This window comes from Rhinolophus hipposideros (genome assembly GCF_964194185.1).
Source record: "Rhinolophus hipposideros genome assembly, chromosome: 7".
NCBI lineage: Eukaryota > Metazoa > Chordata > Mammalia > Chiroptera > Rhinolophidae > Rhinolophus > Rhinolophus hipposideros.
Window position 1 is genome coordinate 49,686,194 of NC_138053.1, and position 144,179 is coordinate 49,830,372.

General features: G+C 37.6%; 1 protein-coding gene across 1 annotated transcript; it reads right to left on the minus strand.

Annotated features, from left to right (window-relative positions):
* Window positions 1–10,424: 10,424 nt before the first annotated feature.
* JMY (junction mediating and regulatory protein, p53 cofactor) lies at window positions 10,425–98,250 on the minus strand. The gene is made up of 11 exons (XM_081054254.1): window positions 96,657–98,250; window positions 63,960–64,133; window positions 50,080–50,230; window positions 43,179–43,348; window positions 32,013–32,178; window positions 31,662–31,849; window positions 30,060–30,146; window positions 21,464–21,559; window positions 19,699–20,299; window positions 18,305–18,615; window positions 10,425–14,853 (listed from the first exon to the last, which is right to left on the minus strand). The coding sequence occupies exons 1-10, from the start codon at window positions 97,695–97,697 to the stop codon at window positions 18,308–18,310; spliced, it is 2,982 nt and encodes a 993-aa protein (XP_080910380.1). The 5' UTR covers window positions 97,698–98,250; the 3' UTR covers window positions 10,425–14,853; window positions 18,305–18,307.
* Between the last annotated feature and the right edge of the window lie 45,929 nt (window positions 98,251–144,179).

Genomic DNA, 144,179 nt, shown 5'->3' on the forward strand with positions numbered 1-144,179 from the left:
GAATGAAAACAGGAACAAATATTTCCACACTGGATCTCTCTGGAATGAACTCAAGCCAAGTTCATTACTAGTGATTGTACATTTGGCAAAGTAGTGAAGTGTGCCCAGCAAGCTGTTGACTAGCTGCACCTCCAAAGGGCCCAGCCCTCTGAGTGGGCAGTGCTGGCCTTGGTAGAAGTAGAGATCTCTGCACACGTCTGTTAAGTCCCAGGGACTTCAGGGGCTTTGTCACAAGCTCATGCTAAAAACTAATTTTTTCCCATCAGATTCTAGGTAGAGATCATCCCATGTAAATGATGACTAGATCCTTTCAAACTGTGACAGTCTGTCAGCACGACGGTGTGAACCAGATCTCAGAGCTGTGTAGCTCTTCTTGACGTTGCCTTCCATGAAGGACTCTACACACTTGGGTTTGCCATGCAGTGTTCTTCGCACGTGTGACCTGCCAAAATCTTTTAACATGTCCTGCAACTGTGTTTGTGGCAGGTCCCCTCATCTCCCCAGGCCTTAATTTCCTCCTCTGCAAATGAAGGAAATGGTCTATAACTTGTTCCAACCCCTTCTTGTATCTCTACGATATTCAATACATTAAGACAAGGACAGGGTGAAGATCAGTGCCTCTAAAGAAACTAAGGTTTCTTTCGTCTGAGGGCAAAGATGGGCCGGGCAATCATTGTTCTCTGGACACTTTGTGATCTTTCTTTTAACATCCACCTACCATATGATCCAGATATTCTACTCCTAGCTATTTACTCAGAAGAAATAAAAACACATTCTCATAAAGACCTGCACATGAATCTATTCACGATAGCCCCAAACTGGAAATACCCCAAATGCCCATTAACAGATGAATGAATAAACAAAATGTAGTACATCCATACAATGGATTACTATTTAGCCATAAAAAGGAACTACTGATATATGCAACAACATGAATGAATTTCATTATGCTGAATGAAAGCAGCCAGACACAAGAGTACATGCTGTATGCTGCCCTTTACATAAAATTCTAGAGAATGCAAACTAATCCGTTACAGTGACAGAAAGCCAGCCAGTGGTAGCCTGTGGACTGCAAAAAGGTACGAGGGAGCTTTTGGTGGCGATGAAAATGTGTTGTATCTTGACTGTGATGTTCATTTCACAGATGTGTGCAACTGTCAACATCAAATTGTACACTTTTAGGGGCGCAACTTGTTTCTCAACGTTACTAGGGAAAATTTTTTTCTGTAAGCTCTTGACTGTAAAGTTTGAGGCTTTCAGAAAATACATAATGGGCAGTAAATAAGTTTTGTGAGGCCACGATAGCAAAAAACTGTTGGTGAACCAAAGAGAATAATCTTAAACATTCTGGAAAGACCTTTAGTTTGTGGGCAGCATATAGGAATTTGTAGGAAAAGAATTTATCTTCTGGTTTCTGGTAAACTCCAGAACAGAGAACCATCCTGGGACCCCGGCTGATGGCGCTTTACTCGTGCTCTTTCTCCAGCCATCTGTGGATTCCTGAGAGCCGGCTGATCATCAAACAGACAAGTGCAGGGCAGCCGGAAGCCGCCTTTGTAGTGGGTCAGGCTCCTTAATGCTGACTTCTCTCTTCACTCTGCCTGAGGTGGAATGTGTGTACTCAGCGGCAGATTCCATTCTACTTTTTGAATGTTCTATTCACAAGCTAGAAAGCTGTAGGGTACATTCTTCCCTTACATGCCACCTGGAGTGACCTATTTAAGTTGGTGCTACTTACAGAACCACATGATGTGAGATCTGGAAGGAACCCCAGAGATTCTCCTGTCCATCTTCTCAGAAGAGGAAACTGAGGCCCAGAGAAAGTAAGTGACTGGCCTAAGCTCACACATCCGGAGCAGAACTGAAAAGCACCGTCCTCCAGGAGTCTCTGTACTTCATTACACTCGCTCGTAACTCACTGGAAAAGTACAGCCTAAGATATTTGCTGCCTACAGCCAGATTCTGAATCCAAACTCAGCCTGCTGCACTTTTTTTTCTTTTTTTTTTTAAGTCAAAGCTGTAAAATGGTTGGATTCTAGCTGAGAGACAGGCAGCAAATTCTCAGTTCTGACCTACGGTGAGGAAATGTAGGAACCAAATCTCAGCATGGGAATGAATGAGAAGCATTTATGATTATCGTAGAACTTGGCAGCAATTACAAAAGCCTGTTCCATGGTGAAAATGACCATGTTAAATTTCCATTTTTATTTCTTGGGTAGGAACATTCTCTGTGACTAGGAAATGCTTCTTGTCCTTACTATTCCTTTCACTCTTCATATATTTCCTCTTGATGGCTATTGAAATAACATTTTATACAGAGAGAACATTCATCCCTGCAGATTCTTGACTGAAGTTGAATCAGATTCTTCTGGTGAAGCAGCCACTGCCAGGGAGTAAATTAGGTCTTTCTGAAGCTCCACTAACACTCAGTCCAACACGGCTCTTACATTTTCAAACTACAGTTGGGCATGTCCAGGTCTCAGCAGTGTCCTCCACCTCTTGTCACATCTGGCCCTTCAGAGGGGGAGCGGGAGCAGGTTGGGGGGGTGGGGGGGTTGTGATGTTCTGTCCTACTGGCGTCTGGACAGCGCCCGCAAGGCTGGCGCTGGTGCTGTTTTGGGGAGATAAAGGTGACACTTGTGTAATTTAACCCTGGACTTGGCCCTTCGGATCGCCTGCTGTGCTGGTAACATGTTTTGCTTTTGTGCAGATTCCCCAGAATATCAATTGCAGAGTTTGGCAGAATGACTAAGATGGTAACTTTAGGAAGGTGACTTCAGGTTGTTAGAATCACCCTGAACCGAAGCAGCAGCAGCAGCATTCCCCACGAGGGGACCCCCGATTACCGAGCGACGGTATTTCCTGGAAGTGTGCACACTGGTGACGCCCCACCCACCCAGTGTTGTTTCTGGGCCACTTTGTGTCGTCCTGAGGGCCGTACTGTGCTGCAGCTGCAGCAAACACCGTTGGTGTCTCAGACACGCAGCCTGGTGCGTGGGGCTAGTACGGGTGTCCAGCACTTTCTGCTGTGGAGCCCTGCACGGGAGGAGATTTCTTCTTCTTTGCCGCCTGTTGCCACGCCCTCGGATTGCAGGTGCCCGTGTGATTACAAGGACATGCTGTTGGGGTGTAGTATATCCTGTTAAATGATTCAATTACTTGAGCTAGTGGATAAAAGTACTGACTTTAAATGTGGACTAATCAAACCAGTGTACTAGTGATACAAGAAATCACAGTGTACTGTGGGAAAACCGAAACTTTTTCTAGAAAATCCATTAATAACCAGAATAGATCTTGGCTATTTTTGTGTGCATTACATAACCAGGAAGAATTGAGGTGGACACTTGAAAAAAATCATACTCCTCTCACCTCCTCTAATCCTTTGAATTTAAATCATTGAGGTTAAAAGTGTTTGGGGAGCCTGAATTGGATAATTTCCTTCTTATTAATTATAAATGTAGGCTTTTGTTTACCTAAGAAACAGGAATACAATTGTTCTTAAGTCACTTTTAATCTTTTTATCAGCATATCAGCGCACAAGCATGCTCTAATGTCTCTTACCTTAAAAAAATATACACCCTTAATTCTTAGAACTATCCGTTGATTTCTCTCTTCCTTTTCTCTGAAATATTTCTGAAAGAATTGTGCATCCACAAACTAGCTCCACTTCCTAACTTGCCATTTGCTCTTCAGACTTCTCCATCGGGCTTCTGTCCCCACTACTCTGCCAAAAGTGCTCTCTCCAAGGTACCCAGTAACCTGCATGTCACCCATTCCAGGGAGCATTTCCGAGTCCTCATCTTACTCCTCAGAGGATCTTCTGAGAATCCCTCGATTGCACATGTTAGAAAACCCAACTCAATTTGTGAGAAAGCAAACAGTAAGTTTCTTGTATTGTTGAATAATTTTCTCCCCTCCACTTCTCTTCCTGTCACTAATCAGATATTGGATTAAGCAAATTAATCCTCTATCTTTTTTGTTGTTCATCTCCTCAGTAGTTTATTCAGTTCTAAGAGCCCCTTGCCTCTTTTAAACCTTGTACTGAATTTGTAATGTCAGCTATCAGTTTTCGTTTTCAAAATGTTCCATTTCTCAGAATACTTTTTATTGCAACACATTCTTGTTTCGTGGGTATAGTAGTTCACCTTGTTTTTCTGACAAAAATAACTTTCTCTTAGTTTCTGAATTGTCTAAGTTACTTACTTCTTCAGTTTGTTTTAGTCTTGGCCCGTTGTGTGGAGACTTTCAAAAAAATGTCTCTGTGATTCTAAGCAGTCTGTTCATATTTGACAGTCAGACCCTGGGACTTTGGGGGCAGGGAGCATGGAGCTGGCTGACTGGTGGCTTTTGGGGTAGGTTGATTGGGTGGGAGGCTAGCTTTGTCATTTGGTAAATCGCCATCCCTCCCCACATACACAAATATCAACACATGATGGTCTTCTCTATGGGACCATTTAGTTTCTCCAGAGGGATCTTCCAGACTCCTATGGGGGGTACGGAAGCCTCGCTGAGCACCTCCTGGTTCTGAAGGATTGTACATAATCCTCTGCTGTTCAGCATTACCTCTGCCCTCCTTTTGTACCTATTTAAGTCGAGATCTTCTCTGGTTCATTTTATCCAGATAATGAGCACCTAGTGTCTTGCAGTGGGAAAGGAGGGCCTAGAGGTGAGAAGTCTATGGCTCATGTTTAAGACTTTCTACCCCTCACCTTCTCACACTACACCTCATCTCCACCTTTCAAACACAGTGCTTCCAAGTGCTTGGCCTGCTTCTTAGTACTTACTGCAGACCCCGGTCAGCTCCCTCCACTCAGGTCATTTTCCTTGCATGCATTTTTCAAACACTTGTCCATAATTTTCTCCTGTTTTTTTGCCATGTTACGGCTTTGTTGCCATGTTAGGGCTTTAGAAAGGAGTACCGTGTTTCCCTGAAAATAAGACCTAGCCAGACAATCAGCTTTAATACATCTTTTGGAGCAAAAATTAATATATGACCCGGCATTACATTATACCCAGTCTTATAGTAAAATAAGACCCGGTCTTATATTAATTTTTGCTCCAAAAGGCGCATTAGAGCTGATTATCCATTTAGGTCTTATTTTCGGGGAAACGCAGTATCAATGAAAACATGTTTCAAGCCACCACATGTAACTAAAAGTTAATTGACGTTTATATTTTTCGATTCTTTAGGATTGCATTTCCTGTCAGCAAACAGAAATCCTGCATTGTTCAGTTGCACCCAATTCTTTCTACAGAGAGCAAATGTAAAGGTAAGGTTTTATTTTTGGTGTTGTTAATGTAAAATGTTGCCTATTGCAGAATTATTTTGTGGCATCTGATGAAATTATGTTCCCTAAACACAGAAATGTATATGATTATTGCTGCTTTTTCAGGTTGTTCCAGGGTATCTAGTCTAGTCTCAGATGTTACTGCTTCTAAATTACTCAAACCTTTGTGGTCTTTTTTTTTGTGTGTGTGAAGAATTTTGGTATATCTTCAGGAGAATAATAGCTGACATTTATTTATGCATTTAATCCACACAATAACCATGTGAAGTAGATATTAGTGTCTCCATTGTACAGATGAATAAACTGAAGCACAAAGAGTAATTTGTCCAAATTCACAGCTAGTAGGTGTCTCAGAGTCCTTGCTCTTACCCACTGTGCCATGATGCTGTAACACCTTTTTATTTGATGAAATTTTAGATTTTCCAACCTACTTCCCCAAAGGAAACATAAATATTAAAGTACCTAGAGAAGTTTAGAACACACACACACAGCCAAATAAAAGGAGCAGAGAACTGTAGAGAGAAGTCTGAGATGAGCCGCTTTTTCCATCGGAGCATTATATTTGGCTCTGATTTGCTACCAACCAATGAAGTAAAATATGTTAGATTATATGTTTTGTAGAGCAAGCATGCAAATTATTTTGTGGAGAAAAAAGTTTTTGGCAACTTGAATTTTACAAGCAATTTCTGGAATTCTAATAAAATAACTCTGTATTGGGGTTTTTAAAAAACCTTTTAAAATCAGGAAATGTGTTGTTCATTCAGAAAAATACATAAATGTAAAGCTTAGCCAACTATTGTAAGGTGAACTCCCACCCTGGGCAAGAAATAGGAGCTGGACAGCCCCACAGTTCTCCACATGCTCCTTTCGAGTCGTAAAGCTCTCCTTTCCCCCAAATCGTGACCAAACCATTATAATCTCTTTGCTTTTTTAAGTTTTACTGCCTAAATAATATTGTAAATGCTATAGTTTAGTTTTGCTTTAACTTCATATGACTGGAATCATTATTTTTTTGGCTTCTTTTACTCGACTTTGTCATGGAGACTCATCCAAATTGTTGTGTAGCTGTATTCCTTATTGCTCTCGAGCACTCCCTCGTATGGCTAGACCACATTTTAGGAATATACAATTGTCCGTTCATCAGTGGATGACCATTTAGGTTATTTTGGTTGTTGGCTTTTATGAAGAACGCTCCTGTAAGTATGCGTGCAGATGTCTTCCGATTTCAGTACACATGTATTTCAGCTAGGTCAGGGGGTGAACAGACATCCCACTTCTGTAGGGAATGGCCTAGCAGTTTTCCAAAATAGTTGTACCTTTTATACTACCAATACTATATGCAAGTTCTTGTTTTCTACATCCTTGACAATATTCAAAACTGTCCATTTTAACCATTCTTAAGCTGCAATGGTCTCTCATTTTGGTTTAATTATGTTCTTGTTACTAATGAGGTAGACTTTTTGTATGCATATTGGCCATTTGGATTTCTCTTATGAATTGCCTGTTCAAGATTTGGGATTTTATTCTAACTGCAATGGAAAGCAACTGAAGGGTTTTATGCAGCAGGGAGAGATCTGATCTCACCACTTTGTGGGTGGAGAATGAAGTTGGAAGGAGACAGGAGTGGCAGTGAAACGATCATTTAAGAGGCTAGTGCAGTCGTCTAGCTGAGAGATGAAGGTGGTCTAGACCAGAGGTAGTAAGGGACCGAGAAAACAGTCGATGTATGCCAGATGTAAACTGGAATTAGGTTTGATAGGATTTGTTGGAAATTGGACGTGGAGGGTGAGGGTGTGAAAGGCAGCAAGGGTAACTTCCAAGTTCTAAATTGCAGAACTAGATGAACTGTGAAAGATGGGTAAAGCTGAGAAGGTTTGGATCAAGGGAACCATTTTGGACATATTCTATTTAAAATAGGTATGAGGCATCCAAATGAAGAGCTCACCAGACAGCCGAAGACATACATATCTAGTGTTCTGAGAAGAGGCATAAGCCAGGAAAATATGAAATTGGGCGTTGTCATGACACACGTCTTTTAGAGCCATGGGAAAGAGTGACACCAATTAGGAAGAGACGCGTTCTTCTCAAGGTTGTGTGAAAGCTGAGCACTAGTTGGACCTTAAAGAGCTAAGAGTGAAGGTGAGCTGCTATGGGGAATAATGAAGAGGTTTTCAAGCAAAGCTCTCTGCCATTTAGTAGTTGTCACCTTTGACAATATCTAACCCCGTTTCTTATGCCTCAAATGGTTAGTAACATTTGTAGTGTTGTGATGATTAAATCAGATTCTGTAGTTCTTCCTTTCACATCTTAACTTTCTTATTCTACTATTTTCAATGTTCTGATTAAGAATTTTGACACATAGGGAGGGTCAGACACATATTGCCCACGTGCTTTCCAAATTAACGCTCCATGGATGGACTTTAGATGGTGTTGAGGCAAGAGAAGTATTTCAGACAGACACGTGTGCCAGTGTAAAGGCATGAGATGAGCATGTAATATGGAGACACTAGGGTAGAGGCTTGGCGAGGAGTCCTCCACAGAGAGCCTTGTAGCTTTGATGCATGTTTTCCTTAGCCAGCATGGAGGCAGGAAGTCCTGGACTCTACTGAATGCACTGCCTGGCCACTGGAATCAGTAATGGGGAGGAATTTGGGATTAGAAAGATCTCAATCACTTGAGTACAGGGAGTCAGTCACAGCAATAGCCAAGAGCAAATGGAGGAGGCCGGTGAGAGAAAGAAGCAGGAGGCCACTGTGATCAGAGGATGGACTCGTATGACTCTCGGCAGGAGAACGATAAGGAGAATGGCTGACCAGTCAATTACAGATCAAGCAGCTGACAAAAAGCTAGGTTTAGAGAAAGATGCGAGCACACAACTGGTGAGCAAGAAGACTTGTGAATGAGCAACATTACTAGTGGAAACATCTGGAAAAATTGCCAACAGCGAGGAAAACCAAAGTGTATGGTATGCAATGAAACTGGGGGGGGGGTCTCTGTGGAAAAGATATCCATGTTCTAACCTTGCAGCAGGACAGTGCTTGGGAAATCCAGTTAAATGCCATATCAATCAGTAGCTGCCAGAATGTGATGGAAATGTAGGAATTTTTGCACCAAAGAATTTTAAACCTTTCCCGAAGAGCTTATTGTAGCCAAGAATTCATGAACTTGTAGAACTCAGCAGGGTCAGGATGAATGAGAGTAGCAAAGGAATCAGGAATTCTAGTCACTCCGAGATTTTCAGAAGCCGTTTTCACCTCTTAGTAAAGATGGCTAATCCAACAGAGAAGTCACATGGTAAGCCCTTCCCAAGCCAACCGCACCATGATTTTCACAAGGGTAAACCAGGTGTGAGGAGTCTTCTGAAGTACTGTGTTGAGAGTTGTATTAATGTATCTTAAGTTTAATTCAAGAGGCACAAGGTTCTATCAGTTTGGCTAATGTTCCTCTATTAAGTCCATTCTCTAAACTCTCATGGAAAAACCATCTAGTAATCAAAGCTCTCTGGTTAGCTGCAGATATATCTGTGGTGGCAACTCATGGAAGTGAGGCCCTTCCTTGGAGAAATTTCTCACTTCTTAATACAGAATCATGGAGCTGCAAAGAAGTCCCAAACTTCTTCTGTTCAGCCCATCATTTTATAAACGAGCGCCTGGAAAAACAGGAGGGCTTGGCAGCATCTGGAACGAAGTCCCTTAAAGGACGCGCTGCCTTCATCACGTCAGCACTGGTACGAGTATCCGCTGGGATCTAGTTAAGCTAGTCCTATGTTTAAGAGTAAAGCCAATAATCTCCCCATCTTAGATGATCACAAACTCACTACTAAAATGAAAGGCATTTAAACACCTTCCAATTTTGGAAGTCGACATTCCCAAACTAGGTGGATAGTTAGTTTCACAGATGACACGAATATTACTAGCACAAATAAAGCTGCCATTAAAATATTACAGATAGTGGTCGGGCGGGGCCAGAAGTAAGGGGTGGAGAGTCTCTAAATCCTATTCAACGTTAAGTATACAACTTGCTATGCTCTTTCTATTCGAAGTGAAGTGATAGTATCTACCACCGATGTTAAGCAAACAAAATGAGGTTAACTCAATAAATATCTTTTATTAAAGAAAAAATGGAATATTGTTAAGCACCAAAACTGTATGTTGTTACATTGCATGTACAAGAAGAGAAAGGTGATTGCAATACTTGGTGTACAAGTACTTAATTCTGAAGTCATGAGTGTAAAAAACATGAAATACAAAGCAATACAATAATTACGATGCAGAAAGTTGCACTAAATAGCAAAAGTCAACAGTCAAAACAATTATTGGAGATTTCAAAGTATTGCTATAAATGCTTGCTTAGTTTTTTCTTTGTACTTGTAATACTTTAGAATGTTAATTGAGCATATTTAAGTATTGTAAATTTGCAAGAGTTGGCATTTACAATACACTGTGCACATTGCCCATGTAATGTTAGGGTGTTAAAGCAATCCTCAAAAGCCAAGCACAATGTGCTAGTGTTTTGCTTCTACCATTATAATATTGCACAAAGCTAGTAAATAGTGAATTGGTTTGCCATTAAAATTTTCATTTAACTGGAAAGGCTAAAAAACATGTCAGTTTCATAAGCCTTAATGGGCTTTACTCATGCAAAATGATCTGTAACCTTCAATTTTTCATAAACTATGTATTATGGTTTCAACCTTGGCAAGACATACAGTACAATGAGAAATTCAAGGAGACAGTGGGGATTCTGTCCAAACTAAAGAAGTCAGAAGTCACTGTATGGGTTGTATTATCTACTCCTTTTGGTTCACAAGTGAAGGGCAAATGCCATCTTGTGATTATGGAGACTTCTTAAAACTAGTATAATTAGTATTGGGGAAAACTAGAATAACTTGTTACACTCTTTGATAGTTACCCATAAAACATGCACGTTAAATAAAAACCCCAAAACTTCCCTTGTTAAAATTGAACTCTGTAACCAACACCAACACCCATACCTTTTGTACACATCTAAAAATCACTTTCCAAGGACCTGTCTTAACCCCCCAAATTGAGCCCCTCTTACTTATACCTGACTTTAAAAAAACAAAACAAACTTTCCCCTAACCCTCAAAATAAAGGATTGCTTTGAGATTCAGTGTGAAATAACATTGATAAAATATTTAATATGTCAATCTCAGAGGTATTTTCTGTACACGCACCTTACAGTGTCATAATAAATGTGTTTGGAGAAGGGAGAAACATTTATAAATTTGGAATTCAATTAATTCCTCAAATACCAAGCTGTACATTTACTGAGGGCAGAACACAAAATTTCAGAATGAATACATCTTCGAAACAACTCAATGGGCAAACATTTAACACACGCACACGCAGAGAGAGAGAGAAAGAGAGAAAATGAATGAACATCCAGACTCCCTCTCACCTTTAAAAAAACCTCTGTTTACATACATGATAGTTTAGGCAGCAATATAAACTCGTTTTGTAGGAAAAACTTTTAAATTAGATTATATTTATAGGATATAAAATACCATTGCTTCATTTTACAAAGCAATTTTTTAAGCAGAGACTCTTCTTTATGTGCTTTAACTAAAGAGCACTTTGCAGCAAAGTTCAGAAATAGCTACTGAACAATTCACTAAATAAACACAACATGCTCCAACAGTAAGGTGCTTCTACTTTCTTACCTCTCCTTCCATCTGAAATCAATCTTGCTGGTCAATCCTCTAACACTAAGCATAGTTCTCCTATGCTAAGCAATAAATGGGGGATAAAATCTGTTTAAAATGTACATTTAACTTTATATTATCATTTAAATTCAGTGCAAGAATTAGGTAAAACTTGTTAAGGTTTCTGCTTTCTCTACCAAATGGTTGCATGTTAACAATGTGTCTGCCACAGTTCTTAAATGTTTTACAGCTGTTCAAAAAGATTTTTTACAAACAACCTGGTAAAGTGTATGAAATTTAACTCCCTGATAAGGCCTTTAAGTGCCCATTAGTACTTTACAAGTTTGTATCTGATGGTAAGTGCACAATAATGAAATTATAAAGGTAAAAAAAAAAAAACCAAACACCCTTGTATTTAGTGAAAGAAAAACTTTCCTTAGGCTGAAAGTATTGACTTAAATTTATATACACACTTAGTGAATGTAATTAAAAAATGGAGTCTTAGGGAATGTACAAAATTAAATTGTATTAATTGTATACTGGCCCCATTCTAAACAGAGAGGATGCTGCCCATTAATTTTTGTTCCACTGGTATGAGTTTCAATTCTTAGTGTCTGCTATGGCCAAAGAATGCTTTACAATTTAACACATTTCATAACAGAAAATGGTCATGCCATAGTTTACCAAATATTGCTAGTTCAGCTTTGTAGAAACAAGGATTTTTTACCCTCTCACTATACAGAGTACATGAAAGTGCTGAAAAATTTCTATGGTTTCATGTAAGAAAAGCCCCACATTCTGACTGTGGAAATACTACACCTGATCAACTCCCATAGTTGTGTCTAAGAATCCATTTGAAAATGGACTTGAAAAATGCATTTCTTGAAATGTTTCACTTCCACAATGAAGGATTAAGGAATGATTGTTTTTGTGCTGCTCACAACCTCAATAAGCCTATAAAATATACATCAAGTAATCACAACGATTGCTCATCTTTTAAAAATCCTCTTTAGCCAGGCATTTCCTCATACTGCTACACTACAGTACCATTAGGATTTTAAATCATTAGGAATACCTTCTCTATACATGCCACATTGGTTATATACAAAATTTTAGTTGCATTAGTAAGAGAAATATTTAAAACTGACATTCAAGTGAGCAGTAACATTAACCTCAAAACATCCCCAAGTCATCATCTACTTGTTTCCCTATTTTACATACATTGCAGTTGAGACTAGATTGGTAAATTAACTTCTAAATTGATTCAGCATAAACAAGCAGCTGTTTGTGGATTCTTAATACAGAAATGACACAGTAACAGAAATATAACTGTCAAATGTTTTAAACCATATAAACAGTACAGCCAAGTTTGGAACTGGAAACGTAAGTACCATCATAACTAAATATATACAAATTGAATATTAAGGCCAAACATGTTCATTTTATTAGGGGCAAGAAAAAAGAAGAATTTAACCATGTGTACATAATTCCTGTTGGGTTCTGAAACCGCTTTAAAATTAAGATGAGGATTCAATTGGTTATCTCATTTTGATGCACAAGTAGACTGCAGTTAGTTTAAATTTTCATACTGTTTGTGAGAACTCCATCAGGCTGATGACCCGCAGTAACGCGCAGGCCCCTGTGGAAGTGGGAACCTGAACCTAGAAGAGAAGTGTGCTGCACAAAGTCATTTACTGGAGAGTCAGCGCAGCTGGCTGCTTTCGCCCACTCACCTTCAATTGTGACATAACCTTTATGAAGTGCTACAACGGGATGTGTTAAGGGCTGTGGAGACACCCCTACGAGTATAATAGGAGGCTGTGCACCCTCCGCTATTTGCTAGAGACTTAATTACAAAATGCCTCAGGAAGACAGATCACAGGACCTTTTTATAAGTGAGCCTGCTTTTTAAAGGAACCCCAGCTGCAACACTAACTGGGTAGTAATTCCCTCTAGATATAAGAAAGTTCCAGTGCTTTCACTGTTAATTTAATACTCGATTCTCCTGTATTTTTCTAAATGTCAACGACTGAAAAACAAAACATGTTATAAACAAACATCCAAAGGCATAAAATTGACACACAATTTTTTTCAGGTTTGCAAATTTGCTAAAAACTTTTTCAAATATATTAACAATTAAACCAATCATTCTTTGGGTTGAAAAGCATGCTTCAATGCTTTACTCATGGTAAACAGGAAAATAATCTACCCCACTCCCCAATCATGGGATAAAGATTCAGTTTATGTATCAGATCCGTATTTCTAATCTTTCCAGACAAGATGTGAGAATAAACCAATGTATCATGACAATGCCATGCAAAAGCTCCTAGTCTTATCAGTAAAAATATTACCAATGTTTAAGCAGAAAGATTTTGTTCTTTACAACCTGCTGCCAGAAAATTTTCTCCACAATTATTTTCAAGGAAATAACACTTTAAAGTGACAAAGGTGTGAATGTTATTTTTTTTCTCAGGAATAACAATTCATATACATTTGACGGCTTTTACTCTAGGACTGCTTTCTGGGTCTCAGCCAGAAAAATTGCATCATAAAAAATACGTTTTTTGGTATTTCAGTCCTTAACTCCCTTCATATAAAGGCCAAGATCTGTCTTATGCAGAATTATACTCTACAGGGTACGGTACACCGGGTCCAACATATCTACCTTCATTCAAGCCCACAACAGTCCAGCTGAGAATTCATAATGGCTCCATTCATATAAATGCATCCTTTAGGACTCCATTACAGCAAAACCGGCACCTGGAGCTACATACATGTTTAAAAATTTAGTGACAATACCACAGGCTCTCTCCCAAAATTCCACTCAAAGCACGTGAAGATAAAGAAATGCCAGCTAAGGAGGCTTTTCTTTTCCGCCTGTTTTCTTCTGCATATTTGTAGAGCATACATTTTTTTCACTGTGGAGCATAAAATAAAAATTTAAATGGTGCATGATAAAAAGACTTAAGATCTGCATCCCTATTACTGAATCCTGATTTTTGATTCTCAATAGGAAAGTCATGTTGAATTATAATACTCAAGCAATAGTTCAAACAAAAAGACTAAAAATAATTTGAAATATCAAATTACAAAGTATTGCTTCTCATAAACAAAGCTGCACATAAAATTCAAACTGTTATAAATTCACAATTATGAAGAACTATTTAAAAGCATGGAAATTTTTACTTCGAAAACTTACAAAATGTAAGTGTGTGGTCTTCTAAAAATATGCCATGTTAAATATATCATGTGTGGTAAACACTTTAATAGATGTATCTCCATATTTTGTATCTTTCCAGATGTTACTGAACATCTTTATGAAAATTCCTTTGGAGACGGGTAATGTGGGAATTTTCAGTACATTTCCATCTGATGTTCTTTCAGTTCCTGTCCTATAACTATCATGATAAACTTCTTTTTTCAGAGTGTCACACTACTTATATAAGGTGATATGGAAGAAGCTCTGTAATTTTCAAGCAGATGACCATTCAGTGCACTGAAAGATGGATTTCAAATCAGTCCCAATACAGCTCACAGTAGATCTGTCAACCCAGTGTTCTTCCAACTCATAGCGACCCCTAGCTTTACTGGCCACTACAACTATGTAAGTGGGTGGACAGGAGGGGATGGTTAAAAAAAAAACAGGGATCTCCTTGAAGGCCTTTTTCTTCACTGCAGTCAGAACATTGCACATCTAAAACTCATGTTAACCACCATCTACTGGAATGACTGGAAAAGTGATAACTTGCCAATTGTGCTTCCTTTTTTTCACACCACTGAGACAATACACTTTGGATCTAATGAAATCCAATTGTTGAACCAAGTGCTTAAAATTTTGTTTTCCAAAAGAATATGAACCGATCTTCAGCTGTAGGTATTTTTTTCTTTCTGTTGAGTCACCTGTTTACAAACAAAATAATAAAGTGTGTTAAAAAAGTATGACATATTAAAGGTAGTGTGTATATATGTTCCCTCATACCGTTTGCAATATCCAGGATGAACACTGATAGTTTTTTCTTGTAAACAATCATTTACACAAATAGTGTGCAGGAGACACTTTTTTTAAAAAAGGATATGCTTGTCTTCTTGAAGCAATAAAAAAGAAAACAAAATTTAAATATGAATTTTGATCACTTAAAAGGCTGTATGTTAGACTCACTTTTATTCCTTTTACTGTAACATTTCCTGTCAAAAATACATACTGAAAAGGAAAATACAATCTAAAATACTTCTCATAAACTGTCAGTATAGTAAGAACTACTAAATGGCATCTTTAAAATTCAATAAGGAGCAGTTTTTGTTGTATCGACATTTAGAGGACAGGATTAATACTGGTCTTTATCAGGACTTTTTAAAATTCAAAATAGTTGTGTTTGAGATTGATGAGCTTACCTATGGCACAGGAGCATTTATGAGACCTACTTGTCAGATAAAAGCTGATATGCACATGAATAAAATACTAACTTATTTAATTATAGTTCTGTATTATCTAATACCATAGCTACATGTGGCTATTGAACACTTAAAATGTGGTTCGTGTGACTGAGACACTGAATTTTTAACTTGATTTAAATTAAAATCAGAAGCAGTACAAATATTTATCTATTAAATGTAATCTTGTGGTTTTGGTAGGGCATTTCACTTTCACCACTGAATATTTAACATCCAAATTGAGATGCGTACGTTGTAATTTGCATGAGTAAACGTAAAATACACAATGGATTTTGAAGACTCCGTACAAAAAAATGTAAATTACACTGTCAATTTTTTTACATTAAAAACATGTTGAAAAATACTATTTTGGAGATGTCATATAACATAAAGTGTTACTAAATTAATTTCACCCATTCCTTTTTAAATGTGACTATTAGAACCTTTTAAATCACATCTGTGGCTCACACTGTACTTCTACTGGACAGCATCATTGTAGTTACTTCATAAATTTAAGAAGGACCCCACAGGAAACAAATTAGAAACTCAATAAATAAAAAATCTACATAATTATATATATTTCCTTATGTGGAGAAATACCCTTCTAGGACACTATTATCTATAGCTACCTCTGGGAAGAGGCAGGATGAGGCAGAACAGGGGACTTTCAAAAAAAGTATGTAATTACGTTAATAATTTAAAATCTGTAAGAAAGTAGCTAATTAATAATAGGAAATACAAATGATAGCCCTTTTTGCTATCTGTAGAGAAGTATCTAAAAGTTCAGCCTTTGAAAATTATTTCCCAAGACCACACAAGGCAGTGCTATCCAGCTCCTCAATCACTGCCTCTCAGTCTGGAGGGATTACAACTAGTCCATGGTTTCCTTGTGGTATAACATACATTCAGTCTTTTAAAAACGGCCTTGCAAATAACTGAGGACATACATTTTCTGGAAATATTTCATTGTTTCTCTCAACATCATACTAGCCAAACATTATACACCAACATTATACACCAGCCAAAAAAGTCAGCCAAAAAGGGGAATAGTATTAGGCAATTTTCAAAGTGGTATTCATCATGGACATATTCTTAATATCTGATATAAGGCAAAACTAGCAGCCAAAAGCTATAAATAACATCCCAGCCACTTGAATATATGAAATTCTGCTGCAGTGTCTATGCGTTGGGCAGGACCTGGTGGGAGGAAGAAGACAAGCAGGGACGGGCTGGCCTGAGCAGCTGCTGGCAGGACCTGTACCCTGACTGGGCCACTGCAGGCAACTCTCATAAAAGGACTAAATACTCATTTATGTGAAGGCCCAGCTGTGGAATTAACCAGTCAACGCTAAAATGGTAGTCTCAGGCACGGGCTTAGCAGCTCACTGAGAAGATACAAGCAGAAGTAGACAAGGGAATAAGTAGCAAGCACTGCACTATTTACAAATATCTAGTGTGGGAAAGATTTCCAGTCACACACATCTGGGTTTCTAGACACTTTCACATACTGAGTAGACATACTGATATACTGACAGCCCTCTACAAAGCATAGTGTACATATGTACAGGCACAAATGAATTGAAATTATTTTATGATCCAAAAATAGTAAGTATATAAAGTGATGGATTGAATCTCTATAAATAACAGGAAAAAGGGATACCAACAGCCCAAGCAAGACCCATGGCAGGACAGCGGGACTATGAAATGTTGGCTGAAGCACATTAAAGGTAACACACAACTACTTATCAAGAGGAATTGGTTGTTTTTTTCCACCCATTTTGTTAAGCTACTGGTCTGTGCAGATGCTGCTAGGGAGGACAGGGGTTGGGAGTGTAGAAGAGGAACATTGGACCCATGCCTAAAACGAACAGGTAAAAATGCTTTTAGTATATTTGATATCCACAATAATATCTCTGAACAGGTAATCAATATAAAAATTAATAACATAGTTTATTTTTTGTTGTTGTATTATATCTTCAAAATCCAGATGTATTCCTGCATATACATCAGGCCTACTTGGTCAGAATCCTGGGAGTAAAGGCCAGGAATCTGCATTTTTAATAAGCTTTCCCCGTAATTCTTATGATCAGGCACATTTAAGAATCACCATGATAACATGTAAATTTATTAGTCCTTTACTTACTACCTCTGGGACTATGAGTCTTCCCCTTTTGGTGAATATTATGAAGCTATATACTATTAAATTTATAGTATGGGTTATCTTTACTGATTCTATATATTTAGCATAATTTGTGCCACATTACTTTATAATTAGCTTATTTAAAAATATTGGGAGTACAACCCTCTATTACCTTAGGAGAATGCCAAATATGTAACCAATACCCACAGGGGTCCTTGATAAAATATGTATAATTTTTATATATTTATTATGTTAACTACAATTTTAACTAAACAATGTAGTAACTATGATAAGCCTTAAAATGGTAAACCTTAGTTTTAAAGGCTTCTCAAAAGCTAAGTAATCAGACGATACAATTTTTTTTAGACTGACCTTAGAAAATTCCTTTGCAGACAGCTAATAAAACATCGAAATTCAATGTGCATAACAGTTTGTAACCAAAATACTTCAGTTATAAAAAGCCTTTTGTTTTTTAAACCTAGAATAAGACTGTCACATTACTAGGAATTATCCTCTTTACTTGGGATATGGCTGTACTGAAGAAATTTTTAATGAGCAGGATATAAAACACAGGATTTATAAAGCAATGTGTCTTGCTTTTCTATAAAGTTTCTAGAAAATACAGAAGGAAAATCTGAAGTTTACAAATTTATAATCCGAACTATAATTGAGCTGAATTAATAAATAATAAACCTGAGACTCTATAAAATACAACAGACCTCATCAGTCAATATATAAGCAGTATTACCAAGTGCTACTGGAGAAAATAAGACCATTTACTTGTTAGTTTTCCCAGTCTGTGCAAGGCAAAGCCTCCTCTTCATCCTCTGACTCAGGGGATGCTTCTTTGATTCTTCTAAGAGCTTCATGGATGCTCCGTGTTAGAGGGTCTGTGTCAGGCAGAAGCGTGAAGGATTCTCTCAAAACTTCCTTCTGTACCTTCTTCAATTTTACCCCCTTTCTTATTTGTGCCAAGATATTATTACTGTCATCTTCATCAGGGAAAGGAGGCAGAGTTCGCTGTTCAACCTTTTTCAGATGAAAACTACCACGCTTCAAGGAAGCTAGCACCTCATCCATGGGTGAGCTCACTTTAGAAAATGAAAGAGAACAATTACAGTTAGGACCACACTTCAGAGGCAAACTATGTAACCTGTAGACTTTAGGACTGTGATAGCCCAGGACACTGGGAACGGGCCATCTGTAAAATGGACCATGAAGCATGGACAGAAGGTTGCCAGAGCACAAGGATCCTAACTATGCTTATTAAAAAGAAATCCCAACACTCGAGTTCCATGTCAGGTATTCCTATCATTTCTCATGTGAGAAGGGAGCACACTGGAGGCCGGGAAGTGGTCTTTAGTAATATAGTTGAGGCTTCCAAGGATTTCCAAAATGTACCAGCTCAATCTAAATTCAGACAGTGACTGGGTTACACATTTTAATTAAAAAAATTTAAATTTTGGTTCATTATAGTGATTTCATTTGGTTGTTTTATGTATGGAATTCTGCTCGGGTTATGGTAAAAAAATATTTTACAGGATGGTCTCTCAGATTAAAATGTAACATGTAAAGTGTTTTATACAACGTTTTCCCTATGCAAACTAAAGCTCCTTAAGGGCTAGGGTTATTCTGTTCTTTTCAAACATAGCTTTAAGGCATATTTGACATGCAATAAATAGTACCTATTACTACCTATTCCTTTTTTGCTTCTTTATAGAAAGAGTATATACCAAGGTCCTCAATAAATGTGACCAGATGTTACACTGCCTTGCTAATGTCATCCTACTGTGCTAGTCCTGACCAGATGGCTTACCTCTAATGTGAATACTTTTCTTGTATTTCCCAGGTTTAAAATCAGACTTTCTAACTCAAAACGACCATCTACTATGTATTACCAAATAGATCCATTATCACTTCAGAAGATATATTTTTAAAAACAAGCCTAACAGCTAACGAAGGTATGCATTTCTATGTCTATACACATTTGTCGATGTGCAATGGACACTGGTGGGAATTCTGCCCTGCTGTCACCTTAAAAACCCGTTTGCTATCAAATACTGCCCCCAAATAAAATGTTTTAAGTTCTGTAAGGTCCTATGAAATAAAAAGTCTTTTGATTATACCTTACTTTAATTCAATAGATGAACACAAAAATATCTTTTTTAACTTACCTCTCCTCCTCTGTAAACCTTCAGCAGTCTTTTTGAGCTTCTTCCTGGCACTGACCAGCTGGCTACTGTCAAAGAGGTGTGCTGAAGGGGCACTTGCAGACTTAGGGATCCTCTTCTCATTTCCCTCCATTCTAGGCAGACCTTTCTCCAGTGTCTCTGGGGTGTTGTCCTTAGCAACAGGCAGAGGTGGTGGTGGGGGGGGAGGGGGAGGAGGAGGTGGTGGGGGAGGTGGTGTTGGAGGAAGAGGTGGTGGGAGTGGATCTGTGGTGAGAGAACCTGGTTCAAGGTCATTATTATTCAAAAGTGGAAGAGAAACAGGGGGAGGCAGTTCCGAGGTAACACCACTGAGAGGTAATGAAGTGGCTTCAAGTTGCACTAATGAAGTATCTTCAAGTTGTGTGAGGATTTCGGCTTCTGTTGTTTGTGATGATCCAAGCTTGCCTCTTCCTTCCTCCACCTCTTCACTTTTCTCTTCTACCTGTAGCACCCCTGGTAGCGATTCGGACCGGTCCTCACAGGGCACAGGACTGGTGGCACTCCTTCTTCTTGCATGAGCGAGTCGTAACCTGGTTGATTTAAGTATGACTTGGCCAGGGTACCTCTAAAAAAATCAGAAGTTATCATAACTGGTTAAATTATATTAAAACCACTTATGAACAAATGGCTATTTTGTCCCTCAAATGCAAGATGTTATTTTGGAGCTTCTGTAATTTTCAGGGAAAATTCTTTAATCAAGTTATACAGAAAACCAGAACACCAAAGAGTAGTACCTTTCAGTCATCATCAAACTCTCTTATTTACTTCTTATCAAATCCTTTATTAAGGCTTTATCCCCTTTATTCACTTTAAGTCAACTGTTCAAAATTACCACCTGATTTAAAAAAAAGGTCTTTACTGAATAAAATTATGAATTTAAATGGAAAAATAAAAGCACTGTAAACTACACAACATCAATGATGTCAAACATATATATGCAGAAAACAAAGGAACTACTATTAGTTTCTTACATGTATTTGCAAATGCTTGAGTACTGACATATAAAACTCTCATTCTATATTTTTACTATAGTAAAACCTAGCATTAATGCATACTTAACTCAAGGCTTATCCTTGTATTAAGAACCCTGCCCCCCCCCCTTCACTATAATACCAAGAGAACTTGATCAAAAGCTTCCTTCGCCTATAAGATGGTCCCTCACCACAGACAGGAGAAGCAAGGCTCCTGAGCACTTTAACAACTAAAACCATTCAGCTTAAGCACAGTTCCAAGGAATATTTAGCTGCTGTGATATCTGTGTCCATAGTCATGGGTTAGTCTGGTGAGAACTGCTGAAGCATTTCTCATATGTTGATCTACCCTCTAATTCTGCCACTGGTCATTTCCACAGATTATTACCATAAGTTGATGTATGTGGCATTAATAACAAGTTGATGCTTGAAATGCACAGTTGGCTCTGACCTACCAATTTTATAAAACTCAAGAAGAATCCAGGCTTCCCAGAGGTCTTGACCATTCCTCTTATACTACACTAAAGTGGTAGCCTAAGGGTCACAAGAATATTAATTCTTGAAACCAGAGCAAGGTAGCCATGCAATCAAAACATTAATTTAAAAACATTACAAAATGGACTGCCGTGATTATAATTATTTTCTAAATAAGGAAAACCAAGCTTTTCTCATACAAAGAAATCCTACAATAGAAGAGTGTATCTAGCTCTGTTTAAAAAGCAATGGAAAATAATAAATTGATCATCATTATTTATTACCTGTTTAAAAGTTCGAAGTCTATCCAGTGTTCTCTGTCTTTCTTGGCTAACCCAGGCAGTTTTTCTTTCTTCTTCATCATGTACTTTTTCTCTCTTCTGGTAAAAAATTAATAGTAATTCCATTATGATGTGTCCCGTTCCTTTTTATCATTAATAGAGCTTTTTATAGGTATTCAGGCAGGAAAACCAGGTCTCATACGGGGGTGAGTTTGGGGGTAGGGGTTACCTCAGGCCTCACCACTGCAACATTCAATGCTATAAGAGTATGGCAATGTCTCCAAAATTTTGGTAAAGACAAAACTGACAGTATGACCCAGCCAAATTGTCCTTCATGTATAAAGGAAACAGACAAGCATTCCTCAAACATGTCAGAACTCAGAAAATACAGCATGAAACTTTCCTGAAATAGTATCTTAATTAAATCTAACTCCAAGATGAATCAAAATGAACTCAGGAAAAGAGAAGTTGTGGTGGGGAGTACTTACTTGATGGTAACATAAGGTAACCCAAAGGGGGTTTCTGTTAACATCTGTTTATCAATCTGGGTTCTGGTTATATAGGTATATTATTCATCTTGTGAAAATTCTTCAAGTTACACACTTATGAGTTGTGCACTTTTCTGTGTGTGTGTGTGTATATATATGTGTATATATGTATATATGTGTATATATATGTATGTATGTATACATACATATATATATGTATATGTGTATATATATATACATATATATGTATGTATGTATATATATATATATATATATACACTATCCTTCAAAAAAGCAATAAAAGATTTTCATGGGGTGGGCCAGGTGGCTCAGGGAGTTGGATTTCCGTGATCCTAACTCCGAAGGTTGCCGATTCAATTCCCACATGGGCCAGTGGTCTCTCAACTACAAGGTTGCCAGTTCGACTCCGCAAGGGTTGGTGGGCTGCGTCCCCTGCAACTAGCAACGGCAACTGGACCTGGAGCTGAGCTGCGCCCTCCACAACTAAGACTGAAAGGACAACAACTTGACTTGGAAAAAAGTCCTGGAAGTACACACTGTTCCCCAATAAAGTCCTGTTCCCCTTCCCTAATGATAAAAATCTTAAAACAACAAAAAAAAACGTTTTCATAACAAAGTATTGTTTTCTGGTCAAGATGATAAAGTAGATACACAGTGTTGCATCTTCTTACCACGTCAAAATTACAACTAAACTACAGAACAAGAATCATCTGAAGTCTAGCTGAACAGAAATCCTATAACTAAGGATATACAGAAGCCACGTAAAAACTGGTAGGAGGGGCAGAGAAATGGAAAGGGCTGGCCCCTTACCCACATGCAGTTAAAAATCGGGAAGGGGTCCTCTCGACTATAGAGGACCCCTGGAGAAGCGAGGAGTCCAGGCCCACACCAGGTTCCCCAGCCCAGGGTTCCAGTACTGGGAAGAGAAGTCCCCATAACTTCTGGCTGTGAAAACCAGTGACACTGTAGCCGAGTGAGACGGAGGGCTCCTGGAGTCTGAGAGCTGGAGCAGCAGCTTTCTTCCAGAAAGGAGTGCTGGCAGAATCTGTTACTTCTTTGTTGAGCCCTTCCCCTTCCCAGCTGCCATATCTGAGTCTCCATTAACCTGGTTAACATGACCCACCCCACCCTGATGATTCCTGATACCACAACCCACCAAGCTTACAGGCCCACCCCAGCCACTTCTAGTGGCTATTACATACAAACAGCCTGTCTTGGCTCATGCTGTGGACTTTTCTAACATCTCTCAAAGGTTCACTAATCCCAAACAGGTAGCATCCGGCCTTGGCATGCCCCGTACCTCTTGCTGAGCAGTTCCAAGCCTGTCATTGATGGCAGCTTGCCTCAGTTTGCAACTCACAAGGTGTGATCACAAAATACAGTGAATGTTTAAATAAAAAAAAATTATTACAGGAAAAGACACATTGCCATTAATCCCCCTCAAAATACTCCCCCTCGCTTTTAACACACTTATCCCATAGTCTTGCCACTTTCTGAAGCAGTTCTGGAAGTCCTCTTTCGTGCGTGTCTTTAGTTGTGCTGTTGTGGCTGCCTCGATGTCCTGGTTTGAGTCAAAATGTTTTCCATCCATGGTCATTTTGACTTTGGGGAAGAGCCAGAAGTCTCACGGTGCCAGATCCAGTGAATAAGGTGGATGAGGGCATACTGTAATGTTTTTATTTGACAGAAATTGCCATACCAGAAGTGATGTGTGACATGGAGCGTTGTCACGATGGAGGATGAAATAAAGACACTCATGAAAAGAGGACTTCCAAAACTGCTTTAGAAAGTGGCAAGAATGATGGCATAAGTGTGTTCAAAGTGAGGGGAAGTATTTTGAGGGGGATTAATGGCAATGTGTCTTTTACTGTAATAATTTTAAAATTCAAACATTCACCATGTTTTGTGATATCTTTTAGCCTCTTCCAGGAACCTCCAATCCCAGCACGGTGGTGGCCATTTATGGCTCATTCCAGGTGGCCCTGGGCAGGGCACAGACTGCAGCTGAGCTTGGTTTGCAGCAGGGCCCCTCCCAGGAGGCTCTGGGCTGGCATGCCTGAGGGACAGCTTCGGAATGAGCAGGAGCACTACCTGCTGCCTCCAAGGATGACACACCCAAAGGGCTGATTGGGCAGATGCCAGAGCCCTGCTAAAGTAAAGGGTCAGCGTCTGTACAACAGCTCTTCCACTGTAGTCACAGCCTGACTGTAGTCACAGTCATCAGCTTGAGGGTTGATCCCTCCTACTGACCTGCAAACAGCAACCAAGGCTCAACTACAACGAGAGGACACACGCACCCCACACAAGGGACACACCTGGAAAACCTGGCTCAAAGGACCAGGAAGACTGTACCACTGAGACCCACAGCACACCTACTACATAAGGCCACTCAACTAAGATCGGGAGATATAGCAGCCCTACCTACTGTGTTTCCCCGAAAATAAGACCTAGCCAGACAATCAACTCTAATGCATCTTTTGGAGCAAAAATTAATATCAGACCCAGTCTTATTTTAGTATAAGACTTGGTCTTATATAATATAATATAATGCATATAATACAATTATAATATATAATGCCAGGTTTTATATTAATTTTTGCTCTAAAAAATGTATTAGAGTTACTCAGCTCTAATGTGTCCAGCTAGGTCTTATTTTCGGGGAAACACGGTAATACACAGAAACAAACACAGGGAGGCAGCCAAAATGGAAGACAAAGAAACATATCCCAAATAAAAGAACAGAACAAAGCTTCAGAAAAAGAACTAAACAAAATACAAATAAGCAATATACCAGATTCAGAGTTCAAAACACTGGTTATAAGGATGCTCAGTGATCTGTGAGAACCTCAACAAAGAGACAGGAAACATAAAAACAGAGATAGAAAACAAAAAAGAACCACTCAGAAATGAAAAATGTAATAGCTGAAATAAACAATACATCAGAAGGAATCAACAGATTAGGTGAAGCAGAGGACTGAATCAGCAATTCAGAAGATAAGTTAGCAGAAAATACCCAATCAGAACAGCAAAAAGAAAAAAGAATTCAAAAAATGAAGATAGTTTAAGGGGCCTCTAGGACAATACCAAGCATACCCAACACTTGTATCGTAGGGGTACCAGAAGGAGAAGAGAGAGCAAGGAATTAAAAACATAGGTGAAGAAATAATGACAAAAAATTTCCTTAACTCAGTGAAGGAAACAGACATATAAGCCAAAGAAGTGCTGAGTTCCAAACAAGATGAACCCAAAGAGACCCACACCAGGCTGCAACATAATTAAAATGCCAAAACTTAAAGACAAAGAGAGAATATTAAAAGCAACAAGACAAAAGCAATTAGTTACTTACAAAGAAACTCCTATAAGACTGTCAGCTGATTTCCCAACAGAAACTTTTCAGGCCAGAAGGAATCTCTACCCATCAAAGCTATGATTTAGGATCATAGGACAAATAAAGAGCTTCCAGACAAGAAAAAGCTAAATTTGTTCATCAACACCAAAACTGTATTACAAGAAATGTTAAAGGGACTTCAAGAGGGGGAAAAAAGATAAATATGAATAATAAAATGGCAATAACTACATATCTAACAATTACTTTAAATGTAAATGGATTATATACTACAATCAAAAGACATAGGGTGGCTGAATGGATTAGAAAACAAGACCTTTACATATGCTGCCTACAAGAGACTCACACTTCAGACTGAAAAACACATCCAGACTGAAAGGGATGAAAAAAGATATTTCATGAAAAAGGAAAAACAAACAAAAAACTGGAGCAGCAATACTCATATCAGACAAAACAGACTTTATTATAAAGCCTGTAGCAAGAGACAAAGAAGGACCCAGTAATCCCAATTCTGGGTATTTATCACTACTTCGAAGGGATATGTACATCCATATGTTCATCTCATTTTTTATAGTAGCTAAGATATGGTGGCAACCCGGTTGTCTATCAAACGATGAGTGGATAAAGAAGAGGTGGTACATACACAATGGAATATTACTCAGACGTTAGAAAGAATGAAATCTTGCCATCTTCAGCAACATGGATGGACGTATAGGATATTATGCTGAGTGGAGTAAGTCAGACAGAGAAAGAAAGGCTGTTGTGATTTCACATATATGTGGAATCTAAAGAGCAAAATAAACAGACAAAATAGGGACAGACTCATAGATACAGAGAATATTTTGAGGGCTGCAAGATGGGAGGAGGGTTGGTGGAATGGGTGAAGGAGGGGAAGGGGTTAAGAGGTACAGATTGGTAGTCGCAAAATGGTCATGGGGATGTAAAGTATAGCATAAGGAATATAATCTATAATATTGTAATGGTTATGCATGATGTCAGGTGGGTGCTAGATTTATTGGGATGATGACCTTTTAGGTTGTCTGAATGTCTAATCATGTTGTGCACCTGAAACTAATATAATATTGTACATCAACTGTTAATTGAAAAATGAAAAAAGTTATTTAAAAAACAAAAACAAAAAAATGTTGTTTTAAGAAAATGAGAACAGACAATGATTGAGCAGGCCACATAACAGAGCATGGAGGGAGTAGGTAAAAGAAGCCATTGTGAGCAAAATAATCGAAAAAGGTCTGATAAGTTTCCATAAACTACAGCTTAGAAGTATTCCATGTGTACTTTCTTGAAATGAAACCCAAGATTTATGAGTGTGGTTACATAAGACAAGAATGCATTTTTCAAAGGGAAGAACCGACTTGTTTCCTAACCACCACCATTCCCTTCCCTTACCCAATTTACCTCTGAGCTTCAAAAACAATAGTAATTTTACATTTTTAAAACTATTCTGTTTTAGAGTTTACTATCAGGTAGTAAACTTCCTTCATCTTACATATTTAATTTGCAAGGATTTCTAAAAGAAATTTTTGAAAAAATAAGGCTAAAATCTAGAGACCTACATTTTAAACAATCTACTACCCAAGAAATTTTGATAAAGATAGCTGGTAAAATCAGCTTTGAAAAACAATTTAAGCCAACTTTCATTTTCCTCTATCTATATATGTGAATGATGACTATATGGTTAATAGATTCATTCTCCCACAATGAAGTGTTCCACCCAAAGGTGGTATTAGGCAAATTTAATTACGCAGATGACATATATCTCTGAGATTCCCTTAAGTATCAATTTCCTCATTTTCACTCCTCTTTGTCCCATAAAATTCTTTGAGAAAGGATTTGATATTCATTTTTCAAAGTTAATTAGTTATGCCATCCAGCAAAGTACTGGCATTTCATTAGATCTTTATGTAATGAGGAACAAATTCTAAGTGTGGAACCTAAATAACAAGCTGCCAGTGCAGATACTGATGGTGACAGTAGGGGGCATTCTCATATGCCCCCTGTTCTGCTGGCCCATTGTCTAACCTTCCTTACAAACCAGTTTTTGACCCATGAAGATAGCAATGAAAAATAAAAGTGCAATAATTAATTTTGCTATTTCTACCCTCTAAGAAAAAGATGAATCATATAGTTAATGGATAGTTTGGCTACTTGTATGTGTTTAAAATCAAGAGTAAGGAAATTTAGCTCACATGTGCCGAAGTGAGCTTATGTCATCAAGTAAGAAAAATCAAAGCTCTCCACCTTTAGTGTGACACTAAGGAAAGAGAAATTTTAAGTAAGTACATATAGTGATATGGGCATGTCAGAATTTCTATTATTTAATGAAATACAAATTATTGGTGTTGACTAAGACATATGTGTCTGAAAAGACTACTATCAGGATAATATACTGTAGACATGATAAGGTACAGCAATACTAGGGGAGAAAGGTTTTTAATGTGATTTTTTAAAAAGTGAACTAATGATCTCAGCATACTACAAACGGGAACTTCTTCAACTTGATAAACATCTACAAAAAACCCTATTGCTAGTTATCATACTTAATGCTGAGACACTAGAAACTTTCTTGTTAAAAGATCAGGAAAGACAATGATATCACCTCTGACCACTCCTTTTCAGCATCCTACTGGAAGTCCTAGCTAATGCAACAAGAAAAGCAAATAAAAGATATACAGATTGAGACAGAAGAAATAAAACTCTTCATTTGCAGATGACATGATTGTCTCCGTAGAGAATTTGAAAGAACTGACAAAAAAACTCCTAGACCTAGTAAGTGATTATAGCACGTTTGCAGGATACAAGGTTGACATATAAAAATAAACTGCTTTCTAATGTACCAGCAACAAACAACTGGAGTTTGAAATTAAAAACTGTTTACATCACCACTACAATACTATTTATATTACCACCAAAAAAAAAAAAAAAAAGGAAAGAAAGAAAAAAAGATAAGATAGACTTAGGTATAAATCTAATAAAATATATACGAGATCTATATAAGGCAAACTACAAAACTCATAAAAGAAATCAAAAAACTAAATAAATGGATATAAATTTCTTGTTCATTGATAGGAAGACTTAATAATGTTTTCAATTATTCCAAATTTGATCACAGATTCAGTACAATCTTAAATCAAAATCCCAGCCACTTATTTTATGGTTATCGACAAGCTGATTCTAAAGTTTCTTTAGAGGGGCAAAAGACCTAGATCAATAAAACCGGATAGAGAGATCAAAGTAGACGTACATAAATATAATCACCTGATCTTTAAAAGAGCAAAGGTAATTCAGTGGAGAGTGCACAGTTTTTTCAAATGGTGCTAGAACAACTAGACAACCATGTTTAAAAAAAAAAAAGTTTCTAGCCACAAACCTTTTACCCTCCAAAGTAACTCAAAGAGTAACTCAAAATGGATCAGTGACCTACCTAAATGTAAAATGCAAAACTATAAAGCTGTTAGAATACAAGATAGAAGAAAATATAAATGACCCTGGGTTTGATGATGACTTTTTAGATACAACATCAAAGATATAACCCATGAAAGAAAGACTGGTAAGTTGGACTTCATTAAAATGAAAAGTTCTGCCCTGTGAGAGATACTGTCAAGAAAATGAAAGGACTAGGCACAGACCGGGAGAAGATATTTGCAAAAGGCATATCTGATAAAGGACTGCTATAGAGCATATACAAAGAATTCTTAAAACTCAACAATAAGTCAACAACCCAGTTAAAAAAAGAGCAAAAGATCTGAACAAACACCTGACCAAAGAAGATATTCAGATGGCAAATAAACATTATGAAAAGATGCTCAACATCAAATGCCCATAGGGAATTGCAAACTAAAAAACCACTACACACCTATTAGAATGGCTAATATCTAAAACACTGGCAAATGCCAAATGCTGGTAAAGATGCAGAGCAATAGGAACTCTGATTCACTGCTAATGGGAATGCAAAATGGTACGGCCACTTTGGCAATAACCTTCAAATAACCTTACCATACGATCCAGCAATCATGATCCTTTGTTATTTACCCGAGAGTTGAAAACTTAGGTACATACAAAAACCTGTATGGAGTTTACAGCAGCTTTACTCACAATTGCCAAAAACTTGGAGGTAACCAACATGTCCTTCAGTATGTGAATGGATGAATGTGGTACATCCAAGGAATGGAATATTATTCAGTACTAAAAAGAAGACCTATCAAGCCATGAAAAGACATGGAAGAACCTTAAAGGTATATATTACTAAGTTAAATAAGCCAATCTGAAAAGGGTACCTACTGCATAATTCCAATTAAACATTCTGGAAAAGGCAAAACTATGGAGACACTAAAAAGATCAAAGATTTGGGGAGACAGATGAATAGATGGAGCACAGAGAATTTTTAGGGCAATGAAAATATTCTGTATTCTATTAACGGTGGATTCATGTCATTACACATTTGTCAAGACCAACAGAATATGTACTCCAAGAACGAACTCCCATGTAAACTACGGATTTTGGATGACGATGTGCTAGTGTCGGTTCTCTGACTGTAACAAACGTACCACACTTGTGTGGGATTTGGCTGGTAGGGGAAGCTGTGCGTCTGTACTATATTTACAGATATATAGTGAACTGTTGCTAACATCTACATATAACATGTTTTTATTCTTTATAGATTTTATTCACTTTCATACATGTAAAAATCAAACTTTTGTTCTAAGTCTCAAGAGTTCAAACTTACTAGTTGTAGTGTGTGATGGGTTCTATATTCCTCTTCACTCCGAAGGCGCTGTTGGAATTTTTCATTGTGTTTTGCAATACAAATTTCCTATAAATAGAAAAAATATGTTTTAATATAAGTGAAACTTAAAATACTTGAAATACCATACCAGGGTTTACTTGATAAGTTCAATTTTAATCTTAACATATATCCACATAGCAAAATACCAAGTAAACCACCTTTGGATTCTCATCTGGAGTCTGAAGCAGCATAAGCCAAATAATTAGGATCTTAAAAGACTTGTCTATCAAACTATTAAAACTTCTCTAGAACTACTGATTTCTGGTTTTTTTTTTTTGGAGGGGAGGGATGGAGCAAGGTAGAGTGGAAAGGGGTGTCCTTAGATAATCTCAAGGCTCTCTTTCAATTCTGAAATCTGTGGTCAAAAGATTCTAAGTCTTATTGTACTCTTAAAACTACTCTGGGTAAAAAAGGATATACAACTCTTGGCTTAAAGTCTGTATTCTTAAGCTCTCTCTGAGGAGTTAAAAACATGACTTTGCCCAGATTGGTTTAAACAATATCATGAAATCTGAATCTTCTAGTCACAGACTTCAGAACTAAAAGAGACCATAAAGACTAGACAGTCAGAATTATAAACAAAATAAAGGTATGCTTTTTCTAATCACATAGATAAAAAAAGATAAAAATATAATATAAAATAGGAGATATGTGCTTCTTTACAAAATAATGCACTATCATCTGCTAACTTTTAGTGGCACTATGCTTCATTTTCCCTGGGTCCTTCTGGAGAACTCCAGATAAAAGAGTCTACATTAGTTTCCAACACTCTCAAACTATACCAAAAGATTACTCTTCTAACCAGAGAAAGATACTTAAGGAATGACCTTTCAGCTAATAAACTGTAAAAAAAATTTTTTTTTAAGTTTTCTGGGCTGACAATTGTTAGTAAAGTTACATAGATTTCAGGTGTACAATTCTGTAATACATCACATTGTGTGTTCACCACCCAGAGTCAGTTCTCTTCTTTTTAAGCAAATGTTTATATCATATTCTTCACCCACACTGGATTGAGTCTATAGTCTAACAAGTATTAAGCATGAAATGAGCCTATCTAGGGCAGTCTCGGGCAGTCTGGGGATGGTGGTGGGGAAACAAAGGCAGTAAGTAGTGACATAATATAGTGATATAATGACTCAGGCTTCTAAGTCACACAGACCTAGGATAGAATCCTACCTTTGCCCTATACTAACCACTTTTCCTTGGATCATTTATTTAACTACTGGACACCTTGGTTCCCTGGGTTATAAAATAAGGATACAGGTTCACAATCCCTTATCCAGAATTTAGATCAGATGTGTTTTGAAATTAAACTTTTTTCAGATTTTAGAGAGGTACTATGTTACATATACCATATATTACCCAGTAACTCCAGAAAAATATGAAGAAGCACCCCATAACAACTTACTTCATTTTCGAAAATATGCAAATATTAGTGACAAATTGGATTAGAATTATTAGCTATGGATCAGGGATTAAGTAATGAATAAAACATTTAAAATCAATGTTATATACTCAATAAATACTTAACCTATTATATACCTTTTTATTTCTGAGGTAGGCTTTCTTGGCTGAAACCCGTCCACGTCTTGCTTCCAGCTGGCGTGCTTTCTGCTGAAGTTTCTGTAACTCTTCTCTCTGTAAATGCACTGACGCTGCCAACTCTTCCTTCTCCAGCATGGCCTCCATGCTTTCGTAAGTGTCATAGTACACCACTTCATCTCTCTTTTCTGTTAGAGAACAGCAATAAGGGGCAGTGGTTAAGAGCATGAGCTGCGCAGACAAAACAGGGTTCTAACCCACTTATTGGCTCTGTAACCTCAGGCAGAGCCATTATTTCTGGTGATGTAGTCAATCTTTTTGTGGACTTACGTGGTTAAATGTACACCATACCTGATATAAGTCTTTTGATGCTTTCCAGTTGTGCTGTCAATAGTAACTCTTCACACTTCAAGATTTCAAACTGCACTTCATACAACTGAAGTTGCAGATCATAATAATCAGCTTCTAACTGATCCAATCGGGCTATGGCTTCTGTACCACCCTGCAAACTCTGCATCTGCATCAAAAATAAAAATAAGAACATTTCTAGTCGGTGCAAACAAGAAAAAGAAAATCACATTATAATTAGAAATGAAAACTAATCAGACAGGATAAATCCATGTCGCAACTGTTCTAAGAAAAACCTATAGGCAAGAAATGACGATTTTTAAAAAGATACAAAAACAGTGATAATCAAAACATGTGATTTTAGAAATAACTAGGCAAACATGGTAAAAATAGGTTTTATCTTATTTTTATATTACAACTCATTCATATTTAGGATAGTAATACATTATTCTAATTGTCCTGACAAATATTAATGGTGTCCCTTTTCACTCTCACAAGTGAGTGCTAATTATACAGTTATCCTTTCCATATAAAATATATGAATAAGATTAGGCCATAATCAGACAGGCTCAACAGAGTTTGGTCAACCCCACACATCCTGGGCTGTTTTGCTCTATGGTCACAGCCTGGCTAGCTTCTAGATCAGACTAGAGAGCAGGGTGAGTGGGTGTGAGCGGAGCAGCACGACAGAACTGCTTTTCATGAAAATCCTTGCCATTTAGTGACAATGATCACTGTTAGTATCTTAAAATAAATGTACTCAGGGTCCTACTATGAACCTAAGGTGGGATTCAGCAAGTTCTGTGCATGTCTCATGAAGTGGTGGGTGGTCTTGCATGAGGTTTGCTTGGTCGGTTTTTAGTTCTCAAGAGAAAGGAAAAAAAGATTTTGCCAGGCATCAGAAGAAAATCACTATAGGGGAAGGTACGCATCAGACATTGGTTCCTAATGCCACAATTTCCACATATTCCTGTTTGGCTCTATGGAGAAAGGTAGCTGCAAGAAGAAGCTGATGGAATAGCTTTTCATGCGTCTGTAAGATATGAAGTACAAGCATAGTTTTCTGATGAGAGAGTAACCATTCTTCCAAGGACATTTCTCCTAAGAACATGGCACCACCACTCTGGCAGTTTAAAAGTTGATGCTTAGAAGTTCCAGGAGACCCCTGGCACAGGTTATCAGTTTGCTGGGAACTAGCAGCGTTGGTGAGGAGGCCCTGTCCTCAAGTGGCATCGCAGGGATGTGGGGAAAGGGAGTGGGGGAGGAATCGAGAGGAAACTGAGAGTTAATGTTTATGAGCTCATATGAGACATCACCTGGGGATTACAGAATAATAGGAAAATAGTTCCTGGTAGTCGTGGGACAACCATGGTAGCAAAAACAGTGAATTCTTATTGCTACAAAATAATCCCTTCTGGCTGGTGAAACATATTAGCATATAAAGAGAGTATGTTTTAAACAAGATTCTAGCCTTTCCTTTACAGTCCAGATGTCTACACACTCTTACCCAATGAGTAAAATGTTTTTCTTAGAATATAATTTCAAATTTCTTTAACAAAAATTTTGAACTGCAAAACAACAGTTAGGCTGTGGTCTAAATGTTCAGTGGTATGCACTTAAAAATAACCAGATGAATTAAACACAGTGCTATGTAATAAATGCTATAGACATTTTATAAATAAATAACAAGTTATCTAAGCTGTAATGCATTAGAAAATATGTTACAAATGATAAACAGTAAATACAGAACAAATTCCAAATGGGTTTAATTATAGTGGCTCAGGGAGCAGAATGATGACAAAATGAAATCATGCTGCTTTTGTTCTAAGTCACAAAAGAAGAGGAACCCAGGAGTGATTTCTTTCCTGAGACACCCAATCTCACTTTAAATTATAAACATCCCTTTACATACTATCTTGGGGCTTTTGTCCAGCTCTGGAGACCACAGCCCCAGGACGCATCTTCCTCTGCTACCTGCACCCACACTTTCTGTGAGCACAGCATACAAACAGGGAAAACGTGTAACGTCAGAAGGCTTTATTCTCTAAGTGGGGAATTATAATCAGTAAAACCTTAGTGTGAATCAGTCTAAAATCTTCATCTTAGGATCAGTTCTCCAGTGACACTGTTTGGGTCCAGTCCAGGCTGTTAGTTCCATCTTCACTACCTCCAGATCTTGCCAGCTAGAAGTGACCCTTTATCTGCCACATTCCTTGTGCTGAGGCTCACCCTAGCACTGTCCTGTTCAATTCTTTTGCTAAGGAAGGAAGTTCAAATGCCCTGTTGACATACCTTTACCTTGTCAGCTGCCTCAGTTACAAGTAGACCAATATTCTCATCCCTGCCCAGGGCTCATGTATCTTAAAAACACTTGAGATGCATAGTGATACCAGAATACAGCGAATATCAAATATCAACTGAGAAAGGAAGGAGGTATTCTCTTACAGTAAGTCACATCACCCCCAATTTCCTGGTTCAGTGAGTTCTATTCAGAGCAAGGGAGTCCAGAGGTAGATGTGCCATGGCTGGGTTCAAAAGGACAAAACCTCATCAGAGGCAGAAGTGCAGAGAAGGGATCTATTAAATCCCAACCTCTGAGAAAACAAATAGTAGAGCAGTGGTGGCCTTCAGGAAAAGTTAGAAGGTTGTAGGACCAGAGTAGACAGGACTTTTATGGGACAAGCTAAGGAGAAAGGGATAAAAGGCAAGTCCGGGAAATCAGGGAGTGCAAAGTGGTTCTCTTGAGGTTTATTTAAACTTGCACATGGAGGCGAAATCTTCAGTGAAAGGAATGGGAAGGCTACCCAATCTCCTCCCCACATCTGAAATTTCCAGACTTATTTTTTCCTGGTACCTAACTCAGCTGACAACCTGAGCTAAGGGAACAGAAATCCAGAGTGAAAGGAGCACTAATTCTGGACGATGGTGCTGTACAGAGAAGGCAGGTATCAAAGAGGGGGCGTCATTGTTGGACCTGTTGGCAGTGCTTCCCTGAACGAGAAGGAAGCCTAGAAACTAGGTTATTTGCTCAAAAAAGTAGACAATTAAGTGCCAGTGAAAACTCTGCTACCTTGAAATTTTACTCACCTCAACTTTTACCCTTCTAAATAAACAAACTTTTGATATCGGGATATCAAGACCCCAACCTAAACCAAACTGTGACTTCCCAATATAACCCAGGGAATACGAGCAACGCTGGAACCAGACCCAATTCTCCCAATTCCTACAAGGATGGTCTTCTTACTAAACAAAAGTAGGGAGGTACCATTCTAATAAATATGGAAAAGGAAACAAAAATGTTTTTGTAATAAATCTAGCAAGGAAGTGAAGTAGCAGTCAACGTCCATATATCCACGTAAGTACATCATACACTACTGACCTCACAGATGATCCTTCCCACCGTGTGTACCTATTTTGACTGACTGTACTGTAACATGCAATCAGATACACAGCAACATACATACATACATACATATATATATATATATATATATATATATATATATATATATATATATATAAACTAACAATGCCCCTTGTCGTGCCTTTCACTCTACCGTGCTAGAAAATACCATGACAAGTGAGGAGCTGAGAAAAACAGCTTTCAGAGTATCTATGGGTTGAGCCACTCATTCAACAAATATACACTGAGCACCCACCACTGTGTGAGTTAGAGAATATGGCAGTAAACAAGAAATGAAACGAGGGTTCAAAGAATAGTCGTAAAGACCATGCACAGCCTAAGAGAAACGACATTAAAGGCAAGCTCTCGATCAAGACTAGCCCTTTTATGTGGAAATGAGGGAAAGAAAATGAGACTTAGAACCAGACAAACCTGCATATGAATACAGGTTCCACCAATAACAGCTGCACAAATATGGATAATACATACAATCTGACAGAATTATCTACAATTCCACATTTCAGAAATCTTAGAAAACTAAAAATATCCATAATTTCTTTGATGTCAAAACCTAATCTCACAATCAATTAGTAGACAATACGATCAAATTGATGTCCCTATTTATTCCATTTAATGTAAATATCTATATGTTTCATTACTGGAATACCAATACTTGTCTGCAAGTTATGTACCCTAAATTGGCTTTGTAAAAATCTGAAAAACTAAGGATTCTGAAACATATCTGGCCTCAGGGGTTTCACAGAATGGCTTATGAGCTTGTAGCATAAAGGGTTATGTTTGAGAATTCAGTGAGATAATATACATAAAGTACTAAGGACAGGGCCTGAAATATATAAACCTTTTATATTTACTTGTTTTGTAACCGCTATCAAAATATGACTTAGATAGATGGCTAAAATAAAATTTCATAACAAAGTAAATACTAATTGTAGTTTTTAGAGTGGACCCACCTTTTTGTACCTAGAGACTTTGAAATTTCTAGTGTGCAGATATGGAACAGACTCTTACCTATCTGTTCATTGATTAAAAAAATTAAAAAACACACACAAAAAAACCTCTCTGCCTGGATAAGCATCCCAGCTTCCCTGCATATGTCCAGACTCCACAACATCAAAGCTCCTTGAGGTTGAAACTTTTTGGAAAGGCACATCCAAAATGCAAGTAAACATCTTAAGCACTGGAATTACATTTTCCCCGTCTTTGTATTCCTTTCCATGATATTTGTACAATACCTAACACAGGTCAGAGGAATAGTATCTAATGTTTATTTCTGAGTTCTTAGTCTATCCAAGGCACTACGGTATAAATGATTTATACACATTTACCCACGGAATCATAACTCTCCTAGAAGTTATATAATATATATACTTTAAGAAGAGGTTAAGCAATTCACCCAAGGTTACATAAGTAGTAAGTTTGCAGAATTGGGATCTATAGAGCTGCTCTGTCCAATACTGAAGCCACAAGCCACATGTGGCTATTTACATTTAAATTAAATTAAAAATTCTGCTCCTCTGTCACATAAGCTACATTTCAAGAGCTCAAGATACATGTGGTTATTTCCATCACTGAAGGAAGTTCGGCTGAATAGTTCTGTCTACAGCCTAAGCTCATGTCCATTACGGTCTACTGTAAATAATTGATGACTGAAAGAAACTGACAGAGAGGAATATAACCTTAATTAATTATAATTTAGCCATATGCTTGTAGAGAAAGATGTAATTTTGAAGTAAGGACCCAGCCTCAGGATTGGTATATATAGTAGAGTCTGCTCAACAGTCTAGCAGTTTATATATGTTCATAGAGATGACCTCAAAGAAACAGTTTCTTAAAAATGGATGGGGAATGGTTAAAACCCTCTGCCAAGACAAGAAAGCACATTGATATATTTTAAGAACTTTCAACCACAAAGATTAGCATCCAAAGGGTTTTCTGGTTAACTCCCTGTTGACCAGAGAACATGGTTATTAACCAGGTGATAACAGTCCACATGCCACCTGAGATGTAACTCTATTTTCTATGATTTGTGTCATGGTGGCATTTTAATTTTAGTATCTCCTATTTCAATAACTATAAATACCCTTATTTCATTGATAATCCTTATTTTATTAATACTTTTAATGTATATCCTACTCCTAACCCTGTGTGATTGTATGTAGTTTAATTTTGCCCAGTGGTTTAAAACATATCTGATGTAATCTGTAAATAATACAAAATCTAAAACTACAGGTATATTTGCATAGTCAGATTGTACTATTTTTAAATCTGGATTGGTAGGGAGTATACTACTAAAAGAGTGGAGTAAGGCAGTCACAAGCAATTAAACTCAACCTGGATTCTTTCAAAAGTATTGGGCCAAAAAAGCACTGACATTTTCAGGAGTTTCTGGTGGAAAAATTTGAACACCATTGGATAGTCTGGGTCAGAGGCTTAGGGAACCTACTAAATTAGTGTGCAAAGCTGTGTGTAAATGTGTATTTCTCTGAGTTCAGAGTTCCTAGCTTTCAAATTATTAAAGGGGCAAGTAGTCTGTGATCTCAAAAGCATTAAAAATGGCTACAATCAAGACTCAAACAGTTAAAAAGGAGACAGATTAAAAGAAATAGTACTTATTTCTAAGTACTAGTGTTGTTAAAGAAAACTTGAAAGTCAAGTAGAATTCTGCTTGCCCAGATGATATCTAATATTACAGTGTTAATTTAGAAATTTAGTTTCAAGTTCCGCATTATACTCATAGCAAATATTACTAAATATTTTCAATTTAATTTCTATTTTTAATGTTAAAGTGTTTTATTTTGTCATAGAAGTTTTTGACTTTAAAATAACCTAAGGAGACACAATATATAAACATTTTTTTAAAAGAACAAAAGTCTCCCCACAACTTAAATCACAGGGTAGTACCATATCATAAAACCTTCACTGGCAAAGCATTTGTTTGGGATGGGCTTAATAACTGACATTTGTTCTGCTTCTCATGAGTAATGTGGTCACCTTAAATTAATGCTAATAAAACTGGTACAGTACATCTTCACAGATATGTATAAAAAGCACAATACGTACATTATATACACACAACAAGCATAAACCTGGCAAGAATGACTAACTGAGTTTTACTAAAACCTTTGAAGAATTCAAACACAATCTAGAACATTATAAAAGAGACTATTAAGGTAATAGGATGGCCCCAGAGAAAATGACCCCGCAGATAATCATCATCTCAGACTCTCAGGGCCCATTTCAGCCTCACCCTTCCTCCACCACCCTAGACCAATTCCAATAAGAACAATGTTCTTAGCAAAAGCAAGTAGTCAGAAATCTTATGCTCAGCAGCAATTTTAGGCGCCCTATGTTGTCAGTACAACTCAGTTGTCGGCTTGATCAGAACCATAAAGCTAGTCATTGTGATGAAGAAAAAGAATGACACTCTACTTCATAGTCAATAACGTGCTAGGATTTTAAGTTTTAAAAGTTCTGGAACTTAAGAAAATTCCATAAGCTAGTAACATAAAGAGAAAGCTAACTAGAAAAGGAGACTGCAGTAGAAATGCCTCAGGGGAACAGGTGAAGGGGCTGAAATTCTTGCAAAGAGATTCCAAATATAAAGTGTGACAAAGTTCCAGGACAAGTTCCAATTTTACCTTTAACAATAATAGCAAATAAGAAAATGTAAGGGAAAAACAATTTAAAATCCATTGACAAAAATATTTCTTTTTAGATCACAGCCAAGATACATTATAGGTTACCTCATACACTATTTTTTAAACAAGAGGTAAGCATATGCACTTTTAAAACGTCAGTGACATTTGGTTTACGACCTAAGCCCCCAAATGTTTCATAAAGCTGTATTTATAAAAACAGAGACAATGTTTCATTCTTCTCTAGTGACAAAAATGTACTACTTTCACAACTACCAGGGGTGCCAAAAATATGTATACGGATGACTTATATTCATATTTTGTTATTGGTATATATTATTACAATTTTAATAGTTTTTTTCCCTTTCTTAAAATGTGTAAACATTTTTTTGTCACCCTCTGTATATAGTCAATGTTTTAAAAACCAATATGGGCAATCCACAGAATGGAAGCAAGTATTCACAAGTCATATATTTGATAAAAGACTTATATCTAGAATATATATAAAGAACTCTTTCAACTTAATATTTTTAAAAGTCCCAATTTAAAAATAGGCAAAAGATATGAACAGACATTCCTCCAAAGATGATGTATATGGCCAATAATATGCACATGAAAAGATCCTCAACATCAGTGCCACGAAGGAAATACAAATCAAAACCTAGAGATACCACTTCACACCCACCTGGATGGCTATAATAAAAGAGACAAATTTTAAGAAAAATTAGCGATAAGGTAGAAAAGATGTAGAAAAATTCTAACCCTAGTACACTGCTGGTGGGAATGTAAATGGTATAACTGCTTTGGAAAACAGTCTGGCTGGTCCTCAAAAGGTTAAAAAGCAGTTTCACACCTAGGTCTATACCAAGATAAATTTAAAAACTTCTACATGAATGTTCATAGCTGCATTCATAATAGATCCAAAAGTAGAAAGAAACCAAATGTTCATCAATTGATGAATGCACAAAATGTGGTATAACCATGCAATAATCTATTATTTGGCAAAAAACCACTCCCCCCCCCCAAAAGAAAAACAAAACAAAAATAAGCACTGATGCATGCTATAGCATGGATGAACCTGAAAACATTATGCTAACTCAAAGCCCACATATTTTATAATTCCATTAAAATGTCCAGAACAGCAAATTCATAGTTAAAAAAGTGGATCAGTGGTTGTATAAGGCTGTGGAGATTTGGAAGGGAGATGGGAACGATGACTAATGGGCACAAGTTCATTTTGGGGGTGATGAAAATGTAATGTTCTAAAGTTGACTGAAGTTGACTGTTGATAGTTGCAAGATTCTGTTAACATAGTAAAAACCATTGAATTATACACTTTAAATGGTAGAATTTGTATAGTATGTGAATTATATTTCAAAATATGGTTTAAAAATCATTTTGGGCTACAAACTACTAGTACTACAAATCTAATGGTGAATCAAATAATTTTATTCTTATCTAATCCTTGAGGTATAATTGCTGTCTTAAAATAACTAATAAATTCAGTCGCCTCACCCAGCTTATTCGCCTCTGCTCAACAAAAATCCACTCTTCTTGCCTCCTTTACTAATGTCCTATTCAAGATGATTGCAGGGCTATCTGAACAAAGGCACAGCTCATGTAGACTCAGGAGGAGCCCAGACATGTGCAATCTGGACCTGAGCTTTACTCAGTTCTCAAATGACTAGGAATACACAGCAATCCTGAGTAGTTTTAAAAGCAGCAATTTCAGGTTGCCAAAACATAATGTAGGTTTAAGCTTTTCCAATTCCTTATTGCCTTCAACTTAACCCTCCTTTGTTGCTGAATTAAGGGTCCAAATTCCTGGTATTTATACTCCTTTATGAGAAATGCTTTGCTTTCTACGATCAGAAGTGAAATAAAATTTGAAAAGTAAAATGGCATAAGGACTTAAGAATGGCCTTCCAATCAATTTTCTATAAATTGGCCAGAATAATATTTCACAAAAACAAATCTGATCATGTTACTCCATTGATTAAAATCTTACAAAGGTTCCCTACTGTTTTTAGGGTAAAATTTAAATTCCTTAGGACACAGAAGGGCAAACCCAAAATTTGCTTATTTTTCCAATCTCATCTCTCACCATTTCTTCTCCAAATAACGAAGCTAACTCTTTCTGCCCCCACTGGGACTCCTGGAACATGCAGTTCTCTTCACCTGTGACCTCTGGGTCAAAAGCTGAGTACTCCTCCAATGGTCCATGTTGCCATTTTGTCCATAAGGATACCTGCCAATCTCATAGCTCTTTCACACTGCATATGTCTCACCCCACCCACCATACTCTAAGAACTCTAAACACCACAATCACATTTTTTTATGCTTTTAAAAAGTATGTATGTGTGTGGGGGGTAAGAGGGAAGAATATTAATCACATTTTATCCCCATCATTTATTATAATTCCAGGCAAAAACATTAAAATCACTTAATAAATATTTGTTGAATGAATGACTGAGCAGGCACATTTGAGTTGGGTAGAATTCTAAAAGGCAGAAAAAGAAGGCAAAGGAAAAGAAAGGGAGGAGTTCAAGATGACCCTAAAAAGTTTTGGGCCTGAAGTATCCTGAATAACCATGGGCCCTGAACAGAAAGGACAGATCTGAGGAAGACCTGCTATAGAGAAATGAAGGAGTTTGGTTTTAGAAATACTTCATGTGTGGTCTACTGGTCTAAAAAAGTGATTTGATTTCCCCCCCCAAAAAAGGCTTAATTAAATAATGTAAGACTATCAATAAATTACTAATTATCTCAACAATTAGTAATGGATAAATGAAAATGGATAAATGAAAAGGGAAAACAATCCAAAATTTATTTAATAATTCGAACACTTTTCATCTTTGAAACATTTTGAGTTTTAACTTTGAATATAAACAGCACAAACTGAACAGTGGTGCCTAAACCATCAAGTCTTACTATGTGCCATCTAAACACCCTCATCCCTAACACTTGCTTTAATCTTCACTCACTATTAAAACTATATGCTTTCCTTATTTTCAAAAATACTGTACTCCTAGACCTTAACATTTGCTTCTTCTCATACGCAGAAAAACTATCAGTAAATGACCAATGTGATATTTAAGTACCATTTCATAAAAAGCAATCTGTTCTGGCCCAGTTTAATAATAAAACATAAAACATATAATCGTATTTTTAAATTAATGGCCTAAGACGTAAAGAAATAGTATGCATTTAATGGTTGCAATATTTTCAAGCAAGACATGGGCATCAATGGTATATTCAGTGCTGTATAGGGCACTATGAGGAAAACTAAAACCACTGATGAACAGGATGACAATGAAAAAAGTGGTTAATTTTTAAGAGTTCATTTGAGATATGGTTTAAATATATCAGTAACCTTTTTGAGGATTTCTAAGACAATTTTTTTTTTTGTATCCATGAAGAGGTCCTAGTAAAGCACAGTCAAGAAAACTGAACCTCAATTAACCCTTTTTTGTTCTAGAAGGAATAAAATGGGAAGTTCCAAAAGGTAATGGTTTTGGGTGGCCAGTTAGCTCAGTTGGTTAGAGCGCGGTTCTCTTTAACAAGTTTGCTGGTTCGATTCCCACATGGGCCACTGTGAGCTGCACCCTCCACAACTAGACTGAAACAACTATTTGACTTGGAGCTTGATGGGTCCTGGAAAAACACACTTAAAATAAATAAAAGAAAAAAAAGGGTAATGGTTTGAGCATAATATAATCAAGTCTAACAAAATGTTACTGCCTTAGGAATTTTACTAAACTTCTCTGGGTAGTGAAACTTTCTTAATTGTCAGAAAGCTTTCAATGTTACAGTACAAAAAATTTTAAAGACAGCAAAAATTCTGATGTTGAACTCCTTTTTGTTTTAACAGTGCACCGCTGCCTACAGTCACACTGTGATGCTGTGAAAACACCACGTATGTCTAACTCTTCTATTAGCGGCAACTCAAATCATAGGTCCCCTCATGTGTTACCATCATCTCACAGAAACAGTGCAAAATGAACAGCTGCCTGTAGAGTCAGAAAGACGTCAGTTTTGTACAAAGATAAAAATCCAATAGTATATCTTCATTTTTAAAAAATTTCATGTATTTCTCTGAGTTTTTGTTACCTCCTCTTTTAGTGCATGTTTCCTCTGTTCCAAACAGATCTCTTTAGCTCTCATCATCTGCAGAGTCTCCTTAGAAACTGCATACTGGAGTTTTTCCATACGTTCAGCAGCTGCTGCCCATGATGCTTTACCAAATTTCTTCTGATCTGCTCGCATTCGATCATACACAGCTATTAATAATAATTTTTAAAAAAGACATTAAGACAGAAAACAAATTGACATTATAGAATTTGATAGGCTTAGATTTCACTGACCATACACTCAGATAAACACACAAATCCTACCCCCTTGATAAATTCCCTACAATAGCTTTAAAATATAATTCAAGAATATCTTAGATTCTAATGTCTTCAATAGGAATTTTAAATCATCCTCAGAAATAACTTTCAGAAAATGAAACTGAGCTGTCATATTAATTTTAAAACTTTAAAAAATACTTTCACAAACCCGGTGTTATTAAATGTTATCCCTGTTTACCTGCCCAGCAATCCCTCGGAATAGGTAAGCTATGCATCATCAATACCTTCTATAGATCCGCATAACTGAGGATGACTTAAAAGCAATGGTACACACTCATGGTAGTCAAGTTAAAACTAGCACTCACGTTGCTTAAGCCCCTAGCCTACTGCCTCTCCCATTTTTACCTGAACTTGTAATCCCAGCACAGAGTCAAACACTCTGTATACTCACAAATAGCTGGGAGCCTTTTCTCTTGCCCCCCACTTCAGAACTATGCCTGGGGAGCAGCTCCCTGTCCTAATTTCTACCTACCACGAGACCTTGTCACTACTTTGTCTTCCATTCTCTTTGGATGGAATGTATTCTTACATCTAATTTACTGTTCACTTCACTTGAAATTATTTCCCAACAGCTCAGGAATATGAAGGTAATGAAGAAAATTATTTGTGAATAATTAGAATACCCCTAAGAACAATACTGGAATACCTCTAAAACAGATTCTTCTCTCTCTGCTGGCAAAAATAAAGAATCTTGCTTAAACGACCATTTACATTATCAAGATAACAACCCAGTAATAATGCTCTATGATGATATTATATGTAAAAAAGCTCTAAAGGCTACACAATCCTGGTATTTACAAGGTATCATGTTAAATCTATATACATATAAAAAATGTTCTAACATATGTATACTTGTCAGAAACAGGCCCATTTAAGATGTTTTTAAAAGCTAAGCAGTAATATATCAAAATAAGGTTACACCTGGCTTAGTACAGGGAAGGAAATAAAAGAAGGACCTATTTTATTCCTCTTCTAAAAAGAGAAGGTTACTTTCTGATTGGAAACAAAGGAGGGCTATTAGTCTCAACAGCATAAAGCCACACACAGATCATTCTGTTTCCTCTTACATGGGAGGAGGAAAACATTCTCAGAAAAGGAAAATTAAAAGGTCAAGCAAACTAAGTATCTCTCCTTTTGGGGCTCAAAGGCTTCCTGCTAGGATAGTCACCAGAACCGAGATATAAAGAAGTCTACAATGACTTTGATAAAGTATTTGGAACCCTAGAATGATGCTTACAACATACAAAACTGTGTTGCCTCTAACTGGAGAAGCAAAGTATAAATATAAAATAAGAGTAATAATCAGACTTGTATAAAGTATGAACTATACAAAAGAAAATATACAGAATCATTCCAATTCTGTAATAAACCAGATGTAGAAAAAAATTAAGACACACAAAGTGGTCACATAAGGCTGGTAGGGTTACAGATGTGGAGTATCTTTTTCCTCTAATCTAAATTTTCTGTAATGGTTATATTTTTTTAAAACCATAACGCAAAGCCTTTTTTTAGAAAAACGTTAGAAGAGTACGTCTAGAGGCAGTCTAAACCAAGTACACAGTTATCATAAAAATAGTTACAGTAGGGAAAGACATCTTTAAACGTTCAAAGGAACCACTATTAACATAATGTATTTTTTCTTCTTTCAATTGTTACTTTAAAAATTATCAAACAGCTTTAGGGTGAATACACAGAGAAGGACTGGTGGGTCATACAAGTATAGTATGTGTATCTTTAACTACATAAAAAAATGCAAAATCGTTTTCCAGAGAGGCTGTACCATTATGCATTCCTACCAGCAGTGCAGGGACGGTTCCTATTACTCTGCATCTTTGACTGCACTAGGTGTCATTAGCATTTTTTATTTTAGCCAATCTAACAGGCAGGTGTTGGTATCTCACCGTGGTTTTAATTTGCATTAAAGACTAATAATGTTGAACATCTTTCCAAGTGCTTATTTGCCATCTTTGTCCTCTGGTGAACTGTCTGTTCAAATCCTTTCCTCATTTATTAACTGGATCGTTTATTTTCTTATTCCACTATTCATTGGATTGTTTGAGTTAAGAGTTTTCTATATATTCTGGATACAAGTTCATTTTCAGATATGTTATTTGTAAATATTTTCTTTTAAACTCTTTTGGCTTGTCATTCTCTCGATAGTCCCTGGCAGAGTAAAAGTTTTTAACTTCGATGAAATGCATTTTATCAATTTTTTTCTTTACAGTTAATACACATCACATAGCTTTTCTAGTTTGCATTTGTGATGTCACTGCTAAGAACTCTCTGCCTAACTCTAGGTTACAAAAAATTTTCTCTTATTGTCATCTTGAAGTTTTATAGTTTTACATTTAGATCCATTTTGAGTTCATCTTTGTATAAGGTATGAGGTTTAGGTTAAGGTTCATTTTTCCTGCATATGCACGGCCAATTGTTGCAACATCATTTGTTGTTTTCCGTTGATTTGCTTTATCAATGAGTAAATGGCCATGTATTACTATCTCTGTACTCTCTATTATCTTCCACTGATTGACAAGTCTAACCCTTCCACAATACCATGCCACAGTGGCTCTACAGTAATTTGTAAAGTCAGGTACTGTGATTCTTCCAATGTGTTCTTTTCTTTTTCAAAACTGTTTTAGCTATTTTAGTTCTTCTGTCCTTCCATATAGTTCTTCTGTTTATATCTACAAAAACAAACAAACAAACTAACAAACAAAAACCCTGCTGGTATTTTGACAGGCATAAAGGATATTATATGCCTGTGTATTTTATTAGATATATACCTAAATATTTTGTTTTGGGAGGAATTATAAATGCTATTGTTTTAAAATTTTTGATTTCCAGTTGTTCATTGCTTGTATAGATAAATATAATTTTTGTGTGTTGATCTTATTTCCTGTGACCTTGAGAAAGTCACTTGTTAGTTCCAAGAGTTTTTATAAATAGATTCCATACAATTTTCTACATAAACAATGTTATCATCTGTGAATGGGCACTATTTTATCTCTTCCTTTCCAAACTATATGCCTTTTCTTTGCCATTTTATAACTAGATAAGATTTACTATATTATGTTAAATAGTGGTAAGAGGGAACATTCCTGACTTTTTACCTATATTAGGGGAGAAACATTTAGTCTTTTAGCATTAAATGTGATGCTCACTTTAGGGTCTTTGTAGATGCCCTTTATTAGGTTAAGGAAGTTCCTTTCTATTTCTAGTTTGCTGAGTATTTTCGGCACACACAATGTTGTATTTTGCCAAATGCTTTTTCAGCATCAATCAATATATTGATCATGCTTTTTTAAGAGTAGGGTTGCTCAACTTCAGCTTTTGACATTATGGACCAGAAAATTCTTTGCCATAAGGGTGGGCTGTCCTGTGTAACACAGGATGTTTAACACAATCTCTGGCCTCTATCTGCTAGATGCTACTAATACTCTCTGTCGCTGTGATACGAGAAATGTCTCCAGACACTACTAAGTGTCCTTCTGTGTGGCACAATCACCCCCAGTTAAAAACCACTGCTTTCTTTAGACCTTCAGTAGGTGGATTACATTGATTGATGTCCACATACTGAATCACGAAGGATAAACCCCACTTGGTCATGGTTGTTAATTTTTAAAAGTATTTTTCTTAATATTTTAAAATTTGTCAATATTTCATTGAGGATTTTTGCATCTTTTGTATGTAGAATGCTGGCCTGTAGTTTTCCCCTTTTTTTGGTATTATCTTTATGAAGTCTTGGATTTACAGTACCCCTGGTCTCATTTAATATAAATTGAAACTATTCCTCCCTCTTCTATTTTCTGGAAGAGATTGTGCAGAGCTGCTATTACTATTTAAATGTTTGGTAAAATTCGCCAATGAAACCATTTGGGCCTGAAAAAATCTTTTTTGGAACATTGTAAACTACAAATCCAATTTCTTTAATAGTTACAGGGTATTCAGGTTATTTATTTCATCTTATGTGAGTTGTGGTAGTTTTTTTTTCAAGCAGTTGTTCCACTTCATCTTTTTAAGTGTAGAGTTGTTTGTAATATTTCCCATATTATCCTTTTGATGCCTGCAAGTTCTGTAGGAATATCCCATCTTAATATAACTTATTTTAAATGAAAAATATTTTCACGTGTACTTGAAAAGACATGAAAGAATAGAAGATGACGAATGGTGGCAGAATAATAGAGTATATGTGATTTTCAAAATCCCTTAATCACATTATACTATTTTTCCAAAAAGAATGAGGATGGGGAGGCAAGTAATATGATTTACTCAAAACTTTCTAAGCTAATACTGCCACATGCATAGACAAATATCCGTATTTCAGGAACAGGAAAGATGGGACACATTAACCTTGGTGCCTGAAACGGTAACATGAGTTTACAAAGTAGCAGTAAGCATCCACATCAGACAGCTTTGCAAACATCTATGCACAAAAATCACCGACATCAACATTAAAATAATAAGGTATCTCCAACTAAAACATACCCTGAAAGAAGGAAAGAAAGCACTTATAGTCAAACACTAAATGTTAACTATAATTCTATCTATCTGAAGCATTTTGTTAAATCTAAGAAACAAACCACATTTATTTTACTCTTTGATTTCTACTTGATTTCAACAAATAGAAATCACACAGAATTACTCAAAGTTTTCATCATAGCTATCAAATGCCATTTTGTATAGAAGTGAAACACTTAAGCAAGCAATCCCAACACATTCTACAGCATAGTCACCACCAAAACAGGATCAAAAATTTGAAGATTCAAAAATAAAACTCAGAACAGTTAAAAGGAATAATGCTCTTTCATAATAACAGAAATAAAACATTAAACACTGAGAAGTGAACTGAATAAGAAATGGGTAGAACCCAGATTGAAAAAACAAAAACGAAAAACCCTACTTTTTCGTTTCAAAACCTTTCCTGAAGAAAACTGACTTGAATAAATGACAAGGTATACCAACCACACAAAGTTTTTTTCAAATTATAACATTTGTTTATTTAATAAACAAAGCATTTACTCTTCCCCATGAATATTAAAATCCTCTTTCAAATTCTACAACATTGCAGTTTTGATCAGAATTACACTGGTTTGGGAATAAATAATTCCTTTTTATTTTTTTTTAAGCAGTTAGAAAGTTTAAAAAGAGAAACACCAGCAGAGGAGCTGCCGGGGACAGAGTCTAGAATAGATAGCTGTGTGTAATAATTCCAATTATTAAAAAAATTGTAATACTATCTTAGGGAAGAATAATTGAGTATAACCAAGAATATTTTTGGGGGGAAAATGATGAGGGGTTAATTGATAAACTGAATCATAAATTCAATTACAAAGCTATAATAATTTATAGCACAAGACAAGGCACATCAATGGAAAAAGAGAGTCCAGAAAGAAATCCAAGTATATAAAAGGGTTTTTTTAGTAGCTTTAACTATTTGGAGGAACACAGAAACTTATTTTAGAAAATACAACAAATTAAGTAACATAGTTTAAAGATTTAAAAAGAAATCATGCTTAAAAGCTGATTTTTTTAAACAAATTCTGTGTAACAAAAAAGTTGAAGGAAAATTTATGAATAGATATTTGCAAAAAATGTTAAAGAGTTAATATATATAATACAAATACAATAAAAAATATAACGAATATAAGGAGTTCTTACAGATCAATAGGAAAAAATACTACCATAGAAAAATAGACAAAAGATATTAACTGGAATAAAAGAAAGAATATGCAAATACCAATTATTACATGAAAAAAAAATCAACACTCAATAATAACCAAAGAAGTGCAAATTTTAAAAACATAATACTATTTTCCACCTATCAAATTGCTGGTTTTATTTCTTTAATGACAATGCCAAATGATGTTTAGGGATCAGGGAAAATATTCTCATTTAGCACTGGCATCCTACAGAAATAAATTGATGTAAATGAAACTTTTAGGGAAAGGTGGATTTGCTGAAAGAATAACCTGAATGCTAAACTGTATCAATGCCAGGGTAAATAGATTATTAAAATAATGGATAGCAGTGATCTTGAACTGCCTATCAAGGAGCCACGGAAGGATTTCTGTGGCCACATATGGGAGTTAAAAGGAACGGGCCTTCACAGACCTTGCCCATGAGTCTCTTCATTTGTCCTGATTTGTACCCCTTATAAACTGTAAGTATGTGCTGAGTTCTTGAGTCACTGTAGCAAATTACTGAACCTAAAAGGGGTGTGGGGACTCCTAAATTTGTAACCAGTTGGTCAGAAGTGCAGATGGCCTAAGGATCCCCAAATTTGTGAATTGTGTCTGAGGTGAGGGCAGTCTTAACTGGAAGCTGTGCCCTTAAACCATGGGGTCTACAACTGAACTGTTAGTGTAAGGATTGAATTACACTTATACCAATACCCCATTACTATTTTTTTTTAAGGTGAAGTACAGGTAAACATATGCCTAGAAAAGATTGAAAGGATATACTTTTGTTAACAGTGATCTTCTTTATCTACTAGGATTTTCAGTGGTCTTTATATACTTTTAAATATAGCTATTGTGAACATAAAATACTTAAACTGCAGATTTTCAATAATATCTCACAAGGATATTTTACTGGAAATTTACCTTTTTGAGCTTTAGCTGTTATTTCAAAATATTTGACAGTAAGATCCTGAATAGATAGCACAGCCATGTGAGCCTTCCGCTGCCAGTCAGCATCTTCTTTTTGCAGACTTTCGATTCTTCGGGGACCTAGATAATCATTCTCCATGGAAATCTTTAAAGAAAAAAAAGAAAAATTAAGTTCATTTCTTTCTTTCTTGTATTCATTTCCCAGACATTTACTCAATGTTTATACATCAGGCATTGTGCTTGGTGCTAAAACAAAGAATAATTGTTTTTCCTGCTCTAAGAGTACAAGCTACTAATTCATAAGACAAGTAAATTAACAATGTGAAGACATTTGACGTAAGTTTTCCCCTTCATCCTTCTCTCCTTTTTCATCCTTTTTTCCTCCATACATAAACAAACAACATATAGCAAAATGTACAAGTGATTGTTTTTGGGTGCTGGGATAATAAGAAATTTATTTCCTTTGTGATAATTATATTTTCAGGTTAAGATTTATCAATAAAAATACTTATTTAATAACTAAAATAAATAAAATAATCAAAAACTCAGATTTTAAGACTGATTATATATAAAAATCAGCTCATCTACCTACTGAAGGACCCAGGATAAAAATAACAGAAAAATTAGCTATGCATTATTTACAAGAGTCACAACTAAATCAGAAGGACTAAGAAACGTTGAAAATCAAATGATGCATGGGATATACCAGGTGACTATTAAAATAAAATTCACTAGATTGATAATACTAATATAAAAGTATGTAAAATAGCTACAAAGATATGTTTAACATTGAAGAAAGGTGCAATCCAGCATGAACACCAATGGACTCTTTAGACATCCCATCCTGCTTTACCATCTATTGAGAAAAGACTGTTAAAAATTAAATAAGGATGATGAAAAAACCATTATACAGAAAAATGTTAACCCACTCCGGCACACTTTAAAAAAAATGATCAAGTGTCAAAAAACACTAAAAAATCTATAATGAGTTTTAAAAGTAGAAACCACACAGGCCATATTGTCTAAATGGTACAATAAGTAGAAATAAGAAAGTCTAAAAGCAAAATAAAATTTTATCACTTGGAAATTTAATACCCAGAGGAAGATAACATTTGGGTTTAGTCTTGAAGCAACAATACACCGCTCTTTAAACAAATGAACAGTCTTCCAGATAGAGGGAAACAGACATAAAATAATAATACAGTGCCCAGCACGCAGTGAGTAACTGACTGGCAGTGCTAAGGGGGGTGATGCCAAGGCGGGGGTGGGGGGGTCAAGAATAACTCAAGGTCACTGGGAAAACAGTACGTGGAATTGCCATTTCCTCACAAAGTAAACAATGGAGGAATAGATGATTTCAAAAGGGAGAAGACCAAGGATTTCCTTTCGCATATGTTAAGTTTGACTTTGCAAAGGTCATGACCAGAGATATACATCTGGGCAACCTTGACACACAGAAGACATTTAAAGCCATAAGAGTGAATGAGGTCATCTAAGGAAGTCATGAGAAAAGGCTCATGACTGGGTCCTAAGGAATTCAGGAACACAGGCTGGGTGAAAATGAGTCTACAGAAACCAAGTCAGAGGTGGAGGGACACCAGTATAGTGTGGAATCACTTTAGGAGCAAGATTCAAAGGAGGAGAAATCAATACTGTCAACTACTCTGCATATTTGAGGGTCAAGCAGGATGACAACTAGTACCCATGGACCTAACAGCACGAAGACCACTGAATGTGGCAACAACGGTGCTGGAGGACAGGCAAACGCCCTCTGCCTGTTAACTCCCATCGTATCTTCAGATCTCCACTGAATTGCTGGCTCACTTCCATACAGGGTTTTAATGAGAAGAGAGAAATGTAAACATATGTATAAATAAATACTCTCTTTTGAGAGAGATGTGTGAGTGACGTGAGAAACAAGGGTGGAGCTAGAAAAGGATAAGGCTAAAGGGTAGGCCCCTTTCTCTTTCTTTTATTTTAACGGCAGATCATGAAGCAGGCTGAGTGGTGACAAGAAGTATCCAGCTGAGGGAGAACCTAAAGATGCAGGAAAGAGATGGGGCTAATGAACGCGGAAGGTCCTTGAGAGCAGATGAGAAGGGACAGGATCCAGAGTACTAGTTTAGGGATGCACTCTTGGTAAATGGAGGGACAATTTCTCCACGGCTCAAAGAAAAGCAGGTTTTGAGTTTGGTATAGGAAGGATGAGGATAACTCCTGTGTGATTATCTCTGTCTTCCCCTGCCAAGAAAGAGCCCAGATAAGATTAAGTTGGTGCAGGAGAGGGAAGAGAACACAAAATAGCTGTTTTTAAGAGGGGAAGATGACAAACCATTTATAAAGATTCATTAAGTAAATATTAAAAATGAGACTAACCAAGTTGGTGTGGTAATCATGAAAAAGACACTCACGTACTACTAATGGAACAATAAATTGATTAAAACATTTTCTGATAAATTTTTTATGATACCATACTTCTTGAAGGTATTTAAGACAATACCTTCAGAGACTAATAACCAAAGAAGTTCACTGAAATGTTGTTTGAAATAAAGGAAAAAATGGATCTCAGCTATTTAATAACAGAAATTTATGTATAAGATACCCATAAAATACAAGGCAAAAAATGATGTTTATGAAGAATTTTTAATAACATAGCAAAACGATTATGCTATAATGTTAAGTGAAGACAGGTCAAAATCATAGATATGTAATTTCAGTTACATAAAAGGATGTCCAGAAATAAAGTCCAAATATGTAAAGTGTATTATTAGTGATGTCATGTTTTGGATTAGTGTTAGTATTATTAGTGATGTCATGTAGTGGATTATGGGTGATACTTTTCTTCCGGTTAAAATCTGCACTTTCCAAATCTTTATTTTATGTATACATATTGCTTTTATAATCATGAACAAGAAAAAATTGCTTCCTGTATCTCTTCTTGGGTTCACAAACCATACCAACTAGACAGGCTGAAGACACATTATCCCAGAGGTTTCCTGTTTCTCGTGAAGCAAACAATGAGCTCATGTTTTCATATGAGGACCAGCAAGAGGCAAAATTATGCGACTTACCTCTTTTTTCCAATGTGTGGGGGACTGAGGAGAAATGGAGATATGATCAAAACCTAAATGTCTTCTTTAATAGTTGGGAAACAATGATATAAACTCTCTGGGCCTATAAAAATAGTGCCAAGCAAAGATAATTAGCAGCTTAGATTCTTGACATCTAATTCCCTACTTACCTAGACTGGATTTTTTTTAATTCTCAGAAGATGACCACTGTATCTCTAGTCTCATACTGGAGGAATCAAACTTAAATGATGCTACTGGATATGGTTAATGTTTTTCTCCCTTTCAGATTTTTCTCAGTCAATATTTGTAAATCATTTCAATTATATAATTTGAATAAAGAGAGCACTGTACTAGGTGCTTCAGAGAAATTTACAGTCTATTTGAGGAGGGATGGGGTGCAGAAATCTGTCTTAAAATTAGGAGACCTCGCTCTGCTCTGAAGATCTTTGACAAATCACTTAACATTCAATTATTCATTCAAAACAATCATGTATTATCACATCTGCTCAGTGCCAGTATCATACTAGGCACTAGGGATTACAAGATATTCAGTCTAGTAGAGGACATAGACACCCAAATAAAGAGTATGGAAAAAAATGTCATGATAGAGTATGCCTGGGGAGTACCAGCTGTGGAGGTTGGGGTGCAAAGTCTAGGCCAACTTTCTAAAGAGAATGATAAGTGGATTCTTAAAAAACAAGCAGATTTTTTGCCAGGTATTGAAGTTGGTGAGGAGTGTCTCTGTGTAAAAAGAATAAAGGTATTTTTAGACTAGTTAAAAAAAATGAAAGGTTTGGTGAGAGAGAACATTTAGTTCTTTAGATTAGGGCAAACTTTACTGGGGTTCATGATTGTGGAGGGCTTAGAAGGAGGGGTAGGATTTTAACATGTACATATGGAGTATATGGGGCATGTTGGAGGCAAAACTTGACCTGAGCAAAAGCCTCAAGTCAGGCAAGTTCAGTGCATGGAAAGGGATGGAGAGCCATCTAGCTTGGCTAGTTTAGGTAAAACATACAAAGGTAATAGGAGATAAAGACTTGCTTGCTATACCAAAACCACCAAGGTTTGTGCTTTCTGTTTTAATTATCCCTGATTTTTAAACATTTAAGTTAAAAAGCATGATAGTATTCACAAGTATGGAATAGAAATTTAATCAATTGAACACTGCAGTCAAAATTTCAAATTCTTGCTCAGCACATTACAATAGAAGTCTTTTTCAATGACATGATTAAACTTTGTACCCTTTAAAGAACTTGTTGATTTTACCTAAGACCATAAGCTAGGTTACTAGGTTTTTTTCCCCTAACTTTGAAAGTCTGATATGCATGTAAATTCCTGTCTATCAGCTCCAAGTTCAGCCCTTTGCCTTCTGATGCTAGAGGCTCTGCAAGTCACATTTAGGCTTTGCCAATAGGAAGGGTTGGAAGAGGGAAAGAGACCTGCTGCTTCCTATTGGCGTCACTTGACTGTACTGTTTGCTGTTCCCATGAGCATCACCCCAAACTCGCTTTTTCATCCCAGCATCTACAATTCTATCCTGCAGCAATTAACAGAATCCAGTTTGCAATTTTTCCTCCTTTGCAAAACCAGCCTCACTGTGTGCCCCTCGAAGACAGACCAGCACCAGGCCCAGAGATCAGGGTCTCTATTGCGCTTGACACACCAGCACCAGACGAGCCATGTCCTCTTCCTCAGAGGTCAGCTCCACCCAGCCCCTCCTAATTACAGAATTAAGGCCCCTCCCTTAATTACAGCCCCTTTCCTTTGTACCCCCAATCCTAGTAGTGGTGGCTGTTTTGGCAGTTAAATCTGATATCTTAGTTACCTTCCTGCCTTCTAACTATCTGGTTAACAACGTTATACCTAGTTAACAATTCTTTATATTAAATTACCTCTATTACAACAACTGGCTTGATTTTCTAGTCAGACCCCAACGAGACAACTATGGAATATAAATGTAATAAACAGAGCAAGCAGTGTTCAAAACTAAAAAATCTTAACTGAGATCATTAAGACAAAAATCCTTTTCACTTGCATGGTTAAACACTGTATACAGAAGTGAGAAAACTTGCATTATGGCTTTTTGAATAGAAAAAGTTAAAAATAAAACACCCCAAAAGTAATTATTTGAAGATAATTTGTACTTTGTTATTGGACTATCTTGACTGTAAATGTATATTCAAATATACAGAATACTATCTACGCTTTTTAAATGTTATTTTTTAACTAACTTCTGAAACAGTAGCTACTGCTGCAGCCAACTGATTATAGTTTATTGCACCTAAGCTAGGATACTAAGTTCTTTTCCTAACTTGGCAAATTTGAAGATGTACAGCACTGGTCAGCTAGACCATGTGCTAAAAACAATGACAACTCTGTTTTCAATTTCAGGGCTAGAAAGAAAACAGTGCCTGTTTTTAACATGGAATAAAGTATGTTTCAGTTTAACAAGGAATAAAGTATAAACTGGCCAGTGAGACTAGTTTATATATACAACTTTTTTGGCATGTAATTACTTATTGTAAAAGTACATCACTTGCATGGACACTGTATTATTGGGAGAGTGAAAAAAAAACAACTATGATTCTTAGGTGAAACAAATGTCAAGATAAATCTGTAAACATACTGATATCGTAGTACCCTAATATGCAAATTTTCAAGGCTCAGGAGTCACTTGAAAGTGACCCTTGATTATCAGAATGGCATGATTCTCTACTCATAAATTTCTAATATTCAAACCAAATATTAAATGTACATTTCTCAGGAAAGAGTGTGAAATTATGCATTTCTTTAAAGGTGAGAGAAATCTAAAATTAAGGAAACCAAAGAAAGAAATAGCTCAGGTAAAAGATAGGTGCCTTAATGCATAGTGGTGGCACTGTGTGGTTCACAGTGCGCATATCACAGCATACAGTGGTCCAAGGGTATAAAAATTGCACCCTGCACAAAAAGCACCCAACCAAGGGGGCAGAGTGGAGACTGAAATCCAGCCCTTGCGTTGCCAAGCCATGTGTACTACTGAATCTTTCCAGAAGGGGGCCCTTCTAATCTGTCAGCTGGGCTGGGGTAGGGGTAACTTTTTCTATTTTACACAGGGCTGCTTAATGCTTATAGATAAGACAGAGGGTTAGTGAGAACTTCAGATTTACTTGGTCCTAAGGGAGGGAAAGGGTGGAGAAAGAAGAGCATATTCAAGATTCAACTAGATTACTGGCAAAATGAGGTGACTTGCTACAAAGCAGAGGAAGAGCTGAGGATGCCTTCTTGTTTCTAGCTTATTTACTTTCAGCAGGTATTAAAAATAAGTTGGACTACGTGTTTGAAGCGCTTATAGTTGATCCAAAAAGACAATCAGTAGGCTAACTCACTAACTGACCCAGACTTATTAAGACACTGGATTTAAAAATCTACAGAGGATGATCTAGTGTAAATCTCATTTTATAGAAAACAGAGACTCAGAGAGATTGTAACTGAGTTCAGTAAGCTCCGTCCCTTAACTGTTTCAAGTTTGACTAGACTTACGTTTCTCAAATTTAGTGTCTGTCATAACCACCTAAGAAGGCTTGTTAAAACAAAGATTACTGAGCTCCTTCGAGGAGTTTTGGCAGAGGAGCTCTGAGGTGGCCGAGAGTCTGTATTTTTAACAAGGTTCCACGTGATACTGATGCTACTAGTTGGGGGGTCATAGTTTGAGAACCAGCATATTAGACTTAAGAGTCTGGAAGCTCCCTAAAGGTATGTCAGAAAGACTTCCAGACCTAAAATAATGCTGGATGGAGAGGGGCTGCTTAATGCTTACAGGTAAGACAGAGGGTTAGTGAGAACTATTAATTTCCATTTATATAAATCTAATAATTAAGACTACTTTAAAATGTATTTAATATTTTCACTATTATCTTAAAATAGTAAATCTATAAATACATTATACATTTGGAGTGCCAAGTTAACTTCTTTCCTATCATAATTTAATATTTAGGTGAATAAAACCACTGGAATATAGTTTCTTTTTTAAATAGACTAAAGAATAAAGGTCCAACACCACAGCATTCTAGCTCCTGACCACCTTTCCTTTCATCTCCTACAAAACACCTTAGACCCAAGGCATACCAAACATTCCCACTCTATGGTGTAACTAAAATAGCAGGCTTTGCAGTCAAACACACATACATATACTTCAATCTCAGCCATACCACTTACTGGCATCCACCAATGGTACTAAACTGGTATGATGATTCAGTAATTTGTTTTAATAACTTATTGTGACTAAAAGCACAAGTATTTTGCCTGTTCACTATACCATTGTTTTTATATATCTCTATCTGGAATATTTGCAATTCTATATAGACATAGGTACTACTTCCTAACGAATTCTTATTCATTCTTCAGTAGTGAAGCTCTCGAAAACCCCTTTCCCATTTATCTTTAGGAAGTGTTAATAACCCGATCTTGTGTGCCTCTACATAAACTTGTAGTACACATTGTTCATTTATTTTTCTTTTTAAAATATCCTATTTGTTGATTGACAATTTACATGCAACAAACTATACCCATTTCAAGTGTAAATTTTAACAAATTTTGACAAATTTACATACCCAAGAAAAAGACACTATAATTAAGATTTGGAGCATATCAATCGCTCCAAAGGATTCTGTTATACCTGCTTCTTCTCATTCAATCTCCCCTGCTCCATCCCCAGCAACAATTGTTTAGCTTTCTGTCAGTATAGATCAGAACAATCATTTCTAGAATTTCATGTAAATGGAATCACAGTTTATACTCTGTCTGGTGTTTTTGCTCACCGTAAGTTTTAGTCAACTATTTTACTAAGATTTGATTTACATGCAATCAAGTGAATCCATTTAAATACTCAATTTGATGAGTTTTGATAGCTGTGCACCAGGGGTGTTCAAACTGTTTTCAAAGTTTTTCACCAAGGGCCATATGCAGTAAAATATACAAACAGCCGGGCCACTCACTCAAGGTGAAGTACGTATTGCCTCACCTGGTTTATTTAAGTAAACTAAATATATTTTTGGAATTTGCTGCGGGCCAATAAAAAATGGACTGCGGGCCTCAGTTTGGACACCCTTGCTGTATACACTCAAGAAACAACCACTACAACCAAGATGCAGAACATGTCTATCATCTCCAAAAGATTTTTCAAGCCCCATGTTGTCCATCCCTTCACACAGTACATAGTCTTTTGTATCTCTCTTCTTTGATTTAGCATAACTTTGGGATTTATCCATGTTGTCTATCAATAGGTAATTCCTTTGTATTGCTGAGTATTATTCTATTATATGGAAACATCACATTCTGTTTATCCATTCACCTGTTCGTGGTCACTTGGGTTGTTCCAGTCTGGGGCTACTGTGAATAAAGTTGTCATGAAAATTAGTGTGTAAATCTTTTTTTATGATATTTTCATTTCTCTTATATAAATATCTAGTAGTTGAACAGCTGAGTTGTCAAGATATGTTTATGTTTAATTTTTGAAGAAACTGCCAACTGTTTTCCAATATGGTTGTACTACTTTAAAATCCTGCTAGCAACTATGAGAATTCCAGTTACTCTATATCTTCACCAGCCCTTGTGAGCGCCAAAGTTTTTAATTATATTCATTCTAACAGGTGTATAACTGTATCTTATTATGGTTTTAATTTGAATCTTCCTGATGACCATGCTGAGCATTTCTGCATGTGTTATTAGCCATTTCTTTAAGTGTCTTTAAAAATATTTAGCCCATTTTCAAAATATTTGGTTTTTGTCTTAGTAAGCTGTACACTTCTTTCTCAGGTGTACTATACGTATTTTCTCTCAGTCTGTGGCTTGCCTTCTCATTTTCTTAATCTTTCAAAGAGCAAAGTGTTTAATTATGGTAAAGTCCAAGTTACCAATTTTATTTAGTTTATGGCTCAAATTTTCTGCATCCTATCTAAAACACTTTTGTCTTTAATTCCCAAAGATGGTAAAAACTTTCTCCTGTGTTTTTCCATATAAGTTTTATAGTGTGAGCTTTATGTTTGGTTTAAGATAGATTTCAAATTAATTTGTGTATGGTATAAGGACTGAGGTTCATCTTTTTTTATGTGGGTATCCAGTTCTAGTACCATTTATTGAAAAGACTTATTTTCCCAACTGAATTTCCTTGTCACCTTTGTAGAAAACCTTGAGCATATCACCATGGTCTATTTTTGAATTCTGTTCTGTTCCATTGATTTGCATGTCTTTTCTATGCCAATACCACATTGTCTAGATTCTCTATCTTTTTAGTAAGTTTTGAAATCAGGTAATATAAGTCCTCCAACTTTTATCTTTTTCAAAATTATTAAGGTAATTCTAGGTGCTTTGCCTTTCCATATAAATTTTATAATTAGCTTATCGGTTTCTAAAAAAAAGAATACTGGAATTTTAACTTGAATCCACAGATCAATTGGGAACTAAATCTTTCAATCTATTAATGGGGTCTATTTCTTCATTCATTTAGGGATGCTTTGATTTCTCTCAGCAAAGTTTTGTAATTTTCAGTATACAGGACTTTTACATATTTTGTAAAATTTATCCCTAAAAAAGTTTGTATTCAGAGATGCTAATTTCAATGGTATTTTTAAAAAATTTAATTTTTAGTTTCATATCTAGCAATAGAAAATGCAACTGAATTTTTAATATTGACCTTGTAATTAAACTTACATATTATTTCTGGTAGATTTTTTTTACATTCATGATCATGCGATCTACAAATAAGATTCCTTAAGATTTTTTTTACATTCATGATCATGCGATCTACAAATAAAGAGCTTTGCTTTTTCCTTTCCAATTTATACGCATTTTTTTCTTGCCTTATTGAATTGGCAAGAGTAGACAATCTTGCCTTGTTCCCAATCTTAGTGGGACAGAATTCAGTCATTTACCATCATGTATGATGTTAGACAGGCTTTTCATACACTCCCTTAATCAGGTCAAAGTAATTCCCCTTTCCTCCTAGTTTGCTGAGCTTTTATGACGAACAAGTACCGAAATTTCTCAAATGATTTACTGCAGCTGTAGAAATAATAGTTTTTTTTCTCCTTTATTTTGATAATATGGTGAGTTACACTGATTTATTTTTTAATGTTAAGGCAACCTTGTATTTCTGAGATAAACCCTCGTTATAGTATGTCATCCTTTATATAGATTACTGGATCCTATTTTTTAATATTATGTTAATGATTACTGCATCTACATTCATGAGGGATGTTTAGCTGTAATTATCTTTTTTCTATAAATATCATTTGGTTTTCGTATCAGGATAATGCTGGCCTCAAAAGCGAGTTGGGAAGTATTCCCTACTTTGTTTTCTAAAAGAGTTTGTTTACAATCGGTATTACTTATTCCTTAAATGTTTGACAAATCCTCCAATGATGCCATCTGGAACTGGAATATTCTTTGAGAAGATTTTAAATTATGAATTCAATTTTGTTAATATAGAGCTATCGAAATTTTTCTGCTTGCCCTTAAATCCGTTTTGTAGTTTGTATTTTTCAAAGAAGGTGTCCATTTCATCTAAGTTGTAAAATTCATCAGCACAAATTTGTTCATATTCTCTTCTGAGCCAATTAAAATCTGTAGAATCTGTACCAATAGCTGTACTTCCAGTACTAACATTGATATGTGGTTCTCTTTTTTAAAAATCAATTTAGCTAGGTTTACAAAATATATTTAAAATTTTTTAAATATTCAGTTTTTGGTTTCATTGATTTTAATTACTATTTTTTCTTTTTCATTGATTCCTACTCTTAATTTGTTTTTTACTTTTATTTAACTTTGGGTTTAACTTGCTCTTTTTCCTTGCTTCTTAAAACTAGAAATTTAGATAACTGATTTTAGACCTTTCTTCTTCTTCAATAAGTACTCAAAACTATAAATTTCTGTATAAGCACAGCTTTAGTTTCATTCCTTGATATCTTGTCAGGGTTCAGGTTGAAATTTTATAAACCTAAGGTTGTTCACGTCCCAGAAACACAAAGAAAAGACACGAATAACCAAAAGAAATCATGAAAAGAAAAACCTCAGAAAGAAATAAGTCCTTCCAGTTAGTCCTGCCAGACTATACTAGGCTCTACACAGGGCAATTGTTTCTGGGACATTGGAGCATTGAAATTTTGGACTAATAAAAACCACTGTAGACTAGTACTTAGAAAAAGCATTTACAATACCGTCAATCCAACACACATCCTTTCCTCTGGCATTTAAGAAAATAACATTCCATTAGAGTAAGTCTAAATATTAATAACACTACAATTGATATAAATATACCTTCAACTGCTTTCTAAATTGATAACTGATTAGCTTAGTGTACACAACATACACCACACCAATACAACTACTGTCAGAGTGAAATCTTGCTCTAATATAGGCACCAGTTCTGCACCTTAATAATACAAAGGTTACTAAACAGATCTTACTAAATTGAGATTCAAAGATTAATTTCAAAGTTTGCGCCAGAAAGATTTTTATTGATAAAGCTAGCCTGACACAAATACATTTTAAAACACAAACAAATGTTCCAATTATAAGTTAGTTGATTAAGTTATCTTCAGAAAAACTAAATATCTCAATGGCAAACGCTAACATAGTAATATTGTGCAAAATAAGTACTAGTTTTTAGTACAACTTATAACAAATACTTTACGAATTCAATTATAACTGCTCTTTTACGGAGTATGAATTTACTTAAAAGTACCTAGCAACCAGTAATGTAGTAAAAACAAAAACTAAAATAAAAAACAAAAAAAAATACTCTTTGAAATCAGAGACTTGAATTTGAGTACTGTACAAGTTCTGCCACTTACAAACTAGCTGTGAACAAGTTACATAAATCATCCCAATCTAATATTAGTTTTCTTACTTATGAAGTAGGGACAATGAGAGCACCTAACTTACAGGGTTGTTGTAAGGACTAAATGAGCTATTTTACGTAACAGCACCATTTAACATACTTGTCTAACACACTGAGCTTTCAAACTGTATCTAGTTGTTTACTAATACTTCTATTTAATACTCCACAAGAAGGGTAAAGAAAAAAAAGTAGTCATAGTTGAGGGGGTCTTTGAGGGACAATATCACATTATAAGAAATATGGTAAAATACCAATCTATCTTTAAAAAAGTTATAAATTTTAAAAATATGTTGTCTGTTCCTCCTCATCTGTACTGCTTCCCAGGAAAAATGGAGCAGTAAGTGATGCCAGTGGACAGATAACACGGCCTGATAAGCAGGTTCAATCAATTTCCTCATGTTAATACTCAATACAGATCTTGATGTAATTAACATGAAAGTAAAAATGCACACCGATTCTGAGTCAATGATGAGCTGTACAGATTATGTCTGCTAGACGTCGCAGCCTAGTCTAGGAGTAGGTGGGGCCCCCACGTCATCCAGTTCATTCCTGGCCTTTTAGTCAAGTGCTTGATGAACAAACATCTATAGTTCATTTCAAAAATTGAGGAAATTCTAGTGTCTTAAAATTATTGCTTAGTTGTAAGTTACCATTTTAACCAAAATGCTATGGACAAAAACAGGGGTTCTATGGAAAGTAATCTGACATGATGCTCTGATCATAAATTCCTAACTGGGCAAGTCATGGTGGGCAGCCAGGCCCCACGCATATAACATTTTAGTAAAAGGTTTTATTGCCTTAAACAAGCCCTGTCCACTGTTTCTGTGCATCTAAGTTAACACACCTTTGAAATAAGCCACCCTAAAGAGAGCACATAATCTTGTTAACTGTCCTGTAGTACAATTTCCACCTTTCTCTACCCCACCTCCATGTATCTTCCTTACAGTCCAGCCTTAACTTCAAATGCATAAAAGCTGCGAAACTGTTATTGTCCAGAGCATTTACGTCTTGTTACCCAGCATAAGGTTGGTTCAAATAAACTTATAAAAATTCTCTACAGGTTTGGAGGTTCCTTATGTCAACAATACCAAGTTTATGATAAAACTGACTGACAACCCAATAGTTTTCAAAAGCATTAATAAAATTAGTGTGTCAAATGGGGGACTAAGTCTGTCTGCTCTATATTTTGATTCATTAGTAAAGGGAAAAAAGATACAGAGACGTGCTTTACCTTGTTATAATTTTGCAAATACTCATCCTTGCTCCCAAGCATAAAGCTCTCAGAATGATTGCTGATTTCTTAAATACACATTTCTTATATGTTGTTCCAACTTAACCCATTATGCAAAACACAATTTTTATGTCCTAGTTCAGCAACATTTCCATGTGAATTCAATATAGTAAAACTTATTTGAGGTCAGCTGTAAAACCAAATCCTTAAAACACTTCCCTCAAAAACTGTTATATATACTTTACACAGGAAAATTAAATGTCATAAATTTTAAAGCTCTACTATTAAATCCTTGCAACTTTCAAAACAAGGTTTTCTGAAAACAAATATCCCAAAACTTCTGGTAAAGAAGTTTAGGACTACATGGTACCCAAAATATTAAAAGGGAGACAGGAGTAAAGGGAAAGGAAAAGGAAAGGAAAGGGGTGGGGGGCAAATGGGGAATCTCTCAATATATTTACAGCTATACTTTCTAGACTGTTCTTAATCCTGGCTACTCAGCAGAATCACCTTTGAGATAACTTTAAAATAAGGTGTTCAGGCTGTATTAACCCAAACCTACCAAACTAGAATCTTTGGGGATAAAGAACCAGATATCTTTAAAAAGCTCCTCTAGTAATTAAAAAGCATAGTCAGGCCAGGTCAAAAACTATGAAAGAGGCAGGCTACTATTTAGGTTTTAAATAAATACCTTGATCTGCTGTCTTCGTAGCATGGCAAGTTCTCGCATGTCTCGGAACGGCTGTAGTAAATACTGGTAGAGTTCCGTCGTGGCTTCTGCAAGGCTGCTGTAGGCTTCATCCTCCATCTGGTACAAGTCCAGAAGCTCCACCATGCTCTCTGTATTTTTGTGCTTATCCAAGAGCTGTGGAACGAGAAAGTTTCATTACAAAGAAACCTGATTATAAGAGTCTATAAATACTTGCTTTTAACTCCCTATCATCTCAGGACCTGGGGACCCTGGAACTCAGAAGCAAGATGCCGCACTCATCTCCATGCCTCAGGTTTTATTATTCAAGATGACTGCCTAAATTATCCTTTCAAACTGCTTTCACCACGTTATTCTTCTTCTCTGTATTTTGTAGGCCTCCACAGTACCTGCCTAGCCTTAACTAATCAAAAATATTTTTCCATGATTTAGTATTTCTAGATCTTTCTCCGTATTTATTTAAAAATTTACTACTAATCTACAAAGTAATTTTATCAATTCTTGCCAATATTATTTTACTAATTTTCCCAAAGCTTCTTGACATTCCCTTCCTCTTCCCAATTTGGGACATTACCTCAATAATTCTTCAACTCATGCCTATTGCTTCCTTCAAAATCTAGGTGAAAAAACAGCAGCTCAACTCTACTGAAAAGTTTAAGACTGACTATAACAGATGGTTATAACTCTTACTTTGCATTCCTTGGTACTATCTGTATGTGTGTATGTCTGTGTATGTATACACATTCATTCATTCATTCCTCAACAAATAAGAATTGAGCATCTAAAACATTAGGCACTGGGCTAGGAGCTGGGTATACAAAAACATGGTCCCTCTCTTTATGGAGCTTACAGCGTAGCTCCATTTTAAAAAAAGGTACAAACAGTAATAAATGTTACGAAGATTATTTTAAATTTTAAAAGTATAAATAAATGTTATAAAGATTAAGTTTTAAAAGTATAAAAGTAACACAATGGGTTCCATGATGGTTCTGTGAGAAAGAATAGGAGGTGGGGAGAAGGTGTTACATAAACGGCAACCTACTTTAGAGTAGGTAGAGAAAAGGTCATCCAAGGATGCTTAAGCTGGAATTTAAAGAACCTCTGAAAGAACCATGTAGTAAAGAAAATATTTTATATACTTATTCCTGGTGTCCTGGTGATAGTTTCATTTGCCCAAAGGCACAAAATTCTGCTATTCTTTCTCACACCTAAAGTTTCCATTACCATTTTCCTTCCCCAACTTCTTGCTTTAGTTATCATACTTTGTCATACGTGTACATATGATTATGCTAAATTTAGACTTCAGATTCACTTCCTGCCCAGGTTCTTGACCCAAAGTGCAGCAGCACCTAGGCATTTAGTATTCTTCCTACGATATCATTAATAATCATGACAAATCAGATAATCTACATCAAAGTCCTTTCGTAACAACAAAGTACCATATAAATACTGGTTACCATTCTATTCTTTTAACGTTATTGTAATTCTAATTTTCACGACTAATGTGGAGAATTTCCACTTCCGGTGTTGACTGAATAGTTCCTATTAGACCAACACTCCCTCTGATACTAACTATAAAACCTTGGTAAAATATTATAAAACAACTATATGAAGGCACTGTATTGAGACCAAAAGCAAGTCAAAACTGGAGGCGGCATCAATACTTGGAAGAAGGAAAAGCCCTAAGCGCATTTTTACTTCTGGCTTTTAGCCTGTGGGCAGGCTCAAGTGGCTGCCAAAAGAGCAAAGTAGTGTGGCTGAAACACAGGCAGAAACCCACAATCTTGGCAGCTTGAAGAACAAGAGAACAGAGTTCGGAACAATCACAACAGTTGCAGAAAATGCTGAAAAGAAGAAAGCCAAAGGAGGAAATCCCAAATTTGTATATAAATAAACTCAAATTTTAGGCTGATTACTGAAACTAGGATGTACAGGACAGGCTCTAAGCACTGCAGCTAAGCATAAAACCTTAATATTTTAGCTCTGCCCTCTGCAAGGAAGGCAGAGTTTACAGTTTGAACTAATCAAATTAACTGTGCTGAAATAAAACTAAAAACCAACACTCTCTGGAGGAATGTAACACAATCCAAAGACTCTACAAGATATCATTTACAATGTCCACAATACAATCCAAATGTAGCAGATCTATAAAGAAATAGGAAAACAAAACTCAGCACTCAAAAGGCAATCCATGGAGACCAACAACAAGATGAAACCAATCTGGATTTCGCAAAGATTTTAAAGCAGTTACTATGATGCTAATGAACACAAAGGAAATATGCTCATAAAGAAACATATAAAAAAACTCAAAAGAGAAAAAGAAACTTTAAAAATGGAACTGAAAAATACAGTATCTGAAGTAAAAACTTTGCTGGATGGACAGAGAGTATGGTTGTAAAGACAAAGAGTCAGTGAACTTGAAGATAGACTAAAAGTAAGTAGCCAGTCTGAAAAAGAGCAAAAAATGAACAGAGCCTCACGGATCCATGGGACAATACTGAAAGGTCTAAAGATACATTTAGTTGGAGTTCCAGCAGAGGACAAAATGGGACAAAAAAAATTCAAGAAATAATGGCTAACACCCGGCCCCAATTTGGTAAAGATATCAATTTATTCAAGAAGCTCCAAGAATCCCAAGCAGTAACCCAGAAAACTAGGATCACAGTCAAACTATTGAAAATCGAATATAAAAGAGAAAATCTTAAGAACGCCAGAGAAAAATAACACAGCACATAAAGAGGAACACATATATTTGAATGCTGACTTCAAATCAGAAATGATGGGGAAGAGACAGCAGTGATGTGACATCTTTAAAATGCTGAGAAGGGGAAGAAAAAAAACAAAAATACCAGTTAATCCAAAATTCCGTTCCCAAAAAACTATCTTTGAAGAAGAAAGTAGACATATTTCTATATAAAAGAAAACCAAGAGACCTCAGTAGACTGACACCATTAAGTACTTTAAAAAAAATTTTTTTAATAAGATTTTTTCAGGATAAGGGGAGATGATACAAATGAAAGCTTAGATTTTCAGAAAAGAAAAAAGAATACTGGATATGGTAAATAAGGAAATATAAAAGACTATTTTTTCTCCTCTGAATTTCTGTAAAATACATGAGTGTTGAAAGCAAAAATTTTAATACTATATTGTGAGGCTAATAATGTATGTGACTATAACATATATGACACCTATAGCACAAAGGACAGGGCAGAAAGGGACCTATATGGACACACAAAGGTTATGTTTAATGTAATGTGGCACAATATTAATTTGAATAAGTACGGCATAATCTCTGTGGCAACCACTAAAAGAATAATAACGTTAAAAAGCACAGCTATGAACTCGAGATTAAACTGTAAAAAATATTAAAGGAACACATAAGAAAGTAAGACAGGAGTAAGAGAGAAATAAAACACAGATAAAAACAGAAAACAAATAGTCCTAAATATAATCTTGTCAATTACATTAAATGTAAATTGACTAAAATACCAATTTAAAGGTAGATAATGTCAGGATGAATAAAAAAGCAAGACCCACAAGAGATGAATTTTAAGTACAAAGGTAAGAAGAAAGCAAACAGTAAAGCATAAGAAGGCTGGGGGTACTATATTAATTTCAAATAAAGTAAATTTCAAAGTATAAAGTATTACCAGAGATAAGTCAAAATATTCCATAATGACAATGGGTCAATTCATGAGGAAGACAACAATCATAAATGTGTATGTATATACCTAATAACAGAGTTTCAAAGTACATGAAGCAAAAATTAAAGAAAGGAGGAAGCAAATTCACAAAGTTGGAGATATTAGCACTTACAGCAATTGAAAGGACTAGAAAAAATTAAGTAAAAACAAAGATCTGAATAACAACATCAACCATCTTAACCTAATTAACATTTATTAACAATTACATTCAGCAATTGCAAAAAATATTCTTTTTTAAGTGCATATGTTATACAATACCAAGACAGACCATACGTTGAGTCATAAAACAAATTTCAAACATTTAAAAGGACTGACAGAGTGTATGTTTTCTGATCACAATGGAATTAAAATATCTGAAAATCCTCAAGCATTTGGAAATTAAATAACATGCTTATTAAAAACCCACATGTCAAAAGAATGAATCGACATATTAAGAAAATATTTTGAACTGGTCAATAATGAAAATACAACCTATCAAAATTCACAAGACAGTTTCTAGTCCAGCAGGTAAGGAGCTTGAAAGTCATCACTCCCATCCACATAACAAAGCTAATCAAATTGAAAACCAGCAACTCTTCTCAGATCCATCATAGAATTGAGATCACAGGGTAAACGGCTTCACCCATAATTGGCAAGACAGAGAATCACAACTAACTGGGGCAGAAGCACAAGAACAGAAACCTCTGTATGGAACCAACATTGCAGTAGGGACACCTAAACTGTAATTGATAAATTGAGACTCAGTATGGACTAGTCTGAGCATTAAAGACTGCAGGGCTGCTCCTACAGTTATTTGTTTCACCTCCATGAACTCTACCAGAGTCTCACAATGACATTGGAGGTTGAAAAACCTCCTTCTACGTCTGGCAGGGTAAGAAATAAAGTAGCCATTTTGAAATATGCAGAGGTAATCTGTTCTTAACAAGGCCTGCCTGTTTTACCTACCTAATCAACCTAGGGGAAGAGAAATGCCCAACTCCAGATCTCTCTAGACTGCCTGTCTTGCCTAAGTGGTGAGGTGTGGGAGGGGACTGAGAAGTACTCGTGAAGGTGACAGCTCAAGGGCATAGGTGCACTGAAAGACTGAAACCTAATGTCATGCAGGGTGTGTTGTGCAGGGCGGCCTGCGGGGTCTCTGGTCCCGCTTCCCACATAAGAACGCAGGATATGGTGAGGCCAAAAAGGAACACCCATGGAGCCATAGATAGGGGCGTCATACCACTATATTCTCACTGGAGACTGGAGCCACATGACCTGCAACTGGCTTCTCTGTCTGCCAACCAACTGACTCTCCAACCAACGCAGCCACAGCAGTTGTATCAGTGGCTAATGGCTAACTGGTTACAGCTAATGGCCAACTAGCCACAGCTGATGGCCATCTACTACTCGAGCCAGCACCTCTTGACATGAGGCCGAGAGCCTGGAAACTGCTCTCTGGGACTCTGTCCCCAAGGGTGTCATGCAGGGTATCAGCTCCCACTCCCCATATAAGTATGCAGGACATGGTGAGGCCAAAAAGGAACACCCACGGAGCCATAGATAGGGGAGTCATACATAGTCTCACTGGCAGCTGGGTTGGAGATACAGGAAGCTGGAGCCACACGATCCACAACCCACCGTCTACTTCTCTTTGCTAACCAACCTCACTTGCTAGCTGCAATCCACCATGCTAACTGCAATCCGCGCTTGCTAGCTCAGCCACCATCTTCTTGCTAGCCCCCATCTGCTGCTAGCGTAGCCACGGCAGATATATTAGTGGCCAGTGGCTCACTGGTTACAGCTGATGGCCAACTAGCCACAGTTGATGGCCATACTACCCAAGTGAGCATCTTTCCACGTGACAGTGAGAGCCTGGAAACTGCACTCCTGGCTCTGTCAGCACACCTAATCAAAGATCTATAATTAGTACTTCCTCACCCCCTAATACCTTACCACTAGATCAGAAGGGCTCCTGTATAACGGGAATAAAAAGGAAAAAACTGCATGTCTTTGAGCTTATTTCCAAAATAACAGGGGAGACAAAAACAAAGCTACCAGAGGAAATTTCAGCCTCTGACACCTACAGCTACTATCTAAAATAACAGTCTAAACTCTAGGTAGATAACCAAAAAAAACACCTCACACTAAAGGCATATTTACTTCAGCTCCTTTTACCTAATACACCATGTAAAGTTTTCAATAAAAAATTTCAAGGCATATTAAAAACAGTTTGAAGAGACAGCAAGCATCAGAACCAGACTGAGATATAGCAGGGATATAGGAATTATCAGACTGGGAATTTAAAACTATGATTAATATGTTAAAAGATCTCATGGAAAAAATAGACAACATGAAAAATAAATAGGTAATGTAAGCAGAGTTGGAAATACTATGAAATAATCAAAAGTATATGCTAGAAATCAAAAATACTAACAAAAATTTTAAAAAGCTTTTGTTGGGCTTATCATCAGACTGAAACCAACCAAAGGAAAAAAATTAGTGAGTGAGCTTGAATCGAAGGAATGTCAACTGAATGCAAAGAGAAAAAGAATATAAAAGAATAGACTATCCAAAAAGTATTGGACAATTGCCTATGAAAGAATGAGAAGTATGAGGCCTGACAATTAAGTTCACGAATTTGCCACCAAACACTGTACAAACAGCTCAGTAAGGTTTCATAACCTTAGTATATCAGTGTCTCACAGCTGTACTCATGTTGACACGTGGCAGTGTCTTGCTGAGTGGTGTTCATTATTGTTGTTGCGTGTTTTTGTGTGACATCACGAGAAAGTCTGAGCTTGAATTAGAGCAATGAACAAACATTAAATTTCTTGTTAAATTTGGCAAGAGTGGAAGTGAAATAAGGGACGTGTTAGCCCAAGTTTATGGGGATAATGCCATGAAGAAAATGAAGTGTACAAATGGATTAAACATTTTTCTGAGGAGCGAGATGCATCACTGATGAAGAGAGGTCAGGGCAGGCAGTAATGAGCAGAACTGATGAAAACATTGCAAAAATTCTTGGAATTGTGCATCAAAATCATCAGCTGACTGGGAGAAGCAGAGCAGACCAAATAAACATCAATAGAGAAACAAGAAAATCTTAACTGAAAATCTTGGCATGAGAAAGGTGTGTGCAAAAATGGTCCTGAAGGAGCTCACCAAGAACAAAAGCAAAGGAGAGTCGAAGTTGGCTAAGACCTTTTGGAGAGGCATGACGATGTTTTGGGCCATGTTATCATTGGTGATGAAACATGGGTATATCAATACAACCCCGAAACAAAGCATCAAAGTGAACAATGGACACCAGCCAGTTTTCCACAACCAAAAAAGTTCCGTCAGTCCAAATCAAAGTCAAAACGATGTTGCTAACCTTTTTTAATATCAGAGGGATTATTCATTATGAATTTATACCAAATGGACAGTTAACCAAGTTTACTATTTGCAAGTGCTGAAAAGGCTAAACGAAAAAAAAGATGAAGAGTGAAAAAGTTTGACGAAAACAACCTGAACTTTTCACCACCAATTCACAGCTCTTGCAAAATGACAATGCACCGGCTCACATAGCACTGTCTGTGAGGGAGTTTTTAGCCAGTAAACAAGTAACTCTATTGAAACACTCTCCCTACTCACGTAATCTGGCACCCAGTGACTTCTTTCTTGACCTGAAGATAAAGGAAATATTGAAAGGAAGACATTTTGATGATATTCAGGACATCAAGGATAATACAACAACAACTCTGATGGCTATTTCAGAAAAAGAGTTCCAAAATTGCTTTGAAGTGTGGACTAGGCGCTGGTGTCGGTGCAGTTTCCCAAGGGGAGGACTTCAAAGGTGACCATAGTGATATTCAGCAATGAGGTATGCGGCACTTTTTCTAGGATGAGTTCATGAACTTAACTGTCACACTTCGTACATAAACCCTCTCTTTAGAAACCATGAAAGAATAGAGTGAAATAATTAAAGAATTTAAAAGAAAAAAACCCCAATAACCTACAATTTTGTACCCAGTGAAATTACCTTCAAATTGAAGGAGAAATAAAGACTTCCTCAGGCAAACAAAAATCAAGGGATTTTAATGTCATAGACCTGTCTTGCAAGAAATATTAAATATGTCAGAAAGGAAAATGATATACGTCAGAAACCTAGATCTAGATAATAAAGGAAGAGAGTTAGAGAAGAAACAAATGAAGATTAAAATAGCATATTTTCTTATTATTCTTAATTGATCTAACATAACAGTTTGTTCAAAATAGTAGCCATAATGTATTAAATGATTATAGCTTATTGATAAAGTGAAATGAGTGACAGCAACATTAAAAGGAACAAGAAGGAAGAATCAGGAATACCCTGTTATAAGGTACCAGGCACTACATATTTGAAAGAAAGCTTGGATTAGTTGCAAACTCAAGGGCAACCACTAAAAAAGTTTAAAAAGTATAACTGATATGCTAATTGAGAAAAAATAAAATAATATAAAATGCTCAATTAAAACCAAAGGCAGAAAAAGAGTTAAAGAAAAAACAAGGCAATGAATAGAAAATAGTAAAAAATATGGCAGACATTAATTCAACTGTATCAATAATCACTTTAAATACCAGTAATCTAAATATACCAATTAAAAGAAGCTGTCAGGTTAGATATAAAAACCTGAAAAACTTTCTAGAAGAAACTCACTTTAAATATAAAGACACAGATAGATTAAAAGTAAAGGGATGGAGAAAGATATACCATGCTAATACTTATCAAAAGAAAGCTGGAATAGCTATATTAATTTCATACAAAGCCAACTTCAGAGCAAGGACAATTATCAGGATAAAGAGGAGCATTATGTAATAGTAAAAGGGCTAATTCTCCAAGAAGACATATTAATCCTTAATATGTATGTGCCTAATAACAGAGCATCAAAATACCTGAGGTGAATACTAACATAACTGCAAGGAGAAAAGGATGAATCCACTATTATAGTTAGACATCAAGACCCTTCAATCACTAATGGACAGATCCAAAAGGCAGAAAATCAATAAGGGCAAAGTTGAACTGAACAGCATCATCAGTCAACTGGATATAACTAATATCTATTAATTATTTCATCCAATAACAGAATACATATTCTTCTCAGACTCACATGGAACATCCACCAAAAGAGACCATGTTATGGGCCGTAACACACTTTAAAAAATTTAAAAGAACAATTATACAAAATATGCTCTCAAGACTATAATGGAATTACACTAGAAATCATTAATAAACATTGCTGGAATGCCCCCAAATAGCTGGAGATTAAACAACACACTTTTAAATAATATATGGGTCAAAGAAAAAGTAAAGAGAAATTTTAAAATATTTTCAACCAAATGAAAATTAAAACACAACTTTTCAGAAACTTTAAGATTTAGTAAAAGCAGTGCTAAGAGGAAAAATTATAGCACAGAATGCATACATCAGAAATGCTTAAAATCAAAAATCTGATCTTTCACCTTAAGAAACTACAAAATGAGAAAATTAAATTCAAAGCAAGTGGAAGAGAATGAAATAAAAATCAGCACATAAATCAATGAAATTGAAAAAGGGAAATCAATAGAGAAAAAGAGGGGAAAAAAAATCAATAGACCCAAAACAGTCTAGCTTTTTGAAAAGATCAATAAAACTCTAGTATGGTTAACAAAAAAGAGAAAGAAGACACAAATTATTAATAATATCCGACATGAAAAAAAGAACACTACTACTGATCCCATGGACATTAAAAGGGTAATAAAGGAATATTATGAAAAACTCCATGACCACAAATTTGACAACTTAGGTGAAATGGACCAATTCCCTAAACAATTCATCTAATAAAAGTCAAGAATAAATAATCTGAATAAGCCTAAATATATTCAAGAAATTGAATCAATAATTAATAACCTTCCAAAACAGAAAGCATCAGGCCCAGGTGGGTTCACTGGTGAATTCCACCAAACATATAAGGAAAAAATTATGCCAATTTTCTACAATCTCTTCAAGTAAACAGAAAGCGAGGGAATACTCATTCCACGAGGCCAGCATTGGCCTAATACCAAAACCAAAGATATTACAAGACAACTACAAATCATCTCTCGTGAACACAGATGGAAAAAAACCTCAACAAAATACTAGCAAACCACATCCAACAGTGTATAAAAAGAATTATATATCAACAACCAAATGTGATTTATTCTGGATATGCAAGATTGGTTCAATACTCAAAAATCCATTAATGTAATCCATCATATCAACAAGCTAAAGAAGAAAAATCACAGAATCATATCAACAGATGCAGGAAAAGCATTTCATAAACTCCAACACCCATTCACGATAAAAACTCAACAAACTAGGAATACAGGGCAAGTTTCTAACTCGATATAGAATATCAACAAAAACCTTAGAGCCGACATCATACATAATTGTGAGTAGGGTTTTCTCAGGAATTATTTTCACTTTCCCGTTCCCAAACCCCGAGAAAAGATGGTCGGGAAATCAGCAAAATCGGCTCCTTGAACACATGTGGTTGGTAGTATCAGCCGTCACTTTGTAGAAACGATTCATCATGGAGAACAGAAAACAGTTCATATTTCGGGATTCCGGAATGGGAAAGTGAAAAAAATTCCTGAGAACTGGCGGGAATTCCCACCTGGAAACCCTAATTGCGAGCAACAAGATACTTTCCTGCTAAAATGAGGAACAAGGCAAGGATGTCCCCTCTCAGCACTCCTATTTTAGACAACACTGGAAGTTCTAGCTACAATAAGACAAGAAAAGGAGGGGAAAGTATACAGATTTGGAATGAAGAAATAAAACTGTTTCTGTTCAGATGACCCCACAGTCTATGTGGTCCAAAAAATCCTCCAAATACCATTTATATTAGTAGACAGAAAAAAAAAATATTTACGTATAAATCTAATATATGTACAGGTCTATATTAAGAAAATTACACAACTCTCATAAAAGAAACCAAAGATGTGACTATATGGAGAGATATTCCATATATATATATTTCAATTGCAAGACTCAATATTGTCAAGATGGCAGTTCTTCCCAACTTGATTTATAGACTCAATGCAATGCCAATCAAAATCTCAAAATTTATATTTGAGTATCGACAAACTCATTCTAAAGTTTATATGAAAAGGCAAAAGACCCAGAATAGCCAACAGGATATTGAAGAACAGAGAAGATTGACATTATCCAACTTTATTAGTTACTATAAAGCTACAGTAATCAAGTCAGTATAGTATTGGTAAGAAAATAGATCAATAGAATAGAGACCGAATAAACCCACACAAATAATCAAATAATCACTTGTGAAAGGAACAAACAATTCAATGGAGAAAGGCTAGTCTTCAACAAACGGCGCTGAATCAACTGGACATGTATCTACATGCAAAAAAAAAAAAAAAAAAGGTGTGGGGGGCCGGCCAGGTGGCTCAGGTGGTTGGAGTACCATACTCCTAACTCCAAGGTCGCCGGTTCGATCCCCACATGGGCCAGTGAGCTGCACCCTCTACAGCTAAGATTGTGAACAACGGCTCTCCCTGGAGCTGGGCTGCCCTGAGCGGCCGTGAGCGGCCATGTGCAGCCCTGAGCGGCCGTGTACGGCCCTGAGCTGCCCTGTGCGGCCCTGAGCTGCCCTGTGCGGCCCTGAGCGGCCGGCACCGGCAAGAGCTGTCACAAGCGAGCTGCTATAAGCGGCCGACCGATGACCAGCTGCCTCAGCCGGCGGAGCGCAAGGCTCATAATACCAGCATGGGCCAGGGAGCTGTGTCCTACACAACTAGACTGAGAAACAACAGCTTGAACCGGAGTGGAGAGAGGGAAGGCAGAAGGGGGGAGAAATGAAATCTATACCTTTTACCTTTCACAAAAATTGACTCAAAATGGATCAAGAGCTAACTGTAAAATGCAAAATTATAAAACTCCTAGAAAATAATACAGGAGAAAACTCTAGGTGACCTTGGGTTTGAAAATGATTTTTTAGATACAATACCGAAAGTGTGATTCATGAAAGAAAAAACTGGTAAATTGGACTTCATTAAAATGAATTCAACTTTTGCTATAGGAAGGACACTATCAAGAGAAATGAAAATATTGGGAGAAAACACTTGTAAAACATATTTCTAATAAAGGACCATTATGTAAAATATACAAAGAACTCCTAAAACTCAACAATAAGAAAACAACACAATTTAAAAATAGGCAAGAGATCTGAACAATCTCACCAAAGAAGATATACAGATGGTTAGCAAGCGTATGAGGAGCTGCTCAACGTCATACTGTCATTTAGGAATTGCAAATTTAAACATTGAGATACAGCTACACATGTGATAACACCAAATACTAATGAGGATGTGGAACAACCAACAACCGTAATTCTCAGTCATTGCTGGGGGGAATGTATTCTGGTGTTCTGTTGTTAGGCATATATACATTAAGGATTATTAGCTCTTCTTAGAGAATTAAACCTTTTATTATTATGTAATGTCCTCTTTATCCCTGATAACTTTTCTTCCTCAAAAGGCAGCTTAGTCTGAAAATATAACTACTCCTGCTTTTCTTCTGATTAATGTTACCATAGTATTATCTTTTTTACAAAATTAAACATACTCTTAGCATATAATACAGCAACCATGCCTCTTCATATTTACTCAAATGAGTTAAAAACCTATGTCCAAACAAAAACCTGCAAATGAATTGTTATAGGAGTTTTATTCAAAACTGCCAAAAATGGGAAGCAACCAAGACGTCCTTCAATAGATAAATGAATAAACAAATTGGTACATCCATACAATAGAATATCAAGCAATAAAAAGAATTTATGAGCTATCAAGACAAAAAGGAGGAAACTCAGATGCACATTGCTAAGTGAATTTCAATAGCTTACATACCGTATAATTCCAACTATGACATTTTGGAAAAGGCAAACTATGAAGACAGTAAAAAAAAAAAATCACTGGTTGCCAGGGGTTGGAGAAAGGTGGTACACTCTAACGAATAGGTAAAACACGGGAGTTTTAGAGCAGTGAAACTGTTCTGTATGACACTGTAATGGTGGACACACAGCATTATCGATTTGTGAAAACCCAGAGAACTGTACAAGAATGAGCCCTAAACCATGGACTTTAATGAATCATAATGTATCACTAGTGGTTCATCAACTGCACCAAATGTACCACCCTAATATGTTAATAATAGGGGAGACTGTGGGCAAGAGAGGAGCAAACAGGAACTCCACAGTTTCTGATAAATTTTTCTGTAAACCTAAAACTAATATAAAACAATGTTTAGTAACTTTTAAATGATGACACAACCTGTGTAAAATTTTACAGTTTACTGTGTGTATTTAGTTTTTAAAGTAAAACAAAAAAAAGTTAAAAAAAATCAATCCATAATAAACAATTAACACTGATTTTCATCACTGCTAAACACTACTGTTTTATATGGTGATCAGACCAATGTTTCTGCTTTAACAAGTGGTTTTTGGCTGTTGGTTTTGTTTGTTGGTAATAGAGGTCAACTAGAGCAAAAAGAATCAATTTAAACATTGGTGATTTTAACAACTGATAATACGTAAATCATTTACAGATGTGAACAGAGGCCAGGCCAAGTGGGATTTTGCTTCATGCTGAAACCAAGGAGATGTCATTAAAGGTTTTTTGTTTTGTTGTGTTGTTCCTTCAAAGACCTCTCTGATTCCAAGAAAACATCAGGGAATACTTTCCCATATAAAAGAACAGGATTTGATGAAAGACTGGATTTCAGGTAGAAGGAATTAAGGATGACTATTAGGTTTCTGGCATTCATTGAGACAAACAACACAGGAATAGAAACAGGTTTTTAGAGGCAAAGATTATAGATTCAGAGAAACTGTCCAAATTGCTCTTTAGATAGCCAAGAGGAGAGGTCATGCAGGGATGCAAAACCTGTAAGACAGACCTTATCTTTAAGAAGTATACAACCTAACTAGAGAAACCAACCACCAAACATAAAAATAAAACAATGACTGTAAAGTACAGTAAAAGCTTAGAGAAAGGATAGATCAGAGTGGACGAATGCAGCTGAAAACGGTGTTCTAAAGCTAGGATTTGAACTGGGTCTTGAAAGTGTGGGAAGTACTAAAAAGGTGAAGAACCACCACCCAAATTTGAGAAATCAATCACATGAATAAAAGCAGCACATGTGAGAAATCTGGGTGGAAGGGGGTGGCAGTGTAGAGAGCACACACTAGGGAGGCAGGACACCACAGTGGGTCTATACATGCAGTGCAGTCTAATAAACAGAAAAACCATCTATGGCCTAAGAGAAAAGACTGACGATGCATGTGGTCAACTGCCCCCTTTAATTTTCAGTTCACAGAATTCAACTTACTAAGCAACCATATCGAAGTGATGGTCATTTAATACCTGGTTACTTGAAGTATGGTCTGGGGCCACCAACACCAGCACCAGCACCATCTACCATGTTTCCCCGAAAATAAGACTGGGTCTTATATTAATTTTTGCTCCAAAAGACGCATTAGGGCTTATGTTCAGGGGATGTCATCTAGGGCTTATTTTCTAGTTAGGTCTTATTTTGGGGGAAACACGGTAGGAACTTGCTAGAAACACAGAAACTCAGGGCTGACTCCAGACCCATAGAACCAGAATCTGAATTTTAATAAGATTGCCATGTAATGAATATGCATGTCAAAGATTAAGAAGCACTCCCTCAAGTGCTTAATACCTTGAGAAGCACTGCTTCAGTGCTTAAATATGTTACTATACCCATATTAACTATAATGTGAGGGAAAAGTCCCTGTAAAGTTATATAAATTGTATGTTCAATTTTCAAATATGTAGTCATGGTATGTACCTTTTTCTTGTATCTAAAATAATTTTCCACTTACTCTTTCTTTCACTACATTTACTTTTACTTTATATTAGATCAATTAGCACTAAAAAACTAAATTAAGCCAAAACTCCCATTTCTCACGTTCAGTTCTCTATTGAAGCATTATTTACCTATTATAAGAAGAAAAAAAACAAAAAAATTTTCTACTGAAGCCAATCACAGAATGACCTTCATCTTTATTTTTTTTAAAGATTTTATTGGGGAAGGGGAACAGGATTTTGTTGGGGAACAGTGTGTACTTCCAGGACTTTTTTTTAAGTCAAGTTGTTGTCCTTTCAATCTTAGTTGTGAAGGGTGCCGTTCAGCTTCAAGTTGTTGTCCTTTCAGTCTTAGTTGTGGAGGGCGCAGCTCAGCTCCAGGTCCAGTTGCCATTGCTATTTGCAGGGGGCACAGCCCACCATCCCTTGCGGGACTCCAGGAATTGAACTGGCAACCTTGTGGTTGAGAGCCCACTGGCCCATGTGGGAATTGAACTGGTAGCCTTCGGAGTTAGGAGCATGGAGCTCTAACCGCCTGAGCCACTGGGCCGGCCTGACCTTCATCTTTAGAAGACAGGTACAGAGTGACAAAGTCAGCCTGGTCTTACCGTGTTTCCCTGAAAATAAGACCTAGCTGGACTATCAGCACTAACGTGTCTTTTGGAGCAAAATTAACATAAGACCCAGTCTTATCTTACTATAATTATATAAATATAAGACTGGATCTTATATAAGACCAGGCCTTATTTTACTGTAAGACCGGGTTTAATGTAATACTGGGTCTTATATTAATTTTTGCTCCAAAAGGCGCATGAGAGCTGATGGTCCAGCTATGTCTTATTTTCGGGGAAACACGGTATCTCCAGCACTGGCCAGGGTCTTATTATCCCCAGTACATGGGCCATTCAATGAAGTTGAATGTTTAAAGGCAACAGCCATTAAAGCCATCAAATTAACACTTTTCATTATGACATGCTCATACTTACTTCTTTAAATTATAATTTGGCCTTTTACTCCTACAAAAGAACAATAAAATGATCATGAAGATAGTCTAGTTCTTTTGACAGAATTCTGCCTATTAATTTAAAAACTGGCAATTAAGATCTAATTTAGAATAAACTGAAAAATTGCAATAAAAATAGAATTCAATAAGCAGTTATAATTTCTATACAGAAACCAACAGCCCTTTTATAGTAAATACAACCAACAATCAGCAAGGGTTCCATTTACAACAGCAACAAAAAGAGAAAAATATTTAGGAATAAACTCAAATCTATTAAGAGCCATGTAAAGAAAATATTAAAAGGGACCAAAACATGATGTAAATAAATCAAAGACTAATAATAAAAATATCAATTCTTACTAATCTATAAATTTCACACAGTACTAAATAGCCTCTTGACATTTTTTTATGGAATAAGGTCAACTTAAAGTTCACATTGAGAAAGAATACAGATATATGAAAATGTACTGCATAATAAGTCTGAATCATTCAAGAAACTGTGTTTGTGATAACTGTCATTTCATCAGGAAAAATAAGATGGATCCCTAATTTATTTATTCCTGACACCAAAATAAATTCCAGCTGGATCAACAATTTAAATGCTAATACCAAAATAATAAAAGCAGAAGAAATGAGGGTGTTTTTGCTTTAAATAATCTCGTAACAGTGTGGGAGGGGGAGTGACTTTTAAAGAATGACGCAAAATCCGGAAACTATAAAAAAAGACTAATAAACTCTGCTACAAAATCTTTAAAATGGCTACAAAGGCATAAAAAATAAAATCAAGAAACATATGAAAAAGGGAAAAATACTTGCAACAAATAGACTATTTCTGTAACCAAACAACACAATCAAAACCTGATAAAGAATGGAACGAGTTCATAGAAATTACTCCAGAACAAATGAAGATTCACTCATAAGATAACTGCAAAATAAATTACAAACTAAAACTTTTCATGGGTAAGATAAAAAAAGGTTTTGAAAATACAGTTTTATGGTGAAAAGGAGGTAAAAACAGAAAGCAATTTAAACAAAACCCACATTTTCTTTGACCCAGCAATTCCTCTTATAAAAATTTATCCTATAAGCATACTTTCACTTGTGGGAAAAGATATGCTATTTTAACAGCAAAAGCAAAACATCAAGAAAAAAACCTATGCATCAAAACAAATTCATTTCATGGAGTATTATTTAGCCCTTAAAAGAAATATAGCCTGTTAACAGAAAAAAACCCAATGTGTATACCAGAGTATATAGTATGCTACCATTTGAGTTGTTTAAAAAGTAGGGAGTATATATGTCCTATATATCTTTGCATAAGTGATAGATTCTGGAAGAGACACAGGAAACTCTTACAAGTGGTTACCCCTGAGAAGGGAACCACAGACAGGAATGAGGGTGGAGGGAGAGAAGATTTACATTTCATTTACACTTTTTTCAATCATGATCCATCAAATAAACACATACATATTTTAAAAGGAAAGTTGTTTTTGTTTTTAAATTGGGATAACATTCGTTAATAACCTTATATAAGTTTCAGGTGTACAAATTGTAATTCAATATCTGTATATACTATAGAGTGTTCACAACCAAAAGTCCAGTTTCCATCTGTCACCATATATTTGTCCCCTTTTACCCATTTCACCCTCCTCTCACCTCTCTGGTAACCACCAGTCTATTGTCTATATCTATGAGTTTTTTTTGTTTTGTTCTTTTGATTCTTTTTGTTTTATATTCAACACATAGGTGAAATCATGTGGTTTTTGTCCTTTTCCATCTGACTTATCTCACTCAGCATAATATCCTCAAGATCCATCCATGTTGTTGTAAATGGAAGTATTTCACCTTTTTTATGGCTAATATTCCACTGTATACGCAGTTGACCCCTGGTCAATGTGGGGGTTAGGCACTGACCTGCTGTGCAGCTGAAAATCCACGTGTAACTTAAGTTGGCCCTCCACATACAGATTCCCAACCTCAGATGAAAAATACTGTTTTGATCTGTGGTTGGTTGAATCCACAGATTTGAAACCCAGGATTTTGGAGAACCAACTGTACATTTTTTGAAAAACATCTTGTATAAGTGAACCCACACAGTTCAACCCTGTGCTGTTCAAGGGTCAACTGTATACACCACATCTTTATCCATTTTCAATTCTATCAATGGACACTTAGGTTGTTTCCTTATCTTAGCTATGATAAATAATGCTGCAATGAACAAAGGGGTACATATGTCTTTTTGAATTAGTGTTTTCATATTCTTCAGATAAATACCCAGAAGAGGAATTGCTTAATCCTATGATAGCTCTATTCTTAGTATTTTGAGGAACTTCCATACTGTTTTCCATAGTGGCTGCACCAATTTAGATCTGACCCAACAGAGTATGAGGGGTTCCCTTTTCTCCACCCCCTCAACACTTGTTATTTTTTATCTTCTTGATAATAACCATTCTAACAGGTGTGAGGTGATATGTCATTGCGGGTTTCATTTGATTATCCCTAATAATTAGTGATGTTGAACATCTTTTCATGTGACTGTTGGTCATCTGTGTCTGTTAAGGAAGGTTTTATACTCTATTCCTTCTCCACTTCCCCACACCACAGGTATTCTGGCTTACACCTCAAAAAAGGGAATTTGAATTATCCCCTTTGCCATGATATCCAAAACTATACACACCTTTTCCAAAAGATAAGGTATGAGAAATAAGAAAACAATACATGCTTCTCTTTCTGTGCTCACCTACCTATTATTCGTAAGTAGATAAATCATGTGTTGAATCAACTGAAAAGGAGGATTATGAAAGTAAGAGCAGCTGTGTGGGTGACCAATTTCAAATGACAGCACTCTTCTCAAATCCCAGAAATCAATTTTAACTGGTGGCAAAGGTATTCATTTCCATAATTTTACCACCTCAAGACTGCAGCATGTCAGAAGCATAATAACCAGATTAAGGAAGGATAGACCAAGAAAACTTTAAAAAAAAAAAAAGGCCACGATGATAGCCTTTACGCTAAATTATAAACTATCCTTTTACAATTTTAAAGGCAATAATTCTCTCCTTACAAGAAAATGTACATTCATAGAAGCCCTTCCACTTGTAAATGGAACACTTTCTTTGAGATGATTTTCTACCAAGTTTTAGGAATAGCAAAACTGTTAAAAGAATGAGAAAAAAACACAAAACACTAGCAACATCTTTCAATAATAAAGTTCCCCCGAGTCATTTACAAGTGATTAAATGCCACGATTCAACAGTAAGACAATCCTCAGACACTAGGCTTCTTTGAGCTCTTCTTACAGATACTAAAGTAAATGTAATGCACCAAACAGTTTAGATACTATTTTCTGCCAATACAAAAACATTAAGTCATTATATGCTTATTAAGTCACAATACCGTTCTACACAGCTATGTGCAATTAATAAGAAAGAAAATCAGTTATTCTATTCAAATATTAACGTATTTGTATATTATTTCCCACATGCCTTTTATCCTCAAACAGAACAGTACTTTACAAAGCAATTATGCAGCAACTAAACTTAATACTCTTGCAGAGAAGCCCAAGGCATCTCACCTAACACTGCTAATTTATTAATTTGTCTTCTTTGCTATAAAGTTTCATGTTTTTCCAACATTAGATTACCTTAAAACCAATTTTAGCTTCAATTGGCAATCTATTTTAATCTAAGTATTTGCAAATAATCTTAAAAGAAATGCATTTTAAAACGTCAAAAGATGCAGTTTACTAAGCATTAGACTTCAGTCTAAACCATTTCTTATAATCCATTTCTTATAATTCTTATAATCCGTAAAAAAAGTTCAATTGGTAAAAGAACATAACCACTAACCTGTTATAATAATTTAATTTTCTATTTTGCTAACCAAAACTGACTAAATCTGGGAAATAAACTGTGCTGCCAACATTTGCAGGCAACTATGTGCAACATGCTATAAATAATGCACACACACAAAGAGTAGAAAGAATCTGGAAAGTTGGATTGTTTAGAATTAAGGATGTTTGGGGTATATAGAAAATGCCTGAATTTGAATGTGGAAAATGCAGGTTTGCTAAATTTGAAAAGACTCATTGATGGACACAAACTGAGTCAGAATGTAAATGGCTCTGAATGAGAATACAACATGCCTGCAAAGGATGATTTCAAAAGGGCTCAAGTACAACAAACACAATATAAAGATGCACAATTCATATTTGCAGAGAAAAGGAAGGACAGCCAGGGAACGGGCCTAGAAAGTAAAGAATAAAATTATTTCTGCTGCAAAAGCTGACACATCTCTCATGAAACTTTGGAAAGTTATTCTGCTCCATTGATTCACTTAAAAGAAATAAAAAGAATTGTATGAAACATGAATTAAATATATTGGCCTAATAAGTAGAACACTTCTGCCTTACCCTTCTTTCTTTCTAGTTTTCCTAAGGGATACCTTTTTCTTCCTGCCTGCCCAATCCAACCCTGATAAGAATGAGGCTCCTCAACCCACGAGCCTCAATTATGGGTATTTGAAACAAAGCTCTGCTGCTAACTGCAAAATTTCTCTAGGGCAAGGACCCATAACTTTTAAAAGAAGTCAGTGACAACAGTTAAAAAATTTATTTTTCATGACCCAATAATCACTGCAACAGAAAAAACTACAAAATCACCCTGTGTGACTTACTCCTTTCCCCAGTGCTATTCAATTTGGTTTCTAACCCAGTAACCAATTACAAGTATAGGAGAAGAGAGGAAGAAGACACCTACTGTGTTTAATTATGGAGTCCCCATCCTGTCCTTTGCCTATCAGTTCAAGGGTCATCTCTCTGACTTCAGAATAGTATGACTTCTACTATCCTTGAGGATCTTGGAATAATTTTTGCTGTCCTAGACATAAAATTTAGAAGCTAAACTCTTGCACATAGTTTTATAACTTTCTTCCCTACTCTTAATTTGTCAAACCCAAGAAGGAATGCTTCCTTATTTTTTGCTTAATTAGGAAGACGTTTAAGAAACAACAGAAAATCCTCAAGTACTATCTTCATCATTAAATGATTAAGACATGCAATAATTCTCTGCTTATGAAAAGGGGTAACTCAGGACTAGCTATGGGGCAGCTCAAATGGGAGAGGCCTATCCTAGCAATGAAACTGGATCTGGGGCCCCTTAGACCTATGAGGTTTGTCTCTCTGACTGACTAGTAAGGACCAGTGCCACGCAAATTTTCCACATTCATAAAATACACTGCTCAACTCTGATACTGTTTTGTAAAACTGTTAAATTATTTTTATTATTTTGGTTAATCATTGCTTATTTGTTAATAACTGTTATTTGTTAATTATGCTAAAATCTAATTTTAGAAAGTATATGGGCTACTGACAGTAATGACTAATTCTGATACTTTAAAAATTGAGTTTCAGATTCTTTACTTCATCATAATTTGACTTCATTTTACTCCTGGGGAAGTACATGCATTTAGTTAAAAATGTTAGCTGCAAACATGACAGGTATAGAAATAAACTTTAAAACAGATCAAGGAATATCTACTGAACACCTACTATGTAAAAAAGCACTGAGGGATTTGAGGCATTAGAAAACAACAACAACAAAAATCCATCTTTGTGTTCTACAAACTTATAATGTATTTTAAAAGGGCAGGAGAGGTCTATTAAGAAAAAAAACACAGGGCAGCAGTTATGGATGAATGATGTGATGTGTATGTAATGAGAGCTCTCTTATTTCTGAATTTCTAACAGAAATTCTTCTAATTTTTCCTAGTGGTGAGAAATGACTTTCGGGGGGGAGGGAGCATTTAATCTGGCCCCGGAAAGAAAGGTGGAACTTAGACAAGCAAAACAAAACAAAAAAAAGGGCAAGACACTGGGGCAGTGGAGGGAGAGTCACGTAAAATGCAGCATGTGTATGGTGATGCAGTGAATAATGGGTAAAAGAGCTTGGCTAGAATAATGAAAGGATCATGTAGGGAAAAGAAAGAGTGAAGAGTGGCAGACTAACCAAAATATGGATAACTCTGAATTCCAGGAATTTGGACACTGTCTACAGGAATGGAAGAGTTCACTGTGCATGGGTGTGTGTGTGCGCGTGTGAGCACATACCACCAGATAGGAATGAAAGTGTGAAAAGCAATGCTTTAAAATAGTTTGAGAGCAAGGTATAGAAAGTCTACATTTCAAGACACTGGAGGAAAACTAAAACCAGCCTAGGGATTTAACAGTGAGAGATTAAACTAAAATGGTTGCAGGAGCAACATGGGAAAGCAGTAACTAATGCATGAGTGATCCCACAGTTCTACCGTTACAAAATTTGTATTTAACATTTCTGAATTGGTATGTATTTACAAGCAAACACATACATAAACAGTTTTGCTTTGCCCACAGTGAAAAAAACCATTGCAAAATTGATCATGTGTCATAATCAATGGCTTCCTGGAACCAACAAACACCAGATTTGGAAGAACTGAATAGTTCTGAGAATAGATGGGAGTGAAGCACTTCCAGGAAAATAGCAAAGACTCTGAACTAAAAACGGCTGTTCCAGATAGAGCCACAGACCAGCGCAGGGATGGCAGGTGGAGGATGCGCTCTGGATAAATGGAATGAATAGGAAAACAACAGGACATCCAGAAGCAAAGGAAAAGTTGGAAATGCAGGACTAGAGCTTTGGGATGAGGGATGAATGAGCCCAGGGTAGAGAGTAATACTTCACTTAAGTATTAAGTTACCTTAAGACTCCAGGGACACACACAGAATCAAACACCAGTTTCAAAAAACAACCTATTCATGTATCACATAAGAAACTGATAAAAACCAACAATTTATAAAAACTCAAAAACTGTATCTCCAAAAACCATGACCTGTGGCACCACCGTGATGTGCTGCAATCCTCCCTGTATCAATTATTCCATTGCACTTTCCACGACGGCTACTTGACCCTAAAGGTATTTCAGTATATCTGGCCTTGCTATACTTTTCAAGTCATTAATCTAGAAAAGGAGTTTAGGATTATCTCCAGAAAAAGCCATTTGCAGTAACAGTGCCATTCTTTGGTAAAGACTAGAGTAGACTTGGCACATATTTTCTATAATGGCTTCATACTTCAGAAAGTGAACATTGTGAGATAGGTTCAGTTAGCCAGCTTACCTGTATTTATATATACAATTCAGAGGTGACATAAAGCAAAATCTATGTTAACCGTCACACCCTGTACCCCAAAGTACTTGACCTTCCATGTAATATCAAATCAAATATGATATCTATAGAATAAAAAATAATTACGATTTTTAATACTAAAGAGAACAAAGGTATGCCCAATTGTCTTAGACCAGATTAATTTTCCACTCCTTCCCAACCAAACATGAATGCTGATTTTCAAAAAAACTGACTTGTAAAAAAAATCCAACATATGCAAATACCTAAATTCTCTTCATAAGAAAGAAAACTTGGGTCCTTCGAAAAACATACTAAAGAAATAAAGATGGGAAGAAAAGTCAATTATTAAACATTTTGTACACTAAAGACACATTTAAATTTGTTTTATTCCCCCCATAAAGACAGTATTTTAAATGGTGGTTGGACTTCTTAATCAAACAACTCACAAAAATAACTACCCACAACAGGTAAATTTGTACAAGTGCAATGAAAGATACTAGGATACAATATTTTTCAAGAACTAAGATACTGGTCAGGAAGAAAACAAAAAGAAAAGAAAATACTGGTCAGGAATGCCAGCACTTAGAAAAAGAATAAGTTCAACTAGAAGAATGAACAGAATTTGTAGTGAAACTCAAGGGAAGGGCCAGTTTTGTATCCTATGGTATGCCTAGCACCTGGCATAACAACAATTTATTGAATAAATGATGGATGAGGAGACTTGAAGGCATTTCTAAGGGCTTCCAGAGGTTAATGCGTACTATTTTCTTTAATAGTTATTTCAATTGGAATATTTAGAAATCAACTGTTATCAAGGTTGTCTGGGATGCTAACAAACAAAAGGGAAGCGGAGTATAGAAAAAAAAAAAGGAAGAGCTTATCAAAAAATTGATTTTGAAAAGGACTATCATAATATAACCACTACGTCACTTTACAGAAAAAAACAAACCAAGGCAGAGGCTAAGTAACTTGCCTTAAGTTAGGCAGCTGGTGAAAGGTGTAAGTAAGATGTGACCCCCTGCAGCCTAAGTGAAGCTCTTAACCACTGCCCCATGTGTCCCTACTCATAGCCCGTCTACTGTTTTTTCCTTATAGGAAAGATACCAATCTTTTAAGTCTAAGATGACTGAAAATACGATGAAATATTTCACTGAAAAGGAAGACACTGGAAGAGTTAAGTGGGAAGTGGTGTAGTCATATAAGATGAAAACAGAATAAAATTCCAATTTTGGAATTCCTTCCAGTTTTTATTTAGCAAACCCACAAATATGCTGAATACTTTTGATAAGAAATATCTGATTCTCTATCCATCTCGTTTAAGATAATTTCCACCAAGAGAAATAAAATAGTCTTAAAGTTTTAGTTCTCACAAAGCTCAGTGTATAGAGTAAAACCTACTTAAGAGCCACCTCCAAGGCCCTCCGGGGACCAGAGACTTGATAACACACTTATTTACAAGCATCTAGACAGGCTTCACTGTCAACTGGCACGTCATTTCCTTCTACTAAAATAATGAATGCTATTCAGTCCTATGAATTTCTCAAGTTTAAATGTTTCTACTCTAAAGTTAATTCTACTCCCCTTTCTCTCTTAATCCATTTTTTTAAAGCACAACCGATTGTTTACACTCTGGGGTCATTTTTTGGTTAATTCTTCATTTTTTAAACCCTATTTGTCATAACATTTTCATTCAGCAACCCCATTTTCATTTACCAAAATTCACATCATCTAATATAAAAGAAAAATAAGGAGGCAGGGCTTCCAAATAAAAATAAAAGAAGTTAACCTCCTTAATTGCCCTCCTCTCCCGCCTAGCTAATTCACCAATAAGTAAGATAATTAAGTAAAGTTATGAGGTGCAGGGGATTATAATATTAATTATTTGATGGTACGGACTAATTACTTAAAATGGGAATAGAAAGTGAGAAGGAAGAGTTAGATTTCAGGTCTGAGATTAGAATATACCAAATTCCCTAGTTCTACTGTAGGGGGAAAAGTATAAGAAAATGTTTTGGGGAGAAAATTTTCTTTAAAGGAAGATATATCTGTGAAGACTTTCAAGGAAAATTACCACACAATCCAAATCAACTCACCCTTAGCAAGCTTAATATAAGAATTTACAACAGAATATTTAAACAGTATAAACATTTATTCTTCCTGTGGTTATAGAAAAATTGTATTTTTATAAATGAGTCTATATAAGACATATGCATTCTGTCTCACATTAGAGCGTTATGTATCATGCAGACACAAATTTAAATTGGCCTCCTTTGAGATTACAAGGTTCTCTAATCACAGACAATACTGTTGATTACAGTATATGCAAATAATGAAGGTTTTCTAAAAACAATCAGCAGCCAGCCACTGCTAATGTTTTTGTTCAGTGATGAGACACTGACCATGCATTGCAATTTGACAATGGTTAAGTTTATCAGTCTCACTCCCTTTATACAGGGATGAAGATAGTCCAGTGGTTAAGAAAGCAGGCTGGAATCTGTCAGACTTGGATTTGAATCCGGTTCTCATATACCAGGTATTTTCTCTTAGGAAATTTATTTAATCTCTTTGAACCCGGTTCCTCTAATTCAAAATCCCTACCTCTTAGGTTGATATGAAGATGAACATAAATAAAAGTAAACATTTACGAAGTGTTTACTATTTTAAGTACTTTACACAAAACCTATTTTTAAATCACTCTATGAAGCAGCAGTATTATTCTCCTCACTTTACAGATGAGGAAGCTAAGGCACTGAGATTAGGTAGGCTGAAATCCACAACGCTATTAATTGGAGGAGCCAGTACTCAAATTCACTTGAACCCTCCCTCTTACTTTTTACCTACATGCTGAGATAATGCATTTGAAGACCTCCCCACAGTGTTTAATCCACAGGAAGCATTCGATAAAGGTTAGTTATTGTGATTATTGAAAACTAGACCTCACATACTTTTCTACACATGGGTCACTCCAATTATGGCTCCGTTAGTGTCAGTAAAAAGGACAGAGGCTCATCTAAATAAGAAGAAAGGCTTAGAGAAATAATTTTAGTAATTAAACCTTCGTTTTGTAAGTTTAACTTCAGCAAGTTCAAAAACTGATGGGAAAAGCAGTTTTAATACTGAAACTATAGGGAAAAGCATACAAGTACAGGTAATGAACAAAGCAAGGACAAAAAAACAAACATAAAAACAGGACAAAACACTACTGCCCGCTTCCATGCCCTCTGCACCCAAAAATTAATTAGGGCTTTTTAAAAACCTAAATACTCAAGCAACATCAGAAGTTCTATGAGTTGGACAGTCATATTACCGCAGGGAAACTGAGATCTGAACACAAGCACATAAAACAAGTGGCTCAAGTTCTAACTTGTGACACACTATGCCTTTAAACTACCCTGAAATCCTTAAAAAGGACACTGCAACCTCACTTTACAAATAGGAAACTAGGGCCTAAAGACCGTAAGTGACAATCTACGGTCCAGCAACTAGTATCAAAATTAGGATGAAAACAGATTTTCCTGAGCCATGTTCAATAAATTTTCTTTCCATTAAGTACTATTAAAGACTGTAGTGATACACTGCTTATTAATAAAAAGTACCCTGCCTCAACTAATTCCTATCAACAAGATGACTTGGTAGCCAATTTTATTTTCATAAAGAAAATGACCATCTTTGTTTATCACTGTATTCTCCCTGGGCTTACATTCCTTGAATGTACTAATATTTGTTGAATAAGCCCCAAGCCATCACACCCTCAAACCTTGAAGTTACAAATAAAATCCCAAATTATTAAAGGAATTTCATACATTTATTCTTAAGACCATTCTCCTCTATAAAATGTCCAGCTCACCAGGCCTCTTTTCATTTCATAGCCTATTTTACAAACACACACTACAGAATTAAAAGTCTATTATATACAATTATGATCATATAAAATTTAAAACTGAACAACAAACATAAAAAAGACAATTCCCTCTAAGAAAACTCACGAAATTTTCTAACTTTTTCCTGAATGGATTCTTCTCTGCCCCTGTGCAGTTTTAATAACATAGACACTGTGTTAAGACTACTTGGTATTAACAGTCCCCTAAAAGAAGCTTCAAAAGCCAAATGAACTTCACCATATCTACCAAAAAAATAAATAGCACCAAGAATTATTATTTAGTCTTCACTGCCTGTGTTTCTTACCCTGGCAATTTAATTTTTCTATCAACAACTGAGGGAACAGGTCAGATTCGTAGGGAGCAGATTCTGGCCTATTAAAGAGTGAAAGGCGCCATGGAAAACTTCCCATTACACAAAAAAATAAGCACACATACATTTAACCATCAATGGAAGGCCACCTCATGCTTTCAAGTCCCACTTCCAATATTCTACAGTCAATGGAAGGTCAAATAAAGCAGCAATGGAGAACAGGGAGAGACTGATTAATTAAAGTTACATGTCAAGATTTGGGGAGTAGAAATTGAGAATTCAAACATACAGCTGTATGTTTGACAAACCAAACCACCCACTCACTTTCTTTCTCTCTTCAACGCGCACACATACACCCTTCTACTCACATTACCAAAGTGTCTGTCAAAGTTAACCTTGTTTTAGCAAGGAGGAAACATGCCCAATTTCATGTCTGTGAAATATCTGTTGGACTGGGCATCAAGTGATGTTAAATGGCAAGCAGAGAAACCACCATGTAAGTTACTTATCAGCTAAGGCTGCCATCCTGCCACCAGACTCCATATTGCCGCTTTACAGAAGTGCTATTCTAGAGGTATACATTCATCTTTTTTTCTATACTTATCTCTTTTTTCCAGTGACACGAAAACTGGCCAAAAGTTTATTTGGGCACAGGACTGAAGAAAATGATTAGTATCCAAGTTGTTATTTTAACAGTTTCCAGCTTTCAAGTCTTTCATAATAACTCAAGAATCCCACAAAATTAACTTGGCTTCATTATTCCTTAATTGTTTTACAGTAAGATAGCAGTTTGCACTATTTTTATGGGGATTTTCAGGCAGAATAGCTCTATGCACTGCAACCATATTATATCCTTCTCGAACCCGCTTCTACTACTGTATTTCCCTGAAAATAAAACCGGGTCTTATATTTGTGATCCAAAAGACACATTAGGGCTTAGGTTCAGGGGATGTCATGCTGAAAAATCATGCTAGGGCTTATTTTCTGGTTAGGTCTTATTTTCAAGGAAACACAGTATTAATACCTAATCATGGGTCAAGCTTACTGGCCCAATAAAAGACCAGCATCCTTGGGCTCCTAAAAGACTGTCACTTCTCTAAATTGGGGTTTCAGCAAGGGTCCAGAGTTTTAGAACTAATCTTAGAGTTCCAGAAAAATTAGGAAAGTCACAATTGGGAGGAAGGGTGCTAAGCAGTCTTCTTCAAGTTATTTGCCCCTTCTGTTAAATAATCTCAGAAGAGGAGTTGTTTACAGCTGAGTCATTTTAAGATACAAAAGAAAACAGTGATTGGGCACTCTTGTTTTAACATAAATCCATCCTTGCACCCCTAGGCAACCTCTTTCTTGTAAAACACAACATGCAGACACTACTCTATACCGTGCCTATCATAATTAATTTAAAATAAAACAAGAGTTATCTTAATTTAAAAGTCATTACAGAACTGACTAGAATTTTAAAATACTGCCACTCTTCTACTCTTGGGAGTGGAAAGTGATATCCCTTCTGATGTGTCCAGGGAAAACAGGCATGACAGAAAAGGCACACATTTGGACTAGGACGAATCTAGGTTTGAATCTAAGAGTTTGGTCACTCCTTAGCTGTTTAACACTGGTGCAATCTGCGTTGACATCTTCAAATCTCAACTTCTGCTTCAGCAAAATAGGTAAAAACACCACTTAGCTCAAAAGACAGTGGAGGGATGAAAGGAGATAGGTAATGTGAAGCGCCCAATATCTAAATAGCCAATAAATATTACATTCCCTGAAAAAAGCGTTGAGTTGAAAACTCTGGAGAATCCTTATTTCATGAAATAAGAGAACATTAACACTTTCTGGAAGTCTCCTTTATAAGTGCCACTTTATTAGACACTTTTTCATACTGTCTTAATTAAATCTTAAGATACATTTTAAGTATTTTCTCCATTTCCCCGTTTTAAAGAGTTTAAACAACTAATCAGGTCACATACATGGTGAGTCTGTATTTGAATCCAGGTCTTTCCGACTCCAAACCCTAGGGAGGCTCTGGCTACTGTATGCCTTACATGGCTACTTTTGAAATACGCAATGCTCTCAAACAGTGGTTTCAACTGGAAGGAAGTTAAAATTGAGGACAGTTTTACAAACACAATCAATTCCAAAGTGAACACTGACTTATAGATTTTAATCAAGTCTACCATCATAGATAAGGTTTATTATCTAAAGGACCACAAAGAATTACCAAGAATAGTTATCCACATACAGAAATCACTATTTACAAAAGCCAAGTCATCAAAGGTAAGCCACAATATGCGCCGCCCATGCACACACACGCCCATGCACACAATATGATTCTCAGTTCTGACCGACAACCGGGGCTACTGCTGAAACCATTCCAAGAGGCCGTGGTGGCACTTGATTCATTCAGGGATTGAGTGCCTACTGTGTAAATAGCTACTTACAGTAAACCCATCTACAAGTCCAAGACAAATCTACCATATAATAAATTTCACGTTTCACTGTATTCAAGATTGACTTGAGGTCCTAAGTAGAATACAATTCTTCTGTCATCTAAAAATAATTTCTCATTAGTATTGTATGAATTGTAACTCCTCACAAACTATTATTTCCAGTCAGATGACCAAATTTGTGAACCATTAACAAAAAATTTTAGCAGAAAACTTAAGGTTTAATTATTCAATATTTAACAAGACAAGGATATGAGAGTACTTCTAATAATCCCATATTTAATCATAAGTATATTCCAAAAATTAAACTGCAATAGTTTACAAGGCACAGCAGCCTGTGTGCTAATTTACAAAACACATAATTTACAACTGTGGTTTTAAAGCTCTTTTTGAAAAACACCTTTAAGAGTCTGATAATTTCTCTCCAAAAATGCAAATATGCTTATGCATATAAAACTTTACATGCCCATTAAACTCCTTCTATAGCTCCTCTCAATTTACAGGGAATTCACCAACCCCAAATAAAGACTCCTTATTTAGGAAGTTATTTACAGTTTTAAGAGAGTTTTTTCTCCTAGTTTTCAAATAGTATGGTCCCTGGAATAATTTATATTTATCATTTTATAAAAGTTTATTTATCCACAACTTTACATTAAAAGAACACTTCTTCCAAATTCTTTAAATTCTTGCAATACTAAACAAACAACAACAAAAACCTCTGATATCCTTTGTCCACTAATACTAAGAGTGCTCACAAGATGTGTGGCCCTGAAGTAGGGGTGGCAAAGAAGAGACTTCTAAGATATCATCAAAAACAGAGACCTTGAGAAATTTACAATCTATTTGTATAGTCTACTCTATTAAAAACAAACAAACAAACAAAAAGAAAACCACTTCTTTCAGCAATTTACTAACCATTTTAAACAAAAACAGGTGTGGTCTTTAGGCTGAAATCTTTAAATGGATAGGAAAAGGAATTTTGTAGAAAAAAGGACCAGAAAATAGATTCCGAGAAATGAAAGAAGGAAAAACAACCAAACAACTAGATTTTCTAAGTAGCACATACCTAAGAATGTGTTTGATTTACCAGATATACCTAGTTTGAAAAACTATAGTCAATTTCACAAGTTAAGTCAATCTGAGAATTGGGAATACAAAAACACTGAATTAGATACATAAACACTTAATAGAATCAATAATACAAAAATGACACAAGTTCTATAATGATTTTTACCTTAAAAAAAAATGTTCTAAAAACTTAACATAGCAAAGAATGTAAGCAGCTGAGGAACAAAAAAAATACATGGGTAATGTGCTATACACCCCCATTATCATGCCCATGGCAGACATCACTAATTAATCACACCATCCTTACCCTACACTGAGCCTCATACTTTCAACATAACCTTCCATCAGAAATCAGGGTGGGCATTATAACTGAACCTATTTGTTGTCTTTGATAACTATTTTACAAATACTGTTCAAGTCAACAATATGAAGCACCCAAAGTTTATATATCTAACGTTCAATGAATTTATACATTTTATTTATTTTGAGGGGTTTCCCAAAACAAAAAAAATCCTCTTTAAAAGTTTAAATTTTTCTCTGTCAAAAACTGTAAAATATTATGGTCAACATAATCTTAATTAAGAAAATATATTCTTTTTAAAAAATGTAAACACTCCCCCATGAAAGAGTTCTAGAAAACTGTAATTAACTCTATTTTTGGCAACCCTCATTTTTCACCCAATTTGAATTAAAAAACCCGACAAAATAACTTTTCTGAGTATCAACGGAATTAAAACTAGACATGCCCACATCACTTAAGAGATTTTAAAAAAGTTTTTTTTTTTACATGCATGTATGTGTCTGTAAATGGAGTAAGAGAAAGAAGCACAAGCTTTGTCTTTGCAGCTTAAAAGATATGCAGGTCAGTATTAGCAAAACTCTAAAGAGAATATATATGACTGTTTAAGATTTGTGTCACTTCCTTCCAAAAACAATTTAAGGCAGAACACGCCAGAAATGAGATAAAAAAGGAAATGAAAACAGATCCCTGGAACTCTACGATCATATTATGATTGGATAATGTTTAGCATAAAGTAAACTAACAAGAAAGAGTGAAAACCTGGATTCAGAAGTTGTAACAGAGCATTATGGGATAAGAAAGAGTTATTTCCTAAATCCTCAAATCTAGCAAAGCAAAATAAGAAATATCCTACTAAGAAACCAGGAGGCTCCAGCTTCCTAGCCTGAATAGCAGGATTCAAGTATTATATAAATATAGGCAAGGTTAACAGATGACAATACAATTGTCAGGTAAACACCATAGAGGTATTTCCCCACCCCAAGTCCAACTTCAATTGGTACTAATACAAAAAATAAAAAATTGCTTTGAGAAAGTATCTGTTAGCATTCATTAGGGGAAACTAAGTATATCTGAAAATACTTTTTTGGTAAAGCAGCTGTTAAATAGTCATGACCTCAAATTATACGTATCTTACACATTGTTGAGATTCCTATGTATACCTATTCAGAGCTTTCACCCATATTTCCTGTTACTTTAAGGATTAAATAGTTGGAATGAGCTTTTGCACTTTTACTCTTTTGTACAAAAGTGTACTAACCATTCCTGTCCAGGACTTTTTTTCTCCCTAAAACAGGAGTGAAACATGAGCCATCTGTAAAGACTCGAGATATTCCTAAAGTGTGTATAAAACCTTTAAAAATACATTTGCATCTAATTGTAACTTGGTGCTTTTTCATTTGCACAGGCTACTCATTTGGAGGAAAATGAATTTAAAATTTGCCTAAGTAGCCAAATTACATATGAAAATAAAAACAGACCAACTTTTCTCACGATAAACTATTTTGACTAAATGAGCACGACACCAAGAAATGACACCAGGATTAATACCTGGGCAGTTACTGCTGGAAAAACCTTTAAGGACAAAGCGAAAAGCTCCTTTAGCTTATATTTACGGGCCACCTTTTTTCATACTGGCTTTAATCTTATTGGCAGTACTGAGATGTAAACAGAGCACCTATTACGTATATACAACCTATTTGATAATTGGGTAGAGGAAATCTAAAAACTTATCAAAGGTCCCGCAGAGGGCCAATTAAGGAAGGCCACGGTTTTCCTACCACTGAGAGGAATGAAGCGGGCGGGAGACAGGTCACAGGAACCCATCCTTTTCCTTTTCCCTTGTCTGAAAAAACAAGGCTGCTATATGTGCACAGCCCCGACCGAGGCTCCAGCCCTTGGTAACCAGTAACCAAAGGCGATGACTGGAGCCCAGACCAGGATCTCACCTCCTGGATGCGCTTCCGGGCCCGCTGAAGCACTTCTTCGTAGCCCTTTTGCCGCAGCTCGCTAAGGCTTTCGTAATACTCCTCAGGGTCGTCGGTCTCAGTGAAGAGCACCTGGGAGAGGATCTTCCAGCCGCAGGTGTCCAGGCCGTGGCCCAGGTAGACCTGGAGCTGGTAACACAGTGTGTCGATCTCCTGCTCGGTCATCTCCGGGGCGCCCCCGAACAGTACGGTCCACATGCCCGAGGGCTCCTCAGGGAACACCGGCAGGCACGGCTCCAGCTGCGAGTTCACGGAGCACAGCTGCTGGTGCACCGCGCGCAGATCCTGGAAGGAGAAGAGCCCGGCCCAGCTGCACTCCTCGGCCGCGGAATCCAGCTCAGCGGCGGGTGGCTGCTGCTCCGCGTCCGGGATGGCCAGGGAGGCCGGGCCCGCTTCGTCCTCCCTCACCATCTCCAACACCTCGATCTCCTCGGAGACCGCCCCGCAGGGGCTCACTATCTGCACCGACGACACAGGGGCCTCCCGGGACGCCGGCGGGGCGGCCGTAGCGGCGGCCCCCGCCACATCTCTGCCTTCAGATCGCCTCCGGGCTGGACTGGACTTGGCCCGCACCGGGCTCCTCAGAGGGCTCTCTGCCCCTTTGCCGGCCGAACTCCGCAGCAGCGCGTCCCCCCGAAGGCTCCGCGCGCTCCGCGGAGAGCCGCCCTCCGCCCATGCCGGGCTCCTGCGGGGCCCCGGGCTCCTCCCCAAAGTCGCAGAGGTAGTGGCCTCGGGCCGCCCCTTGCCCACCGGGCTGCCCGGCCCGCGGGTCCCATCGGGAGCCGCTGCGCCGGACTCGGCGCCCCCTCGCGCGCCCGCCTGCTCCCGGGAGCCGCTCCGCTGTCTCTGGGCCGTCCGGTTGTGGCAGGTGATGGCAAACTTGCCTTCAATCTCGTTCCAGGCCACAATAAAGACGAACTTGTGCTTCTCGCGCTCGTCGAACACATGGGGCCGCACAGCCACCCAGTCCGACTCGAGCGTCTCCTCCAGCGCGAACGACATGGTGGCTCTGGCGCCAGGCCGCGGGGGAAGCGACGCCGGCCCTGCCCGCCCGAGCACTCCCCGGCTGGCTGCGCCGCGCCCCCCGCTCACCCTCGCCAGGCGCCTTCAGCCATCTTAGCAGCCCGGCCGGTTCGCTTCGCTCGCTCCCGTCCCTCCGCTCTCGGACCCACCGCGCTCCTTTGTGGCGCGGCTCGCGGGAAAGACAATACTCGTCCCGGGAGCAGGTAGTTCACATGGTCACGTGCGGCCGGATCTGTTTACAAGCCTCGCGCTGCGGCAGCGCCTCGCGCCCGCCCGGGCCGCCCCCCGCGCGAGGCCGCGGTGCTGCCTCTGTGGCTCTCCGGAGGGGAGGCGCGGGTCCCGCCGGGCCTGGCAGGCCGGTAGGTAGTCGGCGCCGGCGACGTGTGCGTCTCCGCGGCTCGCTGGGGCCGAGCTCCGCGCCCCTCCTCCTCTTCCCGACGGCACCGAGCCGGCCTGACGGATGGACGCGTCTCCTCAACTCGGCGCTTCAGTATCGCCACAATGTTACCATTCGGCTGCTGACGTCGGCGGCTCCACGAGGGACGTAAACACGGGCACGTGCCGCACGCTGGTGACGCGGCGGCGGCGCGCACACCCCGCCCGCGCGCACACCCCGCCCGCGCGCGCGCCGGCCCCGCCCCTCGGCGTCCCCCCGCCCCTCCCGGCCAGCCGCCGCGCGCCCGGCCCTTTCCCGGCGTCGGTGCCGTTTCCTCCTCCCGCGGGCTGGCGCGGGCGACTCGCGGGCCGCCGGCTCTGAGGTGGTGAGAGTGGCAGGTGTGCTTTGCGGGGCAGGTGGCCTCCGAACCGCAGGAAAAGAGGAACAAAGGCCGAGGAACTGAGGCTTTCGAACTCCAGTCATTCAAAGTAGCTCTCAAATGTAAGTCTGCCTCCTTGCCCCCAGCGGAGTCGGACGGAGGCGTCCTCCGTTGGGAACGAGGTACCGTACTCCGTCTTGATTGACAGTACGCGAATCACGTGCTCAACCTTATTGCCATCCCCCAGACTGGTGTGTTCTACCCTAACACCCTGGAGACACAGTTTAAGATATGAAAGGGGAGTGTCTAGAGACAACCCAGTAAACTCCAAAAGAAAATACAATTAAATGAAGTTTCATTCATGCCCTAATCGTATGAATATTTACATTTAAGTTGATAGGTGTTTTATTGCTTCAGGTTCATCCTTATGAACTGTTCTGTGAACCTCATCTTGAGGTCACTGGCTTGAGCCCTTTTGAAGTTGTATTAAATTATCAGAGTTCCTAGGATGCACATGCCAAAAAATATATCATGTAAATCTGAAGAATTCTGCTATTGACACTGGACTACGATGAAACACATTCTTAAAATTGCCCAGTGGATCTTATAATCCAGTTTATATTATTGGCATTCTCTTTCCTATTAGTGTCCAATCTATATTGCAAATATTCTGCATCCACAGTGGACTATGGAATTCATTCTTTTACTTTTATCCATGTTTCTAAAATATATGCAAAACCATTTGGATTAATCATGCATTGTCAGGTACACTTACCTTTACCTCAGCCGTGTCCTCAGATCTGAATTAAAAAGCCAAAACTTTTAGCCCTGTCACTCAGCCCACCTAGATCTGTTTTGACAAAAAAAAAAAAAAAAAAAAAAAAAGGCACTTTGAGCAGGATGAGCAAAAAAGGAAAAAGACTGGTTTTTAAACCTTTTTACAGTTTTTTATGTGAAGCCACAAATTTTCAAAGCTTGTAACTAAACTGGTATCAACTCTCAAATGCAAGTCAGAGATACACATAGCTTTCAAAAGGAAGAAAGCGAAAACCTGTCACAAAACTATTATCATCTAAACAAACAGAAGCAAATTATAGAAAACTTTCCCATATTTTCTGCTAAAAAGCTACTCCTAAAAGTTTTTCTGATAAAAAGTGATGACGTGATCACTAAGTCTCTACTTGTAATACATTATAGATAAGTATGAATACTAGGAATGACCATTAAGAGAATGTTTATAGGAAATAATTTTTATTTACATGTACATTATAATTACAATATTTATCTACAGGTATAAAATTGTATTACCACACTAGTGCTAAAAAAAAAATTGGTTCGTGGTGGCACAGGTGTTAAACATTTTCCCCCAATGCTCTAGCCACTGTGTTTTGTCAAAAGGGTTGTTTCAATGTTTCTTGTTTCCTCTTAGTAATTGTTATACTAGAAATGAAAAGAAACAAACCAAATTTCCCATAGTAGGTACTGCAGTACCCTACAATTATTTAGGTCTGTATCTGATCGTGGGGGAAGCTCTCTGAGTGTATAAATTACTCCCTGGGAATAAGTAAAGCTACAGAAAAACCAAGAGCTTGAAAATTATTATCTGTTTGAGTTTTTTAAAACTGTTGTGGATTGTTAGGTAATCTGGGAAATGCTTTAACTTTTTAGGTCTTTTAATTAAAAACTATAATAGTTGACAAAGCGATTTTCAAATTAAATAGCATTTTCCTACACATTCATTTTATCTTCATTAGGTATGAAAGGAATAAGTCTTTAATTTTATATGAGAAAATCATTCTGATTAGTTAGGTCACACAGCCCAGGATTGGGAGCAGGGGACAACTTGTGTTCAGGGGCCTGATGGACATCTGTTTTAGATTCTCCCAGAAGCAGACACTGAAAAGAAGTCAGGAATGCAAAAATGTGTGGGTAGGTATAATACCTGTGACAAAAAAAGGACAGAAGCAGGACTGGAGCTCCAGAGCAAAGATTGTTTCTTAAAGAAGTTCCTCCATTGAGTGGAAATGGTTAGGCCTTGCTCAGTCATTGACTGGGGACCACCCTGAGAAAAGCACAGGGTGAAAACCTGAAGCGGATTCTGAAGACACAAACAGCTGGGGACTGGCAGCTAACCACACTCCGTGCAGCTGAGGAATGAGTCCTTTCTCGAAGAACCTGATTGACACATCTGCACAGCTGCCACTGTTTACCTTGTGTGCCACATGTATCTACTTCATAACGTATTTGGGAAACAGCTCTTCCAGGGCTCTGGTGGGCCTCTCTTCCTGAGGGGAAATTTCGAAGAGGGAGGTTAGAGGGATGAACTGCTCCCAGAAGCTACAATTGGTCTCATGGCCACAACTGATACTCATCGTCTCCCCGCTCCATCATCTGTTCTAACATCTGTTCCTCTCTGCTGGCCTTGGTGGCTCATCTGGTGCTTTCCCCAGCCATTACTCCTGAGGGGTCTGGTAACCTTACCTGTGGATAGCCTCCATTACTGTCTCACTACATTTGCCACAATTAGGCAAGAGCTACCAAGAGGCACCCAGTGGGTCACCTAAACTCCATGCACGTTCCTCCCTGCTTCCGTGATGAAACAGCAGCCCTGCCTCCTCCTGCTGATCAGGATCAATGGCCCCTGACGAGGGTGATTCTTGCCTCTTGGTTCCTGGCCACACAGAGCCCAAAGTGTCTAAGTGGCAACTGTAGCTTATAGTTCAATGGGTCTTTGCTTTCCCCTGTCAAGAATGCACCCATTTTAGGGACCAGGACCTCTAACCCCACAGAGCTGTGGGGAACCCCGTGGATCACTGAAAGTGATGGTGAGGCTACTCCTGCTTCCACCTTGGCTCCTGGACCATATGTTATTCCTCTTAGGGACGCAGTGCCGTATAAAGCTGTGTAATTCAACATTTGTACATGTCCTAGAGGAGCGTACCCCATCCTTGCAGGGTTGCCTCTGAGCTGGTGCTTCAGCTGTACCTTCAGCAAAGCATGCCAACACTCTATTTAGCCAACAACTTCTAGATATAGTTTATGACGTGACCAATGGATCTGTAAAATAGATTTCCTGGTTGGATACTAAGTTGATACTAAGCCAAGTGGATACTAAGCCAAGTGGATACTAAGCCGTTCTGCAAATAGCCTGACAGTGGTACTGGCTGAGGCGCTATAGGCAGGAACGGCAAACCCATACCCAGATTAAGCATCTGTTCCTATGAGAAAAATTATTGGCTCTTCCAGGATGAAAGGACCATTCTTATGTAGACCATTTGCTACCAAGTCGAGGTTATCCTTAAGGAATAGGGCCACACTGGGGGTTCCGTGTTGTCTGTTGTTGGCAGGTTGAACAGTCAAAGCAGGCCATCACTACATTGACCTTCATAAGTGGGAGTCCATGTTTTCTGACCCATACCAAGCCGCCGTCTCTGCAACTGTGGTCATAACATCTATTTGCTTCTCATGCCAGTGAATGTCAACTGGCCGAGTTACCTGTCCACTTGGTTATGTGATGCCTACGGCATAGTGGGCATTAATATACGATACAAAAATCTTCATATCTTGTACCCACTCTCATATGTCCATCTACATGTCTCTTCCCCAGACCTCCTTCTGTCTAAAAGAAAATTTTAGTTTTTCTCCTTCCAGATTACCGATCATTCACCATTGTCCATGAGTCCGTGTACATTTTTATTTTAGGCCACTTCTTTTGCACAAAGTATATGACCTCCTGAAGCTCTACCCGTTGGGAAGATTTGTCTTGCACATGGTGTCTTATTACTGTTTTTCACAGCCTCCCCTAAATAAAGCAATAATGCAGACAGCATCCACTTTGGGTTTTCACCCACATAACGAATCAACCTATCCATAAGCCAAGCCAGGAGATTTTTCTCTTTCTTCAGCTGGTTGAATGGGGGGGCCATATGGTCATTTGTGTGAGCTGAGGAGGAACGCTGCTACACAGTTGGTGAGGCACGGCGGATGCCGTGGGGTTCTGGACCCCTTGCTCGTGCCCCTAGCTGTGTCCTTGTTTCCTACTTATGCTCAGTCCTAGAGGTACCGTCCACCTTATGACGGATTGCTATTGGGCCCATCTCACTTTATGTCTTGTTCCCAACTCATGATGGGCAGTTCCAGACTCATGGGCCCTTCGTATCCCAAGGTCAAGTTTTCCAACCCTGTCAGGGCCCAGCAGCACGGCTGGAGCTGTTTCACAAACGGTGTATTCTCCTATGCTGCAGGTGGTGTGACCTTGCTGTACAGTGAGTTTTCCACCGGGATTTGCCGTAAGCCTCATACCACATCTGTTTCTACTACTGACATCTCAAATACCAAAGAGTGCTGGGGGTTTTGTTCCGAGCAGCAGGTCTCGCAGCCCTGGACCTGCTGCTGAGCCATGCTCTACTCCAAGTCTTCCTCAGAGCTGGCACCTTCCATATGGGCTGGAGAAAGTTTCCTAGGTGTGGAATGTGTTGCCTCCAAAGCCCGAGGAGGCTTAACAGTCGTTGTGCTTCCTTCATTGTGGTAGTGGATGCGTGATGCAACAGTCTGTCCTTTCCTTTGAAGGGACTGTCCTGGCAGGCACCTGACCGTGGGCTGTGCAGAAACTTGACTGAGTTGGCAAGTGCTTGAATTTCTATAGCGTTTATCTCTCCCTTTGGAGTGTATGTGCCTTACCAAGGTCTCCAGCATGCTAGCACTGTCGTGCTCATGCTGCCACATGAGCATGATGTTATCAATGTAATGAATCAATATGTTTTGCAGTGTGTCCAGATGGTGCAGATGTCTTCAGGCTAAATTATGACAGATGGTGGAAGAGTTAACATGGCCTTGGAGCAAACTGTTTCTGATCTTCTTTCCTGACTAGAATAGAAACGTACACATTTGCCCACTCAATGGCTGCATACTACATACCAGAGACCATATTATCTGCTCTAGCAAAGAAACTACATCTGGCTGGGCAGCTGTGAGCAGGGCTATTTCTTGGTTGAGCTAGCAGTAGTCTCCAGGGTCCATCTGGTTTCTGCAAGAACCAGACCTGCAAATTAAACCGATATTCCAGAGACCACCATGCCTGCATCTTTAAAGAGTGGCATTAATCTCTGCCATCCCTTGCTAGAGTTACACTTTTTTTATTCATATCTAGGTGGGAGGGGTGCAGTTTCACAGGCTTCCACTTGACCTTTCCCACTATGATAGCTCTCACCAACAGGCCCAACGTGTGGGTTACTCCAACTGCCACATATGTCCATCTTAATTATACTTGGGGACCAGGGAAATGAGTTCCAGGTGACTTCACAGACCCAGTGGACCCTGACTTTGACCAAAACTTCATTTATTACCTGCCCTCACTCATGTAGAGCCCATCATGAAGTTTCTGGTTGTTAGGTATCGGTGTGAACTTGGACCCATTCGTCAGTAATCCTTGAAATGTCTCAGTATTTCTCTTTCACCAGTGAACAGTCACTTGTACATGGCCTAGATCCCTTTGGGGAAGCACTGGGGAAATCATTATATATTTCAGCGTTCCACACACTGAGACACAGTCATTTCTTCAGTCAATGGGCACCAGGTCTGAAAACTGAAAACTGGTTCAGGTCCAGAAACTGGGCAAGAGTATTTGGGGGCCAACTTCGTTCAACCTCCTGTTCATCCACTCTGTTTTGATTAAGCATAGTATTAACCAGTGCCTTTTGGCTGCTCAGCTATTTTGCCCCTAGGGATGCTGTGTTCTATTAATCATCCCCTAACTGAACACTCTAACCCTCTGGCTTCTGATGGTGCAATGCTACCATCGGCCTCTCTTGTTCCAGGCCCTTCTCATCCCCTGTGCTCTCAAGTAAGCCAAATTCTGTGACCGCTTCTGCCTTTAACCCTGGCCTGCAGAGGAGAGCCACGCTGAACTTCATAGGGATGCCGGAGCGCCTCTCACCAGCAGATTTCTCACACCCTTGATGAATGGTGTATCCTTCGAGCCTTCCTGGGAAACAGTCCTTCTGGCCTCATGTAACATAGCCATTCCAGCACTCTCTCTTCCCTGAGTCTTTTACTCCCTTCCTCTCCTGTACACCATGGCAATTCAAGCATTTCCATTCAGGATCTGTGAAGGCCACTGCTTTTTCCAAGTTTCTAGGAGTCACCCTAGCTGCAAGTTCCAGCATCTCCTAGGGTCCTAGCTTAAATATTAAATTCTCTCGTCCTGAGAGTGAACTTAGTATCAATAAACAATGTTAGTTACACACTGCTTTTCAGGGTAAGTCTGTAGAGTGACAATGAAACTTTGTAACAGCAAGGGATACATTGTCCTTGTATGTAGCATTCCCCTGATGTTTCAAATGGCTTAATCAGTGGTCAGCAGTGCATTCCTTTTCACTGGTACAGTGTAAACTCCCCACCGGTGAAAATTTTAGAAGCAATACTCTCAACTATTGCTAGTGGTTCTCTGTGCTGTGTCCATCACTCAGAATGGGGTGCTTAATACTAGTCAGGTGGGGAGTGATCTTGTCTCCAAACCCCACCTTCCTGCTTTCTTGGACTACTTCTGGTACCCACCGTGCTAGCTGGGCTCTCTGGGAAGCAGACGCTGAGAGGGAGTGAGGAGTGTGAAAGGTTTATGGAGAGGAACACCTTGAAAGAAAAAGGGAGGAGGCAGGGTGGGCAGAGAGGCATCAGCCTGAAATCCCTGCCAGCCCAATGGGGAACTGGAGCAATGATTGTTAGAGGAGGTGTATGCTGAATGGAAACAGCTAGACCCTGTTCCTACAGCCTTACTCAGTCATCAGGTAGGAGCCAGATGAGAGTAATGTTATCCCAGCTACCATTGTCATAATTCATCATAGGCTGGGGGCCACCTTGAGAAGTGTCTGACCGAGGCTCGAAAGCTACAGTGAATCCCGAAGGTGCTGTTGGTGGAGGGCTGTCAGCTAAGCTCACTCTTTGCATCTGGGTAGCAGGTACTTTCTTGAAAGGGGATCTGAGTTGTGCATGTTTACAACTACACTTTTTAATATTTTACATCAGTTGTGGCCAAGTATCCTTATTTTCCAAGTGGTGAAAGGAAGATAAAGGAGGAAATGAGGTGAGGAGAGATGGAAGCTCTGTAAAGTGATGCCTGACGTAGTGGCACCACTTTATGAGACACAGTAGGTCACTTGGCAGATTTTCTCCCTCTGCAAAAAGGGCTTCTCCAGAAGGGATGCAAGAAAAGACCATGCTCCTTTCTTGCAAAGTCACAGGAATGGAGAAGGAAGGAGGAATGTGTTTGCGTGGTTCCTTCCCATCTCTCATTTCTCAAAAGTCAAGTTTCACCCCTTGGGGAGCTCGCACTTCCAGTTTGCATCATCCAGCCTTTCAGGAAGCCAGGTTTTTGCCTTGCATTGTGGTGTTTCCACAATGCCTAGAAATGAAGGGCAGCTCAGCACCAATAGATTCAACAGCCCACCGATAGGAACAAGCCACCCAGCTCTGCAAAAGCAGCAGCAGTGCATGGTCTGGGATGCAGGCAGCGCCTTCAGAAAGAAAGGCAGCTGAGGGCTGGGAAGGTGCACAAAGTTTATGTTGATAAGAAATCTAATTTTCTTGTTGGGCAGCACCTAAGAGTAGTAGTATGCTTAATTAAGGACTTCAATATTCTCTAAAGCTTAAAACAACTTTCTGAAGTCTTATCATGAAAGTAACATGTATTCATTGTAGGCAAATTTGAAACTGCAGACAAAAAAGAAACTAAATGCTACCTAAAGGTGCCACTTTTAAAACCTCGGTGTATATATTTTTATACCCTTTCCTATGCTTACTTACAAAAAGGAGATCCCATTATAAATATTGTTTTGTAAACTCTTTTTCACTTAATGTGTCTTGAAGATGTTAATAAATATGCATCTTTACTACCATTTTTAAAGAAAGTTTATATCCTAAGTCTTTGAGCACGGACTTAATTATTTCTCTTTTCATTCTTAATGCCCTATCTAGAGGAACCCTTTGAAACTCATACACTTAACCATTGTATTAAGATTCTCTAAGAAGCAAATACCAAGATAGGATTCGATGTGCAAGAGATCTGGATGGTGGGAACACCTGTGAGGGAAAATGAGGAAGCCAGCAGAAGGGGAGTGCTAGTAGATTGTGAAGGAGAGCAGGGAGACAGGAAGTCTCAGAAGAAAGCTGTACAGTCTCACTAGGCCATAGGCCAATGGGGAGTCCTCAAGCAGAAGTTACCTGTCAGAGGAGTTTTGCATCTCACAACAGCAGGCCTGCCTGCGTCTCTCTGTCACTCAGTCATTGGCTGGCAGCAGCCTGTGGGAAGTGTGGTAGGTTCCTAACTGCAGCAGGACTGCAGCCGGATGTCATTATGCTCAGAGATCTGAGAGGCACATGCTCGTGGCTGCCACAAATACCATCTGTGCTTCAAACAAAAACTTGGTACTATTCATTCATTGATTCATGGCACATCGAGGGCAAACGTGTGAACATGATGTGATGCCCACATTCTAGTCATTGGCTTCAGTCTGAGTGGATTATCATAAATGATTTTTCAGAAATTAGAAGCAGAAATAGAAAGACTTCCAGATCTTCAGGGTATGGCTTCATTATTTTGTTTGAAATGATTTTTCAGATTCTAAGGTAAATTCTAAGATAAATATTAAATGGGGTGTGGGTTCTTTCTCTTTCGGTTGCATCCATTCTTATATTCATTTTACCTGATGTGAAATATCTGGGTAAGTTTAACATAATATATTAAAATCTAGAATGTGAAACAATACCTGTATTTATTAAAAAATGTTTTTGAAAAGAGAATAATATATACATCCCCAAATACACATTTTTTTTTTACTTTCCTATCCATACGAGGTCGGACAATAAAGTTTGCAAACTCATCCTAGAAAAAGTGCTACATACCTCATTGCTGAATATCACTACAGTCACCTTCGAAGTACTCCTCTTGGGAAGCTATGTGCTGATGCCAGTGCCTAGTCCACCCTTCAAAGCAATTTTGGAACTCTTTCTGGAATGGCCATCAGAGCTGTCCTCGTATTGTCCCCTTGATGTCTTGAATGTCATCAAAATGTCTTCCTTTCAATATTTCCTTTAGCTTCGCGTAAAGAAAGAAGTCATTGAGGACCAGATCAGGTGGGTAGGGAGGGTGTCCAATACAGTTATTTGTTTACTGGCTAAATACTCCCTCACAGACAGTGCTGTGTGAGCTGGTGCATTGTTGTGATGCAAGAGCCATGAATTGTTGGTGAAAAGTTCAGGTGTTTTCGTCTTTTTCATGCAGCCTTTTCATCACTTCCAAATAGTAAACTTGGTTAACTGTTTGTCCAGTTGGTACAAATTCATAATGAATAATCCCTCTAATATCAAAATAGGGTTAGCAACATTATTGTGACAAGTTCCCAAACTTAATTGTCAGACCTTGTATATTCCTTATTTTATTTTAAAAATATTTTTTCAGCTTTTTTAAAAAATTAAGGTGTACAAAACAACATAATTAGACATTTACACCCTTCACAAAGTGATAACCCCACCCATCTAACATCGTACGTAACTATTACAATACCATTAACTATATTCCCTATGCTGTACTTTACATCTGTGACTTAATTAAAGTTGGCATTCAGTATTATTTTATATTAGTTTCAGGTGTACAGCACAGTGGTTAGGCATTTATATAATCTATGAAGTGATCCCCACGATAAGTCCAGTACCTTTCTGACACTCAACATAGCCTTACAACATTTTTGATTATATTCCCCAAACTGTATTTCACATCTCTGTGACTATTTTGTGACTACCAATTTGTACTTCCTAATGCCTGCACCTTTCTCACCCATCTTCCAACCTCCCTCCCATCTACAAGCATCCGTTCTCCATATCTATGAGTCTATTTCTGTTTTATATACTTGTTTATTCTATTCTTTAGATTCCATATATAAATGAAATCATGGTATTTATCTTTCTGAAATCATATGGTATCTGACTTACTTCACTTAGTATAATATCCTCTAGATCGTCAATGTTGATGCAAATGGTAAGATTGCCCATGGCCCCCTAGCACTATTGTCACCTAACGGCTGCCCATAAGGCTCAGCCATTGAAAGAGCCTCCTTAGGTGAGTGGGCTGGGCTGGGCTGGTTGACTTGCTGTTGAGAGTGCCCTCGATGATGCAGCACTAGCTTGGCAGGGTGGAGTCTCAGGGAGTCACAACACATAGCTGGTGGCTTTTACAAAGTGAATGCAGATTCAGGTCTTATGCCAGTGCCCGGCTTGTGACTACTTTGCACAGTGCCGGAGAACACTGCAGCCAGTGTTCAGCCACCACTTGCCTCAGATCACAAATCACTGAGAGTTGCCTAAGAGTGGCTGCGGCTCAGCTTTTGGGTCATGGGCTAACATCAAAATTTCCCTGGAACATCACGGGCTGTCTGCTGCTGTAAAAGGCCTCCTCTGCTCCTGGGGCAGGGCAGCCACCCAGGTGCCCAGAGTGTCCCTGGCAACACAGCTCTAGGTGGGCGGGGCAGGGTTCCATGTAGCTAGGGGGAGTGGTTGTTTTCTACAAAATCAATACAGTCGTGGCTCCCACACTAGTACCCCACAACCACCCCACAAAAACGTCCTGAGAACACCACGGCTAGCTACTGTGGGTCATCCACCACCACCTGTCTATGCTGTGGCGCAGGTCTTGGATTATTGCCCACCAGCAAACGTTTCCCCAGGCTGCCATAGGCTCTCTGCCCACTTTAAACAGGTTTCCACAGCCTGTGCGGCAGGGTCAGGAGCCCAGCAGTCAAGAGTTTCCCAGACGATGTAGCACCAGCTGTGCGAAGGGCAGTGACCCAGAGTACAACCAAGGCAGTGCACACGTGCGGGTCCCCCCAGACCAGTATGGTCCCAGATTTGGCCCTTTGAGGGAGGGCTTAACCCTGAAAGATGCTGCCGTCCTGTAAGCCACACCCGTGCAGGCTCCACACAGAGATAACAATGGCTCCTATCCCTTCAGCTCCCACCCCAAAGCCACACAGCTCAGATCTTCTCTGCATGTCCCCAGGCCTCGCAAGGTGCCACCCCTCTGCCAGAGAGCAGGTGAGTGCCTGCAAGTGAGCAAGTCCATGCACTGGCTCTACACGAGGGCATGTGGGTTTCCAGCGACCTTCTGCCCCACCGGGAAGGGCAGACAGAGTCCTCATTGCTTTTCACTTTCAGATGCCATGGCGACTCCTCAGTCCTGTGCTGGGGATCCTGGCATGAGGCTGGGGGCCCCTCCCTTTTCAGGGGAGACTTCTGCCTCTGAGGTGTCCCTCTGGGTGGTGTTCAACCTCTATCTGTACATTTGGGGTCAGCCCGTTTTGCATCTCCCCGCCTCTTGCCAGTCTCAATGTGGCCTCTTCTTTATATCCTTAGTTATAGGGTTTCTGTTTAGCTAGTGTCAGATGATTCTTGAGGTTGATGGTTCTATAATTTATTTGTATTTTTGGTGTTATACTGGGATGTAGTAGGCATAGCATTTACCTAATCTTCTATCTTCCATCAATCTAAGGATCAAAAGTCAGGCATTGCCCTTCCTTGAAGGAGGATTTGGGCTGTGTCTCTCCATGTGTGCCACAAGTGAGTCATACAGTTGACCCTTAGCACATGTTTGAATTGCACAGGTCCACTTATATGTGGATTTTTAAAAATAAATAGCCCTGCATATCCCCACGTTTCACATCTGTGGATGTAGAGGGCTGACTATGCATTGCTCTACCCCATTTTGTATAAAGGATTGAGCATCTGCAGATTATGGTATCTGTGGGGGGTCCTGGAACCAGTCCCCCTCAGATACTGAGGGAGGACTGTAGTTACCTTTTTGGGGAATCAAAAGTTATACGTGGATTTCAATTGTGTGGTGGGGATCGATGCCCCTAATCCCCATGGTGTGCAAGGGTCAGCTGCATGGTATTTATAATAGTAAAAACTGGAACAGACTAAATGTCCATCACATAGTAATCAATCAACACATGTAATAGAGTTATATGATGAAAACATACAGCAATAAAAATGAATAAACTAATACTACATCTGTCAAGAAGTAGTTAACCATCTGTCATCATGGTTAAATTTCAGAGACATTATGATAAGTGAAAAAAATCACATATAGAAAAAGGCATGTATATAATTTCTATAAAATAGAAACACAACTATATTGTTTGTGGATCTCAAATATGTAGGAAATGTATTAAAATAATCATAGGAATTATCACTAAATTCATGATATGTCTAGGAAAGAAGGGTGGGCATTAAGATCAGGGAAAGAGATTCAAGGGGCTACAAATGTATCTATAAATTTTGGCTTTTTAAAATATATCTGAGTTAATATGCATTATAGTACAATACTAATATATGATGAAATTTGGTCTTGAGTACATGAGTGTTTATATTACTTTATTTTTTCTCTATTTAAAAAGTACTTCATAATAAAATTAATGATTTTTTTAAATACTATGTAATCATTAAAACAAAATTACAGCTAGCATATTAATGTGGATATATTTCAAACGCAGTGTTAAATGAAAAATTGCAGTATGGTATATACATTATGATGCTATTTCAATATTTAAAAAAGTAAAATGGCATTCTATATTATTTATAGAGTTATACTTATGTGGTAAAAAATATTTTAAAATGCAAGGGTAGGACACACACCAAGATCCAAATAGTTTTACCTTTGAGGAGAGGGAGAGATGAATAGGATTGGAGAGGGATACGTAAGGGATTTCCAGATACTCACATTGGCTAAACCTGGGTGTTGAGTTTATCGGTGTTTATTATATTATTTTCTCTGTTCCTTGTTATGTTTGATATGGGTCATATTTTTAAAGAATTTAAAATGTTCCATTCTGAGTGGTCTTTTCCTTCTGTTATAATGAAAATGACCACATAAGTATATGCCATCACTTGATTGGCATGAAAGGGAAAGGAAAAGAATGTCTTCTGCATTTGTCTTTTCTAATATATCCTTTGCTGCACCCATTTTTGCAAAACACTGACTTGATGTCACTGATTAAAAACTACTCCCCCAAGACTTATATGACCAGTTATTTTCGTGGGTGTTAAGCCTTGTTGCTACAGTGGGAGAACACTAGCATTCTCAGGCACAGGGAGTAGGTAGTTAATTCTGCTATAGGTAAGTCCTAGCTTCTGTTCCCCCCATTTAAAAATCCAGACTTTAATCAATTTTATGGAGAAAGGATATGAAGTTAGAACTATTTACACCTTTCTGATCCTCATTAATTCATATCTCTGTTGTACATAGTTGCCATCCCTACATAGGGGTTTTGTTGTTGTCTTTATTTAACTTAACATTTCCGTGTGTCTACTTAGTCCCACACTAATCAGTGTTCCATAGTTTTCCATCTTGATAATGCACTGCAGTTTACTTTAGCCTTACCACTATTGTTGAACTTTTGAGATTTTTCCAACTTTCCAGTATTATAAATAGCATTTCTATGACCATCTTTGTACAAACTACTTCTTTTCTTTCTTGTCATTTCCTTGAGGTATAATCCTAAAGTGGAATTAAGCCGAAGTATGAATAGTCTTACAACTTGAAGTTCATATTTCAATATTATATCAATTTACCTTAGATCCAACAATATTGGGGTTACACATTTTAATATATTTTTAAAAATTTAGTAAGTATGTAATGATTATTAAAAGTTAACTAAGTTAAAAATTCTCCCAGATGCTTTCTTATCTTTTTTGTTGTTGTTTTTCGATTATTAAAAGTAATACCCTCTCACTGTGGGGGAAAAAAAATCAAGTTAGTAAAAGTGCCTTCTAAACCTCCACCCCCAAAGATTCCGTGTTCCAATTCAGCTTGCATTCTTTCATGTTATTTTAAAAGCATGTAATAGTTTCATTCTTAAGACTTCAGACTTCAAGCGACATGTGGAAGTTCTTTAGAAACCTACCCAGTCAGTACATCCTGTGTGTTTGGTACTTTTGTCTCTTGACTTTGCTGTTCCATTGATTATTTCCTTTCTCTCCCAATCTACAGCCCTATTCTCTTCACTCGCTCTTTTTCCTGAAATTTCCAATATAATCCAACCTCCCAAAACCTTTGTTTGCCACCCTTGGACCTATCAGCTACAGGCTTACTTTCATTCACAATCCAGTTTTAAGCCTTAGCAGCATGTCAGAACTCTATCCTCGACCCCCACCCAACATTATTTAAATTAGAATCTTAAAAGATAGGACCCAGGAATCTGTATTTTCAAAAGTGCCGCGGGTGTGAATTCTTAAGTGCCTATTCTAAGATATAGGCAGGGTTGAAAACCACTCTGTCACTCTAATTTCTGAATAATTGTTGCATACCTGCATGTTTTTACTGTTTCTCTAATCACTTCTCCTTAACTCCCTAGAAGCTGGACTCCGAGTCTCCTGCTTTACTGAAACCAGTAACTTCCTTTTTATCAAATCCAATACTATTCCGTCCTGAGAACAGGTGATAGATTGAGAAGTTGTCTCTTCTGCCCTTAGTGTACTTTTTATGTTACTGTGCAAGTTTCATATTTGTTAGTTTTGCAGTTTCATATTTGTTAATGTACGTTAGATATTGCTGCATTGCACACTACCCTAAAACTTAGTGGTTTAAAGCAACCAAAGCCTTTTCTTTGTTTCAGTTTTGCAATGTGGGCAGGGCTGGGTGTGGCCTTCTGGTCTCTGCTTCATGTGATGTTGGCTGGGACAGCTTGACTCGGGCTGGAGGATCCAAGTACTTGACTCACATGTCTGGTGCCTCAGCTACCTTGTTTGTTCCAACAGGGAGGTTGGACTTTTTTCACATAGTGGCTAGGGGCCCTCAGGAAGAGCCAAATCCAAAGCTGCCTAGGCCTGCCACTGGCAGGGTGCCACTTTTGCTGCATGCTATTGGTCAGAGCAAGTCACAGGCCAGCCAGATTCAAAGAGAGAAAATAGACTCCACTCTGGATGGAGAGGAACAGCATGTGTGCACAGAGATGCGAGGTTTCAAGCAGGGAAAATATGCTGGGCACGTGATATCAGTTGGAATCAAGTGAAGGAATATACTCAGGAGCAGATGAATAGAATAATAAACATCGGACAGAAAATATTTTTAAATACACAGAGAGCACATAGACAATTAAATATTTAAATGATATCTATAAAGGGAATGTACTTAATGATAGAGACTGATTGCATTCAATTTTGCACCAAAAGACAGGCTGAGGGAAGCAGTGGATATTCTACATCAAAATAGATTGTGTCAGGCCAGGCCAGAGTATGTGAGGCGACGGGCAGGGACGTTTCAGTGAGACCAGGTGGAAGTATCAGCAGCAGGCACCCAAGGCAGGCAGGACAGAAGTCGGGTCCAGAGAGATCAGTTCTGGGAACGTGGGGCAAGAGCAGGAGAGATGATGGAGGGTTCTTTAGGTCATGGCCGCAAGTCCAGGTCAGCAAGGTCAGACCCACGGCCAGAAACTCAGGACAGGAAAATGAGAGATGAAACATGGGCCCAGGCCACCGGGAGACGAGATACTGGCATCAGCATGAAGCATGGTGCTTGACCTTTAGCATTCTGCTTGGCCGGCCTGGTGCCAGGTCGGGCCTGGAGCCTGGGTCTGCAGTAGCCAGTCTGGAGTCTAGGTCTGCAGAGGCCAGCCTGGTACTGGGGGGTCAGGATCTCTTTTCTGTTTCCTTACTGGACCATCTGTTCTATGTGAATCTGCAGAAAGATGCAACTCTTAGTATGAGCTGATCATTTTTGCCAGAATTACTCAAAATGTAGTGTGGTGGCCAGCTTCTGCGATGGTCCCCAGTGGTCTCCCTTTCCTGGTATTCACACCCTGTCTAGTCCCCTCCCACACTGTATGAGGATTGCTCTGTGTTATCCGTAGAATATGGCAAAAGTCACGATAAGTCCCTTCCAAAATTAGCTTGTTAAACACTGAGGGTTCCCTCTTGGGGTCTCTCTTTCTCTCTCTCTCTTGTCATCTCCATCTTTGGTCACTCACTCTGGGGAAGTCAGTTGTCAGGCTGTGAGCAGCCCTATGGAGAGGTCCTCGTGGTGAGGAACTGAAGCCTCTGGCCAACAACCACGTGAGAGAACTTGGAAATCAGATTCTCCAGCCTATCTAAGCCTTGAGGTGACCACAGCCTCTGCTAACAGCTTAACTACACCCTCACGAGAAACCCTGGGCAGTAACATCCAGCTAAGTCACTTCAGGATTCTTGACCCTCAGAAACTGTGTGAGATAATAAACATAATGTCGCTTTAAGTTGCTAAGTTTGGATCATTAGTTATGCACGTGGTCTGTATCAGAATTCCCTGGGAGAGTTTATTTAACATGCAAGTCACATCTCAATGGGGAAAAAACATATTTGGAGTATTTTTTTAAAAACAAGGAATCTATATTTTTAACAAGCTTCTGAAGTGATTCTTATGTACTCTTATTAGATTTGAGAACCACTGCTTTAGGCATGTAACCCATCAGCATTACTTCTTTCAAATAAATTTGCATTTTAACCCTAATTTCTAAGACTTTAAGCAATAAGTATTATCCAAGACTTAAACACAAAGCATAGAGATTCTTGATGTTTTGAGTTCAAGACACTATTTCAAATATTATGACTTTGGTGGTATGTTTGACGAAGTTAAAAGATTGAACACTGAGCAAGCCCGCGATAGTTATAACCCATCACTGCTACAGCATAGCCTTGTCCATAAAAGTATCCATAGTAAATACGCCACTCCCCTGCTTGCCCTTCAGCCTTGTGCTGCTGTATGAGGAGGACAATTTCTTGTTCTGTGTGTGCTCACTCATAAACTCAAGAGGCCAAATTTGTCTATATTGCAGCAAGAGTAGATCAGGCTTTGTGCTAGATGTATATATGTTAGGCCTCACCTTTATTTTTACACTCTCTTCTATGCCCAACAGATGTTCAACTCAACCCAACGTCCCACTGGTAAAGAATCAAACTGGTTGAGAACCATAACCCAAACTCTTAATGATACTCAGCAATAGAGATGATTGTTTTATTAGCTGGACTAATAAAAGACTGCTCGTTCGAACTGTGATAATTCAAAGAGAGTTTAATGAAGAAAGTAGGAACAAGGCATAGCTACCAGAGGAACCATCCCAGACAGCAAGGGGAGGAATTACTTCCTGGAACCGGAGACGGAGTGAGGGCTGTGTGGAGAGGACCACCTAACAGCAGCAGAGATCTTTGGTGCCCTCTGTCATTTAAGGAGTTCAGTATTTTATCAAGCAACTTCTCTACTCTTTGCCCGCTCAATCATAGAGCACTTTTTCGTAGTGGCAGAGATATGTTTTTTTGTGACTTCTGCCCATTGATTCATTTTCTGCCATTTAGACAGGCTTATAATAGTCTATTCCCTCCTCTTTTTGAAAAACTCTCCAAATATTATCCTTCCTCTTTCTTCCATCTTTCTTTTACCCTGGTGAAGTTAATAATAATAATAAAGGGATATGCATAACATTTCATTGACCGCTGGGAACAGACACTGAGCTACATGTTTTGTGTACCCTATTGCTAATCTTTACAAAAACATGAAGAGATCAGTATTTCCATCACGATTTTACAGGTGGGAAAGGTCATGCAGGTTCTATGTGGCCGAGGTGGCTTTCGAAAGCAGGTTGTGTGAGTCGGAGCTCCACCTTCTTTCCCCAGTCCCAGTTCCATCACTTGCCAGACATCTCGGCATTCTGGTTACTCTGGATTAGTGCTTCCGAAAGCGATTTTTTTCAAAATTTGGGTGAACAGGATAATCATTGTTATGAAAAAAGAAAAAGAAAAACGACCTTTGGAAAACAGTGTGTGAAACAAAACGAAAGAAGTTTCTGTACTTTATAGGACTTCTCAGAGACTTTAATATGCAAAGTGCATTGTGAAGCTCTAGGAGAAATATAAAGTATTTAGGGTTTTCTAATCCTATTTGATCCTGGGACTCCTGAGAGAAGGTTTTGTAGAATTATGTTTGCCAGTATTCACGTTGGTAAACACTGCTCTAGGTAACATTTTTCTTTATTGGTGGTGTTTTGAAAATGTGGTGTACCAAACTGAGCATGCTATCTTTCATAAAACTAACCAGTAAAAAAAAAAAAAAAAATCCTGTTAGAAGATATAATTTCAGCTTTATTAAAACCAAATCTTCTTTCAACACACTGATAACTGAAGTATTTCTTTATTATTATTATTTTGGTTTCAGGAACCTCTATGTATCCAGCCTCTATGCTGATGTTAGGGGAAAAAAACACACATGGCATACTAACACTAACATTTTTTGAGCACTAAAATTTTTTAGGAAAATACCTTGAACAAAAATAACATTCTTTTATAAATAACATACCGTATAGTTGATAGAAATAATAAGGATGTGGGGATAAATTTTTTAAATGCTGAATCAGTTTTTTGTGGCATGATGCCAGGAAATTCTCTCTCCCTTTGTTTTAACTCAACAAACTTGCAAGGTTTTATCACTTAACTTCCCACTGATTTAGACTCGATTTGTTTAGGTTTCATATAGGCCTGTCTTTGTGGCTAGATTTAACATAAGATCCAAGATCCCTGAGAGATAGACTACAGCGCTCAACTTCCTGAAAATGATACTCCTTTATTTACATGTGTTCTTTTTTCTTACTCCTTGCCATGTATTTGAATCTTAAAAGATTAGTCAGAAAACTCTCATTTGAGACATTTAAAAATTAATAGCACAAAATTGAATCTTAGGAATTCAGAATTTTTTATTACTAAACTTTTTTAAAGGAAGAACAATAGACTTTCATTTCCAAGTCTATCATATTAGAAAAGTACAGTAAACCTGTAATACACCTGATGATAGCAAGCCCATCTCTCCTAACACCATTGACCTACTGTATCTTGGTGTAGGGTATGTTTTAGTACTTTTCATGCTTATACCTTCTTGTTTCCTCCTTTCCCACTTGGAAGGTAGATTTAAGTTGCTTGCTGTGTAGAAACATATACATATATATTGGTCTCTGTCTCTGGTTCCTGGCACAGAGCTCCTGAAACCCTTGTACATTCCTAAGTGATAAGAGCACTAAGAGCATCTTTTCTAGGGAGGCTACTCTGGGTGGGCTCCTGGATGCCTATTGGATGGGGGCTGGTCACCAGAAAGACCAAGGCATGATTAGAGGGTGGAATTTTCAGCCCCATTCATCATCCTCCAGAAGGGACGGGCTAGAAATGAGTTAATGATTGATCATGCCTACATAAGAAAGCCTCCATAAACTCCCAGTAGTATGGGGTTCAGCGAGCTTCCAGGCTGGTGAACACATCCACATGGGGAGGGTGACCCACCCCAACTCCCTGGGGACAGGAGCTCCTGTGCATAGGACCCTGGCAGACCTCGCCCCATGTGTCTCTTCATCTGGCTGTTCATCTGTATCCTTTATCATATCCTTTAATAAACTGGTAAGTGTGAAGTGTTTTCCCTGATTTCTGTGAGTCACTTTAGCAAATCGATGGACCTGAGGAGGCAGTTGTGGGAACCTTCAACTTGTAGCCAAATCAGACAGAAGTTGTGGGTATCTTAGGAACCTACTGTGATTGACATCTGAAGTGGGGTGGGGAGCACTCTTGTAGGACTGAGCTCTTAACCTGTGGGACATCATCTCCAGGTAGATAGTGTCAGAATTGAGTTAAACTGTAGGCCATCCAGCTGGAGCCACAGATTTGCTTAGTGTGGAGACCCCTTTACCCCCACACACATACACATATTTGGTGACCAGAAGTGTCAGAGTGAAGTGTTTTATGTGAGTAGTAAAGGAGGCACACAGGAAGAAAGATAGGAGGGAAAATGGAGGTTTTGAGAAAAATATTTGCCAATAGTTTTTTATTTGGAGTGTAGAAAAGTGTGAACTTAAAGATGAGAAATAAGAGAAAATTCATAAGAGCACCCACTCATCTTCAACAAAAAGGGACGGTCACAGAAACCCATGGAAAGGATTTTTCCAGGTACTTGGGAGTATAGGCTTCTGATGGCATTGCTTAATAACTTTGACACCATACCACTAGACTGAGTCAGGATTTCGAGAACTCTAGTGGAGAAGCTGATGGGTTCATGAAACTGCTAACCTAAGATTGAGTAGAATAAAGATTAATTGCATAGGACTGAATGAACTGAGGAAGGGTGATTATGGGTTTTGTTTGGAATATTGTGGATGCTGTTCTGTGTTTCGGCTATAAAGAACCCCTTATCATTTCTCTTACAGTAACAGTTGAGTAGATTATGCTTTTGTAAAAAGAAATAAACCGTTTATCATTTTCTCTGCCTGATCTTTCCAGAATTCAGAAATGCTTATTGAGTATTCTTATTTTCATCATATTATAATTATTTGCATAGGTTAAATAAGAAGTCATCCCTTTTATCAACAGTACATAAATGGAAATATGAGTTATGTATTCAAGAATTTGACTGGAATGTCATATTTGAAAATGAGGGTCATAGAATCAGATATGACCTAACATTTATGGGACTTAAGATTAATTTTATGGAGCTAATGCCTACAAAGCCCTCTTGAGAAAACGCAGCCTATTACCTGGCGTAAAGAACTCCAGCCTCACAGAATAAGGAACATCACCTTCTGGCAAGCCCAGGAGCCTGATGATATTTTGGGGGAACCTTAAAAAGAGAAGAGTTCACCTGAATCTAGAGGTACTACAGGTAAAATCTGGTAGTGAGTTCTTGGCCTGGCTTTTTAAAGTCCAATCTGAGATTCCTTATGAAAACTTCCAGCAAAGCAAACTTTAAAAGGCCTCTTATGGTAAATTATCATTCTTCCTATTATTACATAAACAATAAAGCCAACTCTAATGAGATTAGCCCTATTTTATGATAAGAAAATAGTCTTTCTTTGGGATTATCCTTTATTCTGGGGGTAACTGTTGAGAGAAGTTTTGTGTTTCATTAGAAAACTAGAACATACTACTGTGCGTTTTCAGATTCTCCTATTCATAGTCTTTGAGCTAGATTGCACCTTTTTATTAATTGTAGGTAACTGGTGGATATGAAAACATATATTCAAAACATGTAGCTTACCTGTAAATTGGACTGGATCCTGCCATCTTTCGTTCATTGCCAACTATTACCAAATTTTCAATTCTTCCATTGTTCTTCAATGTCTGGCCACAATCCTCCAAACCAATGTTTCCAATTTTTCTTCCTCTACCTTGACTTCGTGTTGCTGAGAATTAAAACCTTACAGCTCAGATCCTTATTCAAACTCTAGGTTGCCATATAGCTGACCTTTTCACCCAGGATCTGTAGAAGCACTGAGAATTGAAGCCCCACAACTTGATATGTACTTCGAAGGACTCATCTGTCTATGCATATCTCTGTGTGGGGTGGGTTTCTATCTCCACAAGCCACTTATTGTCTGGGCCACTAAGGAAGTCTGCAAAAATGCTCAGGTCATGCAAGCCCTCATAGGGGAGATAACTATGACTGCGGACAACATGGCCAGAATGCCTACACCTTGGCTTCAAGGAATTCAGCCAACAGTGCTGCATAATTGAGATTTTCATCTACCAACCTCTTAGACTTGGCAGAACCTTTTATATTAGTATTTCTTGTTTTCATTTTAGGCATCTCTTTTAAGATGCCTGACCACAAAACAACTGACCTTTGCCACCACCTCTTAATAGATGGTTCAACTAATTTTGCAGGAGATTTATGATCCCTTTGAATTGTTCAGTTGCAAATGATTTGATTCTTCTTGAACAACATGGGGGACTGACAATGTTTAATATTCTATAAACCCAGTGATTCTGTAAAACAGGTTAAGGTTAAGAAATCCCTGCACGCTTTATGTCCCAGAAATCGGCTTGTTGCAAAGAAGCACCCTTCCCCACATGACTTAGATAAAACTCACAGATGCCCTCCTTATTTACCTGTTATAAGGCCAGATACAGACCTTCCAAATTGCCATTCTTTGTCTCAGATGACTAGCTGGACTGCTTGTGCCTATGGAATTGGAAAGAAAGTACTTGTTAATCAAACTTAAGTTTCTTCCAGGCTCCTAAACTTTTACCCACACTCAATCTGAGTCAGCATATGCCCCACCTTAAGGACCTCCACTGAAAACAGGTTGCCATCAGGGCAAAACTTTGTTTGAGGTACTATCCAGTCATTACACCCCCACCCTATAAAAAGAAAACGCTTTTTGCCTAACCTTTGAGACACTTGCAGATCTACAGCTGGAGAGTTGTTCTTATTACAGTAGTCCTTCCTTCCATGCCCCCCCCCACCTCAGCATTCATCCTTTCGAAAAAAGTCTTACCTAAATCCGAATTTGTTTTTTATCTGATAGGACGCAACTAAGTTATTCACTTGAAAGCAATGAGTTAAATGGAAACAGATAATATTTTAATAAAAACTTCTAAGTATACAAGAGTGAGAAGTTTCAAAGATTTATGGTGCTAATATTAATAGTTATACCAAAAATAAGGAGTATAACAGAAGTACATTATAATAGGACTTACTGACAATTAGAAGTTCTAGTAAAATAGTATGAAATACTGATATTTTAAATTCTAGAACTTAACTCTTCCTAAAACATATTCTGAAAACATTTCAATTTTTTAAAAATTACGTTCAAAACAATTTTGTATGATATTAAATGGTGAGTACATGTCATTTTACATTTGTCAAAAACCATAGAATGCACAACACCAAGAGTGAACCCTAGTGTGTCTTATGGACTTTGATCGACAATTAAATGTAATGTTGACTCATGGATTTTAAGAAATGTACCATACACTGATGCAGGATGTTGATGGTGGGGGAGAATGTGGGTATCCAGTGGAAGGGGTATATGGGATCTTGCTGTAGTTTCAGCTTAATTTTGCTGTGTACCTAAAATGGTCTAAGAAGTAGTGTTTTAATTAAAAAAAACAACCAAAAAACAAAAAGCTAGAACTGGAAAAAAAAATTAAGTTCAATAGATTTTCAAATTAATACAACAAACTAATTTTATACTACCATGTAAAATGGATATAATCAAATGGAAAACTTATGAACTGAGTTTTTACAAATTGTTACTGAGGCAAATTAGATATATTTTAAAAAGTCTTTTTTAAGCTTTGAAACTATAGGCAGTATCCTACCCAACCAACTGGGACCCTATTCAAACTAAGAAAATTGCATTGCTGTACTTTTACACACAGTATTGTTTTAATACAATCAGTCTTTATATCAGAAACTGTAGATTATCTCTAACTAATTTCAGAAAATTAGAAAATGACAATTCTTTAAGAATTCACACTTTATCATTCGATTACAAATATTTATATGTTAGAAAATCGGTGATAAAAACTGACATACATAACTGAAAATATAAACGTGTATAATATATACTTTTTTTTTATCTTGCTGAATTTGCCAATGGGGTAAAGGTAGTAATACTTTTTTACAGTTTTTCATTATGAAAAATTATAAATGATTTAAAGAATAGTAGAGTGATCCCCACCTATGTTAAATAATTGTTAACATTGCACCATATTTTCATTATTCTCTATATATGAGCTGTGTATGTGGGTGTGTGTATCTTAGCCATCTGAAATTAAGTTGTAGACATTGTGAAACTTCATCCTTAAATACTTCAGTGTGTAGTACCCAAGGATAATGGTGGTCATATACCAGTATCTGAATCACATATTCAATCATATACCAGCTCATGCTAAGAGAGAGGAGTGAAAGTGGTCATTGCTGGGTACAGGCAATCATGGGTTGCATTGTTTGTAAAGAATTATAAATCCATAATAAAATCTGACAGAGCACTGACAATTCTAAACAATATCATTGATAAAATAATTCTCCCTAAAAAACTTTTTTTTTGTTTAGCTGTGAACAAATCCTGCATACAGTTGAATAATATATATAAGATTCAAAATAGCACTTTTTATTACTTATTTTAAAATATACATTGTATTCTCTGAACAAATAAAAGTGTTCTATAAAAAATCTAACCAAAAGTAACCTCACAGGGTGATCTGATCATAAATTCCTTACTGGGCAGGTCATGGTGGGTAGTCACGCCCCAAGCCTATAAAAGGTTTATCTTCATTTTAAGCACTGCCTGTCCATTGTTTTTGTGTGTCTAGCTTAACACACTTTTGAAATACCTCTTTTTCAGACCCTTTGGAAGCATAACCACCCTTAAGAGAGCACAGAATCCTGTTAACTATTTTGTAATCCAATCGTAGAAGTTTCCCTGACTTGCTTTCTCCTATCTATTCTTCCTTACTTCCCTCTTTAATTTCAAATGCATAAAAGAAACTGCAAAACTATCATTCTCCAGAGAATTTGAGATCTTTCTTCCTGGCAATGTCATCAATTTGGCTCAAATAAACTTATAAAAAGTCTCTACAGGTTTTGACGGTTCTTACACCAACAATTCTAATGGCAGTTAAAGAATTCCCAGTTATACAATTGGCCCCTGGCATGTTGAGACTGAACTACAAGCATTTGTTTTGAAAATAAATTCCTAATGTTGGTGTAAGAACCGGTTTGGAATTGTCAACCTAGACTGGGTGGGATGAGAGTAAGGGAGACACAGTTTGTGTCTGAAACCCCTGTGGTACTATATTCCTGCATCTAAACAGTAGATTTGAAATGAGCAATGATGGCATAGTGATTGTAAAGATAAAGAAAGAGAATTGAATGACTTGGGTTTAAAATTTTTAATGGTAAAACAGAGTTAGAATTGTAAGGTGAAATATTTTTGTTTGGTTATTTTTCAACATTTTCTAATATCTAAACAGCTTTTAGTTTTGTGGACAGAATTCAGATGTGGGCCAGGCCTGGTTTCATAAAGACTTGATTTCATCAAAGGTTTGGGGCAAACACTTGGAGTAGGCTGGAATTCCTGAGCAGAAGGCTAACAAGTATTTTTTCATATGTGAAATATCTCAATTAACTTGAATACCTTTACTTTAGTTAGGATTCTTTTTATTTAATTACAATTAAACTCTAATGTTATTATTCATTACTTTAAAAGACCAATACGTAGGTCTAATATTTTCCCTTAAAATTAATGTAATTAAATAGAATTAGTTCATTACATTTTTTTCTTTTTTGTATGTGATCTCTAATTATTTCTTTTACTAGCATGTATTATATACATAAAGTTAAATAAAATAAAATTTCTGGCCATTATTTTCAATTTGATTTCATGATTATTACCAAAAATAATTTTCAATAATATTTCAATATCAATATCCAACTGTGAAAAATAATATAAACAGAAGCACTTTAAAATGGAGTAAGCTAAAATATTTGAAAACATTTATTTGTGAAGATACACATACCCCTTTGTTTATTGCAGCATTATTCATGCTGGCAAAAACATGGAAACAACAAAAGCATCCTCTGATAGATGATTGGATAAAGAAAATGTGGTATATATATACAATGGAATATTACTCTGCCATAAGAAAAAATGAAATACTGCCATTTGCCACAATGTGGGTGGATCTTAAGATTATCATGCTACATGAAATGTCATTTGGAAAAAGTCAAGAACCATATAATTTCACTCATGCGGGATATAAAACTGAAAGCAACAAATGAACAAACAAACAAAAACCCAGACACAGAGAACAGCATGGTGCTTACCAGAGGGAAAGGCGGGTAGGGAGGGAGGTAGACAAGAGTAAAGAGGTCAAATATATGGTGACGGAAGTAAATTTGACTTTGGGTGGTGAACACACAATGCAATATACAAAGGATGTATTATAGAATTGTACACTTGAAACTCATATAATTTTATTAACCAATGACACATCAATAAATTTAATAAAAATAAAAATAAATAAGTAAATAAATAGCATGGAATAGGAACTGCCATCCCAGAGAAACTGCCTTGCACATCTTATGCTTCAAATCTTTGAAATGTTAAAACAGGGAAAAATAACCTTTCAACTGGGCCTAAGGCAGCATTTGCTCCAAATAACTGTTCGCAATGATAATAAGAAAGCAGATATTATGACTACAGGACTGATGACTATTGGATGGAACATTAAAAACTGAAAATTAAAAAACATTCTTTAGAATTAGCGTCACTATGCTAGCTTATCTGCACCTATAGAAATGCCTTCCTTCTATTGATGTAATTGTTTCCCTTCCCTTTCTCATAAATACTTCTTGCCTTTGTCCCCTAATGGGACACTATTTGGGTTTCTGCCTGAATCAGTGCTCCCCAAATAGCTATTCTTTTTTGATCTCAAATAAATGCTTGTTGCCTCTCATTTTGGCCTTTTATTTTTAGGTTAAGACAACCAAGTGGTATATTTTTAGGCTCTAGATTTTGCAGAACTTGATGAGATTGAGGAGGAAGGAAAAGGATGTTCGATATTTCTACAATCTTCTTCTCCCTACAAAATAAGGTAGAGCAGCAGAAAAGAAACAAAATTACTAAAGGTTAGTAATATGGTAATAACAATAACCACATAAAGACCACCACAATAATGTGTTTAGAGAGCTCTTGCGAATTGGTCTGTCAGAAAATAAATCACAACAGTTTTGTAGAATTTTACAGTGTTGTTCCATCTAGAAATAAAGGACTGCCAGAATAGAATGGGGAGACTGGAGGGCTTGATAAATTGGGAAGGAGGTAGGGACTTTTGGCTGCTGCCCCAGTGCCAAATGGGGATGGGTGACCACAGACTCTGCTGGCAGCAAGACAATAATTCTAGGAGGTAAGAATGTTTTCTTTCAGCTACCGCCTCAAAAATTCCTCAGGTTAGAGAAAAATAAAGTGATTCAGTTCCTTCCTCTGTTTCTTGAATTGTAGGCAGTAACTCTGGAAAATCTATCTTGGCTTTGTCTAATATTTCTTTCACTTTATCCCTTCCCCCTCCCCCCACTTGGGCATGCAGTAAAGAAAGGATAAAAGCATGCAGTCTGGGTGGGTTTTAGTCGTTACTGACCTGAGCAAATTACCCTCCCTGATTTGCAAAATGGGAATAATAATAGTAGTAATGGCTAACATCGGTTGAATACTCCCTATACACCAGGAGCTGTTTGTACATAAGTGCTTTGTGTGTATGGATTTGTTTAACCCTCACAGCAACCCTATGGGGTTAGAGCTGATTAATCCCTTTTTACAGAGAGGAAACTGAAGTTAAATAACTTGCCCAAGTTTGTCTTCTTGGTACCCTCATAACCACTTTACTTACGCAAATAGGGATGCGGAGAGGGTTATAAGACAACGCATGTAAAACTCTTAGATTAGTGCTGACAGTGTTGAATTTTACCTGAACCCCGTGGTCCTGGAAAACAGCAATGGTTAAAGAAATCCCCTGAGTCTCTGTGTTCTGGAAAATGGTTCATGCCAAGAACCATCCTTAACCCATAGGACTTACATAAGATTTGCTCCCTCGTTTACCTACAATAAAAGCCAGGCACAGACCGTGTAAATTCTCATTCTTTGCCTCGTAAAAAATTAGCTGAACTGTTTTGTCCTCAGTATCAATTAGTACTTGTTAACTGAACTTTGGTTAGGATTCTCTCCTCTCAGGCCCCTAAACTTTGTCCCATCTTCAGCCTGAACAGCCTTCCTGGAAATAGGTTGACCTCAGGATAAAACATTCTCTGATCTATCAGATCAGCCACCCCACCCTTTCATACCACTTTCCCACTTCAGATTCTTCCTAGCATGTTTACCCCTCTCTAAAAGAAACACTCGTTTTGCCTAACGCTTGAGACACTTGCAGATCTTATTGTCAAATAATTCTCCCAATTGCACTAGACCTTTCTCCTACTGTGGATAGTCCCCCCCCCCCATTCCTTGCAATAATCCTTTCAAATGAAGTCTCCCCTTACCTAAGTCTGGATTTCTTTTTTATTTGATGTGCCTGGGACATAGTAAGCACTCAGTAATGTTAGCTACTACTATTATTATTTTCTTTCATCTTCTTCTTTTGTCCTGTGCTAAAACTTTGCCAGTATAGGCAGGAAGCCATGGGGGAATCCAGCATGTTCCTTACCCCTGATGGGAGTAGGTTAATCTTGATCCCAAAAGGAAATACTTGATACAATCCAATATGGATAATTTGAGGATTTATTTACAAGGGAGACAAGTTAAAAAGGTGTGGCTGGTGCTGGAGAACCACAAGAGATAGCAGCAATAGAGTTTTCCCCATCTCTAGGTTTGAGGGGACAAAAGGAGGCAGATGTTGCCGGAATATGGAAGAACAAAGTCATATAGAGCAGGCAATTTGAAAGCAACATTGACTTTCAATTGATACAATGACCCAGCCAACCTGAGTCAGGGAATAAATATCCGACCTTACTCCCCTCCCTCCCACGGATCTTCTGTGGCATTCCACTGACTAAATCCAACAGAGAGCCAGAGGGCACAAGAGCCCTGTTAGTTTAGTTCACACAAGTGAGGCTGGTGGGGCAGCAGGCCAGGTGGGAAAGAGTGAAGATCCAGAGGGACAAGTGGAAAACACCTATCACAAAGGGGCTCACAGCCTTCTCTGGGTCATAGATTGGGATCCCCAGAAACAGACTCTGAGACAAAGAGTCACAGGCAGAAGGTTTATTAAGAAATACTCTCAAAAGATACACCTATAAGGAAGTGAGGGAGACAGGACGGGGACACAGGGAGAAGCTGACTCAATGTGGTTGCAACCTGAGGCCTCAGCCTCGTCTATGAGGAGCTCTGGAATTCGGACGGACCTTCAAAGTCATCCCCAAATTAAGGCCATGGGGCCCTTTTGAGCCTATGTATCAGCCATTCAGGATATGACTTTGGGCTAGGGCTGTGACCTAGAGAAACTCCTGGGGAGGGATGCCATGTGAGCCTTTAGCCCCCACAAGGTGGGTGACGGGAGCTGGGTGGAGCCCTGCAGCATCCAGCACTGTGTGTGAGTGTGGAGCCAACGACAAGTACTGAATCCAGAAATGATAGGGTCTGCTTTGTTTGTAAGAAGGATTAAAAAGAGTGCAATTAGATGGTGAAAAGCATTCAAAAAAATTCAAACTTCATTCTTGATAACATATATAAATAAAAATAAACCTCTCAATAACATAGAAGTGGATGGATACCTCCTTAACATGGCAAGTACCTATATCTCAACCCAACAGATAAAAATCATGCTTAATTGGAAGCATCATGCCCCTTTCCCATGAAAGTCAGGAACAATACAGGGATTTTCATATGCACCAGGATTGCTTAATGTTGTTCTGGAGGTAGTAGCTAATGCAATACAGTACAGGAATAAGAGGTATAAAAATAAGAAAAGAGGAATACATTTTTCATTAGAAGTATAAAGATAAAAAATTTTCACCTATCGAATGAGCAAAGATAAAAAAGTTTGACATGCACTTTGTTGGTCATAGTGTGGAGAAACAGGCACTCCAATACATTGGTAGTGTGTCAGTAAATGACCACGGCCCTCTCTGGGAGACCATCTGGCAACAGGTATTAAAATTAAACACATGTATATCCTTTCATCCACTTCTAGGAATTTATCTTTTGGATATACTCTCACATGCAGGCAAAAACATATAAGGATATTAATTTCTGTTTGGTTTATAACCACAAAGGAAACAACCTAAATGTCCACTAATAAGGGCTGATTAAGTTACAGTCCAGCCATGAGACAAGTACTATGTAACTTAAAATAAAGGAAGCAGATTTGTTTGCACTAATATGAAGTGATTGTCAAGATATATTATTGAGTAAAAAGAATCAAGATGCAGAAAATGTGTATGCTCTGCTATTTTTGTTTTTAAAAAAGCATATATGCATAGAAAATCTTAAGGAAACATAAGGAAACTTCTGGAGATCTGAACTGGGTATTTGGGAGAAGAGGAGAAGAAGGAAACCTTTTTTTAAATACATTGTTTTGTAACTTTTGAATTTTATGTCTATTCAAAACTTAGTGTGAATAAATGGACAAAAGAGATGGACCCAAATCAAGCAAGTATTTAAAACAACTGAAAACACGTTTTTTTATGAACAAAACAATGAATTCCCTTTCCCCCCTAAAGGGGTAGGGAGAAATAAGGAAAACTGTGGATTAATAATAATCTACAGGAAAATGTGTCAGAGATGAATTATAGAGATTTGTACCCCTCCAGCCTTTGGTGTTTTGTCCAAGAAAATGAGTGTTACAGCATCGTCTGAGATCTAATCAATTTTTTATTTTATGACCTGTACGGCCTTGTCTTGCAATGGGCTTGAGGTAAACACCAGGACGCACTACTCCTGAGCACGCACCAGGCTGCCAGGCTCAATGTTGGCAGAGAGGCACGTTTTGTCTGGGGTGTGGCTGACCCCACGTCAAGACTGTACACCCACTGGAGTACAGTGACATCCCTTGTCCTCTTGTTTTATGTGGCAAGGATGTGGCTGAGGGATGAATGTGACTTGGCACAAAGCCTGCACATAGGTGATAGCTGCCCAGAACCTGAAGACTTTGGCTGGGTGCCACCACTCTAGTGGGAAATTGAATTTGAGGCTAGCCCCTCCTACTGAAGGAAAAGGGGAAATCTCATTGCCCTGCAAACCAGTACTTACTGTTGGTCTTTGTGGGGCTTAATATAGATCCCTAACTATTAAAGACTTTACATACCCTCCTTTTATTACCCTTTTCAATAATTTATATTATATCGTATTACAATAATCTCCAGAAAGCCACTTTTTTGTTACTGAAATGCAAGCCCTTTGGCCGTAGCAAATCCTACAGATATGTCTCTGTATGCTTACGCTATAGTTTTAATAGCATGTATTATGGGTGGTCTCCATAAGCAATTGTTCCTGCTATCTTAACTTCTGCCAGAAAGAATGGTTCAATTTTCAATTGCTGCCTTCTGTGGTCATTAGTGAGAATTCAAATAGCTCCATGCAGCAGGTCAAGTTATGCAGGTGCCTGGATGTACAATTTGCAACTAATTCACTCTGGCAGGCACGTCAGGAAATTATGCTGTTTAGAATCAAATGTTCCACAGGAACATTACGGGACTTTTTCTATGGCTGAGTGGCAAAATTGATGATACGTGCTCTAAAAATTTTCCAGGTCAAGCTTATGTACACTAGACTCTGCCCAAGCTCTATTGCTAGGAAGACAAGTCCGATGCAATTCTGAAGATTTGTATGTGCCTTCAGGGACCTAAAATGGAGGCAAGGATGTTTCTTGAGGGAAAATTCTGGCTTTGGCTCAGGTATTTTTCAGTCTACCTTCTCTCAGAGCAGAGGGTTTTGGGCAGTTTTCAGCTTGCTTAATAGAATGTCAGCCTTGCCACCTACTTGCTTGTTGTACAAGATTTACATATCTTGTATCAGCAACATAAAACCCTAACACTATATTCTAGTTGGAGAATAACCTTTGATTGTCACTTGTTTCACTCTTTTCAAAAGCTAAGCAGAGAAAAGTGACATTTAGCCAAGATTGTTTTTTTTTTCATTCATTCATTCTTGAATTCATTCATAGCAGTTAAATCTTAGATAAATTAATTCTCTAAACGCACACTAGTAAACATCAGGAATGCCAAATTCCATGTTGGAGGCTGGCATCTACACCCTTTTGGGGGATTCCAGGAAAGGATAGGCGTGGGGAAAAGGACAGGCGTGGCGAGGGCAGTGGGTGTCCTACCTCCGCTAAACACGCATGCACCGAGTTAACTTTCCTTGGTGGGTCAGTTCTGACTCTTTATGGTGTGGTTCAGCAAGGAAGTCAACTCTGCAAGGGTGAGGAATTTTACCAGAAATGAAGGAGCTCAGGTTTTCTATTAAACATTTGATAAATGAATGAATAAATACATGAAAGAATGAGTCAGTGCAGATACCTCACCATGATGATCAGCCCAGTGTCCCAGGTCCTGGTCTTCTGCCCTTGTCCCCAAGCTTCTTTTGCCAGGAGGTGGAAGCCTCATCTCTGGGGATTCTGGGAAGCTGTTTCCCCAAGAGCCTTTGCTTCAGTAGGTTGTGGGTCTTGGAAAAAAGGATTCAAGTCTTTTCTCAACCCAAATTCCATGCCCATAAATATAAAGTTGGTTGTGTCTTAAAATATAATGCTCTTTAGAATACCCACAAATAACCAACATTCATTTTCCCTAATTTTTCATAGCTGTATACTAGGCAATGTAATATGAACATTATCTTGGGTCCTTTGAAGTTTTGTGATAAAAATCAACGTATCATACATTTTAAAAGAATCATAGCATTGTGGGAATCACTCTAATTCTTATCTTACAAACTGTAGTGTATATCAGAATCACCTGAAGGGCTTCTTGAAACTGAAGTTACTGATGAACTCCACTTTCTGATTCACTAAGTCTGGGGTAGGGCTTAAGAATTTGCATTTCTGGGGTGTCCAGTTAGCTCAATTGGTTAAAGCGTGGTGCTGATGACACCAAGGTTGCTGGTTCGATCCCCACCTGGGCCAATGCGAGCTGCGCCCTCCTTAAAAAAAAAAAAAAAAGTTTGCATTTCTAACAAGTTCCCAAGTGAGACTGATGCCTCTAGAGCAGGGATCACACTCTGAGAACCACAGCTCTGAACCAACTTTTTTACCCAACTGTCTGCCTGGGGTGACCTATGGCTGCTGTTCTGAATGTTGTTGGCAAATGTGCAGAATGGCCTCGGGAGTGCGAGACTGACTAATCTAGTGACTGTGACCTGCATTATCTGCAGCTGGTGCCTGATTGCAAAATGGAGCAATTAAGGATTAAGACATAAATCACAGGAAATTAATATGAAGCATCACTGAGTGTAAAACCCATAAAGCTGCTGTTTTGGTCATGCACGTGCGTCCTGCTTTGCTCTGCAGTTCTATCCACATGGAAGGGACCACACCCAGAACAAATAAAAGGTGGTCTGTTTCTGCCATCAGGTCACATAAGGTCATAGGCAGGCCAGAGAATGGAAGTGAATTCAATGATAAAAGAATCTGGTGCTGGTGATAAAGAAAAATGCCATTGTATTCATTTTATTTTATAAATATCCATACTCCATCTGTAACTGTGGCACAGTGGAAATCTGAATTTCTGTTGCCTCCAAAGAGTGGCTTCTTTATGCCAAAATCATTTCTCTCTGAATGTTTTCTCCGAGTCAGGACTTCATACGACTGTTTCATATGGATTCATTGTTGATTTCGATGCTACGGCTTCTTAGAATAAAAACCTGGAGCATACTATAAGATAAATGTGAATTTGAAAAATAGGCCAATGAGGTGGAAACAAACAGAAATTTCATAATGCTGATTAATAATTCATGTAACTCCTTAGACATTTTTATTTGGATTTCTTCTTGTATACCCTCTTTTTAAAACATTGAAGTTGATTGGCACCAAGTAAAATGAGTTGATATAAAATCTGGGGTATCTATTAGCTGGATTGTTTTGACAAAAAATTAGTTTGAGGGCTTTCTTCTTCTTTTGTCCCTTCTCTGAGGTCACAAAATCATTTTTCATATCACGGACTTCCCAAAATGGTTACTTATTCCCTGCTGGTTTTTCTTTTTTCTTTTTTGACTAATCAGAACAAGATGACAGTTGTTTTTTTTTTATTCATCCTACTAATCTTTGAGTATTATTTATCTGAATCTGCTCCATCTGCTATTCATAATGAATGCATCGATGCACGTAATTTAGGATGGAATTGATTTAAATAAAATTTATTTAAATTTAAATTACTACTCAGGAAGATGGAATGTAAGAAATTCACCTACAGCTTCCTATCTTTTGTTTTATTTCATCATAATATGATTCTCAACTTGTAAATAGATGTAGTTTTGTTTTTAGAAGGCCAGCACTATACATTTCAAGTGGTTATTGATTTTGACATTTTTGCTATCTAATCAGAAAAATGAAGCATTTGAAACAAATAGATGTGAATTTATTGAGAGGACTAAACACCTCGAAGTCAATAAGTTTGTCATTATTTTATTTGGTATATTTTATGATATGTTAATATCATATGTTGATATGATATATTCAGGGTCCAACTTTATACAACTGAGAATATTTAGAGATGATATCATCTAGGATCCTTTTCCAACCAAAACAAAAAACAATGTACATAAGTGTTTTGTTTGATTAAAACAAAATGTGCTAGAACTTTTCTAAAGGCACACAGAGTGTTGAAATTAACATAACTTAGAGAATAAATTTTTCACCCCCACCTGCTGACTTATTGGGGACTGGGTAGAGCAACAGGGAGTTGTTCAAACTAGGTTTGCAATCTGTTCTTTGCAGAAATTAACATGGATGTCTCGCCGAAGGATGTACTCTTGCTTAAAGAAGAAGAACAAAGGCTGCAATTACAGAGTTTCGGCCTTGTCCCTGTACAGGATAATGCGTGCGGCAGCTCGGAACTAGCCCAACAGACAGATGCTGGTATGGCTAACGGTAATGTGCCCTGCCCTCCGGACTGTGGGGCTGGGTCTCTGTGCTCATTATGTTATACAGGGAGGGGTATCGTGGTATCTGGTTCTCTTCATATACCTTACCATAAGTATACTGCCTTTGAGAATTATTGCTTTTCCTTAGAAAGTGTGTGTGTGTGTGTGTGTGTGTGTGTGTGTGTGTGTGTGAGAGAGAGAGAGAGAGAGAGAGAGAGAGAGAGAGAGAGAGAGAGAGAGAGGTTTCTCTCTAGAAACTTTGGAAAAAACTCATCAGACTTGGGGCAAGTTCTGCTCAGGGTGGTAGTTGGTCTTGTCCTTGACGACACCCTCAGTGGTTTCTTTGGTTCTTTTACAGGTGGGTAGACTATTTTAGGAAGGACAGGGGCCTCTGCCTGGGCCCTGCTGATGGAGATGTGCAGCCAGAGTACACTTTGGGTGTCACATCTCAGGAAAGCCAGACTCTCCCGGAGAAGAGCAGCAGAACTGGCAAGGGCGAGGAACAGGTTCTACAGGAAGTAAGAATAAGATACTCAAGATGTCCCAACTCCCAACCCTGAGAGTCAGACAAAGACAGGTAAAGAATGACTGTTCTAGAAGTTGAGAGTTAGGCTGTTCTTGGATATTCCTTTAACCCGCTATGCTTAATGTGGGCAAGCAAGCCTCTGAACATCGCTGGCCTTCGTTTCCTCATCTATGAGATGGATTCTCTGTTTCCTGGGAACATTTCTACACCAAGACAGCATAGGGCAGCAGTTAGGAGTGTTGACCCTGGAACCAGACCACCTGAGTTTGTAACCCAGTTCATATTGAATTTTTTAGTACCTAGATTCTTCACCTGTCACATAGGATAATGGTTCCTGTTTCACAGGGTTGTTGGGGAAACAATGGGTTAATACATACAGGTTTTTTAGAATAGTATATATAAGTTCTTTAGAACACTTAGTAAGCTCTCAATAAATGTTAGCTGTATCTAGTACAGGTTCAGTGTCCAACTTTACACAACTGAAGATATTTAGAAGTGTCATCACCTTGGATCCTTCTTCTTGGTCTTTTAGAGCTTAAGAGACTCACAAAATCAGAGTTCTCTTTGTAACTCCATTCAGTCTCCATTCGTGCCCAAGCAGGGATCCCCAACTCTAAACTACTGTCTAGGCAGGATTCAAGCAGGTATAGGCAAGAGTGGGAGCAAGAGGAGGAGAAAGAGCACCATTAAGTCCAGAAGAAAGGATGAGTGAGTTAGCACAAGTTGTGTATAAATGAGGAACCACTTATATACTAATAGTGTGACGCTTGTTTCCCTTATGCAACGTAAACTCTGGTAATGCGCTTGGGCAGCTGGAGGTATCATTCTGTCAGCTGCGTTCCATCCTCTCCTCTGCCACCACCTGTCTCACACCTACTATCCCACATTCCACTACCCCATTTCCTGTCAATACTGGCCATCATCACTACTTATATGTCATCACGTCAGGGTGGTTGTCCAGCTGCCACCCAGAAAGTGCCTACCTTGCTTTGCTCAGCCTCAAGAGAGGAGCTTCACGAGTCCAAGGCATTGCCAGAGCTATACTCATCCTCTTAAAAAGGGTGAATGAAATGAGATGATTTTAAAGTTGAGATTATGTCAAAATTCAATGTTTTAAAGCTTCTATGATACAAACAAAAACCCTGGGGGATTTTCCTTCAGGTATACTCAAGTGGAAGCATGTCGTACAGACTAAGACTTACAATCTAAACTATAACATACTTCTTAATTTAGAATACATTTTTCTTAAAGGTTTACATTGTAGGAATGAAAGGGACTTTTGAGACCATTGAGTTCCATGTCAGAATTTTTTAGATGAGGGAACTGAGAGGTTGTGAGGTAAAGTCCTTGTTTACAGGGTTAATTAGCAGAGAGCTGGACCAAGAACAGAGTTTCCAGTCAAAAATTAGTTTCCTTCTATCACAGAGGACTACTCCTCCAAATCACTGTTACCACATTGTAAAGGGTTCCGAAATGTGAGGACACATGAAACTAGTGGCAGCAAGAGCTCGTGCAGCAAGGTGGTGAAGGGTCCAGGGCCTGGGCCCAGGCTGGTGGGGCTGGATCTGTCTTCCCCACTCTCTGGCAGTGTGATTTTGAGTGAGTTATCCCACCTGTCTGTAAAGTCACCTGTCTGTAAAGTCTCTGTAAAGTCACAGTTAACCTGATTGTAGATGTTTCAGTCTGTTTGTAGAATGTTCTGCTCTGTATTAGGGACAGAATTAGTAACAGTTGCATGTAAACCAGGGAACATTTATGTGTCTAGATGCTCAATAATTATTACGTATCATTTCTGAAAGGCATACTGTGAGTATCTAGTACAGTTATAGCTTCTAGCTTTGCTAAATTGAGAATATTTAGGGATGTCTACATCTTGGATCCTTTACTAGGTCTTTCCCAGTTTAAGAATCTTGAGAAATCAGAAGTGTCTTCCTAACTCCATCCTGTGCCCACATCAGCCCAAGCAGATACTCCCCCCACCTCGACAGTTCTGAGGATAAAGACCTGGGCAGAGCTTGATCTTGGCCATATCCCCTGGGTCGAGCACAGTGCCTGAAAAAGAAATGTTTATGAAAGATGAATGCAGTGCTATCTCTAGAATTTTTATATAAAGATGGTTTAGGAGTGATCATCTGGTTGGGATTGGAGATTAGGGAGCTTGAATTGAAATTGTATTTGCTGTAGAAAATGATGGTGACCGGAGGGATGTAGCTAATATCCCCTCATGACAGCCCTTGAAATCACCAATGAGTGAATATGTGAATGAATGAGTAAAGGAATGAATGAATATTGTAGAGCTCGAGCTGTTTCAGTAGACACTACCACTGGGAGATAACCTCCAAGTAATACCAGGGGAGGGAGGGTGGATCTCAAAATAGGACCTGGGATAGACTAATCTGATATAAATTAGGTATTAATGTATCATCTTTACCTGTCAACACCCCTAGCCTGGAGAAGTCTGCATTATAATAATAATTATACAAAAGATGCATTCAATACTATTGCAGGAAGACAAACTTGAACATGGCCTTTGACCTAAGACTGTGCCCCACAGATTTGAAAACAATATTCTAGAGTGTGTTTGTTTACTTTCTGACCACACTCTCATCACTTTTTCAATTTCCCTCAGAGTGGTATGAGATTAATGAGACAACCATTTTATATCTTGATGTTAAAGAACTCAAATGTATAAACTATTATTGTCATGTTTATAATCCAGAATGATCTAATGAAGTAGTATATTTAAATACCTATAAATGATAATGGAGTGCTTGTGGCAACTTTTTAATTCACTTGATTGATTTGTTGAGTTTAAATTGATTTGAGTTTTTAATTAGACTGAGTTTTTATAGGACCAAGAATTATACATCTTCTGTTTTTTGACAAGCTCTATCTTCTCCATGTAATCCCAGTCTCTACGTTTTTTGCTTTTATTTTTCTTTCTATCTGGAACTTGTCTGACTGGTTTTTGCTTCTGAAGACATCAGGTTATACGAAAGTCTTGGCGTGCCTCGCTTGCTGACTGCACAAATGACTAAAGACATGCAAGGCAAATTCTTCTTAGATAACTTCATCATATATTCCAGAGAGTCCCCAGGACACATTGGTCATTAAAACATTTTTTTCTTTCAAAATGACTACAACATTTTTAAAAATAGCAAATTGCTTTATTCTCTTTCTTTTCTTGGGGTTTTGCTATTCTTCTTTAGTCTTCATGGCTAGACTTCTTTTAGAAGCTTGAAAATAATTTTTGCCTTGTTATTGGGTCCCTTTTGGCAAACTGCCTTTTCACTGGAGCTGAAATATACCTTGATTTACTTTTATTGTTTCTGAGTTTGTTTACCAATGTAATGAATGTTATCAAAACTGTTCTTGGAACAGAGCTTAATCCCTCAGCTTTTGTTTCTGATGCTAGGATGATTAGTTCTGGAGAAATAAATTTTAAAAAAAATTGTATGCCAGGCATAATAGCAGTGGTAGCATTCCTTAACCGTCCTGCTTCTGCCCACGTTTGTTTATATGCTCTCTCATCCGTCTCAAAATTAATCATTGTTCCTCCAGTCTAGAGAAAATTGAGAGGCCTCTTTTCTGAGCCTTTACAAACGAACGTCTTCCTACAAATGGACCATAAGAATGACACAAATTCCCTTTTCTAAGAAAAGGAAGCCTCTGTTGTTAACATGGCACTCCTTAGCCTCTCTTAGCCAGGATATTTTATTGAAATATCCCCACTTAAAAATCTTGGGTTCTTCAATAAAAATGAATTTCAGCAATGCTATTTTCATTCCACATGTCTCTTCTTTCTTTTTAATCCCATATTTATCCCTCTGTGACCCACTGGGATTTTCAAGTCCCTTTAGTAACAATATTCCCACAGTCTGGTTGCTGGGACCCTGGACGAACAGGACTTTACATGTCACTTGTCCTGTCAGAACTTCGGTTACATTAATGACAGGTTGTGCAATAAATACTGCAAAAATGAGTTACTGTTTTTGTTGTTGTTTTCACCAAATGAGGGCGTTTCTTTTCTCATTAAGCGTGCCTCATTTTAAGTTGCTAGGGAACCACAATTCAGTCCATAAAGGTTATTCTATTAATTTGGCTCTCTCCATACTGTTTCTCCATTTCCTTTATTTGTTTTTTCTTGCCACAAAAGCTACTGCTTCACCTCCATCTAAGATCCTCTTCTTCACACTCCCCACTCTGGTTTCTAAAGAAAACCTGGGGAAGATGAAGGACAGGAATCCACGCAGAGTCTGAAGGAAGGGAACAGAGAAAGGGGAGAGGCTCAGAAGGTGCATAGCTGGTGAGAGTGGGGGCGTGGTAAGCCTGTCACCAACACTTGTGGGCTCCTCTTCCTCCTCTAGCTAACCTGCGGCCAGGACGTGGCCAAGACAGTTTCCTTTGGCTTCCGCTCGTGACTTCAAGACCATCTTCATTTGCCTCAGAAGGCAATTGGTTATCTTCCTTGTTGGCCCGCGGGGTGAATCTGCCACTGTAGCCGCTGGCCTGGCATCATGGAAATCTGACAAGCCTGCCTCGCAGAGACATAACAGATTGGCTTCTTTCTCTTCTTCCTTTATTACAGTAGGAGAGAGAGGCCCAGAGGAGGAGGAAGCCTCAGGCTTAGAAGTCATCCTCTACAAGGGAGCTCTTGTGAAATTCACTCTGCAGGGAAAACAATACTGTGGGGGTGTCATTTTCAGTTGTGCTGTTGCTGGCATGATGATTTAAACAGTACTGTTTCCTTGATCTGCTTGGGCTTGGTTTCCACTCTTGCATAATGCACATGCTGGTTCCTTGTACTGTGGATAGCAGAGGACCCATGGATACCTGGGTTTGGAAAGCTGCAGGGTTCTCTAATTTTATGAGTCCAGCAGAGACCAAGGTGTGTGTGTGTATATATATATATATATATATGTATATATATATACACATATATATGTATTTGTGTATATATGTGTGTGTGTTTATTTAAACTTCGTATTTTTATTGCTAAAACAATATAGCAACATTAAAGTTCAGTTGTAATTATTTTTTATGTATTTTAGCTATACCGAAAATACATTACTTCTCAACTTTGGGTGCTCATTAGAATCAACTGGGAACTTTTCAAGTTCTGATGCCACGTCTTACTCTAAACCAACTGAGTCAAATCTAGAGTGGGGGGGCCCAGGCATCTGTATTTTTAATAAACTTCTCAGATTGGTTGAGAACCACTAGTAGAAGATAATATTGTTAAATAACCAGTTTATTCTCCAACCAGCGTAAGAAGTGATTTCTCCCTTGTCAAATTTCCCTCCCTAGCTCCAGAGGTAATCACTAGACTAAATTTGGTATGTATCGATCCATTCAAATATTTAAACTTTTACCACTTGTGTGTATGTTTGTAACAATATATGATTTGGCATTTATAAGTTTTAAAAACTTTGCATAAATGAAATTATGCCATATCTATCTTACTGAAACATTTTTTTGCTCAAGATTTATCATACTGATAAATGAGCTAAAACATAGTTTTAGCTCATTTTCACTACAGTATAGTAGCCTATTGTATAAATATTTTAAAAAATATTTTGAAGTGAGCCAGTGATTGTACCATTTAAAATTTTTTTCTTTTTAATTACATGTATTGGGATAACAATGGTTAGTAAAATTACATAGGTTTCAAGTGTACCATTCTATAATACATCATCTATATATCACATTGTGTGTTCACCACCCAGAGTCAGTTCTCTTTCCATCGCCATATATTAGACCTCCTTTTTCCTTTTCTACCACATCCCTTGCCCCCTTCCCCTCTGGTAACCACTAAACTGTTGTCTGTGTCTATTGAGTTTTTGTTTCTTTGTCTTCTTCTTTTGTTTGTCTTGTTCCTTTGTTGCTTTCACATATGAATGAAATCATATGGTTTTCAACCTTTTCTGTATGACTTAGTTCTCTTAGCATAATAATCTCAAGATCCATCTATGTTGTTGCAAATGGCAGTATTTCATCTTTTCTTATGGCAGAGTAGTATTCCATTGTGTATATACACCACATCTTTATCCAATCATCTATCGAAGGACACTTTGCTTGTTTCCATATCTTGGCCACCATAAATAATGCTGTTATGGACATCAGAGTACATATATCTTTACGGATAAATGTTTTCAGAATTTTTTGGTAGATATCCAGGAGAGGGATTGCTGGGTCATATGGTAATTCTATTCTTAATTTTTTGAGGACCCTCCACACTGCCTTCCATAACGGCTGTACCAGTCTGCATTCCCACCAACAGTGTATGAGGGTTCCTTTTTCTCCACAGCCTCTCCAACACTTGTTATTATTTGTCTTGTTGATGAGAGCCATTCTAGCAGGTGTGAGGTGATACCTCATTGTGATTTTGATTTGCATTTCCCTAATAGCTAGTGAAGTTTAGTATTTTTTTCATACATCTGTTGGCTGTTTGTATGTCTTCTTGAGAGAAGTATCTGCTCAGGTCACTGCCCATTTTTAAATTGGACAGTTTGTCTTTTTGTTGTTGAGTTGTATGAGTTTCTTATATATTTTGAATATTAACTCCTTATTGGAGGCGTTGCTTGCAAACATCTTCTCCCACTCTGTTGGTTTCCTCTTTGTTTTGTTGATGGTTTCTTTTGCTGTGCCGAAGCTTTTTCGTTTGATATAATCCCATTCATTTATTTTAGTTTTTACTTCCCTTGCCTTTGAGGTCAAATTCATAAAATCCTCTTTGAATCCAAGGTCTGTAAGTTTAGTACCTATGTTTTTTTCTATGCAGTTTATTGTTTCAGGACTCATGTTTAGGTCTTTGATCCATTTAGAGTTAATTTTGGTATATAGTGACAGATAGCAGTCTAGTTTCATTCTTTTGCTCATGGCTTTCCAATTTTCCCATCACCATTTATTGAAGAGGCTTTCTTTTCTCCATTGTATGTGTTTGGCACCTTGGTTGAAAATTATCTGCCCATGTATGACGAACATGTGGTTTATTTCTGGATTGTCAATTCTATTCCATTGGTTTGTGTGTCTGTTTTTCTGCCAATACCATGCTATTTTGATTATTGTTGCCCTGTAGTACAAGCTGAAGTCAGGGAGTGTGATACCTCCAGCAGTATTTTTTTTGTTAGGATTGCTTTGTCTGTTTGGGGTCTTTTGTGATTCCATACAAATCTGATGATTTTTTTTCTATTTCTTTAAAAAATGCCATTTGGATTTTGGTGGGGATTGCATTCAATCTGTATATTTCTTTGGGTAATATGGTCATTTTAACTATGTTGGTCTTCCAATCTATGAACATGGAATGTCTTTCCATTTCTTTATTATGTCTTCAATTTCTTTTAAAAATGTCTTACAGTTTCCAGTGTAGAGGTCTTTCACATCCTTGGTGAAGTTTATTCCTAGGTATTTTATTCTTTTTGTTGCAATTGCAAAAGGATTTGTTTTTTTCATTTCTGTTTTTTAAATTCCATTGTTAGTATATAGGAATGTATATAGGAATGTATATAGTATATAGGATTTTTGTATGTTAATGTTGTAGCCGGCAACTTTACTATTATATATTTGTTCATTGTTTCTCATAGGTTGTTGATGGAGTCTTTAGGATTTTCTGTATAAAAAATCATATCATCTGCAAAAAGTGACAATTTAATTTTTTCACTCCCAATTCAGATGCCTTTTATTTCTTTCTCTTGCCTGATTGCTCTGGCTAGGACTTTCAATGTTATGTTGAATAACAGTGGTGATAGGGGAACAACTCTGTCTTATTCTTAAATGTAGAGCAAAAGTCTTCAATTTTTAACGGTTAATTATGATATTAGCTGAGGGTTTGTGATATATGGCCTTTATTATGTTAAGGTATTTTCCTTCTATACCCTTTTTATTAAATGTTTCATTCAAAAATGGACATTGTATCTTATCAAATGCTTTTTTTGCATCTATTGATATAGTCATGATTTTTATCTTTTATTTTGTTTATGTGGTGTATCACATTGATTGATTTGCATATGTTGAACCATCCTTGTGCCCCTGGGATGAACCCCACTTGATCCTGATGTATAATCTTTTTAATGTATTGTTGCGTTTGATCTGCTAGAATTTTGTTTAGGATTTTTGCATCTGTATTCATCAAAGATATTGGTCTATCATTGTCTTCTTTTGTGTTATCCATACCAGGTTTTGTTATCGAGGTAATGTTGAACTCATAAAATGAATTAGGGAGTAATGCCTCTTCTTTGGTTTCTTTGGAAGAGTTTGAGGAGGGCAGGTGTTAGATACTCTGAATGTTTGGTAGAATTCACTAGTGAAGCCATCTGGTCCCAGACTTTTGCTTTTGGGAAGGTTTTGGATGACTGATTCAAATTTCCTTACTGTTGATTGGTCTATTTAGATTTTCTACTTCATGATTCAGCTGAGGAAGACTATACGTTTCTAAAAACTTGTCCATTTCTTCTAGGTTATTGAATTTGGTAGCATATAGTCCTTCACAGTATTCTTGGATGATCCTTGGTATTTCTGTGGTATCTGTGCTAACTTCTTTCATTTCTAATTTTGTTTGTGTCTTTTCTCTTTTTATCTTAGTGAGTCTAGCCAAGGGTTTTTCAATTGTATTAATCTTTTCAAGGAACCAGCTCTTTGTTGCATTAATTTTTTCTGTGGTCTTTTGTTCTCTACTTTATTTAGTTCTGCTCTGATTTTTATTATTTCCTTCCTTCTGCTGACTTTGGATTTCATTTGTTCTTCTTTGTCTAGTTCTTTAAGGTGAATGTTAGGTTATTTATCTGGGATTTTTCTTCTTTCTTGACATAGGCCTGTAATGATATAAATTTCCCTCTTATTACTGCTATTGCTGCATCTCAATAATTTTGATAGGATGTATTTTCAGTCTCTTTTTTTCTATGTATCTTTTGATCTCTCCTCTTATTTCTTCTTTGACCCAGTCATTCTTTAAAAACATGCTGTTTAATCTCCACATATTTGTGGTTTTTCCTGCATTCTTTTTGCAGTTGATATCCAATTTCAAAGCCTCGTTATCAGAGAATATGCTTGGTATGATTTCAGTCTTCTTACATTTGCTGAAGCTATTTTATGTCCTAATATATTGTCTATTCTGGAGAATGTTCCATGTGCACTAGAAAAGAGTGCACAGTCTAGGATGATGTGTTCTATAAATGTCAATTATGTCCATTTGGTCTAATGTGTCATTTAGAGCTGCTATTTCCTTATTTATTTTCTGTTTGGATGATCTATCCATAGCTGTCAATGATGTATTTAGGTCTCCTACTATAATTGTGTTTTGGTCAATTTCTCCCTTTAGTTCTGTTAGTAGTTGCTTTGTATATTTTGGTGTTCCCTGTTTGGGGGCATGATAAGTGTTATGTCTTTTTGTTGTATTGTCCCCTTTATCATTGTGAAATGTTCATCTTTGTCCCTTGTTACCTTTTTTATCCTGAAGTCTGTTACATCTGATGTAAGTATGGATATACCCTCTTTTCTCTGGATACCGTTTGCTTGGAGTACTGACTTCCACTCTTTCACTTTGAGTCTATATTTGTCCTTGTGACTGAGATGAGTCTCTTGGATTGTACCATTTTTAACAGAACTATTTCCATTTTGGGGTATTTTCTCCCAGTTTTGCCTTTAAGCACACATATTTTAATAGTGATAATTCCATTATAACTCAATTTTGGGTTCTTTTAAAATTTATTATAAACTTCTTTCCATGTTTTATATGTCATAATTATTATTTAATTAGCTACATACTTTTACTCATGTGTAGTTATCATAATTTACATAACTATACGTATAATATATTTTGGGGAATGGATCTTGTAATGTGTAAAGAAGATTGTGGGGGTATGTAGCTTGCTTGTTTTGTTTAATTATTTCCCTAGAATGGCTTTTCAGGAGTAGGATTATTGAGTCAAAGGCTTTGAACAATATGATTCTTGATACATTTTGTGATGTATCACAAATATACTTTTACCAAATCTAGTTTAACACTGGATAATTTTGTTTTATGGGAGAATATAATTTAGTAATGCTTCTTTTGGAGAAGCCATACTCTTGGTTCCAAACTCTTAGAACAAATCAAACACTGAAAAAAGTTCCCAGAATTCAATCAATTAAAATAGATTTACATGCAAAGCCAAATGGAATAGCAAATACGAGAAACAGCACACACATAAGATAAAAAATCTATTCCATATGTGATTTAATAATAATTGAAAATCCCAACCTTATGTTGCCTAAACTCTTTATTAAATCTCAGTCTTCTCCTCTGTAAAATGGGATTATAATAGAAATAATAATGAGTTTCACCACAACATTTTTACAATCTTTATCATGTACTAGGCTGTTCTGAACACTTTGTATACAACCAGCATTTAATTTTTTATGACAACTCTACCATGTAAGCATTATTATTATTATTATTATTATTATTCCTATTTTATAGTCAAAGAACTGAAGCATGGAGAGGTTAAATGACTTTTCTAATGTTATTTAGCTAGTAAATGGCAGAGACAGAATTCTAACTCAGTCTGGCTCTAGAGTTTATACCTATAATCACTAAATGAATAAGATAGTTTATATAAAATACCTAGTCGAATGCCTGGCATATAGTAAGTACTCAATAAATGCTTGCTATTGTTATAATGTATTTTTAAAAATCTACTGAGCTAGTATAGAGAGGCAGAATTGATTTCCGAGCTCTAGAAAACAATGAGTGGAAATTTGAGTAAGGCAAATTTTGACTCAATAGCAATAGTGCACTCTTGGGCACTGGACA

Excerpts from the sequence above, each read along its gene's own strand:
- JMY (XM_081054254.1), bottom strand. The coding sequence starts at position 97,697 with ATGTCGTTCGCGCTGGAGGAGACGCTCGAGTCGGACTGGGTGGCTGTG. Across the intron at positions 64,134-96,656 it reads CCCGGAAGCGCATCCAGGAG|CTCTTGGATAAGCACAAAAA; the intron begins GTGAGATCCTGG and ends CTCGTTCCACAG. Across the intron at positions 20,300-21,463 it reads GACTTCGAACTTTTAAACAG|AGGTACCCTGGCCAAGTCAT; the intron begins GTAATAAATAAT and ends TGATTTTTTTAG.